The 123,661-nt window shown below is 41.4% G+C and overlaps 2 protein-coding genes and 1 pseudogene across 6 annotated transcripts; 1 reads left to right on the top strand and 2 right to left on the bottom strand.

The window, feature by feature from the left end:
• Nucleotides 1–22,587: 22,587 nt before the first annotated feature.
• LOC147000889 (uncharacterized) lies at nucleotides 22,588–74,681 on the bottom strand. Its single transcript, XM_085830959.1, is given in 9 exon segments — nucleotides 22,588–24,378; nucleotides 24,381–25,666; nucleotides 60,383–60,515; nucleotides 60,518–61,218; nucleotides 62,605–62,665; nucleotides 62,886–63,012; nucleotides 63,963–64,020; nucleotides 74,286–74,340; nucleotides 74,584–74,681. Coding segments are annotated over 9 exon segments (2,625 nt in total). The 5' UTR covers nucleotides 74,600–74,681; the 3' UTR covers nucleotides 22,588–24,190.
• Nucleotides 74,682–82,965: 8,284 nt separating this feature from the next.
• On the top strand, nucleotides 82,966–83,876 carry LOC147000888 (stomatin-like protein 2, mitochondrial pseudogene; annotated as a pseudogene).
• Nucleotides 83,877–95,872: 11,996 nt separating this feature from the next.
• LOC147000887 (uncharacterized) lies at nucleotides 95,873–109,921 on the bottom strand. Of its 5 annotated transcripts, XM_085830958.1 has the most exons (6): nucleotides 109,590–109,921; nucleotides 109,401–109,486; nucleotides 107,395–107,558; nucleotides 98,394–98,520; nucleotides 98,113–98,173; nucleotides 95,873–96,716 (listed from the first exon to the last, which is right to left on the bottom strand). In XM_085830958.1, the coding sequence occupies exons 4-6, from the start codon at nucleotides 98,425–98,427 to the stop codon at nucleotides 96,011–96,013; spliced, it is 801 nt and encodes a 266-aa protein (XP_085687084.1). In that variant the 5' UTR covers nucleotides 98,428–98,520; nucleotides 107,395–107,558; nucleotides 109,401–109,486; nucleotides 109,590–109,921; the 3' UTR covers nucleotides 95,873–96,010. The 5 variants fall into 5 exon arrangements, with proteins under 5 accessions (XP_085687084.1, XP_085687081.1, XP_085687083.1 ...); XM_085830955.1 differs by lacking the exon at nucleotides 107,395–107,558; XM_085830957.1 differs by lacking the exon at nucleotides 107,395–107,558 and having other exon boundaries at nucleotides 109,799–109,921.
• Nucleotides 109,922–123,661: the final 13,740 nt, after the last annotated feature.

Below are 123,661 nucleotides of genomic sequence, written 5' to 3'. Positions count from 1 at the left end.
AAACTTTAATCTATGATGCAGCTACTGCCTATCCTATTTCACTGTGCAGTGTACACAGGAACCTGTTCCCCATGCTCTGGCTGAAGGCAGAAGCCGTGCTCCACATGCACGTCCTTTTCCTGTTGCTGCAATGGACAGTTCACTCCATGACTCCAATGGGTAATTTTAAAACTCTGTTGGGGTACAGACTTTTAACTAAAGAATTTAGGAAGTTTAATCAAGAGGCAAGCAAGGTCATTTCTCTGGGGACCTACAGAATGGCAGCAAGGTGACCTGAGTCAACAAAGCTTTTCTTGGAAACATCTTTCTAAAGGCTGAATATTCAGTTGTCTTAGATTTCACATGCCTTCCCAGGAGAAATCACTTTATACACAAATAAAGATTACTTTAAAAAAAAATCTCTATAATGATAGCACAAATTCAGCTCTGTCTATGTTTTTAGGATCAGGCTTCATGTTATACTTTGGACAGTTTAAATAGGGACAGGAAAGTCTAGCCAATGAAGTAGATGGGAGATTTTTTACAGCAAAGATATTCCAGAAACTATTTCTTAATTGCACCAGTGCCCTAATACAAAGGGTGATTCTTCAGTGACAGGGCCCAAAGTCCAAGAGCTCAGAGGATGAAAAAGCCAAAAAGTAGAAGGTAGAATGTATAAAAGTGGGCTGGAGAGATGGCTTAGCAGTTAAGAGTGCCAAGTGCTCGTCCAGGAGTCCTGTATTCAATTCCCAGCAACCACATGGTGGCTCACAACCATCTGTAATGGGATCTGATGCCCTCTTCTGGTGTGTCTGAAGAGAGCAATCATATACATATTATATATATATATCTTTAAAAAAGAAAAAAAGAATGAATAAAAGTTGTGGTGGAAGGTCTTGCAGAAGCCATGTCTTGTGCTAAGTAAAGCTATTAAGAATAGCAGCTTGTATTCTACTAACAGAGGGAAGATGGAAATCAATGGGAGACTTGTAAGAAGACCTCACCTTCCTTTAAGAAGCTGCACAAGGAGGTTACCCCTTATCTCAAGAATATTACTCCTGGGCAGTTGTGGCGCATGCTTTAATCCCAGCACTCGGGAGGCAGAGGCAGGCGGATTTCTGAGTTCCAGGCCAGCCAGGTCTACAAAGTGAGTTCCAGGAAACCTTGTCTGAAAAAAAACAGAAAAAAAGAAAAAGGAAAAAAAAAAAAAAAAAAAAGAGTTGGGTTCTGAGGATATAAATTATCAGGAAGGCCTTGGCCCCAGGCCATTACAGCTGTCCCAGGGACTTTCCTGGCTTTAGAAATGGAGCTCTATTTAATTCTCAATACATTGTAGCCACAGAAAAAGCTCCCAAGGCCTAGGCCCCAGTCCATTATTGGCTCTGCCAAGTATGTTCCCGGGTTTGAGAAGGAGTTATATCATTCTTTATACATGAGAACTTTAGGGAAAGATTTACTTGATAAGGCTAGCCCTCCATACAACAGTCTCAGTCTCTCTCTCTCTCTCTCTCTGTTTATTTATTTACATTCTAACTGTTGCCCATGATCTGGTTCCTCCTCCCAAGGTTCTTTACCCTCCTCCCACTTCCCTTTGCCTTTGAGACCATGCTCCATCACCCCATCTCCACTCCTCTCATCCACTCATCACCTTCCTCATTCTTCTGCCTGGGGGCATCAAGTCTACAAGATTAGGTGTAGAGTCTCCTATTCGGTACAGACAATGCAGTCCTCTGCTACATAAGTTCCTGGGACCATGGACCAGCCCATGTATTCTCCTTGGTTGATGGCTTGGTCTCTGTGACTTCATAGGGGTCTAGGTTACATGATACTATTGGTCTTCTTTTTTTTTTTTTTTGGTTTTTCGAGACAGGGTTTCTCTGTATAGCCCTGGCTGTCCTGGAACTCACTTTGTAGACCAGGCTGGCCTCGAACTCAGAAATCCACCTGCCTCTGCCTCCCAAGTGCTGGGATTAAAGGCGTGCGCCACCACCGCCCGGCACTATTGGTCTTCTTAAGGGACTGGTATACCCTACAGCTCCTTCAATCCTTCCCCTAACTCTTCCATAGGGGTCCCTGACTGGAGTCCATTGGTTGGCTGTAAGTATCTGCATCTGTCTCAGTTGCTGGTAGAGCCTCTCAGAGGACAGCCATGCTCAGCTCCTGTCTGCAAGCACATAGGTGTTTTTCCTTCTGAAATGGATGTCAACCAGTGTAGTGGCAGAACTATGCTTTTCTCAATTAGAAAATGGGAGCTTTAGGCACACCAGGCCTTAATGTTGGTTGTGACTCTGTAATGATGGATTGAGCAGCATGTTACAGACATGCTTTTTGCTTTGAGCATGTGCCACTTGTGGCTGTTTGTACATCACAGTTGTCTCCTTTGTTATAGTTTGGAGCCAGCTGTGTAGACAAACCTGGTGAGCACACATGTGAATCCTAGCATCCTAGTCTCTAACCGGCCTGCTTAGCATACTAACCTGTGGGGTGTTTTTGACACAGTCCTCCATCAGCTAAATGCTACTTACTGTCACTATTTCCTAAGCTTGGAAAACCCTTTACGTCATCAATTCTACTCTTCTACATCTCAGCTTAATATGGGAGTGCTACCCCACACATGAGATGCGTTTTAACAGCTCCACAAAATTAACTACAAATGGATCCTATACTTAATAGGTAAATGCTAGGGGCAAAAGTTATAGAAGATTCCAGAGAAACTCGGGCTCTCCAAGTTTGGCATCCGGCCCGTGATATTTCTACAAGCAAGCCCCTAATCCTAATGTTTTGAGCAGATTCAGCCCTGATACTAATGTTCGTCAGAGTTCACCGCCTGTTTTAGCAAGTGAGGAGCATCACAAAGGACCGCACAGTTGGCCACATCTGGTTACATCTGGCTACATCTGGTTACATCTGGCTGAGGCTTCCCATCCAGCCCCAGAGAGGACCCACCACCTCAGCTCCCACTGCTCAGCCACCTGCCCCTACCCATTATAGACAGTAACCATGCGCTTACCATGTTTCAAAACGGAGCTTACTTGAGGTCCCCTCACAGCACCCAACAGCAGTGCTCAAAGCAGGACACAGCACAACTGTTCAATCCTGCAGAGCAAAAACAAACTTCCAGCAAAGCATCCGGAAGACCCCGCCTCATTGTCTGACTGGCAGTTCCGCCCGGAACCCTTGATTGGCCCGGGAGTCTTACCGCGCCTCTAGTTAAAGTGCGCTTCCTGTCCGGGGCCAGTCCTTTTACATATCTCCGCAGTGGTTTGCATTCGGCTAGCATTTTTGCCCGTCCTCCTAGAGCCTCATTTATTTGTGGTCCCATGCAGCCCTGGAGGTGGATTCACCATTGCTTCTCTGGCTGTTCATCCGCCTGCTCCTCCCCTTTGTGGGCGGTGATCTCGCACTCACCACGTCTCAACTTCGGAGCTTGCTTCAGGTCCCCCCACAGCACCCAACAGCAGTACTCAAAGCAGGACAGAAAGGACTATTCACGCCTGCACTCCAAAACAAACGTGCAGCAAGCCACCCGGAAGAACCCTCCTCATTGTCTGACTGGCAGGTCCGCCTGGGGGCCTTGATTGGCCAGTGAGTCTTACCCCTCCTCAAGGTTAAATAGAGTTTCCAGTCTTGGGTCAGGCCTTTTCTAGATCTGTGGTCTGACTTGCACTCCAGAAGCATTTGTGCTTTTCCTCCAAATCGTGGGAGAGGACACAGCATTTCAGCTCAGGGTGTTCAGCTGCCCGCTCCTTCCTTTTGTGGCAGTGGTCCTGCACTCACCATGACCTACTTCCTGGCTTGCTTGAGCTTTCCTCACAGCACTTCCCCTTCTTCCTGAAATCAAGGTGGATAGCCTTTTACTGAACTGAGAGTGGAGTTATCAATCTGGCTCACCAGTGGAAAGATGCCCAGAATAATAACACTAAAGAGGATTTTAGGATACAAGAGCTTTGTTTTGTAGCTTGATGCTGGCTTCAGGGAAACTGCAGGTCCTTTTCACCAAAAAGGTATGAAACAGCCTTGGGAGAAAACCAGGAAAGAGATGACAAACAGTGTAGAGCACCATTGTAAGCCAGCACATCTTCCTCAGTGGCAAGGTGGAGACAAACCACACTTGTATTAGTACAGATAAATGTACCTCATCTCATAGGACGAATTTCTATATGTATGTAGAAAGTGGATTTAGACAATGTCTCACAGACAGTGGTCCTCCTAGTCCAATAATGGCTCAGCACATTCATTGCCAAGGGAAAGAAGAAAAATCAAGGACTTGTCGAGTTCACATTGCTTAATATCTAAGAGGATCTTGAGAACTTACCAGAATTCTGAAGAAATACGTACTTACTAATGTCAGTTTAAAAACAAAACGAATGAATGAACAAACAAAACGCCTTGCTAAAAATATATAGGGAAAGAAGTAGACAATTTGAAAGAACTTCCCTGTTTAAGGTCCTTTATGTATGTAGGTTTCAGAAAAAAACCTGTAGCCTGGATTAAAGGTGGATCTTAAACTCTCAAAAGACCAAGATATAGCAAGGATTTCTCACTTCAAAAGGAATAATTAAAGAAAACTCCCTTACAGGATGCAGGGATAGAGTTAGGGGATTAGAGGGTTAGGATTAAGATAAGGATTGTTTAGATTAGGGTTAGACTGGTTAGGCTCAGGGTTAGCACAAAGATTTTGCTGTGCTATGTGAAATCAGCTCCTGTCTCTTCTCTCATCTGCCTTCCCAGTCCTCTTTTTCATAGTATCAGCATCTTCCTTCCTGCCCCAAGGAAAGTCATAAGGGGGCTATGCAAGAACCTGGAATTCCCTGATGGGAAATAGGTTTACATTGAAACTAATAGAAGAGAAATTGGGGAAAAGCCTCAATCTCATGGGAACATGGAGAAATGTCCTGAACAGAACACCAATGGCTTATGCTCTAAGATCAACAATAGATAAATGGAACCTCATAAAATTGCAAAGCTTCTGCATGCAAAGGACACTGTCAGTAGGCCAAAATGGCAACCAACAGATTGGGAAAAGATCTTTACCAATCCTACATGTGACAGAAGGCTTATATCCAATATATACAAAGAACTCAAGAATTTGGACTACAGAGAATCATATAACCCTATTAAATATGGGGTACACAGAACTTGGGAGGGGAGGCGGGTGGATTTCTGAGTTCGAGGCCATCCTGGTCTACACAGTGAGTTCCAGGACAACCAGGGCTATACAGAGAAACCCTGTCTAGAAAAACCAAAAAAGAAAAAAAAATGGGGCACAGCCAACATGTGTTACCAACCTGAGTTTTTGATCTTAGCCATTCTGATTGGTGTAAGGTGGAATCTCACAGTTGTTTTGATTTGAATTTCTCTGATTACCAAGGCCATTTATTTAGGTGTTTCTCAGCCATTTGAGATTCCTCTGTTGTTATTTCTCAGTTTAGTTCTATACCCCATTTTTTGATTGGGTTGTTTGGTTATTTTGGTGGTTAGCTTCCTGAGTTATACTTTGATATAATGATTTTTAAAAAGTTAAAAATTGAGACACAGGGCACAGCACAGCACAGTCTTAATGGCCCAGGTACATGTGTGTTCTCATCTTGAAAACAATGTAATAACTGTACAATTTGTTGTTTGTACAATCTGTTCCAGATTAATACTTGACCTGTAAAGAACACTTGAAGAAATTATTAGAAAATGAATTAAAGCCAACATTGGGAACCCAAGTAAGGAAAACAAAACAATTGAAGTTATGAAATAAGTTTTATACAGCATTTAAGAGTGGTTCCTGGAGAAGCAAGTATAGAGTATGTAAAACCTTGTACTGGTAAAACTAAGTCCAAACACTGGAACTCTCAAGAGAGTCACTGTGTACAACGAGCAGAAGCGGGACTGCCGAGTTAAGGGTTAACTTGATTCTTACTGGCCACTGCCTGGCAGCTTTGCCCTTGTCTTTTATCCTAGGAGCTTCACAAAAAAAAAAAAAAAAAAAAATCAAAGAAGCTGGCCTCTGAGCTCTGACGTATAATAAGTCAAAAGTTAAAGTTTAAATAATGATACGTTTATTATTTTTGTTATTTTGGCTACAGGCCTGGGAGTAGGGAAAGCTTGAAACTTTGGGGAACAATTGTAATTTTTTATTCTCTGTGGGATGTGGTTATTCTTTTAAATTTAATTTGACAATGAGTATATAATGTCTTTTTTTCTACCAGTTTTTGGAGTATCAATAAAAGACTGGAACAAGAAAAAGTCGAGAGAAAATGTGAGGTGAATGTGGAGAGCGAGTGAGATGAAAGTGTGAAGAGTGAGTGAAGAGAAAATGTGAGGTGTGTATGGAGAGTGTGTGGGTGAGTGAAAGGAGAATACATGTGGTGTGTGTGAGATATGTGTGTGTGTGTGTGTGTGAGGATGAAAAGGCAACACACAGAGGTGTGTATGAATGTGAGAGTTCAAAAAACGTTCACAGGTGAAAAGGAGGAGAATACAGAGTGTGTTCAGCCTCAAATTGTGAACCAAGGAGAGAGAGAAAGATTACAGATTGAGAAAGAAGAGAGAAAATCTTACGCCTTAAAAAATTGCCTGTCAGTTCATACCCAAAAGTTATTTTGTGTATATTCACTATGCACCTTCCAGATATTCCTGTTTCCACATTTCCCTGTGGAAATGATGTCTGTTTCCAGATGTCTGGTGCTTCTTTTGCATCTGATCTGCTGCATGTTTTATCTTCTCAGAACCTGCTGTGATTGATCACTTGGCTCTGTTGGTGACTTGTTTTCCTACCTGTAATTATGTTCCTATGCTGGTGTCTAGGCCTCTAGATTTGGGGTAATTACTGATGTAGGTAGTTGTTTCTGGGGGTATCTTGTTTGGGTGGGAGTTTTGTTCCTGGGCTACTGTTTGATGTCTGGATTTGCAGAAAGATTTGGCTGAGTGTTGCCTCTTTTACTGAACTGTTTGTTGGGTATGATCAAGAGAGAATGCTTGCTAATGTTGGAAGTTGGGAGTACAGGCAGTCAGGAAGGGATGATCTTTGAAATCCACAAGGAGACATAGTCAGGAGAAAGGTTAGGCTGCCTCTGGTGTTTAGTACAATGCTAGGCGCAACTGTGAAAATTGCATCTGGAATAACAAATAGTGTGGTAGATCTATGGAAACCTACCTTGTTTCCTGGCTGTTATGGCATGTAGTTGAACAGGGAGTGTCTGCCCAAGTGGGGTGTGTGTCACAGGAATGAGGCAGGAAAGGAAGGATTATGTGTGGTATCCATAGGAGGCATGCACAGGGGGATAGGAAACCTCCACTGATATTCTGTTCCAGTGGTAAGACAACTGATATTAGTATCTACAGTAACAGGTAGTGGGGAAGGTCTTTGGACAGAGTACCTAGTCTATTTGCAGGCATGACCTGTGGTTGAACAGGAGTATCTCTCAATAATAAAAGGCTCAGACACAAGGATAAGTTTATAAAGCTCAACCAAGTTCATTTCTGAGAGTGCACAAAGTCCACTTGAGCAAACATCCTATGACAACCCACACTTACCAACAGCCAGTCTAATATAACAGCAGGGTCAAGCTATATATAGATAGATAACTAAGACATCCTACAGAAAAAAAAAATTAGCTTACCCATCAAGGTTTTCAGATGTTTTTGCCCCCTTGTTTGGTTCCTGCAGATATGCCAGACATACAGTTTTTAAAATATTAAGTAGCTGACTTGCCTGGAAATTCCCCAATCTTGCAGTCACTACAATAAATACACAGGACCCTTTACTGGATTCCTTGATTTGGACTAGATGTGAAGTTGAGTGGTGAGAGTCCTTGTTACTGTATTCATAATAAAGAACTTTGTGTGTTTGCATTGAAATAGGTTCCTTGGTTGTCTTTGAGGTTCCTGTGACTTGGGCATAACATCTTGGTGTGTTGACTGGAACCCCAATGCTCCCAGGACTCCCAACTGAAGGGTTGCAATGCTGCCTGTTAAGTTATGTGTCAGTGTTGTTCTTTGTGTCAGTGCCTTATCTGTAGATTTGTGTTTGTGTGCCTTGGTTTTCAGGTTTTTCTTGAGTATTCGTGGAGGGAGATGACTAAAGCAAAGGTGGAACCCTGCCTGCTACAGTGGATGAACTGGAGAGTCGTAGCCCCAGGTGCTTGGAAGACATTCCAGAGCCTGGTATAGGGAATGTGTGCCCCTGGTCTTAATTTCTGGGAAGGGTAGAGCAGACTTGGAACCCTGCTACACATGGCTCACAGCTCTCATCCTGTCTTCATTTTCTCCTCTGTAAGAGTGGAGGAATCTGCTGGGTATCCCACCCACTTGTGGCCATCTATTATGTGTGTGGCACTTCAGTATTCTGTGACTGAGAGGAAATAAGACTGTATCCATCCCAACCAAGTTAGTTATTAGCACCCCCCCCCCAATCTTGTGTTTAATCCTTCTTAACAACAGGACTGAGACCCACTATATTACCCATGACAGAGAGTTCTTCTAGACAGCATCCAGGCCCAAATCATGCTGTTTCTATCCCCCCCCCTTTCTTTTTTATAGTGTGGAACGGTCAAAGTCCTCATTTTTTTCCCCTCCTGATCAACCTTGTTACCAATCCGTATGTGACTCTGTTGTTTTGAAATTGGAGCTGTCCGTAGATGGAAGGTTGTTCTTCATCCATTCCAACAAAATTAGCATATCTTCCTTGGACCAGCAGCCTTATTTACAGGTCTGTGGGGCAACCTGCTCTGCTGTTCACTTTCTGGCTGTTTTAACCACCTCTTTGTTAGCACTGGCCTAGGAACCCAGGGTTAAAGCAGCTCACCGCAGGGCAGCACAGCCTCTGAACTCCCAGTCCAGTGTATCTTTCCCCGCTCTGAGCCAGGCCCACTTACTGTTTTGTCCTGGCTCAGCCACAACTCCAACTCCCTCGTGCGGTAGTAGGATCTCCAGTAATTTATATGGTTAGCGTGTTGGTTTGGGGTCTTTACAACCTCCTCATTCAATATTATCTCTGTATCATAATTGTCTTCAGTTCTCAACACTTCAGAGCTACAGTCATCTGAAGGAGCCTCAATTGAGTGTGTGCCCCTATCAGATGACTGGTTTCTATGTCTATGAGTGTGAGTGTTGATGGTTGATGTGGGAAGGCTCTTGCACTGAGGGTGGCAATGTTCCTAAGCAAGTGAGCCTTGGCTGGATGGGAGAGCTAGCTGAGCAGGAGACAGTGACCAAGCAAGAAAGCAAGCCATGAGACAATGTTTGTCCCTGTTTTTTGCCTTCAGTTTGTAGCTTCAGGTTCTATTCTAAGCTCCCCAAATGATGGTTTGTGATGTACAATGCACCATTTATTACCTGAGATGCTTTTGCTCAGAGGAATTCGATCAGAGCAATAGAGTAGCAAGGTAGAACAACAACAACAACAATAACAATGGTATCAAAAGATGATTTTGCAGCTCGATAGAATCTATGTTCCCTTTTGAAAGAATATGGAAAAATACCAGAATATAAGATGGCAAAAGTACATAGGATCTGGAAGACTGGAGTGTTGACAGTAAATGCAGCCAGAGGAAGCTGAGGTCATACTATTTCAGTGGAAAATAGACTCTGTGAATATTTTACCTAGAGGTCATTTGGGTGATATTTTGGACAAAAATCTTTCTTTTCTGCTTATGCCCAGAGATATTGAGTAGGGTAAAATTTAAAAGTTTCTGCAGGGTTAGGCACATCCCCTCCTACTGAGGTCAGACAAGGTAGCCAAGTTAGGGTAACAGTTTGCACAGACAGGCGACACCTTAATGGATATCCCCTGATCCAATTGTTGGGAGAGAAGAGCGTGTAGCACATGGACTACATATATGGTGGGGGCCTCAGTCCATCCTGTGTATGCTCTTTGGTGGGGGCTTAGTCTCTGAGAGTCTCCTACAGTCCAGATTAGTTGACTCTGATGGTCTTCTTACAGACTTCCTTGTAGCCTCCCCTCCCCCAGTCTGAAATTTGCTTGCTCAGGGGTGGAGCTTGCCACTCAATCGTTCTGCCACGCCTCTGCTAGAGCTTGCTGCTTTGCTGTTCCATAGCCATCAAGTGTTCACCTGCAACCTTACTCCAAGTATATTTGGCAGGAATAGGGCACCTCCCCGTCCTTCATCACAGAGTGTTGAAATAGTAAAATTGAACTTTGAGCAGATCCTTGTCTTGGTTCAGTCTTTATCTCACGCTGCCTAGCCCCTCTTCTTTTCCGAATTTCTAAGATGCCTTTCCAGACTAGAACCCAGACCTGTGATCCGCTGGCCGGACACAACATTTGGCGAACCAACTGGGGACTGAGAAACGGCAGAGGACTTTTGCAAGAAGCACTGCTGGTTTGGAGCTCCATGAAAGAAGAAGATAATAATTAAAGAAATTCATACTGGAGAAGGTTGGTATGGGCCAAGTTGAAACAGTGTTTAACCTGAGCGCTAATTCACTTACATTCAGCAGTGAAGCTTAACAGGAGGTAGGAACTGTTAGGTGGTTAGCCATAGCTCCCAGAAGCTACAATTTTAGGTGTGAGAAAAGAAAGGGTTTATTAAAAGGAAATTAATAATCAGGCGGATGGCCGCAGTTAAAAAAAACTGCATCATGCGGGAGGAAAATGTCCCAAAAAGCAGAGAGAAATTTCAGGAGTGCCATGCTTTGTTCTCTCTGGGCCTTATAGCAGAAGTACTCTGCCCCCTTTTGTGTCTTGTCTAATGTCTGGTGCACCAATCTGTTCATGTGTTCAATTCATGTATGTTCGTGTCCAGTCTGTATGAATGAATGTTCTATGTTATATGTTGGATAATAAAGATGACATAAAAACTTTATCTGCAAAGCCGAGAGCTGCCACGTGCTTCAACCAGGAAACAGACACATGGCAGGAGGGCCCCTGCTGGAAAAACGGTTCGTTATAAGAAAAAAGGGCGAATCTACAGCCTCTTAGTTTCGGGGTAAAAAAGCTGATAAATGGTTCGTGATTAATGTGTTTGACAAATGATAAAGTGCTTTTTATTCTATGATTGTAGCTAGAAAAATTAATATTTTCTGATTGGTATAAATGTAACTGCTTCATTTCGTTGTTTTTTGTTCGTAATGTGCTCTGCGTGTTTTCACAATTAGCTCATAAGTTGTTGGTTAAGGTTAATAATTGTTACATTTCAAGTTTAGAGTCCTTCCGACACGTTTCATAAGGCAGACCAAGAGGCTGGGTCTCTAAAGATATTTCTAGTTTAGATAATAATTAATGTGGTTTCTAGCCTAAAAAGTAAAATTAAAGATAAGATTTAAAACAATGTCTATTTATTAAAACATTAAAGCTTGTATGTATTCATAGGTATTAATTGGCAGCCAAACTTAATAACATGATAGTAAGGCTTCTAATATTGATTTTAAAGATGATAAATTGTTTTAAATTTGGGTTTTGCTTTCCCAAGGTTGTAGATATTATCCTAACGTTGCAAAAGAAACTTGAAAATTATGGTTAAAACTACCAGTGTTCCATTGACTGCAGCTTGCAGTTTGATTGTAAATTTAAGATTTTTCTACTCACCCATATATTGTTAATTAAGATTATTACAAGAGTAATCATCTTATGAGAGCACTAATACAGCTCTCTGTGGCCATATAGCCATACAAAGCTCAGAGCAGCCTTGGCAGGGCTTGTGTGACTTTCTTTTGTCTTACAAACGGTGCCCAAGGAAACTCTTGAAACTTGCCTCTCCCTGCCTCCAGGAAAATTTTGTTTTAGCTAAATGAACAGTGTTGCAGATCTATTCAGATGTTTAAAATAATGCTTAAATTCAAAGAGTTTTGCTTCTAGTGAACTGGTAACTACTGGAAAATTTTGCCTCTAGGTATGGCTAATGTAGCTTTAGATTATGTAAGACATTTTTATTGTCTGCTTCAATACAAGAAGCAAAGAGTTTGAATCTTTCAGTGTATATTGTTTCCTATGTGGAAAGTATTTTATTAACTAAAGCTTCTCAAGGGAAGTTTACTTTAAATCCTTGCTCTCACCCAAAAGATTCAGAGACAATATCTTTTTATTACTTAGGGTTTTAGTTTACTACAAAAGGTTTTACAAAAAATAAAGAAAGCTTTCATAATTGTTATTAATTATATTCATTGGTAATTAAATATAAGCTGTGCCCCAAACAATTCCTTGGCCAGAAAAAACATTGTAAAGTCATTTTTCTCATCCTCCCAGCTGACCGTTGGCCCACATGGGCCCAGCTAGCTGCTGGCTGCTATGGGGCAGGGCCTTGAGACAGAGTTTCCCAGAGCTATAGTACTGCGAGAGGCCGCCATAGGCGGACAGCCCTACAACAAACTCAGGAGATGGCCGCATTCACATTTGCCCTGAGCCTCCATGTGTCCCGAGCAGAGTAGCCATATTTTCAGGGCAGTCATATTTTTCCCACTAAGGCCCAGGGTGCTCCTCCACCCTTGTTTTAGTTTTCTAGCCTGAAATAAAGGCCAAGGTGGTGGCGGTGATAACAAAAGCGGCTGTGACAGCAGGGCCAGAATTCACGCATGCCTACATCCCAATTATTGTTTTTAATAACAACCCCAATATGAGACGTAAGTAAATGTAAATTAGATCACATGCTTTGTCTCTTAAGTTTCCCCCGTTTCAGCACAAATAATCTAGTTGTGTGCTGTAGATGGTGTTTTAAAATGCTGAACAATCAAACCTTAATTTGTATATTAATAGTCAATGCTATATCTCTGAGCTCACAATTGCTTAAGATTGTTTGTCCCTCAGATGCTATTAATTCTCAAATTTGCAATTGCTTATGCATATACAATTCATAGAAAAAATGCTGTCCTTTTAAGAAGGCGGTTTTAGACATATATTAAATTGTCCTAATTGCCTGGGCATTTTGAAACAATGCCAGGATAAATTTATATCTCAGACAGTCTATGGGTCATCCATATAAAATAGATTGGATATATAACCTTGTCCTTTATATACTCATAACAGTTATGGTTTAAGATAATATTTTAGTATTCTTAAAAATTGTGCATGTATAATTCTTTCCTTTTAGTGTCCTCAGTTACTACTTGTTTCCACATAATAGTGTTAATTCTTAAAGACTTTTACTTAATAATTTGCTACAAAAAATGCTCTAAATTCTAGTTAATAAATAAATAAATTATGCACATGTGACTCTTAATAATTTTTCAAGCTTTCTAGTTACAACCGCTCCTTAAGAGAAATGATTGAAAGTGCAATTAGTCACTGCCCCTTTCCAGCCAAGTATTAAAAATGTTTTGTCAACAAGTTATTAATTCAAAAGATTAGATATTGTGAAACTTCAAAATTTTAACTTCTTAAAAGAAGAAAAAGAGAAAAATTGTATCCCCATACATACTATTTAGTGCATTCCCATGCACACTATTTAAATCATACCTTTATTTTCAAATTTTGAAATTTAAATGTCAAAGAATTTAATAAATGCTTTATAGTATCTTAAAAGGATCTACTTATTGGCTTATAGATTGATCCTAAACAGCTACCTTATTAGGAAAGGGAAAAACAGGTTCTCTCCACAGAACACTACACTACAAAGGCATATTGGTTAATTCGTGTGACAAGCTGGCAGGTAAGTTGACTCAGTGTCCTGATTGAAATGACTAAGAAACTAATTTAGATTCATGTTTTAGATCCATCCTTGCTTACAATTTTTCCAGTTTAGACTAGCTTCAAGCCTTTTAACTTTATGGCAATAGTACATCAGAGACTGTATATTCTGACTCAGTAAGATTAGTCATTTAATAGAGTCATAATGATTTTTCTCTTTTCTTCAGTGTGACCAGTCATTCTAACTCAATCTTAGACTGGTCTAATATTCAGTCCAATATTAGAGATTCCTATATTCTTAATTACCTAGCAAAGTTAATTCAGAGCACATCTCCCACTTCCAGAGAGACTCTGGCCTTTTTACTATTCTAAAACCAGCCCAGAGACTGGGCTTTAGCTTTACAATTTGCAACTGAATAAAGTACCTGGACTTCCCCAAAAGGTTTGCATTGCTACTTTCTCATTGTCTAGATCTTGTTTTTTTCAAGCAGGTCAATCAACATCCTCTGGCCTGACCACAGGCCTGCATCCCTGCCCCCAGGAGCGTACAGGTGGCAACTGTTATTTTCATTTGAAGGACATTCCTACTCGTTTTGTGGCTTTTAGGTCTGATTTGGGATTTAGTTTTACCATGAGGGCTAGAAAAGCAGATATTTCTAATACTAGAAGAGATTGGTTTTTATTCTGATAGATGGGCCTAGTCCCTTAGTTGGCCTCTGGTTTTCCACCCTTGGTGTTCCTGCATGGTCCCCTTAGTTCCTCAGGCTGTGGGAATAACAGAGATGAAGAGGATGACTTCCAGCTCCTATTTTAGCCACAAGTCGTGGTGTTACTAATGACATAATTCTTGTCTAGGCAGGCCTTGCTAAAATCTGAGGTTGACAATTCTCCTTTAAGAGCTGCACAGTACTCGGAGTGGTGCATACTGGTTCGTGATCATATGAATACAGTATGGGTACCGCTTGGTTCAGAGATTTACTGCAGGGGAAGGTCCAGCTTGACCATTTCTGGGTTCCCTGTGAGATACACCCAGTTTGGATAGAGGTTAGTATCCATTTTCAGTTACAACCAAAAATATCTTTCTAAGGCTCTGCCTCCCCTCCTCAAAAGATACCAAGAGCCACAAGTGTGGGTCGTGACAGCACCCACAGGAGGAATCGGGTCAATTTCCACCCAAGTCAAGGTTAAAAGCCCATCATCTATGGATGAGAAAATCATTTGATCACCTCAGTTAAGCGTGGCCTTATTAAACTTAATTAATGGGGGGGGGGGAGAGAGGTTGGAGACCGTACTGTTGGAAGGGCAAGCCCTTCACAGCCTACCACCCTAAAAAAGCCAATTGGCCTTGTACCACGGAACTGGTTGTAACCCCCTACTCCCTGTTCCCCACCTGTCATCCTAAAATGCAGAGGAATATCCATTCAGTGTTAGTCATAATAAAGTGCATTTCAAATTCATAAAGTCAACCTTCACCAGGGTTCCAATGCCCTACTTAAAATTCAACTAGGAAGTTACCTATTCAGTACTAAGTAGAATTATAAAGTCAGAGCCTACAGCTCAGGGCTATTCTGTTAGTTGTTTACTAGGACAGAAAGGACAGTCTTATCCAGATACGGTTTACCATTAAAAAAAAGTTAGGAAATCCCACGTTTCTTTCTTTAGCCTTAAAAATTCAGGCAGAACTATTGAGCATAAATAAATTTTATGCCTCAGGCCAGCCTTTTATTTTATTTTATTTTTTTTTATTAACAACAGGGAGGAGATGTAGCCTCCCCTCCCCCTGCCTGAATCCTGCTTGCTCAGGGGTGGAGCAGGCTGCTTTACTATTCCGAAGCCATCATGTGTTCACCTGCAACCTTACTCCAAGAATATTTGGCAGGAATAGGGCCCCTCCCACTCCTTCATAACGGAGTGTCGAAATAGTAAAATTGAACCTTGAGCAGAGCCTTGTCTTGGTTCCATCTTTATCTCGCGCCGCCTAGCCCCTCTTCTCTTCCAGGTTTCTAAGATGTCTTTCCAGACTAGAACCCAGACCTGTGATCTGCTGGCCGGACACAACACTTCCTGTTCATTCTGAGGCTCTCAATCCAATCCCCAAGTTTCCAAAAGACTTCCTGAGCCCTGTCCAATGTTAGCCTATGGATCTCTGCATCTGTTTCAGTCAGGTGCTGGATGGAGACTCTCAGAGGACAGTTATGCTAAGCTACTGTCTGCAAGTATAACAAAGTATCCCCAGTAATGTCAGGGATTGGTGCTTGCCCATGGGATGGTCTCAAGTTGGGCAGGGTATACTTTGGCCATTCCCTCAGTCTCTGCTCCAACTTTGTGCCTACATTTCTTGTAGACAGGACCAATTTTAGGTGGAAAGGTTTTTGGTTTGGTTGGTGTCCTTAACTCTCCACTGGAGGTCCTGTCTGGCTGCAGGATGTGGCCATTTCAGGGTCCATATCTCACTGCTATGCAACTCAGCTAAGATCACCCCCAAAGACTCCTTGGTGCCCTCCCATGCATGGTCTCTGGCTGGCCCTAAAGATGCCCATACCCTCTGACCCCTACTAGCTGTAGATTTTGATTCATTTTTCTGGCTCTCTGGCCCTCCCTTGTCTCTCACCACACCTGTTCTTGACCGCTCCTACTTTCTCTTACTTATCCCCTCTCCCATCTAGTTCCCTCTCTTCAATTTGCCTCCTATGACTTTTTCATTGCCCCTTCTGAGTAAGATGCAACCATGCTCATTTGGGCCTTCCTTCTTGTTTAGCTTCTTTGGGTCTATGGAGTATAGTGTGGATATCCTGTACTTTATGGTTATTATTCCCTTGTGAGTACACACATGCATGTCCTCTTGTGAGTGGGTTACCTCACTCAGGATGAGTGTCTAGTTGTATCCATTTAGCTGCAAAATTCATGATGTTCTTGTCTTTAATAGCTGAAGAGTATTCCATTTTGTAAATGACCCACATTTTTGGTATCCGTATTTCGGTGAGGAACATCGGAATTGTTTCCAGTTTCTAGCTGTTATAAACAAAATGGCTATGAACTTAGTGGAGCACATGCCCTTGTGGGTATATGCTTAGAAGGTACCCTAAGTGCAACACTTCCTCCTACTATGTCTTAAACTAATGGAAGGTGTATGCAAAGTGTTTCCTAGTCCCAGGAAGGAACTTGAAATGAAACCTGCTGCAACTGTGTTCTAAGACAGGCAAGGTCTATCAACTTAGAAGCCAGACTTGACAGGATCATCCATATTGTGCTGGTTCTGGAAACTGAAAGATGAAAAATTCAAGGTCATGGATTCTTCCTCTATGGTTTCAGTTTAGTACTATTCCAGCCATCTTTTGGCAGAGTCAGAGCCCCTGTGAAGACTCTGTGAGAGTTCATTGTATTGAAGTTGAGAGGATGAAGCTTGAGTCACATTTTGTGACTACAAGGTGTTGAGAAACCTATGGCATTGAGAAATCTGCCATGGAGAGATGCATACAGGGAGAGGAAGCACCCAAACTGAGAGATGTATGAGAAGTTACAGGAGTAGGGCCATCTAAGCCTTTAGAAACTGAAGTCCAATGTGTTTGAGCCAAAGATTTAGGATTTGGTGTTTGGCCTGCTCTATTTCTTGTCTTGGTCCAATCTTCTCTCCCTATGTACACATTGCATTCTCTTGGAATGGGAAGGGGTATTCTGTGCCATTGTATGTTGGAAAGATATAACTTGCTCTCTGATTTTACAAGATGTGGCTTTCAAGATATTGCCTTGAATGTCAGAAGAGACTTTAGACACTTGAACATTTTAGGAGCTTGTACAAACTATTAGGTTCAATGAAGTTAGACTGAATGCATTTTCATCATAGGATGAACATGAGCCTATAGTGACCAGGGTCAGAAGTGGAGTACTGGGCAAGAGGGAAGCAAGAGAGCAAGAGAACAAGAGAGAGGAAGGGGCAAGCAGCCCCTTTTATAGTGGGTCAGGCCTACCTGGCTGTTGCCAGGTAACTGTGGGGAGGAGCATACCTGGCTGTTGCCAGGTAACTGTGGGGTGGAGCTTAGACAGAATGCTAACAGGAAGTCCTATAGCCACATTTGTGTCAAATCAAACAGTATCAACAATTAAATAAAAAGTTGCCATGAATTTGAAACATGAAGCAGTTGCTGGCAGGTGAGTGAATAACAAATGAAAAGGAAAGGAAAGGGCATGGCTGCTCCTATGTCTGGTGGAGTAGACATTTTATTATAGATAAAAGGGAGAGCATAGCCAGACACAGGGACATCTGGGAAAGTTCTGAGTAGATATGACCCTGAGCCATATAAGGAGAAAGAAGAAGTGAGAGGGAAGAGCCTAGTGTTCCAGTATATTTTACATACTGACCCAGACCTGGCCTCAGTTTCTCCCAGCATCCCTAAGCACTTACCTAGCATAGCCTGCCCCCTAATCCTGAACTTTCTAGCCCAGACATTTTATCCTGTGTCTTTTCTTTCTTCTCTATCTGTGTACATGCCCTTTCTCTTTCAATTCCCCTTCACCAACCTCCTCCCCAAGGTGACTTCCCTGACCTTGGGCAATTGTACACAGAGCAGTTTCCCAATAATCTATCATTTTAATACACTCCAATCTGGTTTGATAGTGAGGAAATAATCTATGAGTCAAGATATCAAATGATAAAATGAAAAAGACAAGGTAACTAAAATGGTTGGGTCACATAGGAAGGGCAGCTGGGAGAAGGACAGACCAACCTCTGGACTTAGAGGGAGGATAGGCCAGTCAGGAATACCTTGTAATGGGTAGGAGCTGAGGAATGTCAGGGAGAATCTGAGAGCCAGGTTTGTTTTGAATTGTTAAATAGGCGCCTCAGCCCTTTGTCCTAGTGTTTGAGACTTAGCACTAGAAAAAATGAGAAAGTTGAAATGATTTAATTTTAATTCCCAAAATCATTTTAAATGTTTACAGGGGCTTTATGGACGAGTATTGTTCAGGGTCTAGAGAGATGTATTAGAGGACACCAAATATTATCCATACCTTACTCTCAGGTCGTGCATTTTCAGACAAAAAAGCAACAGTCTGTGTTATAAGCAGCCACAGCAGGTTGTCCAGATCTTGGGTGTTGTTTTGGAAGGGTAATAAAAGCCCAATTGTTTCCATTTTGAGGACCAGGCTGTAAGATACCAACTTCAAGAACAGACCATACGTCTCAGAAACTAGGTCTTCAGACACCAGCTCTAGAAGCAGACCATAAAGTCCAGCACAAGATCATAAAACTCTCTCCCAAAGAACAGCCGGGGGATAACCACAAAAACGGAGAAATGTCCTATCTCAGAATGGGCTATCTGTAGCCCTATTTCATCACATGGTTCAAAGTTCATGATGTAGGAATGAAGGGCGCTGACCCCCTAGAGCCCACCAATGCAATTTTAGATTACCTAATCTTCCTAGAGAGTCTCCTGGTTCATGTGGGGTCGTCATTCTAGAGAATGATTAAGTCCTTGATTGCTATTGTGTTTTTCAGAATAAACATTCTTTGTTTTTATCTTCTAAGTCTGGGGCCTTCCTTCAGCGATTTTCCAGACCATTACATTTAGTGCATTGGCAGGGAAACGAAGGGGTCACCTTTGACTTGATAGTAGAGAGGGTTGTTGTTGTTGTTGAGAGCAATTGACTCTCCTAGCAATGGGCTGGAGTCAGGGTGTGTCTGAGTTAGCTGTGTGTATCTTGACTTTGTCAAGTTCTGACTAACCTTTTGTCTTGTTCTGTGTGGGGTGATTTCTTTTATCTTCACAACCTGAAGGCCAATGGACGTAGGGCAGGCAAGCTGGTAACTTCCTCCTGGCCTTGGGGCTGAGAGGATGCTCTCCAGCTCCCTTCAGATGCAGTTGCAGAGAGCTCCATTCTGACACAGGTTCTGATGGAAGCTATCAGGTTCTTCCCAGCTGGCAGAGTCTGCTCCAGGGGTAGGCTGCCTTCTCATCTCTGGACTCCTTTCTGTTGGAGTCAGAGAACACCAGTCCAACACAGGCTTTAGTGAAGACTGGCAGGACCCTCTTGTATGGCAGAGCCCATTTTGGGGGCTAGGTTGACATTGGCTTCCTTTTAGTTTCTTTTTTGATGGGCAGAGCCCATTTTTGGGGATAGGCTGCCATCAGCTTCCTTTTGCTTTCTTTTCTAGACCCCCTGTAGGATTGTTTTCATGTTTCTGTCTTTGTGTTGTACTTCTTTATATTTTCTTGAGAACTCTCATGGAGCAGACCACCAGCTGCACCCCACTGGACCTAGTCCAGTCACACTTCAAGGACTTCAAACACCTGGCAGGGAATTTGGACTTGACAGTACTGTTGGGGAGACTGGCCAGTTTTTTGCTGGAAAGAATGGCCTGCTTTTAAAGTGGGTTGGCCGGAAGGACACACTTTCCACCTTCCTACTATCTACTTGGATCAAAGAATTGTGTATGTAAATCCTGGGCACCCTGACCAGGTTCCAAACATCATGTTCTGGCAGTGTGTGGTGAAGAGCCCCCTACTAGCTAAAGCCTTTCCTACCACCTATCCTAATAACCTCACAGTTCAAATTGATGGAGTTGTCAAAGAATCTTAAGCCAGCTGTCCTATTCCTATGGGCTCTGCAGGAAAATTCCTTCTTGCCCCTTATCATTCTATCCTCGTCCACACCCATCTCTTGCAAATGACAGATGCTGGGCCAGGCTAACTGGGGAAGAGGTTTACATCATTCTAGCCCTCTTCACACAGGAGCTCACACAACAAGACAGATAGATTCTACCACAATTGCACTGCCTTTGTGGGCAACTGTCCCTCCCAAGCCCACCACCCAAAATGGGCAGGGAAGACAGTACAAGACACACATCCCCTTTTCCACTAGTGATCTATACAAGTGGAATGTGCACAATCCTAAGTTCAGAGAAACCTGCTACCCTCATAGACATATATTAGACTCTGAATTACATTTTTTTTTTTTTTTTTTTTTTTTTTGGTTTTTTGAAACAGGGCTTCTCTGGCTGTACTGGAACTCACTCTGTAGACCAGGCTAGCCTCAAACTCTGAAATCCGCCTGCCTGTGCCTCCCAAGTGCTGGGATTAAAGGCGTGCGCCACTCTGAATTACTTTTAAAGAGTTTACTACTCGTAGAGCAGAAAATGTTATTCATAGTGAACAGTCCTTACTCATATAGTGATAATGAGTATGTGCCTTTAAATATTATATAAATAAATATATATATTTATGTATAACTATACAGACCTAAACAGTTTAATAATTTAAAAGATATTCATACCCACTAAAGTGTTATTAAAAAAAACAGTATAATAATTTAAAGATCTAGCATGGAGCTTCTTTCCTATCTTCTAAATTAGAATGCAACTATCTTCATACTTCAGATACACTAAATAAAGTGATCACAGCAGGACTTTTAAAATGATACTAATTCTTTATTACAAAAAAAAAAAAAAGAGGACATGGCTGGCCAGTGTTTTTAAAGGGGGAAGACGTATAACTATTTATGTAATGTGAAATTGTCTCCATACATAATGAGTAAAGCATTTTTATTGTGACTGATTCTAGGATATCCAGGTCTCCTAAGAAAAACCTTGTCAATATTCTATAAGTAAAATCAGTAATTTCATTGGCATCTTTGGTTGAATATAGTAATTTTGAGATGTGGTGCCACTGAGAACTGAGAAAGAGGAGATAAACATTGCTCTTTCCCTACCCCTGAATAAATGTTCTCACAGTAGATTGTGGATTTGTTAATCCTATTGTATCTTATGGTATTAGCAAATATAAAATGTAGAGTGGTGTAAACATTGAAATAGCTTTAACAAAGTAGGCGTTATATGTAGATTACGAAGGAACTTTCCAACATGAAAAAAAAAAAACCTACAAAATGTTTGCAAGTTCTGAAGGAATGAGTGAGGCATTTAGGCACTTAGAGTATGAGTATGAGACTTGAAGGAAATACATATGGGATTAAAGTCTGTCTTCAGACAAACATTAATGACAAACTGGCATTAATCTAAGCCTAATTCTATACTCTATTCAGTAAACATAGAGGAGAGTCAACAGATAACAAAATGTTATGAAGTATTTGAAAGTGGTATAAAGGCAGTGATGGGGATCATCGTTTAGCAATACTTGATTAGAATATTTTCACTTTTCCACTACCACCATTGAACCTCGCATGATTCTGGGAAATCCAATTTCAGGTGCAACAGGAGTTTCTGAGCTGTAGAAGTTTCCTAGATGTGTATGGGGTTTGTGGGTGTATGTGGCAAGTTCTACATGCTGTGTTGCAAACGCTGTGTCAGAGAGCAGACATTAGATTAATCCTCAACAGGGTTTTGTGTGTGTGCTTCAGTGGGGCTGGTGTTGCCTGAAACCTCGAGTGTGCCTGAGGGACTTCAGAGCCCTTGACTACCTTTCTGATCACCTCTGTTCCCAAAGAGAGCTCAAGGACATGGGGCCTCTGCTTAAAAGATAGATTAGTAGTAACTGGAGAGTCAGAAATATAGAGTTTAGGGGTCACTTTTAATTATTTTTCTAGGAGTCATATACTGAGAGCAAAACTTCTGATTTAACCCATGCAGACAGGGTCCAAGAATGAGCTTGTCATGAACTCCTGTGTGATGCTCACATTTGAAAGACACAGAATGCGAACTATATCTGTCAAAGTGATTCCTTCTTAACCATAGTAAGAAGCTTAACCACAGTAAGTACATTCAAAAGATTTCTCTCAAAAGGTTTCTCTCCAGTACATATACTTTTGATTTTGTTTTTTCAAGACAGGGTTTCTCTCTATAGCCCAGGCTGTCCTGGAACTCGCTTTGTAGACCAGGCTGGCCGAGAACTCAGAAGTCAGCCTGCATCTTCCTCCCAAATGCTGGGATTAAAGGCATGCACCACCACTGTCTGGCTCCAGTACAGATTCTTTCATGATGATGAAGCCTACAGAATTGTGCAAAGGCTTCACCATATTAAATACACTCCCAAGGTTTCTGTCTTAGTGTTTCCATTGCTAGGAATAGACATCATGAACAAGGCAACTCTCATAAAAGCAAACCTTTAATTGGGGCTGGCTTACAGTTTCAGAGGTTTAATCCATTTTCATCATAGCAGGAAGCACAGCAGCATGCAGGCAGACATGATGCAGAGGAAGGAGCTAAGAGTTCTGCATTTTGATCCAAAGGCAGCCAGGAAGAAATTGTCAAGGTCCACCCCCAGAGATATCCACTTCCTCCAACAAGGTCACACCTCTGAATAGAGTCACTCCCTGTGACAAGCATATTCAAACTCCCACATTCCACTCACTGGCCCCCATAACCATGTTGGAGTATAGGAATGTATGAAGACCATACTTAAACATGCATACTGAAAAATATATGAGGTCCAACTGCAAAAGTCCCCATCATCTATACCAGTCTCAAAAATGTTAAAAGTCCAAAGGTCAAAGTCTCTTCTGAGATTCATCCAATCATGTAACTGTAATCCCCTAAAAAAGAAAATCTAAAAGCAGATCATATACTTCCAACTTCACAACATAGACTTCACCATTCCTAAATGTCATCCCGAGGAAATAGTGGACCAAAACAAAACCAAAAGCCATGTTGGAAATCTCCAAACTGCATCTCCATGTCTGATGTTAAAGCATTTTTCAGATCTCCAACTCCTTTCTGCTTTGTTCACTGCAGCACAATTCTTTCTCTTTGGCTAGTTTTCCTGTGCAGGTACCCCACAGCTCTGGCATCTCAAAGATCTTGGGGTCTCCAAGGTAACCTCAAGTGTTACAGTTTCTTGTTCCAATGTCTTGGATCCACACATGATCTTCTGCTATCCTCCAAAGAGATAAGGTCACTTCTCCATCTCTGCCCTCTATTACTCTAAGCTCTGGTTGACTCCACTCTACTGTGGCTGTTCTTTCTGCTCATCCCATGGGATTGGCATCTTCAATATGCTGGGTTCTTCTACTGCAAATAGACTTCACTGAAAGCCTCACTTATGCTCCCTTCATGGGTCCAAGCCTTAGCTGCTCCTTATAACACCTTCATGCCTTCAAAACCACTACCACCTGGGTGATTCTTACATGTGACCACGTTCAGCTGCTACGCAAGGTAAAATCCTGGCTATCTCTGGAACACAGTTTCTTTGTCCTCTCAGAAATCATTTCCTAGAAGCTTTCATCTCAATGATGCTGGTCTCTTCATCATCACTTTTAATTTCTCAACGACAGCTAACAAGCCTCCATTTTCCCAGTAGTTCATTCTATTCTTACCTCTAAAGTCAGAGCCACATGAACAAAGCTGCTGAGTTCTGCTGCTTTCTGGGCCTGGGACATGGCCTCTTCAATTACATTATCACCAGTTTTCTGTTCTCCAACTCCTTTACTGCCTCAGCTTGGCTGTCCTGGAACTCAGAGATCTGCAAGGCTCTGTATCCACAGGCGTAGAACTAAGGTTTTCTTCACTTGAAACTTGTTCTGTATCAGGATGGATTTGAACTCAAGATCTACTTGATGCTCATCTCCTAGGGTTCAAAGGCATGTACCACCATGCCTGGACCTATGCTTTCCATTTTAGATCTTATATTGAAAACCAAGAGTAGCAATCACAATCCATCCATTTTCAATTTGATACATACTTGACTCCTTATGTCAATATGTAAACAATAACCAGCTTTCTCTCCTCTGTGTTCTTTTATGTCGCTGTAGATGACTGTGAGTTGCAAATCCTTTACCACATTGATTATATTCATAAGGTTTCTGTCCAGTATATATTCCTTTATGTCTTTGGATATTAGTCTTATATCCAACGTCTTTAGAACATTGATTGCATTCTAACGTTTTTTTCTAATATGTGTTCTTTCATGTACTTGGAGATGAGTGTGACTTGCAAAAGCTTTACCACATTGATTGCATTCATAACGATTTTCTACAGTATGTGTTCTTTTATGATAATGGAGATTATTTTGATGAGCAAATGCTTTACCACACTGATCACACTGATAAGGTTTCTCTCCAGTATGTGTTCTTTTATGATATTGGAGACTAGTGTGATGTGCAAAAGCTTTACCACACTGATTACACTCATAAGGTTTCTCTCCAGTATGTATTCTTTTATGTATATGGAGACTATATTGCCATGCAAAGGCTTTACCACATTGATCACACTCATAGGGCTTCTCTCCAGTATGTGTTCTTTTATGATATTGAAGACTACTGTGTTGTGAAAATGCTTTATCACATTGATTACATTGATAAGGTTTCTCTCCAGTATGTATTCTTTTATGTTTTTGGAGATTATACTGAAGTGCAAAGGCTTTACCACATTGATCACACTCATGAGGTTTCTCTCCAGTATGTGTTCTTTTATGGGTTTGGAGTTGACCGGTTCTTGCAAAAGCTTTACCACACTGATTACATTCATAAGGTTTCTCTCCAGTATGTATTCTTTTATGGTTTTGGAGATTATTGTGATGTGGAAAGGCTTTACCACACTGATTACATTCATAAGGTTTCTCTCCAGTATGTGTACTTTTATGGTACTGAAGACTATACTGAAATGCAAAGGTTTCACCACATTCATTACATTCATAAGGTTTCTCTCCAGTATGTCTTCTTTTATGATATTGGAGACTATACTGAACTGCAAAGGCTTTACCACATTGATTGCATTGATACGGTTTCTCCCCAGTATGTGTTCTTTTATGATATTGGAGATTATTGTGATGTGCAAATGCTTTACCACACTGATTACATTCATAGGGTTTCTCTCCAGTATGGGTTCTTTTATGTTTTTGGAGTTGACTGGGTCTTACAAAAGCTTTACCACACTGATTACATTCACAAGTTTTCTCTCCAGTATGTGTTCTTTTATGATATTGGAGACTTCTTTGACATGACAAGGCTTTACCACACTGATTACATTCATAAGGTTTCTGTCCAGCATGTGTTCTTTTATGATACTGGAGACTACTCTGTTGTGAAAAGGCTTTACCACATTGATTACATTCATAAGGTTTCTCTCCAGTATTTGTTCTTTTATGTACTTGGAGATGATTGTCACTTGCAAAGGCTTTACCACATGGGTTATGTTCATAGGGTTTCTCTCCAATATGAATTCTTTCATGCCTGTAACGATAATTGGGCCATGTTAAAGCTTCACATATTCAAACGTTTTAATAGTTTTATAAATTTCATAATTTGGTCTAATGGTAAAGATAAATCAGATCTTAAGGTTTTATCACTTTTTTATGTTCATGGTGTTCCCCCTTATTATGGGTTATTTTACACTTTTGAAGAAATCCATCATGGTAAGAGCATTTACTACATGGCTCACATTTATAAAATCGTTTTTGTATATAATATTTTTATATGATGTATTTCGCATATGTGAAGAACAATGGAACAACTCAAAGCCTTATCACACTGACTGCGTTCATAATTTTTCATGTAGTATGAGTCAAACCACATTTGCAAAGTGAGCCAGGACAAAGAGAAGATTTGCCAAATACCTAGAATCTTAGATATTTTCTGCACTGGGACTTTGAGTATATTCCCAGTAACCTCAGAAAACCAATTAATTGCAAACTTGTATCATATTCAGATAGTCTACCAAAGGTATAATACTACATATCTCCTCATTGTTTTGAGACAGAAACAGGGAAATTGCCTCTTTCAATTTTCCTTTGTTCACATGGCTTTTATCCATTGTGACACATGATATATGTATTAAAAGAAGACTAACAAATGAAAAGTTTCCACATTGCATTCACAGTTTGACTCTTGGCTCCTCATAGATAGGTGGAATATGGATTAAGTTTCTTCATTGCAACATTCTTTACTCTCATACACTGCCCTCTCAATAAACTTAGCAATGTCACTACAGGTATATGAGCATCACCAACTTTACCATGGACTATTTGCTTATTAGAAGGTTTTACATGGGAGCTGGAAAGATGGCTCAGTGGTTAAGAACACTGACTGCTCTTCCAGAGGTCATGAGTTCGACTACCAGCAACCACACTGTTGCTCAAACCCATCTGTAATGGGATCTGATGCCCTCTTCTGATGTGTCTGAAAACAGTTTCAGTGTACTCCTATACATAAATAGTTCTTTAAAACAAAACAAAACAAAAGAAGATATGTGAAGTGAGGTATGGGGCATGTACTCTTTAAAGGAAAAAGGTTTTGGACATATACTTTCTACCTTTTTCAAGGTGTATACCTTTTGCAATGTGTAAGAGTTATGAGACTAAATAATTGGTAGTTCTACAGCATAGCTCTAATGCAGCTACAAATCAAATAAAGGTATTGGTTCGGTTTCTGTTTCCTCGTCTTTTTTTAGTAGAGGAATGCCTGTAAACACAAGCCAGGTAACTGACATTGAGGTACATGGTTGGTTCTGTGAAAATACTATAATCATAGCTACACTTAAAGGACTGATATTTTACACTCTTACTTTTCTTTAGAGCTCCCAGGACACACTAAAATGTCCTCAGAGGCATATTTATATCAGCTTGCACATGAAAATTACCTTTCATGTCTTCTAGAAGTTTGACAATGGTCTTCAATATGATGGTCTTCCCAATTGTAGCCTACAACACAGTTCCAGAAAATGAATGATATAGTATTGAAAATTAGGCAAAATTCAAGGTACTGTGAATTTTCACAGTACTGTGAAAGCTACAGTGAACATTCCATGAACCTGATTTATTCAGCTCATTCTTCCTCCTTTTCAATTGAAACAGTACAGGATCGATAACAAAGAAATATTTGTCCCCTTATTTTGAAAAGCAAGAGGAAATTCAGTCTTACCTATAGCAGTGATGTTCTGGTAGGTCTCCAGCATCACCTCTTCATAGAGACTTTTCTGGGAAGGATCCAGCAAATCCCACTCTTCCCCAGTGAAGTTCACACGCACATCATCATAAGTCACTGCATCCTAAAATATCCCATAGTGTACAACACAAAGCATAATCCTGACATCACTGTAAAATAAATATATGCTTCCTTGACAATATACTTATAATTCTGGTGCTTCCTCCACTATTTCCTGACAGAGAAGTTAGAATCTAATCAGCAAGTTATTTTAGAAGGAAACTGAACTATGAGGTTCACCTGTGTCACTTCTGAATGCTTTGAATAGGATATAGCATTGCAAGACAAATTACAATTGATAGAGAGGGGGAAGGAGAGAGGCAAACAGATCAACATTATTAAACACACATCAGAGACATTGTATGACCAATCACAAAGTACAAAAATGATAGGCATGTCTTTAATCCCAGAGGTACAGGCAGGTGTAAGTCATTGAGTTTGATGCCAGCCTAAGCTATGCAATGAGTTCCTCGACAACAAAGGTACATATTAAGACATTGATTCCCCTGCAAAATGGAATCAAGCAAACAAAAAACATAGAAAGAATTCAGAGGTCTTTACTGAAGTTCCTACAAAGAATTATACATTCACTACATTATACAGCTCTGTAGTCATTTAGCAGAAACCAGTTTAAACGGAAACAAATTTTATAAAAGAGAATGTATGTTTAAACAATTACAAATGGACGGATGAAAATACCAGTAATATAAATGTGGATCATAAATGAGCAACATAGAGCAGGGAAATAGCTCAGCAGTGGAAAGCTCTTTCTGGTCTTCCACAAAAAGGGGGTCAATGGCCAGTATTTACATGAGGACCCACAACTGCTCATTACTTCAAGTTTAAGTGTTCTGAGGCTGTCATCTGACAACAGTAAAGATGAGGCACACATGATAGTCATATACATGCACACTGGCAAAACCCTCATACTCTCTGGAAAAATTCAACAGGTAGGAAAAATGTCACACACCTGCAATCCAATGACTGAAGCCTTGGGTAGTATTGATGTCATGAACACATGCCATCCTGAGAAAGAGAATCTACTCTGTATATTCTTGGCCAAACTTCAAACTTCAAGATGTGGATGAAGATCTGCACAACAGCATACACTTGCATGTACAAAAACTTACATTCCAAGCACATAAGCTAATAATATAAAAACAAAATCATGCAAGCATGTTGGCCCATATCTAATCCCCTTCAGAAGAGGAAAGGCTACACAGAGAAACTTTTTTCTTGAAACACAGTAACAAAAGGAAAATAAAAATAAAATAAAATTAAAAATAAAAAACGTACCAAGCTTGTAAAAGCTTGCAAAATGGCTTAGTATTGATCAGCAAATGCTTGTACAGTATCCTAGGTGATTTTGGGACAGAGTTCAAATGGTGATTGTATGAGAGCATGAGAAGAAAGCTGAATGACCAGTTTCAAACATGACACAGTAGCCACAAAGAACAGAATTCATAGCCAAATATTAAACAAACCTTGGCGACTCTTATGAAAGTGTGCAAGGAAGGACTGAAAACCCTTAATGGGGTAGGAACTCCCCAGGAAGAGTAACAGACTCAATTAATCTGGACTCACTACACATGCCTAGGATGAGTAGCTTCTGGGGACACTCAGAAGCTGAGCCACCAACTAAAGACTAGACTAAGGATCCTGGCACATATGTAGCAGATATGTAGCTCAGACTTCATGTGGGTCGCCCAACAACTGGAGTAGAGGCTGTCCCTAAAGCTCTTGACTATCTTTAGAATCTGTTCCCATTAATGACACTGTCCTGTCTGGCTTCAATGAGAGAGGATGGACCTATCAGGACAGACACTTAATGAGCCATGATTGGGGGACCAACAGGAGGGCCCACAGCCACTCAAAGGAGAAACAGAGGGGATCAGGGATAGGGACTCTACAAAGGGGGTGACGTGGAGTGGGAACCCTGACTTCCCAAGATGATAAATATATAACTTATTGAAGAAATAAAAAAGAAAGAAATTTGTTGAGTCTACAGACACACAAACCCTATCTCCTAATAAAAAATCTGGAAAGGCTCCCCCAAAGTAAGCCAAGAAGGACAGACAAGTATTCAAAGACATCAACTAATCTAGGAACATTTTGTTTCAATAAACTCCATTCTGACCTTAGGCACTAGAGGCTCATATTCCCCCTGTGATGAAAATGCATTCAGTGTAACTTCAATGATTCTAATAGTCTGTAGAAGCTCCTACACTGTTGAAATGTTCAAAGCCTGTTTTGACACTCAGGGAAATGTCTTGATTGCCACTTCTTTTAAAATCAGAACACAAGATATATCTTTCCAGCATACAATGGCACAGAATACCCCTTCCCATTCCAATAGATAGGCATCTGCACATAGGTAGGGGAGATTGGACCAAGGCAAGAAACACAGCAGGGTAAACACCGAATCATATCCCTTTGTTTGAGACACATTGGACTTCACTTTCTAAGGGCTTAGACGGTCCAATTCCTGTAACTTCTCATCAGTTAGGATACTCCCTCTCCCAGTGTGCATCTCTGCATGACAGATTTCTCAATGTCTTACATATCTCAACATCTCTTTTCCGCAAAATGCAAAGAAATCTTCATCATCATAAATTCAATACAATGAACCCTCACAGAATCTTTACCAGGGCTCTGACTCTGCCAAAAGATGGTTAGAATAGTGCTGAACTGAAAACATAGAGGAAGTGTTCATAACCTGGAATTTCTCATCTTTCAGTTGGGAATGTTACCCCTAGGGCACCTTCTTAGACACATACGGACAATGGCATGTGCTCTGCTATGTCCGTAGCAGTTCTGTTCATAATAGCTGGAAACTGGAAACAACCCAGATGTCCCTCAACAGAACAGTGGTTACAGAAACTGTAGTTCATTTTAACAAAGGAATAATATTCAGCTATTAACAACAAGGACATAATGAAACTTGCAAGCACATGAACAGAACTAGAAAAGTAATCCAACCCAAACAGACATGCATGTATGTATTCACTCACAAGTAAATATTAACCATAAAGTACAGGTTATCCATGCTATATTCAACAGACCCAAAGAAGAGAACTGAAGTGAGCATGGTTGAATCTCACTCAGAAGGCAGAATGAAACAGTCATAGGAGAGAGATGTAGAGAAGGAAATTGTTAGAAAGCAGGACTGGAAATGGGAAAGGGGAATGTATAGGAACAGGTGTGGTAAGAGACAGGAGAGAGGGCCATAGATCCAGGAAATCTGCAGCTGGCAGGGATGGGGGAGCATGTGAGTGTGGGTGTGGGTGTGGGGAGGGGGCAAGCAGAGGAATCTTTAGCATGTGAAGAAGACCATAGATGTAAAAGGCACCCAGGAGTGTATGGGGGTAACATGACTGAGACTCATAGCAGTGGGATGTGGAACGTGAATCGGCCACTTCCTGCAGCCAGGATTGACAGCCAGTGGAGATTTAAGGACACCACCTGAACCATAAAACTTTCTGCCCAAAATTTGTCCTGTAACAAGAAATGCAGGCACAGGGGCTGGAGATGGCTCAGCAGTTAAGAGCACTGACTGTTCTTCTGAAGGTCCTGAGTTCAAATCCCAGCAACGACATGGTGGCTCACAACCAGCGATACTGAGATCTGATGCTCTCTTTTGGGTGTCTCAAAACAGCTACAGCGTAGTAACAATAAATTAATAAATAAATCTTAAGAAAGAAGGAAAGGAAGAAAAGAAAAGAAAAGAAAAGAAAAGAAAAGAAAAGAAAAGAAAAGGAAAGAAAAGAAAAGAAAAGAAAAAGAAAAAAAAGAAATGCAGGCCCAAAAATGGAACAGACACTAAGGGAAGGGCAAACCTATACCTTACCCAACTTGAGACTAATCCCATGGACAAGCATCAATCCCTGATATTACTTGGAATACTTTTTATTTATTTATTTATTTATTTATTTATTTATTTATATTTTCATTCATTTTACTCTTCCTCTTTTTTTTTTTTTTTTGGATATTTTCTTCATTTACATTTCAAATGCTATCCCAAAATTCTCCTATACCCTCCTCCCACTCTGCTCCCCTACCCAATCACTCCCACTTCTTGGCCCTGGTTTCCCCTGTACTGGGACATATAAAGTTTGCTAGATCAAGGGGACCCTCTTCCTAATGATGGCCGACTACACATGCAGCTAGAGACACGAGCTCTGGGGTACTGATTAGTTCATATTGTTGTTGCACCTATAGGGTGGAATACTTGTATACATGCAGACAGGAGTCTACCCAGCATCTGACTGAAACAGATGCAGAGATTCACAAAGATTGGACAACACAGACAAATAAAGAACACCATGAAATCTACAAGAAAATATATTCAACTAGAAAAAAGTTCCTAAGTGAGGAAACAAGACTCAGAAAAGCAAATATGGTATGCATTGATTTAAAAACAGATATAAATTATTAGGGAAATGATAATCAAGCTACCTACCCAGAGAGACTAGGTAAAGAGGAAGGCTACGGAAGAGAAGAATGGATCTTCCTGGAAAGGGAATTAGAATAGATTCTGTGGGTGGACTGACTTTGAAGAGAGGAAGTCCAATGCAGTGAGAAATGACTAGAATTATGGGGCACTTGGGTATTAGTATAGAAACTTAGTGTACTGGTAACTTCCTGGAATCTATGAGGGTGACCTTAGTAAGGACTAATAGTAATGGGGAATACAGAATCTGAACTGGGCATCTTTTGTGGTCAGACAGGGCTTCAGTAGGAGTGGGCTATATTCACTTGAATTGTTGGCCAAGAAGGTCCCATGGGAGCTGGGCATGGTGGTGCACGCCTTTAATCCCTGCACTCGGGAGGTAGAGGCAGGCAGATTTCTGACATTGAGGCCAGCCTGGTCTACAAAGTGAGTTCCAGGACAGCCAGAGCTATACAGAGAAACCCTGTCTCAAAAAAAAAAAAAAAAAAAAAAGAAAAGAAAAGAAGGTCCCATGGGGATCCCTAAACAATGCAGATTGATGCTAGGACACAAGGTTACTCTCTGAAAACAGACAACAGAGCCATTGCTGAGGACAAGTTCCACATAGTTCACAAAATACAGACATGTTTGCAGGCTTGGAGACTGCACTCCAGTGTTCTAGTCTCTTTCAGATGAAAAGACAGTCTACAGGCTATAGGAAGAGAATCCTGGACATCAACCAACCTAAAAAACCCTTCATGTAAAATCTATCCTACCTGCAAGATGTGCAGGGGCATGGTAGCATCCATCTCTTTAGAGTCAGGAATCAATGGTTGCTTTAATGTGAAGCCCAGACCAGGAGAGGAAACTCAAGTCTTACACAACCTGGATGGCCAAAAATTTCACACAGACCAAAATGGCAAACATGGGGTTTGCCTGGGTCTCTACCAAGTCCTCTGCTGGTATGTTATGGCTGTTAGCTTGGTGCTTGTGTGGGAATCCTAACAGTGAGAAAAGATGTAGCTCTGACTCCCTCAACTGCTCTTGAAACTCTCTTCTTCCTATTGAATTGCCTTGTCCAGACTCAGTATGAGGTCTATTGCCTTTTGTTTTGCATCTTGTTTGGTCTTATTAGGCTCTCTACTCTTGGAGGTTTGTTCTTTTCTGAAGAGAAAATGGAGCAGGGAGAGTGGATCTGGGGAAGAGGGAACGTAGGATAGACTTATGAGGATTATAGGGAGGAAAAACAGTGGTCAGTATACATTGTATGAGAGAATGTATTCCAATTTAAAAACACTGATTCAACTTTTCCTAATTGTAAATGCAAAGGAGGGAAGCAATAAGGAACATAGAGAAGCAAAAGAGGGAAGACCGGGAAGGAATGACTTTGACAGGTACAGTTCTCACTGTGTCTCTTCAGAAGGTGCGCATCACACGGGAGGTTATGGCAAGCTCATTCTCGGACCCTGTCTACATCTGTTAAATCAGAAGTTTTGCTCTCATCATTGTGAAATCTGATCATGCAGGAAACAAGCCCAGGTCAGTTTCTTATCTTGTATTAGTTCTCACGACTTTGCATTGCGGAATTACAGAGTTTCCTGCTCATTTAATTCCAAAAGAGTAGCCTTGTTTCTCTTTAAGGAACACCAATATTTAAACAAGTATAAAACAATTGAACTACATATGTAATGTCATATAGTATTTCTACATTAATTTTATATTATATCACACATATACAAACTGATATGTAAAAATGCTAAATGTCTAAACATGGTCTCCAAAGCAAGAATCAAAGTGTCACCATCTCAGTTGGGCTTTCTTGATCATAAAAAGAAACAAAGATGAGACAATTTTTACTACTACATTTTTATTCAACTATAATTTACTGTCATTCTTTAAATATAAACAAAATAAGTCAGTGTGTTTCTTAATGCCATTTTTGCTTTTTCATGCAATATGATTCATTAGCAGAAAGCTCTGACATGATCCAAATAAGGCAACTTTCTGCATTTTAATATATCTTATTAAAGATATATTAAACACATTTGCTTATCATCTCTGAAACAACTCTTGCTACAAAAACAAAACAAACAAACAAACAAAAAAACAATCACATACAAACTAAAAAATGTTATAACAACCTTTGAAGGTGATTTTTCCAGCAACATTTTGTGTTCTTTCAGCCTTTCATTTTTTATTGCTACCAGTATTGTAGACAAGATGGCTGAAACTCTCATGCTCATCTGCCAAATGAGAGTGCATTAAAGATTAAAATCACGGGAGAAAGAATTGGGCAGATTGACAGTGCCTAAGCTGTCAATGACATGCTGTTGTGTAATGGATACAGCACTGACTGTGAGAGTATAATCCTTTATAAGTATACAATCCTTTAACTAGTGCTATTGTCTTTGTTCTTTCAGCTCAGTGTCCTCCTGAGGCACCCAGCTTGTCACCTACTATTGAGAACTTAGGTTATTTTATAATTTAGGCCACCACGAATCTAACTGAAACAAGCAGAAGAATTCTGATTCTTCTTTAAATTAATTCCAAGTGCCTGGAAAATATGCTGGGGAGATTTCTGGGATTCATAGCAATTCTGTCATTTTATGAGAATTCTGTATACTGCAGACCACATAAACCTAATAGAATAAGAATGCATAGAGAACATGGTTTCCTTGCTGTTTGTGGTAGGTAATGATGTTGTATGGATGTAGGTAATATGCCCAAATGCATCAGATACATACACTAAATGTGTGCAATTTTACCTCAAGTACAACACCTATCCACCTACCCAACACCATGCACACCTAGGAAACGTCTGCATCTCAGAAACTCGTTTTGTACCCTGAAATTGAATTTCCCTGAATCATGCCAATCAAGGTGCACAGTGTTACTGGAAGGGTACAAAGATTCTGATCAAGTGTAACCAAAGGACAATCCCCATCACCTCCTTTATACCACTTCCAAAACTATTTATAAAAATTGTCACATAAAACTGGATAAGAAATGAATTAAAAATGTCTAGAAACCAGACTTCAGTTTTCAAATCTGTCTTCCTACTGCACACCGAATGCAATGCTTGTGTGTGCACACTGGAAAGTGATATCATAAGCACCAGGGCTTCCCACTGCCAGGGTTCAGTGTCTTCCTGTCACATCTCATCCCATCCCCCCATTCACCCACTCCTCCAGGGAACCCACACTCAGGTAGGGTAAGAGGCCAAGGGCCTCTGCCCAAGTCACCACATGGATCAATTGAACCACAGGCTATCTCAGTCCAAGCAGATAAGACTCAGCAGTCATGCCCCTCCTGGTCTGGAACAGTGGCCCCCATACACTTCATGACATGTTTGTGGTCTCCCCCACTGCTCTCTACACCTACATCAGGACAATCCTGGAAAGAACCTACAAGCTACCTCCCACTGCTGCTCCTGACTGCTAGGCCTGCCCAGAGTCCCTCATTAACATAGACAACCAAGCTGGGCCTCAGACAGAGGCAGCTCCTGTATTAGAGGATCAGAAATCAAATGACTCAGACAGCTGAGGCCTTCCCAGTTCTGCCCTTCCACCCTAGGAACAGACTGAGCACTACTCTGGGAAATTTGATTTAGTAGAACTTTCCAGTCACACAGAGAACTTCCTGTTACTCTTCTAAGACACAAGGTCCTTTGTATTCACATTGCATTCCATAGTCAATATCCAGTGGAGCCATCTCTACCTCATAGTTGGGAAGTCCTGTAGCTACACTTCCGTCAAATCTAACAGTATCACCAATTAAAGCAAAACGTGGTATTAATTTGAAAGCAAGACGTGGTCAATGGAAGGTGAGTGAAAAAAAAAGAAATGAAAAGGAAAAGAAATGGCTTCTCCTAGTTATGGTGTAGTAGAAATTTTATTATAGATAAAAGGGAGAACATAGCAAGACATAGGGACATCTGGGAAATTTCAGAGTGGGGATGACCGAAGCTAATAAGTAGATAGCAGAGGGTACAGGGTAGTGGGGTGAACCAGATCAAGAGGTCAATGTTCTAGACAAGGCACTGAGGTGTGTATTTTACATTTCAAAGTAGACCTGGCCTCCAGGTTTTCTCAGTCCCTACCTGGCAAAACCTGTCCTCTACCCTGAATTTTCCAGCCCAGAAGCTGGGCTGCCTTCTCCCATAACTCATTCCTATATAATCCAGACATTGTGGTCTCCTCTTGCCCTTTTCCTTCCCTTTCCTCTCTGTGCACACAACCTAATGTCTTTCTTTCCCCCTCAAGCCACACCTCCCAAAGAGACTTCCCCTATAAACCTACATTTAATCTGATCTGGGTTCAACTGTCTTATTTCAAAGGCAGAGAAATAACCTATTAGTCTTGAAGAAATAACCAGTTAGTCAGGGGAGTAAATGATAAATAAAAAAAGACCAGTTACCCAAATGGTTGAATTACAAAAGGAAGGGAAGTTGAGAGACAGATCAACCCCTGGCCTAGTGGGCAGTTCTACCAGGCACACCTTGTAACAGGAAGGAACTAGAATGTCAGGGAGAATTGACAGCCACATCGGCTTTGATCTGTTAGATAGGCACCTCAGTCATTTATCCCAGGGTTTGAGACTTGGCAGTAGGAAAAAATGAGAAGGTTCAAATGATTAATTATGATCTCAAAAATTATTTTAAATGTTGAACAGGCTTTATGGTACAATATTGTTCATGGAATAGACATATGTATTAGAACACACCAAGTATTATTCATACATTTTCTTTCAGGTTGTGGACTTTTGGACAAAAATATAATAATCCTGGAATGCACAGCGACACCTGTTTATACAGATCTTCTGTGTTGGTTGAACTAGTGTAACAACAGAAATTTGGTTTCTAGAAATAAATTCAGTTTCACATGCAGATTCTTGATTGCCCTGGTCTGTGAACTTCCCAAAATGGCCAGTTTGGACTTTTACTGATCATCTAAAATTGATTACCTGAGTGAATACTCATCGCTAAAGCCAACTACTGTCAAAAAAGGAAAGCTCCCGCTTTCTGCCCTCCATAGCCTTTCTGTGCTGTGACTACACCAGCTTCAAAGGTGGTCGATGAACTCAATTATTACACGGGTCCCTCTTTATCTGTAATTCCCACAAAAAAGCCATGGAGGTTAGAGGACACTCATTTTTTTTCACACTAAGCAATAGGGCCCAGCCCGAAAGGAGGTGTATGACTGCCTTGAAGGCACGGTGCAGCAGAGCCAGGATTAGGTTTTCAAAGCAAGTCTTAACTACATATAATGACCAAGGTCTCAGCTACAGAAGACATTGCTCTAAACAAAAACAAATATGAAAGCCTCTGAACAAAAGGAATGAAATTTTTAATGATGAGGAAACTTTGGAGAATAGAAACGAACAAGAGATTAGAGCAGTGATACATACAGAAAATGAAATTCAAAAGGTAATACCAACAACTGACCTCTTAAAAAGATAAATAAATATATTGAAGAAAACAGATACATATACTACCTTTACAAAAGAGCAGACATACCTGGTAGAGAGAATGGCATTAATAAGACAGTGTGTGACCTTGTCCCTTTGTGCAATGTTACTGCTGACAAACACAGCACAGCCAATCCTTTATGTCTCAAATTTCTGAGTTGACTTAACTATATCAGTGAGCATTCCACATATCTCCACAAGGCAGTCTCCTAATCAATAATTCAATATTCACTGGCTCAAGCTAAAGTACCCAAATTGTACACCCCTGCAATCTGGTCTGTTTTTTTTCACATACATGAATTAATACAGGCTGGGAAATTTCACAATCACTCACCCTGCTTGTATCAGGTCTTTCTTCATAATGGTGCCCCCTGCAGCTGACTCCCTTAAACTTTAATCTGTGATGCAGCTACTGCCTATCTTATTTCATTGTGCAGTGTACACAGGAACCTGTTCCGTATGCTCTGGCTGAAGGCAGAAGCCGTGCTCCACATGCACGTCCTTTTCCTGTTGCTGCAATGAACAGTTCACTCCATGACTCCAATGGGTAATTTTAAAACTCTGTTGGGGTACAGACTTTTAACTAAAGAATTTAGGAAGTTTAATCAAGAGGCAAGCAAAGTCATTTCTCTGGGGACCTACAGACTGGCAGCAAGGTGACCTGAGTCAACAAAGCTTTTCTTGGAAACATCTTTCTAAAAGGCTGAAGATACAGTTGTCTTACACTTCACATGCCTTTCCAGGAGAAATCACTCTACACACAATTAAACATTACTTAAAAAAAAATCTCTATAATGATAGCAAAAATTCAGCTCTGTCTATGTTCTTTTAGGATCAGTCTTCATGTTATACTTTGGACAGTTTAAATAGGGATAGGAAAGTCTAGCCAATGAGGTAGATGGGAGATTTTTACAGCAAATATATTCCAGAAACTATTTCTTTTTTTTTTTTTTAATTAGGTATTTTCCACATTTAAATTTACAATGCTATCCCAAAAGTCCCCCATACCCTCCCCCCACTCCCCTACCCACCCACTCCCACTTCTTGGCCCTGTCGTTCCCCTATACTGAGGCATATAAAGTTTACACGAACAATGGGCCCAGAAACTATTTCTTAATTACACCAATGCCCTAATACAAAGGGTGATTCTTCAGCGACAAGGCCCAAAGTCCAAGAGCCCAGAGGGTGAAAAAGCCAAAAAGTAGAAGGTAGAATGTATAAAAGTGGGCTGGAGAGATGGCTTAGCAGTTAAGAGTGCCGAGTGCTCTTCCAGGAGTCCTGCATTCAATTCCCAGCAACCACATGGTGGCTCACAACCATCTGTAATGGGATCTGATGCCCTCTTCTGGTGTGTCTGAAGAGAGCAATCATATACATATTATATATTATATTTATATATATAATAAATCTTTAAAAAAGAAAAAAGAATGAATAAAAGTTATGGTGGAGAGGTCTTGCAGAAGCCATGTCTTGTGCTAAGTAAAGCTCTTAAGAATAGCAGCTTGTACTCTACTTACACAGGGAAGATGGAAATCAATGGGAGACTTGTAAGAAGACCTCACCTTCCTCTAAGAAGGTGCACAAGGAGGTTACTCCTTATCTAAAGAACATTACTCCAGCGCAGTGGCGGCGCAAGCTTTAATCCCATCACTCGGGAGACAGAGACAGGCAGATTTCTGAGTTGAAGGCCATCCTGGTCTACAGAGTGAGTACAAGAAGAGCCAGGGCAACACAGAGAAACCTTCTCTCAAAAAAACAGAAAAAAAAAAAAAAGAAAATGGAAAAAAAAAAAGTTGGGTTCTGAGGATAAATATTGTCATGAAGGCTTTGGCCCCAGGCCATACCAGCTGTCGGAAGGACTTTCCTGGCTTTAGAAATGGAGCTCTATTTAATTCTCAATACATTGTAGCCACAGAAAAAGCTCCCAAGGCCTAGGCTCCAGTCCATTATTGGCTCTGCCAAGTATGTTCCCGGATTTGAGAGGGAGCTATGTTAGTCTCCATACATGAGGGCCTCATGAAAAGAAGACTTCCTTGAAAAGGCTAGCCCTCCATACAACAGTGTTTCTTTCTTCTCTCTCTCTCTCTCTCTCTCTCTCTCTCTCTCTCTCTCTAATTGTTTATTTATTTACATTCTAACTGTTGCCCATGATCTGGTTCCCCCTCCCAAGGTTCTTTACCCTCCTCCACCTTCCCTTTGCCATTGAGACCATGCTCCATCACCCCATCTCCACTCCTCTCATCCACTCCTCACCTTCCTCATTCTTCTGCCCGGGGGCATCAAGTCTACAAGATTAGGTGTAGAGTCTCCTATTCGGTACAGACAATGCAGTCCTCTGCTACATATGTTCCTGGGACCATGGACCAGCCCATGTATTCTCTTTGGTTGATGGCTTGGTCTCTGTGACCTCACAGGGGTCTAGGTTACATGTTACTATTGGTCTTTTTAAGGGACTGGTATACCCTACAGCTCCTTCAATCCTTCCCCTAACTCTTCCATAGGGGTCCCTGACTGGAGTCCATTGGTTGGCTGTAAGAATCTGCATCTGTCTCAGTTGCTGGTAGAGCCTCTCAGAGGACAGTGATTTTCAGCTCCTGTCTGCAAGCACATAGGTGTTTTCCCTTCTCAAATGGACGTCAACCAGCTTAGTAGCAGAACTATGCTTTTCTCAATTAGAAAATGGGAGCTTTAGGCACACCAGACCTTAATGTTGGTTGTGACTCTGTAATGATGGATTGAGCTGCTTATTACAGACCTGCTTTTTGCTTTGAGCAAGTGCCTTTTGTGGGTGGTTGTACATCACAGTTGTCTCTCCTTTGTTATAGTTTGGAGCCAGCTGTGTAGACAAACCTGGTGAGCACACATGTGAATCCTAGCATCCTAGTCTCTAACCGACCTGCTTAGCATACTAACCTGTGGGGTGTTTTTGACACAGTCCTCCATCAGCTAAATGCTACTTACTGTCACTATTTCCTAAGCTTGGTAAACCCTTTACAGCATCAATTCTACTCTTCTACATCTCAGTTTAATATGGGAGTACTACCCAACACATGAGATACCTTTTAATAGCTCCACAAAATTAACTACAAATGGATCTTATACTTAATAGGTAAATGCTAGGGGCAAAACTTATAGAAGATTCAAGAGAAACTCGGGCTCTCCAAGTATGGCATCCGGCCCGTGATATTTCTACAAGCAAGCCCCTAATCCTAATGTTTTGAGCAGATTCAGCCCTGATACTGATGTTCTTCAGAGTTCACCTCCTGTTTTAGCAAGTGAGGAGCATCACAAAGGACCGCACAGTTGGCCACATCTCCTTACATCTGGCTGAGGCTTCCCATCCAGCCCCAGAGAGAACCCACCAAGTCAGCTCCCACTGCTCAGCCACCTACCCCTACCCATTATAGACAGTAACCATGCGCTTACCATGTTTCAAAAACGGAGCTTACTTGAGGTCCCCTCACAGCACCCAAAAGCTGCGCTCAAAGCAGGACGCAGAAAACAGTTCAACGCTGCAGAGCAAAAACAAACTTCCAGCAAGGCATCCGGAAGACCCCGCCTCAATATCTGACTGGCAGTTCCGCCCGGAATCCTTGATTGGCCCGGGAGTCTTACCCCTCCTCTAGTTTAAAGTGTGCTTCCTGTCCGGGGCCAGTCCTTTTACAGATGTCGGGAGTGGTTTGCATTCAGGTAGCCTTTGTGACTGTCCTCCTAGAGTCTCGTTTATCTGTCGTTCCATGCAGCCCTGGAGGAGGATCCACCATTGCAGCTCAGGCTGTTCATCCGCCTGCTCCTCCCCTTTGTGGGCAGTGATCTAGCACTCACCATGTCTCAAGTACGGAGCTTGCTTAAGGTCCCCCACAACACCCAACAGCAGTACTCAAAGCCGGACAGAAAGGACTATTCATGCCTGCACGCCAGAACAAACGTGCAGCAAGCCACCCGGAAGAACCCTCCTCATTGTCTGACTGGCCGGTCCGCCTGGGGTCCTTGATTGGCCAGTGAGTCTTACCCCACCTCATGGTTAAATAGAGCTTCCAGTCTTGGGTCAGGCCTTTTCCAGATCTCTGGTCTAACTTGCACTCCAGTAGCATTTGTGCCTATCCTCCAAGCTGTGGGAGAAGACACAGCATTTCAGCTCAGGCTGTTCAGCCACCTGCTACTTCCCTTTGTGGCAGTGGTCCTGCACTCACCATGACTTACTTCCTGGCTTGCTTTAGCTTTCCTCATAGCACTTCCCCTTCTTCCTGAAATCAAGGTGGATAGACTTGTACTTAACTGAGAATGGAGTTATCAATCTGGCTCACCAGTGTAAGGATGCCCAGGATATTAACATTAAAGAGGATTTTAGGATACAAGAGTTTTGTTTTGTGGCTTGATGCTGGGTTCAGGGAAACTACAGGTCCTTTTCACCAAAAACGTATGAAACAACCTTGGGAGAAAACCAGGAAAGAGATGACAAACAGTGTAGGTGTGTTGTAACACTGTTGTTAGCCAGCACATCTTCCTCACTGTCAAGGTGGAGACAAACCACAGTTTTATTAGTACAGATAAATGTACCTCATCTCATAGGACGAATTTCTCTGTGTATGTAGAAAGGGGATTAATAGAATGTCTTACAGACAGTGGTCCTCCTAGCCCAATAATGGCTGAGCACGTTCATTGCCAAAGGAAACAAGAAAAATCAAGGACTTGTTGAGTTCACATTGCTTGATATCTCTGCGGATCATGAGTACTTACCAGAATTCTGAAGAAATACGTACTTACTAAAGCAAGTTTAAAAACAAAACAAAACGAATGAATGAACAAACAAAGCACCTTGCTAAAAATATATAGGGGAAAAGTAAACAATTTGAAAGAACTTCCCTGTTTAATGTTCTTTATGTATGTAGGTTTCGGAAAGAACCTGTAGCCTGGATTAAAGGTGGATCTTAAACTCTCAAGACCAAGATATAGCAAGGATTTCTCACTTCAAAAGGAATAATTAAGAAAACTCCCTTACAGGATGCAGGGTTAGAGTTAGGGGATTAGAGAGTTAGGATTAAGATAAAGATTGTTTAGTTTAGGGTTAGAGTGGTTAGGGTTACAGGTTTAGGGTTAGGCTCAGAGTTAGCACAAAGATTTTGCTGTGCTATGTGAAATCAGCTTCTGTCTCTTCTCTCATCTCTGCCTTCCCATCTTCCCATCTCTTCCCATCTTATCTCTTTTTCATAGTATCAGCATCTTCCTTCCTGCCCTAAAAAAAGTCTTAAGGGGGCTATGCAAGAACCCAGAATTCCCTGATGGGCAATAGGTTTACTTTACTCAGGGGCCCAGTTCACATACAACAGAAACCCACTACCTCTTCGGTTGTTCTAAATTTCACCTAGGGAATCCTCATAAAATGTAAGCAATCATGGGACTTGGTGTCTTTTTTTGATAATGATATCATAAAACATAGGCCATTTAATTTTCCCAGGTCGTTAGGTAATATAACCACATGGCACAAGATGAAATGCTAGCCACCATTATTCTTGATGGTCCCACCGAGTCAATAGTATCCCTATTACACAAAGAAGAAATATCAGACTTACAAGGTATCCGTTTTGCATCTTAATGTTTTGTTTTGTTCTGATTCTAGTAACTTCTACCTTACAGATTTAATGGCTCCTCAAAAGAACCAAAAAGTTTTCCCAGCCACATGCCTCCAAAAGTGGCATACGAACAAAGGAAACAAAGACTGTGATACTCACAGATCCCAGCAGACAAGGATAAGTTACTAAGTGCTAATAAGGCATTTTTTTTTTAAGATTTTTTTTTTTAATGTCCATGAATATACACTGTAGCTGTCTTCAGACACACCAGAAGAGGGCGTTGGATTCCATTATAGATGGTTGCAAGCCACCATGTGCTCACTGGGAATTGAACTCAGGTCCTCTGGAAGAGCAGTACATGCTCTTAACCACTGAGCCATTGCTCCAGCCCGGAAGGCATTTTTAATGTGACTGACTTTAGAATATTCACAGTCTCATAAGAAACACCTTGTCAATTTTGTGTATGTAAACCCAATGTATTCACTGACATCTTTCGTTGAACTATGATAATTTTGAGATGTGGTGCCATTGAGAACTTAGAAAGAGGGGATAAACATAGCTTGTTCCCCATCCCTGAATAAATGTTCTCATAGTAGCTTGTGAATTTATTTGTTAAACTTATTGTATCTTATGATATTAACAAATATAAAATGTTAGAATGATCGAAAGAAAGAAAGAGTTTTAATAAAGAAGGAGATAGATAGATAGATAGATAGATAGATAGATAGATAGATAGATAGATTAGGTTGGAAATTTCCAAAATGAGAATAAAAAAAAAATCCTACAAAGCCTTTGGAAGTTCTGAAGGAATAAGTGAGGCATTTAAGGCACTTAGAGTATGACACTCATGGTAAATACATATGGAATAAAAGTCTTCTCTGTCTTCAGATGAACACTTATAACAAACTGCCTGCAATCTAAGTTTAATTCTATCCTGTGTCCAGTCTACATGGAGGAGAGTAAAATATAGGATGATTCCCTCAGAGCTTCCAAGAGAAGTTATACTCAGCCCATGCAAGGGTATTGAGAAATGTTCACTAAGAGGGAAAATACTAAAAAGAAAAGCTTGAAGAAACAAAGATTATTTAGAAGCCCAAGTGATAACTTAGACATGGATTTTCAATAGGCCTAACAGAACATAAACTGAAATTGATTTTGCTTAATATGAAATATGATCCCCTTTAAAATGCAGTGTGTCTATTTAGCAATTGAAGGGACAGCAGTCCTCAAAAATTATGTTTGACCATATGAAATGTTATTTAGATAATGAATTCTCACTCCAGATTTCCTTTGTCATAAATGGATGTATCACAATATCCCATATAAAATACAAGAATGTGGGTTACTTCAGCACGGCAGGGCCTATATACAGCTGAGGAAAACTAAGCAATCTTAAATACTGAGGCCAAGTCTAAAAGCTATATACCAAATATAGAATACTCTCTCATTATCAAATAGTACTTCTCACTAATAGATTGTGTCCTTCAGTACACTAATCACAAATGCTCCCTGATTTAAAAGTGATGCAGGATATTCTTTCATCAAGCTTAACAGATTTGTAGAATTATTCAGGTATCCTATGTCGTGTACTTGGACTTCAAAGTCCCTGGTACATATTCTTCATTAAGGGTTCTAAGGTAGCAAACAGCTGATTCAAGTTATATCCTTTTTTGAAGGGCTCTGGAATATAGTCCAATTCATAATGGAAGTATGTTTCACCATACTGAACATAACTCATATTAATAATGATGCTAAAAATATTTCCTCCAAATTTAACTCTTCATATATCACACAATGTTGTAATGAGGAGAGACAGTGGTTGAATATTAACTTATACTGATTGGTTCAAAATTCCTCAAGTGTTTCCAGCACACTACTGTCCTTACAAGGCCAAAAAATCAGTCTTCTAACACGAAGCACAAACATTGACATTGGTTTTTAAATTGTATTCTTTCCTATTCTCTTCCTATAATAAGTGTAATACTGCCCTGATTATCTTCTTAACTACATCCTGAATAGAAATTATAATAGTCCTGTCTGACTTCTGCATATGTTATACCATGAACATTACACACTCGTACTATGAATACCAACTTCAAATTCCTGTTTTATTTTCAGAATCTTTTTGTTTAGTTAGTCATATTTTGGCCCCGTAGAAGCATTTTTCTCTGAGGTAACATGATTGTTGCTCTTTCTAGATCTCCAGTTTCATCAGTTTAAAAATGTAGGATTAGCCTTTGTATAAACACCAAAAAGTACAGATATCCCCTTGTAGGGGAGTATATTGCCAGTTCACTCATCATTCATCTTGCCATAGCATCATCAGTGTTGGATTCATGGAAAGGCAGGAAGATTTGTAAGAAACGTGAAGATCTGGAAAGACCAAATATAGGAGTGTTAAGAACATGCCATACAACCATTTCTTCAAATTAGGTAAGCATGGAAGTTCAGGTATTTGTGGTGGCCATGTAAACCAGAGGACATGAATTCCATAAAAAGAGCCCATTGATCAAAGGAATATAATTGAAGACCCAGAAATGAACTCTCACAACTATGGTCATTTGATCTTTGATAAAAGACCTAAAAACATCCAGTGGACAAAAGATAACATTTTCAACAAATGATGCTGTTTCAACTGGATGTCAGTGTGTAGAAGACTGCAAATTGATCCACTCTCATCTCCTTGTATGAAGCTCAAGTCCAAGTGGATTGAAGACCTCCACATAAAACCAGATACATTGAAACTAATAGAAGAGAAAGTGGGGAAGACCCTCAAACTCATGGGCACAGGGAGAAATGTTCTGAACAGAACACCAATGGGTTATGCTCAAAGATCAACAATAGATAAATGGAACCTCATAAAATTGCAAAGCTTCTGCATGGCAAAGGACACTATCAATAGGCCAAAATGGCAAACAGATTGGGAAAAAATCTTTACCAATCCTACATGTGACAGAGGGCTGATATCTAATATATACAAAGAACTCAAGAAGTTGGACTTCAGAGAAACAAATAACCCTATTAAAAATGGGGTACACAGAACTTGGAAGGCGAAGCGGGTGGATTTCTGAGTTCGAGGCCATCCTGGTCTACAAAGTGAGTTCCAGGACAGCCAGGGCTACACAGAGAAACCCTGTCTAGAAACACCAAAAAAGAAAAACAATGGGGTACAGCCAACATGTGTTGCCACCTGAGTTTTTTATCTCAGCCATTCTGATTGTTGTAAGGTGGAACCTCAAAGTTGTTTTGATTTGAATCTCTTTGATTACAAGGCCATTTCTTTAGGTGTTTCTCAGCCATTTGAGGTTCCTCTGTTCAGAATTCTCAGTTTAGTTCTATACCCCATTTTTTGATTGGGTTGTTTGGTGTTTTTGGTGGTTAGCTTCCTGAGTTATACTTTGATATAATGATTGTTAAAAAGTTAAAAATTGAGACACAGGGCACAGCACAGCACAGCACAGCACAGTCTTAATGGCCCAGGTACATGTATGTTCTCATCTTGAAAACATTTTATAACTGTAAAATGGTAGTTCCAGATTAATACTTGATGTGTAAAGAACGCTACAAGAAATTATTAGAAAATGAATTAAAGCCAACATTGGGAACCCAAGAAAGGAAAAAAAAACTATTGAAGTAATGAAATAAGTTTTATTCATTTAAGAGTGGTTCCTATATTTTGGGTATCCTAAGTTTCTGGGCTAATAACCACTTATCAGTGAGTACATATTGTGTGAGTTCCTTTGTGATTGTGTTACCTCACTCAGAATGATGCCCTCCAGATCATTCCATTTGCCTAGGGATTTCATAAATTCATTCTTTTTAATAGCTGGGTAGTACTCCATTGTATAAATGTATCACATTTTCTGTATCCATTCCTCTGTTGAGGGACATCTGGGTTCTTTCCAGCTTCTGGCTATTATAAATAAGACTGCTATGAACGTAGGGGAGCATGTGTCTTTCTTACCGGTCCTTCTGGATATATGCCCAGGAGAGGTATTGCGGGATCCTCCGGTAGTACTATGTCCAATTTTCTGAGGAACTGCCAGACTGATTTCCAGAGTGGTTGTACAAGCTTGCAATCCCACCAACAATGGAGGAGTGTTCCTCTTTCTCCACATTCTCACCAGCATCTGCTGGCACCTGAATTTGTGATCTTAGCCATTCTGACTGGTGTGAGGTGGAATCTCAGGGTTGTTTTGATTTGCATTTCCCTGATGATTAAGGATGTTGAACATTTTTTCAGGTGCTTCTCAGCCATTCGGTATTCCTCAGGTGAGAATTCTTTGTTTAGCTCTGAGCCCCATTTATTAATGGGGTTATTAGATTTTCTGGAGTAAACCATCTTGAGTTCTTTATATATATTGGATATTAGTCCCCCATCTGATTTAGGATAGGTAAAGATCCTTTCCCGATCTGTTGGTGGCCTTTTTGTCTTATTCACGGTGTTGGACCCCCAATGGAGGAGCTAGAGAAAGTACCGAAGGGATCTGCAATCTTATAAGTGGAACAACAATATGAACTAACCAGCACCGCCCTGGAGCTCATGTATCTAGCTGCATATGAATCAGAAAATGGCCTAGACAGCCATCAGTGGAAAGAGAGGCCCATTGGTCATGCAAACTTTATATGCCTCAGTACAGGGGAATGACAGGGCCAAGAAGTGGGAGTGGGTGGGTGGGGGAGCGTGTGGGGCACTTTTGGAATAGCATTGGAAATGTAAATGAAATAAATTCCCAATTAAAAAAAATTGCCAAGGGGGAAAAAAAAAGAGTGGTTCCTGGAGAAGCAAGTATAGAGTATCTAAAACCTTGTCCTAGTAAGACTAAGTCCAAACACTGGAACTCTCAAGAGAGTCACTGTGTACAATGAGCAGAAGCAGGACTGCTGAGTTAAGGGTTAACTTGATTCTTTCTGACCTCTGCCTGGCAGCTTTGCACTTGTCTTTTATCCTAGGAGATTCACAAAAAAAATCAAAGAAGCTGGCCTCTGAGCTCTGACATATAATAAGTCAAAAGTTAAAGTTTAAATAATGATAAGTTTTTTATTATTATTATTATTTTGGCTACAGGCCTGGGAATAGGGAAAGCTTGAAACTTTGGGGAACAATTGTAATTTTTGATTCTCTGTGGGATGTGGTTATTCTTTTAAATTTGATTTGACAATGAATATATAATGTTTTTTTTTTCTACCAGTTTTTGGAGTATCAATAAAAGACTGGGACAAGAAAAAGGTGAGAGAGCATGAAGGTGAATGTGAAGAGTGAGTGAGATGAAAGTGTGAAGAGTGAAGAGGAAATGTGAGGTGTGTATGGAGAGTGTGTGGGTGAGTGAAAGGAGAATACATGTGGTGTGTGTGAGATATGTGTGTGTGTGTGTGAGGATGAAAGGGCAACACACAGAGGTGTGTATGAATGTGAGAGTTCAAAAAATGTTCACAGGTGAAAAGGAGGAGAATACAGAGTGTGTTCAGCCTCAAACTGTGAGCCAAGGAGAGAGAGAAAGATTAAAGATTGAGAAACAAGAGAGAAAATCTTTAAGCCTTAAAAGATTGCCTGTCAGTTGATTCCCAAAAGTTATTCGGTGTATATTCATTATACACTTTCCAGATGTTCCTGTTTCCAGATTTCCCTGTTTCCAGATGTCTGGTGCTTCTTTTGCATCAGATCTGCTGCATGTTTTATCTTCTCAGAACCTGCTGTGATTGATCACTTGGCTCTGTTGGTGACTTGTTTTTCTACCTGAAATTATGTTCCTATGCTAGTGTTTAGGACTCTAGATTGGGGGTAATTATTGATGTAGGTACTTATTTCTGGGGGTGTCTTGTTTGGGCAGGAGTTTTGTTCCTGGGCTACTGTTTGATGTCTGGATTTGCAGAGAGATTTGGCTGAGTGTTGCCTCTTTTACTGAACTGTTTGGTGGGTATGTTCAAGAGAGAATGCAACTGATATTAGGATCTACAGTAACAGGTAGTGGGGAAGGTCTTTGGACAGAGTACCTAGTCTATTTGCAAGCATGACCTGTGGTTGAACAGGAGTATCTCTCAATAATAATAGGCTCAGACACAAGGATGAGTTTATAAAGCTCAACCAACACCATTTCTGAGAGTGCACAAAGTCCACTTGAGCAAACAACCTATGACAACCCACACTTACCAACAGCCAGTCTAGTATAACAGCAGGGTCAAGATACATATAGATAACTAAGACATCCTACAGAAAAAAAATTAGCTCACCCATCACAGTTGTCAGATGGTTTAGGCCCCTTGTTTGGTTCCTGCAGATATGCCAGACATACAGTTTTTAAAATATTAAGTAGCTGACTTGCCTGGAAATTCCCCAATCTTGCAGTCACTACAATAAATACACAGGACCCTTTACTGGATTCCTTGATTTGGACTAGATGTGAAGTTGAGTGGTGAGAGTCCTTGTTACTGTATTCATAATAAAGAACTTTGTGTGTTTGCATTGAAATAGGTTCCTTGGTTGTCTTTGAGATTCCTGTGACTTGGGCATAACATATTGGTGTGTTGTCTGGAACCCCACTACTCCCAGGACTCCCAACTTGAGGGTTGCAATGCTGCCTGTTAACGATATGTGTCAGTGTTGTTCTTTGTGTCAGTGCCTTGTCTGTAGATTTGTGTTTGTGTACCTGGGTTTTCAGGTTTTTCTTGAGTATTCGTGGAGGGAGATGACTAAAGCAAAGGTGGAACCCTGCCTGCTACAGTGGATGAACTGGAGAGTCGTAGCCCCAGGTGCTTGGAAGACATTCCAGAGCCTGGTATAGGGAACAGTGTGCCCCTGGTCTTAATTTCTGGGAAGGGTAGAGCAGACTTGGAACCCTGCTACATGGCTCACAGATGTCATCCTGTCTTCATTTTCTCCTCTGTAAGAGTTGAGGAATCTGCTAGGCCTCCTTTACCGCCCCCTGTGGCCATCTATTATGTGTGTGGCACTTTAGTATTCTGTGACTGAGAGGAAATAAGACTGTATCCATCCCAACCAAGTTAGTTACTAGCCACCCCTCTCCCCCAATCTTGGGTCAAATCCTTCTTAACAACAGGACCTAGACCCACTATATTACCCATGACAGAGAGTTCTTCGAGACAGCATCCAGGCCCAGATCAGGCTATTTTTATCCTTTTTTTTTTTTTTTTTTTTTTTTTTTTATAACTTTGTGGAAAGCACAAAGACCTCATTTTTTGCCCTCCTGATCAACCTTGTCCATATGTGACTCTGTTGTTTTGAAATTGGAGCTGTCCGTAGATGGAAGGTTGTTCTTCATCCATTCCACCAAAATTAGCATATCTTCCTTGGACTAGCAGCCTTATTTACAGGTCTGTGGGGCAACCTGCTCTGCTGTTCACCTTCTGGCTGTTTTAGCCACCTCTTTGTTAGCACTGGCCTGGGAACCCAGGGTTAAAGACAGCACATCGCAGGGCAGCAGAGCCTCTGAACTCCCAGTCCAGTGTATCATTCCCTGCTCTAGGCCAGGCGCACTTACTGTTTTGTCCTGGCTCAGCCACAACTCCATCTCCCTCATGCGGTGGTAGGATCTCCAGTAATTTATATGGTTAGCGTGTTGGTTTGGGGTTTTTACAACTTCCTCATTCAATATTATCTCTGTATCATAATTGTCTTCAGTTCTCAACACTTCAGAGCTACAGTCATCTGAAGGAGCCTCAATTGAGCGTGTGCCCTTATCAGAGGACTTGTTTCTACATCTATGAGAGATAGTGTTCATGGTTGATGTGGGAAGGCTCTTGCACTGAGGGTGGCAATGTTCTAAGCAAGTGAGCCTTGGCTGGATGTGAGAGCTAGCTGAGCAGGAGACAGTGACCAAGCAAGAAAGCAAGCCATGAGACAATGTTTCTCCCTGTTTTTTTGCCTTCAGTTTGTAGCTTCAGGTTCTATTCTAACCTCCCCAAATGATGGTCTGTGATTGGACAGAACCATTTATTAACTGAGATGCTTTTGCTCAGAGGATTCAATCACAGCAGCAGATAGCAAGGTAGAACAGCAACAACAACAACAATGGTATCAAAAGATGATTTTGCATCTCGACAGAATCTATGTTCCCCTGTGAAGGAATATGGAAAATATCAGAATATAAGATGGCAAAAGTACATGGAGCTTAACGGTTGTTTCATAGGATCTGGAAGACTGGAGTGTTGACAGTAAATGCATCCAGAGGAATCTGAGGTCACACTATTTCAGTGGAAAATAGACTCTGTGAAAATTTTACCTAGAGGTCATTTGTGAGATATTTTGGTCAAAAGTTTTCTTTTCTGCTTATGTCCTGAGATATTGAGTAGGGCCAAATTTAAAATTTTCTACATGGTTAGGCACTTCCCCTCCTACTGAGGTCAGACACGGCAGCCAAGTTAGGGGAACAGTTTGCTCAGACAGGCAGCACGTTAAGGAACATCCCCCAATCCAGTTGTTAGGAGAGAAGACTGAGTAGCACATGGACTACATATATGGTGGGGGCCTCAGTCCATCCTGTGTATGCTCGTTGGTTGGGGGCTTAGTCTCTGAGACTCAACTACAGCCCAGATTAGTTGACTCTGATGGTTTTCTTAGAGACTTCCTGTTCATTCTGAGTTTCTCAGTCATTTCCCCAAGTTTCCAAAAGACTTCCTGAGCCCTGTCCAATGTTAGGTGTAGGTCTCTGCATCTGTTTCAGTCAGGTGCTGGATGGAGACTCTCAGAGGACAGTTATGCTAAGCTACTGTCTGCAAGTATAACAAAGTATCCCCAGTAATGTCAGGATTGGTGCTTGCCCATGGGATGGTCTCAAGTTGGGCAGGTTATAGTTTGGCCATTCCCTCAGTCTCTGCTCCATCTCTGTGCCTGCATTTCTTATAGACAGGACAAATTTTGGGTGGAAAGGCTTTTGGTTTGGTAGGTGTCCTTAACTCGCCACTGGAGGTCATGCCTAGCTGCAGGATGTGCCCTCTTCAGGGTCCATATTCACTGCTATGTATCTCAGCTAAGATCACCCCCAAATACTCCTTGGTGCCCTCCCATGCATGGTCTCTGGCATGCCCTAAAGATGCCTATACCCTCTGACCCCTACTAGCTGCAGATTTTAATTCATTTTCCTGGCCTTCTGGCCCTCCCTTGTCACTCACACCTGTTCTTGACCGCTCCTACTTCCCCTTACTTATCCCCTCTCCCATCTAGTTCCCTTTCTTCAATTTGCCTCCTGACTTTTTCATTCCCCCTTCTGAGTAAGATTCAACCATGCTCATTTGGGCCTTCCTTCTTTAGCTTCTTTGGGATTATGGAGTGTAGTGTGGATATCTTGTACTTTATGATTATTATTCCCTTGTGAGTACACACATGCATGTCCTCTTGTGAGTGGGTTACCTCACTCAGGATGAGTGTCTAGTTGTATCCATTTAGCTGCAAAATTCATGATGTTCTTGTCTTTAATAGCTGAAGAGTATTCCATTTTGTAAATGACCCACATTTTCTGTATCCATGTTTCGGTGAGGGACATCTGAATGGTTTCCAGTTTCTAACTGTTATAAATAAAATGGCTATGAAATTAGTGGAGCACATGCCCTTGTGGGTATATGCTAAGAAGGTACCCTAAGTGCAACACTTCCTCCTACTGTGTCTTAAACTAATGGAAGGTGTAGGCAAAGTGTTTCCTAGTCCCAGGAAGGAACTTGAAATGAAACCTGCTGCAACTGTGTTCCAAGACAGGCAAGGTCTATCAACTTAGAAGCCAGACTTGACAGGATCATCCATATTGTGCTGGTTCTGGAAACTGAAAGATGAAAAATTCAAGGTCATGGATTCTTCCTCTATGGTTTCAGTTTAGTACTATTCCAGCCATCTTTTGGCAGAGTCAGAGCCCCTGTGAAGACTCTGTGAGAGTTCATTGCATTGAAGTTGAGAGGATGAAGCTTGAGTTGCATTTTGTGACTACAAGGTGTTGAAAAACCTATGGCATTGAGAAATCTGCCATGGAGAGATGCATACAGGGAGAGAAAGCACCCAAACTGAGAGATGTATGAGAAGTTACAGGAGTAGGGCCATCTAAGCCTTTAGAAACTAAAGTCCAACGTGTTTGAGCCAAAGCTTTAGGATTTGGTGTTTGGCCTGCTGTATTTCTTGCCTTGGTCCACTCTTCTCTCCCTATGTTCACATTTCATTTTCTTGGAATGGGAAGGGGTATTCTGTGCCATTGTATGTTGGAAAGATATAATTTGCTCTCTGATTTTACAAGATGTGGCTTTCAAGATATTGCCTTGAATATCAGAAGAGACTTTAGACACTTGAACATTTTAGGAGCTCCTAAAACTACTAGGTTCAATGAAGTTAGACTGAATGCATTTTCATCATAGGATGAACATGAGCCTATAGTGACCAGGGTCAGAATAGAGTAGAGGGCAAGAGGGAAGCAAGAGAGCAAGAGAACAAGAGAAAGAGGAAGGGGCAAGCAGCCCCTTTTATGGTGGGTCAGGCCTACCTGGCTGTTGCCAGGTAACTGTGGGGAGGAGCATACCTGGCTGTTGCCAGGTAACTGTGGGGTGGAGCTTAAAGAGAATGCTAACAGGAAGTCCCATAGCCACTTTTGTGTCAAATCAAACAGTATCAACAATTAAAGCAAAATGTTGCCATGAATTTGAAACAAGAAGCAGTCACTGGCAGGTGAGTCAATAACAAATGAAAGGGAAAGGAAAGGGCATGGCTGCTCCCATGTTTGGTGGAGGAGACATTTTATTATAGATAAAAGGGAGAGCATAGCCAGACACAGGGACATCTGGGAAAGTTCTGAGTAGATATGACCCTGAGCCATATAAGGAGAAAGAAGAAGTGAGAGGGAAGAGCCTAGTGTTCCAGACAAGGGACTAAGGCGCATATTTTACATACTGACTGAGACCTGGCCTCCATGTTCTCCTAGCATCCCTCAGTCCATACTTAGTATAGCCTGCCCCTAATCCTGAACTTTCTTGCCCAGACATTTTGTCCTGTGTCTTTGCCTTCTTCTCTGCATACATGCCCTTTCTCTTTCAATTTTCCCTCACTAACCTCCTGCCCAAGGTGACTTCCCTGACCTAGGACAATTGTGCACAGAGCAGTTTCCCAATAATCCAGCATTTTAATATACTCCAATCTGGTTTGATAGTGAGGAAATAATCTATGAGTCAAGATATCAGATAATAAAATGAAAAAGACAAGGTAACTAAAATGGTTAGGTCACATAGGAAGGGCAGCTGGGAGAAGGACAGACCAACCTCTGGGCTTAGAGGGAGGATAGGCCAGTCAGGCATACCTTGTAATGGGTAGGAGCTGAGGAATGTCAGGGAGAACCTGAGAGCCAGGTTTGTTTTGAATTGTTAAATAGGCACCTCAGCCCTTTGTCCTAGTGTTTGAGACTTAGCACTAGAAAAAATGAGAAAGTTGAAATGATTTAATTTTAACCCCCAAAAACATTTTAAATGTTTAAAGAGGCTTTATGGTCAGGTATTGTTCAGGGTCTAGAGAGATGTATTAGAGGACACCAAATATTATCCATACCTTTCCTCTCAAGTTGTGCATTTTCAGACACAAAAGCAACAGTCTGTGTTATAAGCAGCCACAGCAGGTTGTCCAGATCTTGGGTGTCGTTTTGGAAGGGTAATAAAAGCCCAATTGTTTCCATTTTGAGGACCAGGCCTGAGACCAGGCTGTAAGATACCAACTTCAAGAACAGACCATACGTCTCAGAAACTAGGTCATCAGACACCAGCTCTAGAAGCAGACCATAAAGTGCAGCACAAGATCATAAAACTCTCTCCCAAAGAACAGCCTGGGATAACCACAAAAACGGAGAAATGTCCTATCTCAGAATGGGCTATCTGTAGCCCTATTTCATCACATGGTTCAAAGTTCATGATGTAGGAATGCGGGCCACTGACCACCTAGAGCCCACCAATGCAATTTTAGATTACCTAATCTTTCTAGAGAGTCTCCTGGTTCATGTGGGGTCATCATTCTAGAGAATGATTAAGTCCTTGAGTATTGTTGTGTTTTTCAGAATAAACATTCTTTGGTTTGGCATACTAAGTCTGGGGCCTTCCTTCAGAGATTTTTCCAGACCATTACATTTAGTGCATTGGCAGGGAAATGAATGGGTTCCCCTTGACTTGATAGTAGAGAGGGTTGTTGTTGTTGTTGAGAGCAATTGACTCTCCTAGCAATGGGCTGGAGTCAGGGTGTGTCTGAGTTAGCTGTGTGTATCTTGACTTTGTCAAGTTCTGACTAACCTTTTGTCTTGTTCTGTGTGGGGTGATTTCTTTTGTCTTCACAACCTGAAGGCCAATGGAGGTAGGGCAGGCAAGCTGGTAACTTCCTCCTGGCCTTGGGGCTGAGAGGATGCTCTCCAGCTCCCTTCAGATGCAGTTGCAGGGAGTTCCATTCTGACACAGGTTCTGATGGAAGCTATCAGGTTCTTCCCAGCTGGCAGAGCCTGCTCCAGGGGTAGGCTGCCTTCTCATCTCTGGACTCCTTTCTGTTGGAGTCAGAGAACACCAGATCAACACAGGCTTTGGTGAAGACTGGCAGGACCCTCCTGATTGGCAGAGCCCATTTTGGGGGCTAGGATGACATTAGCTTCCTTTTATTTTCTTTTCTGATGGGCAGAGCCCATTTTGGGGGATAGGCTGCCATCAGCTTCCTTTTGCTTTCTTTTCTAGACCCCCTGTAGGTTTGTTGTCATGTTTCAGTCTTTGTGTTGTACTTCTTTATATTTTCTTGAGAACTCCCATGGAGCAGACCACCAGCTGCACCCCACTGGACCTAGTCCAGTCACACTTCAAGGACTTCAAACACCTGGCAGGGAATTTGGACTTGACAGTACTGTTGGGAAGACTGACCGTGTTTTTGCCAGAAAGAATGGCCTGCTTTTAAAGTGGGATGGCCGGAAGGACACACTTTCCACCTTCCTACTATCTACTTGGTTCAACATATTGTGTATGTAAATCCTGGGCACCCTGACCAGGTTCCAAACATCATGGTCTGGCAGTATCTGGTGGAGAGCCCCCCAACTAGCTAAAGCCTTTCCTACCACCTATCCTAATAACCTCACAGTTCAAGTTGATGGAGGTGTCAAGAATCTTAAGCCAGCTGTCCTATTCCTTTAGGTTCTGGAGGAAAATTCCTCCCTGGCCCCTTATCATTCTATCCTGGTCCACACCCATCCCTTGCAAATGGAAGATCCTGGTCCAGGCCCTGGGGAAGAGGTTTACATCATTCTAGCCCTCTTCACACAGGAGCCCACACAAGACAGATTCTACCACAATGGCACTGCCCTTGTGAGCAACTGTCTCTCCCACGCCAACCACCCAAAATGGGCAGGGAAGACAGTACAAGACACACATCCCCTTTACCACTAGTGATCTATACAAGTGGAATGTGCAGAATCCCAAGTCCAGAGAAACCTGCTACCCTCATAGACATATATAGACTCTGAATTACATTTTTTTTTTTTTTTGGTTTTTTGAAACAGGGCTTCTCTATGTAGCCCTGGCTGTACTGGAACTCACTCTGTAGACCAGGCTGGCCTCGAACTCTGTAATCTGCCTGCCTGTGCCTCCCAAGTGCTGGGATTAAAGACTTTACTACTCGTAGAGCAGAAAATGTTATTCATAGTGAACAGTCCTTACTCATATAAGGATAATGAGTATGTGCTTTTAAATATTACCTATATATATAAATATATGTATAACTATACAGACAAAACAGTTTAATAATTTAAAAATATTCATAAACACTAAAGTCTTATTAAAAAAAACAGGGGGCTGGTGATATGGCTCAGTGGGTAAGAGCACCCGACTGCTCTTCCAAAGGTCCAGAGTTCAAATCCCAGCAACCACATGGTGGTTCACAACCATTCGTAACGAGATCTGGCGCCCTCTTCTGGAGTGTCTGAAGTATAGCTACAGTGTACTTACATATAATAAATAAATAAATCTTTAAAAAAAAATAAAAAATAAATAAAATAAAAAAAACAGTATAATAATTTAAAGATCCAGCCTGGAGCTTCTTTCCTATCTTCTAAATTAGAATGCAACTATCTTCATACTTCAGATACACTAAATAAAGTGATCACAGCAGGACTTTTAAAATGATACTAATTCTTTATTAAAAAAAAAAAAAAGAGGACATAGCTGGCCAGTATTTTTAAAGGGGGAAGACATATAACTATTTATGTAATGTGAAATTGTCTCCATACATAACGAGTAAAGCATTTTTATTGTGACTGATTCTACAATATCCAGATCTCATAAGAAACACCTTGTCAATATTTTATAAGGAAAACTCAGTAATTTCACTGGCATCTTTGGTTGAACTATGGTAATTTTGAGATGTGGTGCTTCTGAGAACTTAGAAAGAGGAGATAAACATTGCTTATTCCCCACCCCTGAATAAATGTTCTCACAGTAGATTATGGATTTGTTAAACCTATTGTATCTTATGGTATTAGCAAATATAAAATGTTAGAGTGGTGTAAACATTGAAACAGCTTTAACAAAGTAGGCGTTATATGTAATTTATGAAGGAACTTTCCAACATGAAAAAAAAACCCGTACAAAATGCTTGCAAGTTCTTAAGGAATAAGTGAGGCATTTAAGGCACTTTAGAGTATGAGAATTGAAGAAATACATATGGGAAAAAAGTCTGTCTTCAGACAAACATTAATGACAAACTGGCATTAGTCTAAGCCTAATTCTATACTCTATTCAGTATACATAGAGGAGAGTCAACAGATAACAGGGTAAGGGATTAGTGGTTAGGGTTAGGGATAGGCTCAAACATTCACTTTTGTGTGACAAATGTTATGAAGTATTTCAAAGTGGTATAAAGGCAGTAATGGGGATCATCGTTTAGCAATACTTGATTAGAATATTTTCACTTTTCCACTACCACCATTGAACCTGGTATGATTCTGGGAAATCCAATTTCAGGTGCAACAGGAGTTTCTGAGCTGTAGAAGTTTCCTAGATGTGTATGGGGTTTGTGGGTGGATGTGGCAAGTTCTACCTGCTGTGTTGCAAACGCTGTGTCAGAGAGCAGACATTAGATTAATCCTCAACACGATTTTGTGTGTGTGCTTCAGTGGGGCTGGTGTTGCCTGAAACCAGGAGTGTGCCTGAGGGGTTTCAGAGCCCTTGACTATCCTTCTGATCATTTCTGTTCCCAAAGAGAGCTCAAGGACATGGGGCCTCTGCTTGAAAGATAGATTCGTAGTAACAGGAGAGTCAGAAATATAGAGTTCAGGGGCCACCTTTAATTATTTTTCTAGGAGTCATATACTGAGAGCAAAACTTCTGAATTAACCCATGTAGACAGGGTCCAAGAATGAGCTTGTCATGAACTCCTGTGTGATGCTCACGTTCTAAAGACAGAGAATGTGAACTATTTCTGTCAAAGTGATTCCTTCTTAACCATAGTAAGAAGCTTAACCACAGTAAGTACATTCAAAAGGTTTCTCTCCAGTACATATGCTTTTGATTTTGTTTTTTCAAGACAGGGTTTCTCTCTATAGCCCAGGCTGTCCTGGAACTCACTTTGTAGACCAGGCTGGCCGAGAACTCAGAAATCAGCCTGCATCTTCCTCCCAAGTGCTGGGATTAAAGGCATGCACCACCACTGTCTGGCTCCAGTACATATTCTTTCATGATGATGAAGCCTAAAGATTTGTGCAAAGGCTTCACCATATTAAATACACTCCCAAGGTTTCTGTCTTAGTGTTTCCATTGCTAGGAACAGACATCATGAACAAGGCAACTCTCATTAAAATAAACCTTTAATTGGGGCTGGCTGAGTTTCAGAGGTTTAGTCCATTTTCATCATAGCAGGAAGCACAGCAGCATGCAGGCAGACATGATGCTGGAGAAGGAGCTGAGAGTTCTGCATTTTGATCCAAAGGCAGCCAGGAAGAAACTGTCTTCCAGGGAGGGAATAGGAGGGTCTGTTTTGCACTTGGTGGAATTTCAGAGTCCACCCCCAGAGATATCCACTTCCTCCTACAAGGTCACACCTCTGAATAGAGCCACTCCCTGTGACAAGCATATTCAAACTCCCACATTCCACTCACTGGCCCCCATAACCATGTTGGAGTTCAGGAATGTACGAGGACCATACTTAAACATGCATAATGAAAAATACATGAGGTCAACTGCAAAAGTCCCCATCCTCTATACCAGTCTCAAAAATGTTAAAAGTCCAAAGGTCAAAGTCTCTTATGAGATTCATTCAATGTAACTGTAATCCCCCAAAAAAGAAAATCTAAAAGCAGATCATATACTTCCAACTTCACAACATAGACTTCACCGTTCCTAAATGTCATCCCGAGGAAATACTGGACCAAAACAAAACCAAAAGCCAGCTTGGAAATCTCCAAACTGCATCTCCATGTCTGATGTTAAAGCATTCTTCAGATCTCCAACTCCTTTCTGCTTTGTTCACTGCAGCACAAATCTTTCTCTTTGGCTGGTTTTCCTGCGCAGGTACCCCACAGCTCTTGCATCTCAAAGATCTTGGGGTCTTCAAGGTAACCTCAGTGTTACAGTTTCTTGTTCCAATGTCTTGGATGCACACATGATCTTCTGCTATCCTCCAAAGAGATAAGGTCACTTCTCCAGCTCTGCCCTCTATTACTCTAAGCTCTGGTTGACTCCACTCTACTGTGGCTGTTCTTTCTGCTCATCTCATGGGACTGACATCTTCAATATGTTGGGTTCTTCTCCTGCAACTAGGATTCACTGATAGTCTCAGTTATGCTCCCTTTATTGGTCCAAGCCTCAGCTGCTCCTCATGACACCGTCATGCCTTCAAAACCAGTACCACCTGGGTGATTCTTACATGTGACCAAGTTCAGCTGCAACACAAGGTACAATCCTGGCTATCTCTGGAACACAGTTTCTTTGTCCTCTCAGAAATCATTTCCTAGAAGCTTTCATCAATGATGCTGGTCTCTTCATCATCACTTCTAATTTCTCAGCTACAGATAACAAGCTTCCATTTTCCCAGTAGTTCCTTCTATTCTTACCTCTAAAGTCAGAGCCACATGGACAAAGCTGCTGAGTTCTGCTGCTTTCTGGGCCTGGGACATGGCCTGTTCCATTACATTATCACCAGTTTTCTGTTCTCCAACTCCTTTACTGCCTCAGCTTGGCTGTCCCGGAACTTGCTGTATATATTGACCTTGAACTCAGAGATCTGCAAGGCTCTGTATCCACAGGGCTAGACCTAAGGTTTTCTTCACCTGAAACTTGTTCTGTATCAGGATGGACTGAACTCAGAGATCATTGATGCTCATCTCCTAGGGTTCAAGGGCATGTACCACCATGCCTGGACCTATGCTTTCCTTTTTAGATCTTATATTGAAAACCAAGAGTAGCAGTCACAATCCATCCATGGTCAATTTGATACATACTTGTATCTCCTTATGTCAATATGCAAACAATAACCAGGTTTCTCTCCTCTGTGTTCTTTTATGTCACTGTAGATGACTGTGAGATGCAAAGGCTTAACCACATTGATTACATTCATAAGATTTCTGTCCAGTATATGTTCCTTTATGTCTTTGGAGATTAGTCTTACATCCAAAGTCTTTACAACATTGATTGCATTCTAAGGTTTTTTTCCAAAATGTGTTTTTTCATGTACTTGGAGATGACTGTGACTTGCAAAGGCTTTACCACATTGGTTGCATTCATAAAGTTTCTCTCCAGTATGTGTTCTTTTATGACACTGGAGACTCTTTTGATGTGCAAAGGCTTTACCACACTGATCACACTGAAAAGGTTTTTCTCCAGTATGTGTCCTTTTATGACTTTGGAGACTAGCGTGATGTGTAAAGGCTTTACCACATTGATCACACTCATAAGGTTTCTCTCCCGAATGTGTTCTTTTATGTATATTGAGACTAGACTGCCATGCAAAGGCTTTTCCACATTGATCACATTCATAAGGTTTCTCTCCAATATGTGTTATTTTATGATATTCAAGACTACTGTGATCTGAAAATGCTTTATCACATTGATCACAGTGATAAGGTTTCTCTCCATTATGTCTTCTTTTATGATATTGGAGACTACTGTGATGTCCATAGGCTTTACCACACTGATTACATTCATAGGGTTTCTCTCCAGTATGGCTTCTTTTATGATACTGGAGTCTACTCTGTTGTGAAAAGGCTTTACCACAATGATTACATTCATAAGGTTTCTGTCCAGTATTTGTTCTTTTATGTACTTGGAGATGATTGTCACTTGCAAAGGCTTTACCACATGGGTTATGTTCATAGGGTTTCTCTCCAATATGAGTTCTTTCATGCCTGTAAAGATAATTGGCCCGTGTTAAAGCTTCACCATATTCAAACATTTTGATAGTTTTATGAATTTCATAATTTGGTCTAATGGTAAAAATGAATCAGATCTTAAGGTTTTATCACTTTATGTTCATGGTGTTACCCTTATTATGGGTTATTTTACATTTTTGAAGAAATCCATCATGGTAAGAGCATTTACTACATGGCTCACATTTATAAAATCCTTTTTGTATATAATATTTTTATATGATGTACTTCGCATATGTGAAGAACACTGGAACAACGCAAAGCCTTACCACACTGACTGCATTCATAATTTTTCATAGAGTATGAGTCAAACCACATTTGCAAAGTGAGCCGGGAAAAGAGAAGAATTGCCAAATACCTAGAATCTTAGATATTTTCTGCACTGGGACTTTAGGTATACTCCCAGTAACCTCAGAAAACCAATTAATTGCAAACGTATCATATTCAGATCGTCTACCAAAGTAATAATACTACATATCTTCTCATTGTTTTGAGACAGAAACAGGGAAAGTGCCTCTTTTAATTTTCCTTTCTTCACATGGCTTTTATCCATTGTGACACATGATATATGTATTAAAGAAGACTAACAAAGGAAAAGTTTCCACATTGCATTCACAGTTTGACCCTTTGTCCTCATAGACAGGTGGAATATGGATTAACTTTCTTCATTGCAACATTCTTGACTCTCATATACTGACCTTTCAATAAACTTAGCAATGTCACTACAGGTATATGAGCATCACCAACTTTACCATGGACTATTTGCTTAGAAGTTTTCAGATGGGAGCTAGAAAGATGGCTCAGTGGTTAAGAACACTGACTGCTCTTCCAGAGGTCATGAGTTCGACCCCCAGCAACCACATGGTACCTCAAAACCATCTGTAATGGGATCTGATGCCCTCTTCTGGTGTGTCTGAAGACAGCTTTAGTGTACTCCTATACATAAATAGTACTTTAAAACAAAACAAAACAAAAGAGGATTTGTGAAGTGAGGTATGGGGAATGTACTCTTTAAAGGAAAAAAGGTTTTGGACATATACTTCTAACTTTTTCAATGTGTAAACCTTTTGCAATGTGTAATAGTTATGAGAGTAAATAATTGGTAGTTCTACAACCTCTAATGCAGCTACAAGTCAAATAAAGGTATTGGTTAGGTTACTGTTTCCTTGACATTTTTTGTTAGAGAAATGCCTGTAAACACAAGCCAGGTAAAAGTGTTTGAGGTACATGGTTCTGTGCAAATATTATAATCATAGCTACACTTAAAGGACTGATATTTTACACTCTTGCATTTCTTTAGAGCTTCCAGGACATACTAAAATTTCCTCAGAGTCATATTTATATCAGCTTGCACATGAAAATTACCTTTCATGTCTTCTAGAACTTTGACAATGTTCTTCAATATGATGGTCTTCCCAATTGTAGCCTAAAACACAGTTCCAGAAAATGAATGATATAGTATTGAAAATTAGGCAAAATTCAAGGTACTGTGAATTGTCACAGTACTGTGAAAGCTACAGTGAACATTCCATAAACCTGATTTATTCAGCTCATTCTTCCTCCTTTTCAACTGAAACAGCAGAGGATCAATAACAAAGAAATATTTGTCCCCTTATTTTGAAAAGCAAGAGGAAATTCAGTCTTACCTATAGCAGTGATGTTCTGGTAGGTCTCCAGCATCACCTCTTCATAGAGACTTTTCTGGGAAGGATCCAGCAAATCCCACTCTTCCCCAGTGAAGTTCACGTGCACATCATCATAAGTCACTGCATCCTAAAATATCCCATAGTGTACAACACAAAGCATAATCCTGACATCACTGTAAAATAAATATATGCCTCCTTGACAATATATACATATACTTCTGGTGCTTCCTCCACTATTTCCTGACAGAGAAGTTAGAATCTAACCAGCAAGTTATTTTAGAAGGAAACTGAACTATGAAGTTCATCTGTGTCACTTCTGAATGCTTTGAACAGGATATAGCCTTGAAAGACAAATTACAATCGATAGAGAGGGGGAAGGAGAGAGGCAAACAGATCAACATGATTAAGCACACATCAGAGACATTGTATGACCAATCACAAAGTACAAAAATGATAGGCAAGCTGGGTGTGTTTACTCCTGTCTTTAATCCCAGAGGTACAGGCAGGTGTAGGTCATTGAGTTTGATGCCAGCCTAAGCTATGCAATGAGTTCCTGGGCAACAAAGGTACATATTAAGACCTTGATTCCCCTGCAAAATGGAATCAAGTCAACAAAAAACATAGAAAGAATTCAGAGGTCTTTACTGAAGTTCCTACAAAGAATTATACATTCACTACATTATACAGTTCTGTAGTCATCTGGCAGAAACCTGAAGTGCCCCAGTTTAAACGGAAACATATTTTAAAAAAGAGAATGTATGTTTACATGTATGTTTAAACAGTTACAAATGGACAGATGAAAATACCAGTAATATAAATGTGGATCATAAATGAGCAACATAGAGCAGGGAGATAGTTCAGCAGTGGAACGCTCTTTCTGGTCTTCCACAAAAAGGGGGTCAATGGCCAGTATTTACATGAGGACCCACAACTGCTCATTACTTCAAGTTTAAGTGTTCTGAGGCTGTCATCTGACAACAGTAAAGGTGAGGCACACATGATAGTCATATACATGCACACTGGCAAAAACCTCATACTCTTTGGAAAAATTCAACAGGTAGGAAAAATGTCACACACCTGCAATCCAATGACTCTGAAGCCTTGGGTAGTATCGATGTCATGAACACATGCCATCCTGAGAAAGAGAATCTACTCTGTATATTCTTGGCCAAACTTCAAACTTCAAGATGTGGATGAAGATCTGCACAACAGTATACCCTTGCATGTACAAAAACTTACATTCCAAGCACATAAGCTAATAATATAAAAACAAAATCATGCAAGCATGTTGGCCCATATCTAATCCCCTTCAGAAGAGGAAAGGCTAGACAGAGAAACTTTTGTCTTGAAAAACAAAAACAAAAGGAAAATTAAAAACAAAATAAAATTAAAAATAAAAAACGTACCAAGCTTGCAAAATGGCTTAGTATTGATCAGCAAATGCTTGTACAGTATCCTGGGTGATTTTGGGACAGAGTTCAAATGGTGAATGTATGAGAGCATGAGAAGAAAGCTAAATGACCAGTTTCAAACACGATACAGTAGCATTCATAGCCAAATATTGAACAAACCTTGGCTACTCTTATGAAAGTGTGCAGGGAAGAACTGAAAACCCTTAATGTGGTAGGAACTCCCCAGGAAGCATAACAGACTCAATTAACCTGGACTCACTACACATGCCTAGGATGAGTAGCTTCTGGGGACACTCAGAAGCTGAGCCACCAACTAAATACTGGACTAAGGTTCCTGGCACATACGTAGCAGATATGCAGCTCAGACTTCATGTGGGTCTCCCAACAACTGGAGTAGAGGCTGTCCCTAAAGCTCTTGACCATCTTTAAAATCTGTTCCCTTAAGGACACTGTCCTGTCTGGCTTCAATGAGAGAAGATGCACCTATCAGGACAGACACTTACTGAGCCATGATTGGGGGACCAACAGAAGGGCCAACAGCCACTCAAAGGAGAAACAGAGGGGATTGGGGACAGGGAGTCATGAAGGTGGTGACCTGGAGTGGGAACCCTGACTCCCCAAGATGTAAATATATAAATTATTGAAGAAATAAAAAAGAAAGAAATTTGTTGAGTCTACAGACACACAAACCCTATCCCCTAATAAAAATCTGGAAAGGCTTCCCCTAAAAGAGCATTTCTAAGCTTCCCAGAGAAAGCCAAGAAGGACAGACAAGTATTCAAAGACATCAACTTATCTAGGAACATTTTGTTTCAATAAACTCCATTCTGACCCTAGGCACTAGAGGCTCATATCCCCCCTGTGATGAAAATGCATTCAGTGTAACTTCAATGATTCTAATAGTCTGTAGAAGCTTCTACACTGTTGAAATGTTCAAAGCCTGTTTTGACACTCAGGGAAATGTCTTGATTGCCACTTCTTTCAAAATCAGAACACAAGGTATATCTTTCCAGCATACAATGGCACAGAATACCCCTCCCCATTCCAATAGATAGGCATCTGCACATAGGGAGGGGAGATTGGACCAAGGCAAGAAACACAGAAGGGCAAACACTGAATCATATCCTTTTTTTTTGAGACACATTGGACTTGACTTTCTAAGGACTTAGATGGTCCAATTCCTGTAACTTCTCATCAGTTTGGGTACTCCTTCTCCCTGTGTGCATCTCTGCATGACAGATTTCTCAATGCCTTAGATATCTCAACATGTCTTTTCCACATAATGCAACTCAATCTTTTTTTTTTTTTTTTGGTTTTTTTCGAGACAGGGTTTCTCTGTGTAGCCCTGGCTGTCCTGGCACTCACTTTGTAGACCAGGCTGGCCTCGAACTCAGAAATCCGCCTGCCTCTGCCTCCTGAGTGCTGAGATTAAAGGCGTGCGCCACCACGCCCGGCTGCAACTCAATCTTCATCATCATAAATTCAATACAATGAACCCTCACAGAATCTTCACCGGGGCTCTGACTCTGCCAAAAGATGGTTAGAATAGTGCTGCATTGAAAACATAGAGGAAGTGTTCATAATCTGGAATTTCTCATCTTTCAGTTTCCAGAAGCAGCACAATATGGGTGATCCTGTCAAGTTTGGCTTCTAAGTTGATGGACCCTCCCATGCTTGGACCACAGTTGGGGAGGTTTTATTTGAAGTTCCTTCCAGTAACTAGGAATCACTTTGCCTACTCCTTCCATTAATTTAAGCCAAACAGGAGGGCATGTTACCCTTAGGGCACCTTCTTAGACATATACGGACAATGGCATGTGCTCTGCTATGTTCATAGCAGTTCTGTTCATAATAGCTGGAAACTGGAAACAACCCAGATGTCCCTCAACAGAACAGGAGATACAGAAGATGTAGTTCATTTTAACAAAGGAATAATATTCAGCTATTAAAAACAAGGATATCATGAAACTTGCAAGCACATGAACAGAACTAGAAAAGTAATCCAGACCCAAACGGACATGCATGTATGTATTCACTCACAAGTAAATATTAACCATAAAGTACAGGTTAGCCATGCTACATTCCACAGACCCAAGGAAGCTAACTGAAGTGAGCATGGTTGAATCTCACTCAGAAGGCAGAATAAAACAGTCATAGGAGAGAGATGTAGAGAAGGAAATTGTTGGAAAGCAGGACTGGAAATGGGAACGATTAGGAACAGGTGTGGTAAGAGACAGGAGAGAGGGCCATAGATCTAGGAAATCTGCAGCTGGCAGGGATAGGGGAGCATGTGAGTGTGGGTGTGGGTGTGGGGAGGGGGCAAGCAGAGGAATCTTTAGCATGTGAAGAAGACCATAGATGTAAAAGGCACCCAGGAGTGTATGGGTGTAACATGACTGAGACTCATAGCAGTGGGATGTGGAACGTGAATCGGCCACTTCCTGCAGCCAGGATTGACAGCCAGTGGAGATTTAAGGACACCACCTGAACCATAAAACTTTCTGCCCAAAATTTGTCCTGTAACAAGAAATGCAGGCACAGGGGCTGGAGATGGCTCAGCAGTTAAGAGCACTGACTGTTCTTCTGAAGGTCCTGAGTTCAAATCCCAGCAACGACATGGTGGCTCACAAACAACAGTAATGAGATCTGATGCCTCTTCTGGGTGTCTCAAAAGAGCTACAGCGTAGTAACAATTAATAAGTAAATAAATCTTAAGAAAGAAGGAAAGAAAGAAAAGAGAAGAGAAGAGAAGAGAAGGGAAGGAGAGAAAAGAAAACAAAGAAATGCAGGCACAAAGATGGAACAGACACTAAGGGAAGGGCCAACCTATACCTTACCGAACTTGAGACTCATCCCACGGACAAGCATCAATCCCTGATATTACTTGGAATACTTTTTATTTATTTATTTATTTATTTATTCATTCATTCATTTTACTCTTTTTTATGTTTTAGATATTTTCTTTATTTACATTTGATATGCTATCCTAAAAGTCTCCTATACCTTCCTCCCACCCTGCTCCCCCTAACCAGTCACTCCCACTTCTTGGCCCTGGCTTTCCTCTGTACTGGGACATATAAAGTTTGCTAGATCAAGGGGACCCTCTTCCTAATGATGGCCGACTACACATGCAGCTAGAGACATGAGCTCTGGGGGGTACTGATTAGTTCATATTGTTGTTGCACCTGTAGGGTGGAATACTTGTATACATGCAGACAGGAGCCTACCCAGCATCTGACTGAAACAGATGCAGAGATTCACAAAGATTGGACAACACAGACAAATAAAGAACACCATGAAATTTACAAGAAAATAGATTCAACTAGAAAAAAGTTCCTAAGTGAGAAAACAAGACCCAGAAAAGCAAATATGGTATGCATTGATTTAAAAACAGATATAAATTTAGGGAAATGATAATCAAGCTATCTACCCAGAGAGACTAGGTAAAGAGGAAGGCTACCCAAGAGAAGAATGGATCCTCCTGGAAAGGGAATTAGAATAGATTCTGTGGGTGGACTGACTTTGAAGAGTGAGAGGAAGTCCAGTGCAGTGGGAAATGACTAAAATTATGGGGTACTTGGGTATTAGTATAGAAACTTAGTGTACGGGTAACTTCCTGGAATCTATGAGGGTGACCTTAGTGAGGACTCCTAGTAATGGAGAATACAGAATCTGAAATGGCCATCTTTTGTGGTCAGGAAGGGCTTCAGTAGGAGTGGGCTATATTCACTTGAATTGTTGGCCAAGAAGGTCCCATGGGAGCTGGGCATGGTGGCACATGCCTTTAATCCCTGCACTCAGGAGGTAGAGGCAGGTGGATTTCTGACTTGGAGGCCAGCCTGGTCTACAAAGTGAGTTCCAGGACAGCCAGGGCTATACAGAGAAACCCTGTCTCAAAAAAAAAAAAAAAAAAAAAAGAGAAAAGAAGGTCCCATGGGGATCCCTAAACAATGCAGATTGATGCTAGGACACAAGGTTACTCTCTGAAAACAGACAACAGAGCCATTGCTGAGGACAACTTCCACATAGTTCACAGAATACAGACATGTTTGCAGGCTTGGAGACTGCACTCCAGTGTTCTAGTCTCTTTCAGATGAAAAGACAGTCTACAGGCTATAGGAAGAGAATCCTGGACATCAACCTACCTAAAAAACCCTTCATGTAAAATCTATCCTACCTGCAAGATGTGCAGGGGCATGGTAGCATCCATCTCTTTGGAGTCAGGAATCAATAGTTGCTTTAACGTGAAGCCCAGACCAGGAGAGGAAACTCAAGTCTTACACAACCTGGATGGCCAAAAATTTCACGCAGACCAAAATGGCAAACATGGGATGTGCATGGGTCTCTACCAAGTCCTCTGCTGCTATCTTATGACTGTTAGCTTGGTGCTTGTGTGGGAATCCTAACAGTGAGAAAATATGTAGCTCTGACTCCCTCAACTGCTCTTGAAACTCTTTTCTTCCTATTGAGTTGCCTTGTCCAGACTCAGTATGAGGTCTATTGCCTTTTGTTTTGCATCTTGTTTGGTCTTTTTTTGTTTGTTTGTTTAGTCCTGTAGCTAAACTTCAGTCAAATCTAACAGTAACAACAATTAAAGCAAAATGTGGCATTAATTTGAAAGCAAGAAGTGGTCAATGGAAGGTGAGTCAAAAAAAAAAAGAAATGAAAAGGAAAAGAAATGGCTTCTCCTAGTTATGGTGTAATAGAAATTTTATTATAGATAAAAGGGAGAACATAGCAAGACATAGGGACATCTGGGAAATTTCAGAGTGGGGATGACCGAAGCTAATAAGTAGATAGCAGAGGGTACAGGGTAGTGGGGTGAACCAGATCAAGAGGTCAATGTTCTAGACAAGGCACTGAGGTGTATATTTTACATATCAAAGCAGACCTGGCCTTCAGGTTTTCTCAGTCCCTAGCTGGCAAAACCTGTCCCCTACCCTGAACTTTCCGCTCAGAGGCTGGGCTGCCTTCTCCCAGATGCTCTTTCCTATATAATCCAGAGGTTGTGGTCTCCTCTTGCCCTTTTCCTTCCCTTTCCTCTCTATATACACAACCTAATGTCTTTCTTTCCCCTTCAAGCCACCCTCCCAAAGGGACTTCCCCAATAAACCTACATTTAATCTAATCTAATCTGGGTTCAACTGGCTTATTTCAAAGGCAGAGAAATAACCTATTTGTCTTGAAGAAATAACCAGTCAGTCAGGGGAGTAAATGATAAATAAAAAAAGACCAGTTAACAAAATGGTTGAATTACAAAAGGAAGGGCAGTTGAGAGACAGACTAACCCCTGGCCTAGTGGGCAGTTCTACCAGGCACACCTTGTAACAGGAAGGAACTAGAATGTCAGGGAGAATTGACAGCCACATTGGCTTTGGTTTGTTAGATAGGCACCTCAGTCATTTGTCCCAGGGTTTGAGACTTAGCAGTAGGAAAAAATGAGAAGGATCACATGAATAATTATGATCTCACAAATAATTTTAAATGTTGAACAGGCTTTATGGTACAATATTGTTCATGGACTAGACATATATATTAGAACACACCAAGTACTATTCATACATTTTCTTTCAGGTTATACACTTTTGGACAAAAATATAAAAATCCTGGTATACACAGCGACACCTGTTTATACAGATCTTCTGTGTTGGTTGAACTAGTGTAACGACAGAAATTTGGTTTCTAGAAATAAATTCAGTTTCACATGCAGATTCTTGATTGCCCTGGTCTGTGAACTTCCCAAAATGGCCAGTTTGGACTTTTACTGATCATCTAAATTGATTACCTAAGTGAGTACTCATCGCTAAAGCCAACTACTGTCAAAACAGGAAAGCTCCTGCTTTCTGCCCTCCATAGCCTTTCTGTGCTATGACTACACCAGCTTCAAAGCTGGTTGATGAACTCAATTGTTACGCGGGTCCCTCTTATCTATAATTCTCTAAGTCGTGGACGTTAGAGGACACTCATTTTTCTTCACACAGAGCAATAGGGCCCAGCCTGAAAGGTGGTATATGACTTTCTTGAAGGCACAGTGCAGCAGAGCCAGGATTAAGTTTTCAAAGCAAGTCTTAACTACATAAGCACCAAGGTCTCAGCTACAGAAGACATTGCTCTAAATAGAAACAAATATGAAAGCCTCTGAACAAAAGGAATGAAATTCTTAATTGCCATGCTCTCAGGTCGAGTCAGCTTGACAGGCTGAAGCTTGGAAGCTACTCACGAGGCAAAAGAGTTTCACAGAAACTCGCTCCTCGAGTCTGGAGTTCTAAGCCATACATTAATTTTCCATTCCCTAGTTAGTCTAGTGTATGGATCCACGTGCTCTCTTTTAGTATTATCCTATTATAAGTGCCTTTTAAGATTGAATTCTGACATAGCTAAACCCTTCGCCAGTGTTCCAACAGTCCTAGAACATCCTTGAGCAAGACCATGGGCTTGAAATTCAGTAAGACTGTTGCTATTCACTGACATTCAGAATAGCCTCTGGTACTACACTATCACTTTGAATAAAAGCTGTCACTCCCTTACACAGGAATTTACCATCACTAAGGAAGAAGGAAGTTTCAGACCAAAGGAAAAACCAGAATAGATACTTAGAACTATAGCCTAGTTACACCCATACACAAGTATTTACAATGGCCTAAGGGGAAGGTGGACTATACAATAGACTAAAATAGGAACTATGGCAAGGGCCCGAAGCCCTTGACCCTGGCTTCTGAGATTAAGTTAATCTTAGGTGGAGCCATTGTTGATCCCAGTTGTTAACAATTCTATCCCAGGTGGTTCGCTTTAGACCTTCTGTGTTTGCATTCCTCTGTTTTACATAAGATTCCAGTAACCTCTTTGTACCTTGCAGGTATGTCACCCAACTTCCTTATTGTCTTTGGTATAAAAAGTTTGAGGCTCGATTTGACAAAATACATTCAGATTCTACACAACCTCTCCTGTGTGCATCTGTCTGTCAATTCATCTGATTCTTTGCCCACCCCTGACTACAGACCCCTTCCAAACAGACAAAGGGGCCCAGAGGGTCTGCGGCACATAATGATGAGGAAACTTTGGAGAATAGAAACGAACAAGAGATTAGAGCAGTGATACATACAGAAAATGAAAATCAAAAAGTAATACCAACAACTGACCTTTTAAAAAGATAAATAAATATATTTGAAGAAAACAGATACATATACTACCTTTAAAAAAGAGCAGACATACCTGGTACAGAGAATGGCATTAATAAGACAGTGTGTGACCTTGTCTCTATGAGCAATGTTAATGCTGATCCACAGCCAATCCTTTATGTCTCAAATTTCTGAGGTGACTTAACTATATCAGTGAGCATTCCATATATCTCCACAAGGCAGTCTCCTAATCGGTAATTCAATATTCACTGGCTAAAGCTAACGTGCCCAAATTGTACACCCCTGCAATCTGGTCTGTTTTTCTTCACATACATGAATTAATAAACGCTGGGAAATTACACACTCACTCACCCTGCTTATATCAGGTCTTTCTTCATAATGGTGCCCCCTGCAGCTGACTCCCTTAAACTTTAATCTGTGATGTAGCTACTGCCTATCCTATTTCACTGTGCAGTGTACACAGGAACCTGTTCCCCATGCTCTGGTCTGAAGGCAGAAGCCGTGCTCCACATGCACATCCTTTTCCTCTTGCTGCAATGGACAGTTCACTCCATGACTCCAATGGGTAATTTTAAAACTCTGTTGGGGTACAGCCTTTTAACTAAAGAATTTAGGAAGTTCAATCAAGAGGCAAGCAAGGTCATTTCCCTGGGGAACTAGAGACTGGCAGCAAGGTGACCTGAGTCAACAAAGCTTTTCTTGGAAACATCTTTCTAAAGGCTGAATATACACTTGTCTTAGACTTCACATGCCTTCCCAGGGAGAAATCACTCTACACACAATTAAACATTACTTAAAAAAAAAACTCTATAGTGATAGCACAAATTCATTTCTGTCTATGTTCTTTTAGGATCAGGCTTCATGTTATACTTTAGACAGTTTAAATAGGGACAGGAAAGTCTAGCCAATGAGGTAGATGGGAGATTTTTACAGCAAAGATATTCCAGAAACTATTTCTTAATTACACCAGTGCCCTAATACAAAGGGTGATTCTTCATTGACAGGGCGCAAAGTCCAAGAGCTCAGAGGATGAAAAAGCCAAAAAGTAGAAGGTAGAATGTATAACAGTGGGCTGGAGAGATGGCTTAGCGGTAATTGGAGACTTGTAAGAAGACCTCACCTTCCTCTACGAAGGTGCACAAGGAGGTTACTCCTTATTTAAAGAACATTACTCCTGGGCAGTGATGGCGCACTCTTTAATCCCAGCACTCATGAGGCAGAGGCAGGCAGATTTCTGAGTTCAAGGCCAGCCAGGCCTACAGAAAAAAAAAAAAAAGAGAGTTGGGTTCTGAGGATATATTGTCATGAAGGCCTTGGCCCCAGGCCATTACCAGCTCTCCCAAGGCCTTTCCTGGCTTTAGAAAGGGAGCTCTATTTAATTCTCAATACATTGTAGGCACAGAAAAAGCTCCCAAGGCCTAGGCCCCAGTCCATTATTGGCTCTGCCAAGTATGTTCCCAGGTTTGAGAAGGAGTTATATCATTCTTTATACATGAGAACTTTAGGGAAAGATTTACTTGATAAGGTTAGCCCTCCATACAACAGTCTCAGTCTCTCTCTCTCTCTCTCAATTGTTTATTTATTTACATTCTAACTGTTGCCCATGATCTGGTTCCCCCTTCCCTTTGCCGTTGAGACCATGCTCCATCACCCCATCTCCATTCCTCTCATCCACTCCTCTCCTTCCTTATTCTTCTGCCCGGGGGCATCAAGTCTACAAGATTAGGTGTAGAGTCTCCTATTCGGTACAGACAATGCAGTCCTCTGCTACATATGTTCCTGGGACCATGGAGCAGCCCATGTATTCTCTTTGGTTAATGGCTTGGTCTCTGTGACCTCACAGGGGTCTAGGTTACATGTTACTATTGGTCTTCTTAAGGGGCTGGTATACCCTACAGCTCCTTCAATCCTTCCCCTAACTCTTCCATAGGGGTCTCTGACTGGAGTCCATTGGTTGGCTGTAAGTATCTGCATCTGTCTCAGTTGCTGGTAGAGCCTCTCAGAGGACAGCCATGCTCGGCTCCTGTCTGCAAGCACATAGGTGTTTTTCCTTCTCAAATGGATGTCAACCAGTGTAGTGGCAGAACTATGCTTTTCTCAATTAGAAAATGGGAGCTTTAGGCACACCAGGCCTTAATGTTGGTTGTGACTCTGTAATGATGGATTGAGCTGCTTGTTACAGACCTGCTTTTTGCATTGAGCATGTGCCAAGTGGCTGGTTGTACATCACAGTTGTCTCTCCTTTGTTATAGTTTGGAGCCAGCTGTGTAGACAAACCTGGTGAGCACACATGTGAATCCTAGCATGCTAGTCGCTAACCGGCCTGCTTAGCATACTAACCTGTGGGGTTTGACACAGTCCTCCATCAGCTAAATGCTACTTACTGTCACTATTTCCTAAGCTTGGTAAACCCTTTACGTCATCAATTCTACTCTTCGACATCTCAACTTAATATGGGAGTGCTACCCCACACATGAGATGCCTTTTAACAGCTCCACAAAATTAACTACAAATGGATCTTATACTTAATAGGTAAATGCTAGGGGCAAAACTTATAGAAGATTCCCGAGAAACTCGGGCTCTCCAAGTTTGGCATCCGGCCCGTGATATTTCTACAAGCAAGCCCCTAATCCTAATGTTTTGAGCAGATTCAGCCCTGATACTAATGTTCTTCAGAGTTCACCGCCTGTTTTAGCAAGTGAGGAGCATCACAAAGGACAGCACAATTGGTCACATCTCCTTACATCTGGCTGAGGCTTCCCATCCAGCCCCAGAGAGGACCCACCACCTCAGCTTCCACTGCTCAGCCACCTGCCCCTACCCATTATAGACAGTAACCATGCGCTTACCATGTTTCAAAAACGGAGCTTACTTGAGGTCCCCTCACAGCACCCAACAGCAGCGCTAAAAGAAGGACACAGAACAACTGTTCAATCTTGCAGAGCAAAAACAAACTTCCAGTAAGGCTTCCGGAAGAACCCGTATCATTGTGTGACTGGTAGTTCCGCCCGGAAGCCTTGATTGGCCCGGGAGTCTTACCGCGCCTCTAGTTTAAAGTGCGCTTCCTGTCCGGGGCCAGTCCTTTTACAGATCCCTGGAGTGGTTTGCATTCGGGTAGCATTTGTGCCGGTCCTCCTAGAGCCTCACCTATCTGTCGTCCCATGCAGCCCTGGAGGAGGATCGACCAATGCAGCTCGGTCTGTTCATCCGCCTGCTCCTCCCCTTTGTGGGCGGTGATCTCGCACTCACCATGTCTCAACTACGGAGCTTTCTTAAGGTCCCCCACAGCACCCAACAGCAGTACTCAAAGCAGGACAGAAAGGACTATTCATGCCTGCACTCCTAAACAAACATGCAGCAAGCCACCCGGAAGAACCCTCATTGTCTGACTGGCCGGTCCGCCTGGGGTCCTTGATTGGCCAGTGAGTCTTACCCCTCCTCAAGGTTAAATAGAACTTCCAGTCTTGGGTCAGGCCTTTTCTAGATCTCTGGTCTGACTTGCACTCCAGTAGCATTTGTGCCTTTCCTCCAGACCGTGGGAGAAGACACAGCATTTCAGCTCAGGCTGTTCAGCGACCTGCTCCTTCCCTTTGTGGCAGTGGTCCTGCACTCACCATGACTTACTTCCTGGCTTGCTTGAGCTTTCCTCACATCACTTCCCCTTCTTCCTGAAATCACGGTGGATAGACTTGTACTGAACTGAGAGTGGAGGTATCAATCTGGCTCACCAGTGGAAGGATGCCCGGGATATTAACATTAAAGAGGATTTTAGGATACAAGAGTTTTGTTTTGTGGCTTGATGCTGGGTTCAGGGAAACTGCAGGTCCTTTTCACCAAAAAAAGTATGAAACAACCTTGGGAGAAAACCAGGAAAGAGATGACAAACATAGTATAGCACTGTTGTTAGCCAGCTTCAGTGGCAAGGTGGAGAGAAACCACACTTGTATTAGTACAGGTAAATGTACCTCATCTCATAGGACGAATCTCTCTATGTATGTAGAAAGGGGAATAATAGAATGTCTCACTGACAGTGGTCCTCCTAGTCCAATAATGTCTGAGCACGTTCATTGCCAAGGGAAACCAGAAAATCAAGGTCTTGTCGAGTTCACATTGCTTGATATCTCAGTGTATATTGAGTACTTACCAGAATTCTGAAGAAATACGTACTTATTAATGCCAGTTTAAAAACAAAAGAAAACGAATGAATGAACAAATAAAACACCTTGCTAAAAAATGCAGGGAAAGAAGTAGACAATTAGAAAGAACTTCCCTATTTAAGGTCCTTTATCTGTGTAGGTTTCAGAAAGAATGTGTAGCCTGAATATAAGGTGGATCTTAAACTCTCAAAAGACCAAGATATGGCAAGGGTGTCTCACTTCAAAAGGAATAATTAAGAAAACTCCCTTACAGGATGCAGGGTTAGAGTTAGGGAATAGAGGGTTAGGATTAAGATAAAGATTGTTTAGATTAGGGTTAGACTGGTTAGGGTTACAGGTTTAGGGTTAGGCTCAGGGTTAGCACAAAGATTTTGCTGTGCTATGTGAAATCAGCTCCTGTCTCTTCTCTCATCTGCCTTCCCAATCCTCTTTTTCATAGTATCAGCATCTTCCTTCCTGCCCCAAGGAAAGTCATAAGGGGGCTATGCAAGAACCCGGAATTCCCTGATGGGCAATAGGTTTACTTTACTCTGGGGCCCAGTTCACATACAACAGAAACCCACTACCTCTTCGGTTGTTCTAAATTTCACCTAGGGAATCCTCATAAAATGTAAGCAATCATGGGACTTGGTGTCTTTTTTTGATAATGATATCATAAAACATAGGCCATTTAATTTTCCCAGGTCGTTAGGTAATATAACCCCATGGCACAAGATCAAATGGTAGCCACCATTATTCTTGATGGTCCCACCGAGTCAATAGTATCCCTATTACACAAAGAAGAAATATCAGACTTACAAGGTATCCGTTTTGCATCTTAATGTTTTGTTTTGTTCTGATTCTAGTAACTTCTACCTTACAGATTTAATGGCTCCTCAAAAGAACCGAAAAGTTTTCCCAGCCACATGCCTCCAAAAGTGGCATACGAACAAAGGAAACAAAGACTGTGATACTCACAGATCCCAGCAGACAAGGATAAGTTACTAAGTGCTAATAAGGCATTTTTTTTAAGATTTATTTTTTTTATGTCCATGAATATACACTGTAGCTGTCTTCAGACACACCAGAAGAGGGCTTGGATTCCATTACAGATGGTTGCAAGTCACCATGTGCTCACTGGGAATTGAACTCAGGTCCTCTGGAAGAGCAGTACATGCTCTTAACCACTGAGCCATTGCTCCAGCCCGAGGAAGACATTTTTAATGTGACTTACTTTAGAATATCCAGTCTCATAAGAAACTCCTTGTCAATTTTGTGTATGTAAACCCAGTGAATTCACTGACATCTTTCGTTGAACTATGGTAATTTTGAGATGTGGTGCCATTTAGAACTTAGAAAGAGGGGATAAACATAGCTTGTTCCCCATCCCTGAATAAATGTTCTCATAGTAGCTTGTGAATTTATTTGTTAAAATTATTGTATCTTATGATATTAACAAATATAAAATGTTAGAATGATTGAAAGAAAGAAATAGTTTTAATAAAGAAGGATTCATATATAGATTAGGATGGAAATTTCCAAAAATTAGAATTAAAAAAAAATCCTACAGAGCCTTTGGAAGTTCTGAAGGAATAAATGAGGCATTTAAAGCACTTAGAGTATGACACTTAGGGTAAATACATATGGAATAAAAGTCTTCTCTGTCTTCAGATGAACATTTATAACAAACTGCCTGTAATCTAAGTTTAATTCTATCCTGTGTCCAATCTACACTGAGGAGAGTCAAAATATAGGGATGATTCCCTCAGAGCTTCCAAGGGAAGTTACACTCAGTCCACCCAAGGGTATGGAGAAATGTTCACTAAGAGGGAACACAGTACAAGAAAAGCTTGAAGAAACAAGGATTATTTAGAAGCCCAAGTGATACTTAGCCATGGATTTTCAACAGGCCTAACAGAACATAAACTGAAATTGATTTTGCTAAATATGAAATATGATCCCCTTTAAAATGCAGTGTATGTATTTAGCAATTGAAGGGACAGCAGTCCTCAAAAATTATGTTTGATCATGTGAAATGTTATTTAGATAATGAATTCTCACTCCAGATTTCCTTTGTCATACATGGATGTATCTCAATATCCCATATAAAATACAAGAATGTGGGTTACTTCAGCACGGGAGGGCCTATATACAGCTGAGGAAAACTGAGCAATCTTTTAAATACTGAGGCCAAGTCTAAAAGCTATATACCAAATATAGAATACACTCATTATCAAATAGTACTTCTCAATAATACATTGTGTCCTTCAGTACACTAGTCACAAAGGCTCCCTGATTTAAAAGAGATGCAGGGCCAGGCAGGGTGGCCCTCGCCTTTAATCCCAGCACTTGGGAGGCAGAGGCAGGTGGATTTCTGAGTTTGAGGCCAGCCTGGTCTACAGAGTGAGTTCCATGACAGCCAGGGATATACAGTGAAATCCTGTCTCGAAAAAAACAAAACAACAACAACAACAACAAAAAAAAAAAAACCAAAAAAGTGATGCAGGATATGCTTGCATTAAACTTAACAGATTTGTAGAATTATTCAGGTATCTTATGTCCTGTACTTGGACTTCAAAAGTCCCTGGTACGTATTCTTCATTAAGGGTTCTAAGGTAGCAAACAGCTGATTCAAGTTATATCCTTTTTTGAAGGGCTCTGGAATATAGTCCAATTCATAATGGAAGTATGTTTCACCATACTGAACATAACTCATGTTAATAATGATGCTAAAAATATTTCCTCCAAATTTAACTCTTCATATATCACACAATGTTGTAATGAGGAGAGCCAGTGGTTGAATATTAACTTATACTGATCGGTTCAAAATGTGTGTTTATTAACTTATACTGATCGGTTCAAACAGTAGTGTGTTTCCAGCACACTACTGTTCTTACAAGGCCAAAAAATCAGTCTTGTAACACGAAGCACAAACATTGACATTGGTTTTTAAATTGTATTCTTTCCTATTCTCTTCCTATAATAAGTGTAATACTGCCCTGATTATCTTCTTAACTACATCCTGAATAGAAATTATAATAGTCCTATCAGTCTGACTACCGTTTATGTTATGCCATGCACATAACACACTCCTACTATAGATATCAACTTCAAGTTCCTGTTTTATTTTCAGAATCTTTTTGGTTTTTTTTTTTGTTTTGTTTTTTTTTTTTTGGTTTTTCGAGACAGGGTTTCTCTGTATAGCCCTGGCTGTCCTGGAACTCACTTTGTAGACCAGGCTGGCCTCGAACTCAGAAATCCGCCTGCCTCTGCCTCCCGAGTGCTGGGATTAAAGGCATGCGCCACCACGCCCGGCTAGAATCTTTTTGTTTAGTTAGTCATATTTTGGTCCCGTAGAAGCATTTATCTCTGAGGTAACATGATTGTTGCTCTTTCTAGATCTCCAGTTTCATCAGTTTAAAAATGTAGAATGAGCCTTTGTATAAAGACCAAAAAGTACAGATATCCCCTTGTAGGGGAGTATATTGCCAGTTCAGTCATCATTCATCTTGCCATAGCATCATCAGTGTTGGAGTCATGGAAAGGCAGGAAGATTTGTGAGAAACATGAAGATCTGGAAAGACCAAATGTAGGAGTGTTAAGACACATGCCATACAACCATTTCTTCAAATTAGGTAAGGATGGAAGTTCAGGTATTTGAAGTGGCCATGTAAACCAGAGGACATGAATTCCATAAAAAGAGCCCTTTGATCAATGGAATATAATTGAAGACCCAGAAATAAACTCTCACAACTATGGTCACTTGATCTTTGATAAAAGGTCTAAAAACATCCAGTGGACAAAAGACAACATTTTCAACAAATGGTGCTGGTTCAACTGGATGTCAGTGTGTAGAAGACTGCAAATTGATCCATTCTTATCTCCTTGTATGAAGCTCAAGTCCAAGTGGATCGAAGACCTTCACATAAAACCAGATACATTGAAACTAAGAGAAGAGAAAGTGGGGAAGACCCTCAAACTCATGGGCACAGGGAGAAATGTCCTGAACAGAACACCAATGGCTTATGCTCTAAGATCAACAATAGATAAATGGAACCTCATAAAATTGCAAAGCTTCTGCATGGCAAAGGACACTGTCAGTAGGCCAAAATGGCAACCAACAGATTGGGAAAAGATCTTTACCAATCCTACATGTGACAGAGGGCTAATATCCAATATATACAAAGAACTCAAGAAGTTGGACTTCAGAGAATCAAATAACCCTATTAAAAATGGGGTACACAGAACTTGGGAGGCGAGGCCATCCTGGTCTACAAAGTGAGTTCCAGGAGAGCTAGGGCTACACAGAGAAACCCTGTCTAGAAACACCAAAAAAGAAAAACAATGGGGCACAGCCAACATGTGTTGCCACCTGAGTTTTTGATCTCAGCCATTCTGATTGGTGTAAGGTAGAATCTCACAGTTGTTTTGATTTGAATTTCTCTGATTACCAAGGCTATTTCTTTAGGTGTTTCTCAGCCATTTGAGATTCCTCTGTTGTGAATTCTCAGTTTAGTTCTATACCCCATTTTTTGATTGGTTTGTTTGGTGGTTTTGGTGGTTAGCTTCCTGAGTTATACTTTGATATAATGATTGTTAAAAAGTTAAAAATTGAGACACAGGTCACAGCACAGCACGGCACAGCACAGTCTTACTGGCCCAGGTACATGTCTGTTCTCATCTTGAAAACAATGTAATAACTGTACAATGGTAGTTCCAGATTAATACTTGACCTGTAAAGAACTCTTGAAGAAATTATTAGAAAATGAATTAAAGCCAACATTGGGAACCCAAGTAAGGAAAACAAAACCATTGAAGTTATGAAATAATTTTTACACAGCATTTAAGAGTGGTTCCTGGAGAAGCAAGTATAGAGTATGTAAAACCTTGTACTGGTAAAACTAAGTCCAAACACTGGAACTCTTTTTTTTTTTTTTTTTTTTTTTTTTTTTTTTTTTTTTTTTTTTTTTTTGGTTTTTCGAGACAGGGTTTCTCTGTGTAGCCCTGGCTGTCCTGGCACTCACTTTGTAGACCAGGCTGGCCTCGAACTCAGAAATCCGCCTGCCTCTGCCTCCCGAGTGCTGGGATTAAAGGCGTGCGCCACCACGCCCGGCCAACACTGGAACTCTTAAGAGAGTCATTGTGTACAATGAGCAGAAGCAGGACTGCTGAGTTAAGGGTTAACTTGATTCTTTCTGGCCACTGCCTGGCAGCTTTGCCCTTGTCTTTTATCCTAGGAGCTTCACAAAAAAAATCAAAGAAGCTGGCCTCTGAGCTCTGACATATAATAAGTCAAAAGTTAAAGTTTAAATAATGATAAGATTATTATTATTATTATTATTATTATTATTATTATTATTATGGCTACAGGCCTGAGAATAGGGAAAGCTTGAAACTTTGGGGAACAATTGTAATTTTTTAATTCTCTGTGGGATGTGGTTATTCTTTTAAAATTGATTTGACAATGAATATATAATGTTTTTTTTCTACCAGTTTTTGGAGTATCAATAAAAGACTGGGACAAGAAAAAGGCAAGAGACCATGTGAGGTGAATGTGGAGAGCGAGTGAGATGAACTTGTGAAGAGTGAGTGAAGAGAAAATGTGAGGTGTGTATGGAGAGTGTGTGGGTGAGTGAAAGGAGAATACATGTGGTGTGTGTGAGGATGAAAGGGCAACACACAGAGGTGTGTAGGAATGTGAGAGTTCCAAAAGCATTCACAGGAGACAAGGAGAGTAGGCAGGAGAATACAGAGTGTGTTCAGCCTCAAACTGTGAGCCAAGGAGAGAAGGAAAGATTACAGATTGAGAAAGAAGAGAGAAAACCTTACGCCTTAAAAAAATTGCCTGTCAGTTCATACCCAAAAGTTATTCTGTGTATATTCAGTATGCACCTTCCAGATGTTCCTGTTTCCAGATTTCCCTGTTTCCAGATGTCTGATGCTTCTTTTGCATCAGATCTGCTGTATGTTTTATCTTCTCAGAACCTGCTGTGATTGATCACTTGGCTCTGTTGGTGACTTGTTTTCCTACCTGTAATTATGTTCCTATGCTGGTGTCTAGGCCTCTATATTTGGGGTAATTATTGATGTAGGTAGTTGTTTATGGGGGTGTCTTGGTTGGGTAGGAGTTTTGTTCCTGGGCTACTGTTTGATGTCTGGATTTGCAGAGAGATTTGGCTGAGTGTTGCCTCTTTTACTGAACTGTTTGTTGGGTATGATCAAGAGAGAATGCTTGCTAATGTTGGAAGTTGGGAGTACAGGCAGTCAGGAAGGGATGATCTTTGAAATCCACAAGGAGACATAGTCAGGAGAAAGGTTAGGCTGCCTCTGGTGTTTAGCACAATGCTAGGGGCAACTGTGAAAATTGCATCTGGAATAACAAATAGTGTGGTAGATCTATGGAAACCTACCTTGTCTCCTGGCAGGTATGGCATGTAGTTGAACAGGGAGTGTCTGCCCAAGTGGGGTGTGTGTCACAGGAATGAGGCAGGAAAGGAAGGATTATGTGTGGTATCCATAGGAGGCATGCACAGGGGAAGAGGAAATCTCCACTGATATTCTGTTCCAGTGGTAAGGGCAACTGATATTAGTATCTACAGTAACAGGTAGTGGGGAAGGTCTTTGGACAGAGTACCTAGTCTATTTGCAGGCATGACCTGTGGTTGAACAGGAGTATCTCTCAATAATAAAAGGCTCAGACAGAAGGATGAGTTTATAAAGCTCAACCAACACCATTTCTGAGAGTGCACAAAGTCCACTTGAGCAAACATCCTATGACAACCCACACTTACCAACAGCCAGTCTAGTATAACAGCAGGGTCAAGCTACATATAGATAACTAAGACATCCTACAGGAAAAAAAAATTAGCTTACCCATCAAGGTTTTCAGATGTTTTTGCCCCCTTGTTTGGTTCCTGCAGATATGCCAGACATACAGTTTTTAAAATATTAAGTAGCTGACTTGCCTGGAAATTCCCCAATCTTGCAGTCACTACAATAAATACACAGGACCCTAGACTCGATTCCTTGATTTGGACTAGATGTGAAGTTGAGTGGTGAGAGTCCTTGTTACTGTATTCATAATAAAGAACTTTGTGTGTTTGCATTGAAATAGGTTCCTTGGTTGTCTTTGAGATTCCTGTGACTTGGGCATAACATCTTGGTGTGTTGACTGGAACCCCAATGCTCCCAGGACTCCCAACTGAAGGGTTGAAATGCTGCCTGTTAAGGATATGTGTCAGTGAGGCTGTGGGAAATGCTGGCCAGCGTGGCGCGGGGCACTGGAGCCCATTTGCTGAGGGGCTTGGTGCAGGCTTCTGGCTGTGTTCTGTGCTGTGCCTCCTCTGGACTGCCCTGACACAAGGTGATCCTGTTTGTGCCTCAGGAGGAGGCCTGGGTGGTGGAGCGAATGGGCCGATTCCACTGGATCCTTGAACTGGGCCTGAACGTCCTGATCCCCGTGTTAGACCGAATCCGGTATGTGCAGTGTCTCAAGGACATTGTTATCAACGTGCCTGAGCAGTCAGCAGTAACTCTTGACAATGTAACGCTAGAAATAGATGGAGTCCTTTATCTGTGCACTTACAAGGCAAGTTAAGGTGTGGAAGACCCAGAGTATGCTGTAACCCAGTTAGCTCAGACGACTATGAGATCAGAGCTTGGCAAACTCTCTCTGGACAAAGTTTTTTGGGAGCGTGAGTCCCTGAATGCCAACATTGTGGATTCTATCAACCATGCTGTCGACTGGGGTATCCGATGCCTGCAATACGAGATCAAAGGACATCCACGTGCCACCTCGAATGAAAGAGTCTATGCAGATGCAGGTAGAGGCAGAGCGCCGGAAGCGGGCCACAGTTCTAGAGTCTGAAGGGACAGGAGAGTCAGCTATTAATGTGGCACAGGGGAAGAAACAGGCCCAGATTCTGGCCTCCGAAGCGAAAAAGGCTGAACAGATAAATCAGGCGGCAGGAGAAGCCAGTTGTTCTGGCCAAGGCCAAGACTAAAGCCGAAGCGATTCGAATTCTGGCTGGGGCTCTGACTCAACATAATGAAGACGCAGCAGCTTCGCTCACTGTGGCTGAGCAGTATGTCAGTGCATTCTCCAAACTGGCCAAGGATTCCAACACAGTGCTACTGCCCTCCAATCCCAGCGACGTCACGAGTATGGTGGCTCAGGCCATGGGTGTCTATGGGGCTCTCACCAAAGCCCCAGTGCCCGGGGCCCGGAACTCCAGCCAGAGCAGAAGAGATGTCCAGGCTACAGACACGAGTATTGACAAACTGGGTAGAGTCAAGATCAGTTAGTAGAGATGACTCGGCCAGGGAGTCTAGGGGCCTGGAGCTGCTCTCAAAAGAATCTGGTTCCAGCCTCCCGGCCAAATTTTAGTTTTTATTTGTTTTTTTATTTGAACTTCATAATCATGTAATAAATGGACCAGTGACAAAAAAAAAAAAAAAAAAAAAAAGGATATGTGTCAGTGCCTTGTCTATAGATTTGTGTTTGTGTGCCTTTCTTTTCCGGTTTTTCTTGAGTATTCGTGGAGGGAGATGACTAAAGCAAAGGTGGAACCCTGCCTGCTACAGTGGATGAACTGGAGAGTCGTAGCCCCAGGTGCTTGGAAGACATTCCAGAGCCTGGTATAGGGAACAGTGTGCCCCTGGTCTTAATTTCTGGGAAGGGTAGAGCAGACTTGGAACCCTGCTACACATGGCTCACAGCTCTCATCCTGTCTTCATTTTCTCCTCTGTATAAGTGGAGGAATCTGCTGGGTATCCTTTACCGCCCCCTTATGGCCATCTATTACGTGTATTAATAGTATTTAATCCTTTAGTATTCTGTGACTTTAGTATTCTGTGACTGATAGGAAATAAGACTGTTCCATCCCAATCAAGTTAGTTACTAGCCACCCCTCTCCCCCAATCTTGGGTTAAATCCTTCTTAACAACAGGACCTAAACCCACTATATTACCCATGACAGAGAGTTCTTCGAGACAGCATCCAGGCCCAAATCAGGCTGTTTTTATCCTTTTTTTTTTTACATTGTGGAAAGCACAAAGACCTCATTTTTTGCCCTCCTGATCAACCTTGTCCATATGTGACTCTGTTGTTTTGAAATTGGAGCTGTCCGTAGATGGAAGGTTGTTCTTCATCCATTCCACCAAAATTAGCATATCTTCCTTGGACTAGCAGCCTTATTTACAGGTCTGTGGGGCAACCTGCTCTGCTGTTCACCTTCTGGCTGTTTTAGCCACCTCTTTGTTAGCACTGGCCTGGGAACCCAGGGTTAAAGACAGCACATCGCAGGGCAGCAGAGCCTCTGAACTCCCAGTCCAGTGTATCTTTCCCTGCTCTAGGCCAGGCACACTTACTGTTTTGTCCTGGCTCAGCCACAACTCCATCTCCCTCATGCAGTGGTAGGATCTCCAGTAATTTATATGGTTAGCGTGTTGGTTTGGGGTTTTTACAACTTCCTCATTCAATATTATCTCTGTATCATAATTGTCTTCAGTTCTCAACACTTCAGAGCTACAGTCATCTGAAGGAACCTCAATTGAGGGTGTGCCCTTATCAGAGGACTGGTTTCTATGTCTATGAGTGTGAGTGTTGATGGTTGATGTGGGAAGGCTCTTGCACTGAGGGTAGCAATGTTCCTAAGCAAGTGAGCCTTGGCTGGATGTGAGAGCTAGCTGAGCAGGAGACAGTGACCAAGCAAGAAAGCAAGCCATGAGACAATGTTTGTTCATGTTTTTTGCCTTCAGTTTGTAGCTTCAGCTTCTATTCTAAGCTCCCCAAATGATGGTCTGTGACTGGACAGAACCATTTATTACCTGAGATGCTTTTGCTCAGAGGATTCAATCACAGCAGCAGATAGCAAGGTAGAAAAACAACAACAACAACAATGGTATCAAAAGATGATTTTGCTGCTCAACAAAATCTATGTTCCATTTTGAAGGAACATGGAAAATACCAGAAAATAAGATGGCAAAAGTACATGGAGCTTAATGGTTGCTCTCATAGGATCTGGAAGACTGGAGTGTTGACAGTAAATGCAGCCAGAGGAATCTGAGGTCACACTATTTTAGTGGAAAATAGACTCTGTGAAAACTTTACCTAGAGGTCATTTGTGAGATATTTTGGCCAAAAATATTTCTTTTCTGCTTATGCCCTGAGATATTGAGTGGGGCAAAATTTAAAAGTTTCTACAGGATTAGGCACATCCCCTCCTACTGAGGTCAGACAAGGCAGCCAAGTTAGGGGAACAGTTTGCACAGACAGGCGACACTTTAAGGGACATCCCCAATCCAGTTGTTGGGAGAGAAGACTGAGTTGCACATGGACTACATATACGGTGGGGGCCTCAGTCCATCCTGTGTATGCTCGTTGGTTGGGGGCTTAGTCTCTGAGACTCTCCTACAGCCCAGATTAGTTGACTCTGATGGTCTTCTTACAGACTTCCTGTTCATTCTGAGGCTCTCAATCCTTTCCCCAAGTTTCTAAAAGACTTCCTGAGCCCTGTCCAATGTTAGGCTGTGGGTCTCTGCATCTGTTCCAGTCAGGTGCTGGATGGAGACTCTCAGAGGACAGTTATGCTAAGCTACTGTCTGCAAGTATAACAAAGTATCCACAGTAATGTCAGGATTGGTGCTTGCCCATGGGATGGTCTCAAGTTGGGCAGGGTATAGTTTGGCCATTTCCTCAGGCTCTGCTCCATCTTTGCGCCTGCATTTCTTATAGACAGGACAAATTTTGGGTGGAAAGTCTTTTGGTTTGGTTGGTGTCCTTAACTCGCCACTGGAGGTCCTGCCTGGCTGCAGGATGTGGCCTCATCAGGGTCCATATCTCACTGCTATGCATCTCAGCTAAGATCACCCCCAAAGACTCCTTGGTGCCCTTCCATGCATGGTCTCTGGCTGGCCCTAAAGATGCCCATACCCTCTGACCCCTACTAACTGCAGATTTTAATTCATTTTCCTGGCCCTCTGGCCCTCCCTTGTCTCTCACCACACCTGTTCTTGACCGCTCCCACTTTCTCTTACTTATCCCCTCTCCCATCTAGTTCCCTCTCTTCAATTTGCCTCCTATGACTTTTTCATTCCCCCTTCTGAGTAAGATGCAACCATGCTCATTTGGGCCTTCCTTCTTGTTTAGCTTCTTTGGGTCTATGGAGTGTAGTGTGGATATTCCTGTATTTATGGTTATTATTCCCTTGTGAGTACACACATGCATGTCCTCTTGTGTGTGGGTTACTTCACTCAGGATGATGGTGTCTAGTCGTATCCATTTGCCTGAAAAATTCATGATGTTCTTCTCTTTAGTAGCTGAAGAGTATTCCATTTTGTAAATGACCCACATTTTTGGTATCTGTATTTTGATGAGGGACATCTGAATGGTTTCCAGTTTCTATCTGTTATAAACAAAATGGCTATGAACTTAGTGGAGCACATGCACTTGTGGGTATATGCTTAGAAGGTACCCTAAGTGCAACACTTCCTCCTACTATGTCTTAAACTAATGGAAGGTGTAGGCAAAGTGTTTCCTAGTCCCAGGAAGGAACTTTAAATGAAACCTGATGCAACTGTGTTCTAAGACAGGCAAGATCTATCAACTTAAAGCCAGACTTGACAGGATCATCCATATTGTGCTGGTTCTGGAAACTGAAGGATGAAAAATTCAAGGTCATGGATTCTTCCTCTATGGTTTCAGTTTAGTACTATTCCAGCCATCTTTTGGCAGAGTCAGAGCCCCTGTGAAGACTCTGTGAGAGTTCATTGTATTGAAGTTGAGAGGATGAAGCTTGAGTCACATTTTGTGACTACAAGGTGTTGAGAAACCTATGACATTGAGAAATCTGCCATGGAGAGATGCATACAGGGAGAGAAAGCACCCAAACTGAGAGATGTATGGGAAGTTACAGGAGTAGGGCCATCTAAGCCTTTAGAAACTAAAGTCCAATGTGTTTGAGACAAAGCTTTAGGATTTGGTGTTTGGCCTGCTGTATTTCTTGTCTTGGTCCAATCTTCTCTCCCTATGTACACATTGCATTCTCTTGGAATGGGAAGGGGTATTCTGTGCCATTGTATGTTGGAAAGATATAACTTGCTCTCTGATTTTACAAGATGTGGCTTTCAAGATATTGCCTTGAATGTCAGAAGAGACTTTAGACACTTGAACATTTTAGGAGCTCCTAAAACTATTAGGTTCAATGAAGTTAGACTGAATGCATTTTCATCATAGGATGAACATGAGCCTATAGTGACCAGGGTCAGAAGTGGAGTATTGGGCAAGAGGGAAGCAAGAGAGCAAGAGAACAAGAGAGAGGAAGGGGCAAGCAGCCCCTTTTATAGTGGGTCAGGCCTACCTGGCTGTTGCCAGGTAACTGTGGGGAGGAGCATACCTGGCTGTTGCCAGGTAACTGTGGGGTGGAGCTTAGACAGAATGATAACAGGAAGTCCTATAGCCACATTTGTGTCAAATCAAACAGTATCAACAATTAAATAAAAAGTTGCCATGAATTTGAAACATGAAGCAGTTGCTGGCAGGTGAGTGAATAACAAATGAAAAGGAAAGGAAAGGGCATGGCTGCTCCTATGTCTGGTGGAGTAGACATTTTATTATAGATAAAAGGGAGAGCATAGCCAGACACAGGGACATCTGGGAAAGTTCTGAGTAGATATGACCCTGAGCCATATAAGGAGAAAGAAGAAGTGAGAGGGAAGAGCCTAGTGTTCCAGTATATTTTACATACTGACTGAGACCTGGCCTCCAGGTTCTCCCAGCATCCCTCAGTCCTTACCTAGCATAGCCTGCCCCTTAATCCTGAACTTTCTTGCCCAGACATTTTGTTCTGTGTCTTTTCTTTCTTCTCTATCTGTGTACATGCCCTTTCTCTTTCAATTCCCCTTCACCAAACTCCTCCCCTAGGTGACTTCCCTGCCCTAAGGCAATTGTGCGCAGAGCATTTTCCCAATAATCCAGCATTTTAATATACTCCAATCTGGTTTGATAGCAAAGAAATAATCTATGAGACAAGATATCAAATAATAAAATGAAAAAGACAAGGTAACTAAAATGGTTGGGTCACATAGGAAGGGCAGCTGGGAGAAGGACAGACCAACCTCTGGACTTAGAGGGAGGATAGGCCAGTCAGGCATACCTTGTAATGGGTAGGAGCTGAGGAATGTCAGGGAGAATCTGAGAGCCAGGTTTGTTTTGAATTGTTAAATAGGCACCTCAGCCCTTTGTCCTAGTGTTTGAGACTTAGCACTAGAAAAAATGAGAAAGTTGAAATGATTTAATTTTAATTCCCAAAATCATTTTAAATGTTTAAAGAGGCTTTATGGTCAGGTATCGTTCAGGGTCTACACATATGTGTTAGAGGACACCAAATATTATATATACTTTTTCTCTCAGGTCGTGCATTTTCAGACAAAAAAGCAACAGTCTGTGTTATAAGCAGCCACAGCAGGTTGTCCAAATCTTGGGTGTTGTTTTGGAAGGGTAATAAAAGCCCAATTGTTTCCATTTTGAGGACCAGGCCTGAGACCAGGCTGTAAGATACCAATGTCAAGAACAGACCACAAGTCTCAGAAACTAGGTCATCAGACACCAGCTCTAGAAGCAGACCATAAAGTCCAGCACAAGATCATAAACCTCTCTCCCAAAGAACAGCCGGGGGATAACCACAAAAACGGAGAAATGTCCTATCTCAGAATGGGCTATCTGTAGCCCTATTTCATCACATGGTTCTGAAAGACCCACAACGTGAGGACTCCCCCACGTTCTGACTCAGGAGAGGCGACACCCCAAATCACACAAGAAACGGTCTTGCTGCAACTGCAAGAGGATTTTTATTCAAGAGCGCTCTAGGGCCCATGGTCATACACCACGCAGGGGTAGAGGACCATGGCGCCCCGAGTAGCTGAGTAACGGGGTATTTAAAGGAAGAAACCACAACTCATGGAGGTGGGGAGGGCGTTGTTGGAAAATACCAAAAATACCAGTTAAGAGTCACAAGGAAGTATAAAGTCACAAGTGTCAGCTTATTTCTCAAGACAGTTTCTAAGAGCCCCTAACAATCTAAGAGCCCCTAAAGATAGCACATTTGCATTGCAGGTTCCAGTAATGGTCAGGGTGCCTTTCTTTGAATGAACACACTTTGAACCCAGGAAACAGGTGGGTGGAGGAAGGAATGTCGCTATCTGTTTTATGACCAGCACTTGGAGCACTAAGCCACAAAGGCTACACTCCCAAGCCTGGGCCCAAAAGCCTTGAATTTTGCTATACTTCTTCAGTTCAGTGTTCATGACTTAGGAATGTAGGCCACTGACCCCCTAGAACCCACCAATGCAATTTTAGAGTACCTAATCTTTATAGAGAGTCTCCTGGTTCATGTGGGGTCATCATTCTACAGAATGATTAAGTCCTTGAATGCTGTTGTGTTTTTACAGAATAAACAGTCTTTGGTGGTTTTTTTTGGTTTTGTTTTTTTGTTTTTTTTTTTTTTTTGTTTTTTGGTTTTTCGAGTCCGGGTTTCTCTGTGTAGCCCTGGCTGTCCTGGAACTCACTCTGTAGACCAGGCTGGCCTCGAACTCAGAAATCCGCCTGCCTCTGCCTCCCGAGTCCTGGGATTAAAGGCGTGCGCCACCATGCCCGGCTGCAGTCTTTGGTTTTGTATACTAACTCTGGGGCCTTCCTTCAGCGATTTTCCAGACCATTACATTTAGTGCATTGGCAGGGAAACGAAGGGGTGCCCCTTGACTTGATAGTAGAGAGGGTTGTTGTTGTTGTTGAGAGCAATTGACTCTCCTAGCAATGGGCTGGAGTCAGGGTGTGTCTGAGTTTGCTGGTGTATCTTGACTTTAACAAGTTCTGAGTAGCCTTTTGCCTTGTTCTATGTGGGGTGATTTCTTTTATCTTCACAACCTGAAGGCCAATGGAGGTAGGGCAGGCAAGCTGTTAACTTCCTCCTGGCCTTGGGGCTGAGAGGATGCTCTCCTCCCTTCAGATGCAGTTGCAGAGAGCTCCATTCTGACACAGGTTCTGATGGAAGCTATGAGGTTCTTCCCAGCTGTCAGAGTCTGCTCCAGGGGTAGGCTGCCTTCTCATCTCTGGACTCCTTTCTGTTGGAGTCAGAGAACACCAGTCCAACAAAGGCTTTAGTGAAGACTGGCAGGACCCTCCTGATTGGCAGAGCCCATTTTGGGGGCTAGGTTGACATTGGCTTCTGTGATGGTTTGTATATCCTTGGACCAGGGAGTGGCAACATCTGAAGGTGTGGCCTTGTTGGAATAGGTGTGACGTGGTTGGAATGGGTGTGTCACTGTGGATGTGGGTATAAGCTCCTCACCCTAGTTCCCTGGAAGTCAGTCTTCCACTAGCAGCCTTTGGATGAAGACATAGAACTCTTAGCTCCTCCTGTGCCATGCCTGCCTGGATACTGCCATGTTCCCACCTTGATGATAATGGACTTAAACACTGAACCTGTAAGCCAGCCCCAAATAACTGTTGCTTTTTATAAGACTTGCCTTGGTCATGGTGTCTGTTCACAGCAGTAAAACCCTAACTAAGACAGCTTCCTTTCAGTTTCTTTTCTGATGGGCAGAGCCCATTTTTGGGGATAGGCTGCCATCAGTTTCATTTTGCTTCCTTTTCTGGACCCCCTGTAGGGGGTTCATGTTGTTCTCATGTTTCCGTCTTTGTGTTTTACTTCTTTATATTTTCTTGGGAACTCCCATGGAGAAGACCACCAGCTGCACCCCACTGGACCTAGTCCAGTCACACTTCAAGGACTTCAAACACCTGGCAGGGAATTTGGACTTGACAGTACTGTTGGGAAGACTGGCCGGTTTTTTGCTGGAAAGAATGGCCTGCTTTTAAAGTGGGATGTCTGGAAGGACACACTTTCCAGCTTCCTACTATCTACTTAGTTCAAAGTATTGTGTATGTAAATCCTGGGCACCCTGACCAGGTTCCAAACATCATGGTCTGGCAGTATCTGGTGGAGAGCCCCACAACTAGCTAAAGCCTTTCCTACCACCTATCCAAATGACCTTACAGTTCAAGTTGATGGAGCTCTCAAAGAATCTTAAGCCAGCCGTCCTATTCCCATCGGCTCTGGAAGAAAATTCCTTCCTGGCCCCGTGTCATTCTATCCTGGTCCACACCCATCCCTTGCAAATGGCAGAGGCTTCCAGGCCCTGGGGAAGAGGTTTACAACATTCTAGCCCTCTTCACACAGGATCCCCCATACAAGACAGACAGATTCTACCACAATGGCACTGCCCTTGTGAGCAACTGTCCCTCCCACGCCCACCACCCAAAATGGGCACAGAAGATAGTAGAAGACACACATCCTCTTTTCCACTACTGATTTATACAAGTGGAATGTGTAGAATCCTAAGTTCAGAGAAACCTGCTACACTCATAGACATATATTAGACTCCTAATTACATTTTTTTTTTGTTTTGTTTTGCTTTGTTTTTTTGAGACAGGGCTTCTCTGTGTAGCCCTGGCTGTCCTGGAACTCACTCTGTAGACCAGGCTGGCCTCCAACTCTGAAATCCGCCTGCCATTGCCTCCCAAGTGCTGGGATCAAAGGCGTGCGCCACTCCGATTTACTTAGTTTACTACTCGTAGAGCAGAAATTGTTATTCATAGTGAACACTGTCCTTACTCATATAAGGATGAGTATGTGCTTTTAAATATTATATATATATATATATACATATATGTATAACTATACAGACATAAACAGTTTAATAATTTAAAAGATATTCATAACCACTAAAGTCTTATTAAAATAAACAGTACAATAATTTAGAGATCCAGCATGGAGCTTCTTTCCTATCTTCTAAATTAGAATGCAAATATCTTCATACTTCAGATACACTAAATAAAGTGATCACAGCAGGACTTTTAAAATGATACTAATTCTTTATTAAAAAAAAAAAAAAGAGGACATGGCTGGCCAGTGTTTTTAAAGGGCGAAGACATATAACTATTTATGTAATGTGAAATTGTCTCCATACATAATGAGTAAAGCATTTTTATTGTGACTGATTCTAGGATATCCAGGTCTCATAAGAAACACCTTGTCAATATTTTATAAGGAAAACTCAGTAATTTCACTGGCATCTTTGGTTGAATTATGGTAATTTTGAGATGTGGTGCTTCTGAGAACTTAGAAAGAGGAGATAAACATTGATTATTCCCCACCCCTGAATAAATGTTCTCACAGGAGATTGTGGGTTTGTTAAACCTATTGTATCTTATGGTATTAGCAAGTATAAAATATTAGAGTGATGTAAACATTGAAACAGCTTTAACAAAGTAGGCGTTATATGTAGATTATGAAGGAACTTTCCAACACGGAAAAAAAAAAAAAACCCTACAAAAAAGCTTGCAAGTTCTGAAGGAATAAGTGAGGCATTTAAGGCACTTAAGAGTATGAGACTTGAAGGAAATACATATGGGAAAAGTCTGTCTTCAGACAAACATTAATGACAAACTGGCATTAGTCTAAGCCTAATTCTATACTCTAGTCAGTATACATAGAGGAGAGTCGACAGATAACAGGGTAAGGGATTAGTGGTTAGGGTTAGGGATAGGCTCAAACACATTCACTGCTGTGTGACAAATGTTATGAAGTATTTGAAAGTGGTATAAAGGCAGTGATGGGGATCATCGTTTAGCAATACTTGATCAGAATATTTTCACTTTTCCACTACCACCATTGAACCTGGCATGATTCTGGGAAATCCAATTTCAGGTGTAAGAGGAGTTTCTGACCTGTAGAAGTTTCCTAGATGTGTATGGGATCTTTTGGGTGGATATGGCAAGTTCTACCTGCTGTGTTTCAAATGCTGTGTCAGAGAGCAGACATTAGATTAATCCTCAACACAGTTTTGTGTGTGTGCTTCAGTGGGGCTGGTGTTGCCTGAAACCACAAGTGTACCTGAGGGACTGCAGAGCCCTTGATTACCTTTCTGATCACCTCTGCTCCCAAAGAGAGCTCAAGGACATGGGGCCTCTGCTTTAAAGATAGATTTGTAGTAACAGGAGAGTCAGAAATATAGAGTTCAGGGGCTACTTTTAATTATTTTTCTAGGAGTCATATACTGAGAGCAAAACTTCTGAATTAACCCATGTAGACAGGGTCCAAGAATGAGCTTGTCATGAACTCCTGTGTGATGATCAGGTTCTAAAGACAGAGAATGTGAACTATTTCTGTCAAAGTGATTCCTTCTTAACCGAGGTAAGAAGCTTAACCATAGTAAGTACATTCAAAAGGTTTCTCTCCAGTACATATTCTTTTGTTTTGTTTTGTTTTTTCAAGACAGGGTTTCTCTCTATAGCCCAGGTTGTCCTGAAACTCACTTTGTAGACCAGGCTGGCCGAGAACTCAGAAGTCAGCCTGCATCTTCCTCCCAAGTGCTGGGATTAAAGGCATGCACCACCACTGTCTGGCTCCAGTATAGATTCTTTCATGATGATGAAGCCTACAGAATTGTGCAAAGGCTTCACCATATTAAATAAAATCCCAAGGTTTCTGTCTTAGTGTTTCCATTGCTAGGAATAGACATCATGACCAAGGCAACTCTCATAAAAGCAAACCTTTAATTGGGGCTGGCTTAGTTTCAGAGGTTTAGTCCATTTTCTTCATAGCAGGAAGCACAGCAGCATGCAGGCAGACATGATGCTGGAGAAGGAGCTGAGAGTTCTACATTTTGATCCAAAGGCAGTCAGGAAGAAACTGTCTTCCAGGGAGGGAATAGGAGCGTCTGTTTTGCACTTGGTAGAGCTTCAAAGTCCACCCCAAGAGATATCCACTTCCTCCAACAAGGTCACACCTCTGAATAGAGTCACTCCCTGTGACAAGCATATTCAAACACCCACATTCCACTCACTGGCCCCCATAGCCATGTTGGAGTACAGGAATGTATGAGGACCATACTTAAACATGCATAATGAAAAATACATGAGGTCCAACTTCAAAAGTCCCCATCATCTATACCAGTCTCAAAAATGTTAAAAGTCCAAAGGTCAAAGTCTCTTCTGAGATTCATTCAATGTAACTTAATCCCCTAAAAAAGAAAATCTAAAAGCAGATCATATACTTCCAACTTCACAACATGGACTTCACCATTCCTAAGTGTCATCCCAAGGAAACAGTGGACAAAAACAAAACCAAAAGCCAGCTTGGAAATCTCCAAACTGCATCTCCATGTCTGATGTTAAAGCATTCTTCAGATCTCCAACTCCTTTCTGCTTTGTTCACTGCAGCACAATTCTTTCTCTTTGGCTGGTTTTCCTGAGCAGGTACCCCACAGCTCTGAGATCTCAAAGATCTTGGGGTCTTCAAGGTAACCTCAGTTTATGTTCCAATGCCTTGGATCCACACATGATCTTCTGCTATCCTCCAGAGAGATAAGGTGACTTCTACAGCTCTGCGCTTATTACTCTAAGCTCTGGTTGACTCCACTCTACTGTGGCTGTTTTTTCTGCTCATCCCATTGGACTGGCATCTTCAATATGTTGGGTTCTTCTCCTGCAACTAGGCTTCACTGATAGTCTCACTTATGCTCCCTTCATTGGTCCAAGCCTCAGCTGCTCCTCATGACACTGCCATGCCTTCAAAACCAGTACCACCTGGGTGATTCTTACATGTGACCAAGTTCAGCTGCAACACAAGGTACAATCCTGGCTATCTCTAGAACACAGTTTCTTTGTCCTCTCAGAAATCACTTCCTAGAAGATTTCACCTCAGTGATGCTGGTTTCTTCATCATCACTTCTAATTTCTCAGCTACAGCTAACAAGCTTCCATTTTCCCAGTAGTTCCTTCTATTCTTACCTCTAAAGTCAGAGCCACATGGACAAAGCTGCTGAGTTCTGCTGCTTTCTGGGGCTGGGACAATGCCTCTTCTATTACATTATCACCAATTTTCTGTTCTCCAACTCCTTTACTGCCTCAGATTGGCTGTCCTGGAACTTGCTCTATATATTGACCTTGAACTCAGAGATCTGCAAGGCTCTGTATCCACAGGGCTAGACCTAAGCTTTTCTTCACCTTTAACTTGTTCTGTATCAGGATGGACTTGAACTCAGAGATCTGCTTGATGCTCATCTCCTAGGGTTCAAGGGCATGTACCACCATGCCTGGACCTATGCTTTACATTTTAGATATTATATTGAAAACCAAGAGTAGCAATCACAATCCATCCATGGTCAATTTGATACATACTTGTATCTCCTTATGTCAATATGCAAACAATAACCAGGTTTCTCTCCTCTGTGTTCTTTTATGTCCCTGTAGATGACTGTGAGTTGTTAATGCTTTACCACATTGATTACATTCATAAGGTTTCTGTGCAGTACATGTTCTTTTATGTCTTGGAGATTAGTCTTACATCCAAAGTCTTTACAACATTCATTGCATTCTAAGGTTTTTTCCTAAAATGTGTTTTTACATGTACTTGGAGATGAGTGTGACTTGCAAAGGCTTTACCACATTGATTGCATTCATAGGGATTCTTTCCAGTATGTGTTCTTTTATGATATTGGAGATTATTTTGATGTGCAAATGCTTTATCACACTGATCACACTGATAAGGTTTCTCTCCAGTATGTGTTCTTTTATGACATTGGAGACTATTGTGATGTGCAAAGGCTTTACCACACTGATTACACTCATAAGGTTTCTCTCCAGAATGGGTTCTTTTATGTATATTGAGACTAGACTGCCATGCAAAGGCTTTACCACATTGATCACACACATAAGGTTTCTCTCCAGTATGTGTTATTTTATGATATTCAAGACTACTGTGATCTGAAAATGCTTTATCACATTGATTACAGTGATAAGGTTTCTCTCCAGTATGTGTTCTTCTATGATATTGGAGACTACTGTGATGTCCATAGGCTTTACCACACTGATTACATTTATAGGGTTTCTCTCCAGTATGGCTTCTTTTATGATACTGGAGACTACTCTGTTGTGAAAAGGCTTTACCACATTGATTACATTCATAAGGTTTCTCTCCAGTATTTGTTCTTTTATGTACTTGGAGATGATTGTCACTTGCAAAGGCTTTACCACATGGGTTATGTTCATAGGGTTTCTCTCCAATATGAATTCTTTCATGCCTGTAAAGATAATTGGCCCGTGTTAAAGCTTCACCATATTCAAACATTTTGATAGTTTTATGAATTTCATAATTTGGTCTAATGGTAAAAATGAATCAGATCTTAAGGTTTTATCACTTTATGTTCATGGTGTTACCCTTATTATGGGTTATTTTACATTTTTGAAGAAATCCATCATGGTAAGAGCATTTACTACATGGCTCACATTTATAAAATCCTTTTTGTATATAATATTTTTATACGATGTACTTCGCATATGTGAAGAACACTGGAACAACGCAAAGCCTTACCACACTGACTGTATTCATAATTTTTCATATAGTACGAGTCAAACCACATTTGCAAAGTGAGCCGGGAAAAGAGAAGAATTGCCAAATACCTAGAATCTTAGATATTTTCTGCACTGGGACTTTAGGTATATTCCCAGTAACCTCAGAAAACCAATTAATTGCAAACGTATCATATTCAGATAGTCTACCAAAGGTATAATACTACATATCTTCTCATTGTTTTGAGACAGAAACAGGGAAATTGCCTCTTTCAATTTTCCTTTGTTCACATGGCTTATATCCATTGTGACACATGATATATGTATTAAAAGAAGACTAACAAATGAAAAGTTTCCACATTGCATTCACAGTTTGACTCTTTGCTCCTCATAGACAGGTGGAATATGGATTAAGTTTCTTCATTGCAACATTCTTTACTCTCATACACTGCCCTCTCAATAAACTTAGCAATGTCACTACAGGTATATGAGCATCACCAACTTTACCATGGACTATTTGCTTATATATAAGGTTTTACATGGGAGCTGGAAAGATGGCTCAGTGGTTAAGAACACTGACTGCTCTTCCAGAGGTCATGAGTTCGACTACCAGCAACCACATGTTTGCTCAAAACCATCTAAAATGGGATGTGATGCCCTCTTCTGATGTGTCTGAAGACAGCTTCAGTGTACTCGTATACATAAATAGTTCTTTAAAACAAAACAAAACAAAAGAGGATATGTGAAGTGAGGTATGGGGCATGTACTCTTTAAAGGAAAAAAGGTTTTGGACATATACTTCTAACTTTTTCAATGTGTATACCTTTTGCAATGTGTAAGAGTTATGAGATTAAATAATTGGTAGTTCTACAGCATAACTCTAATGCAGCTACAAATCAAATAAAGGTATTGGTTAGATTACTGTTTCCTCGTCTTTTTTTATTATAGGAATGCCTGTAAACGCAAATCAGGTAACTGACATTGAGGTACATGGTTCTGCGAAAATATTATAATCATAGCTACACTTAAAGGACTGATATTTTACACTCTTGCATTTCTTTAGAGCTTCCAGGACATACTAAAATGTCCTCAGAGGCATATTTATATCAGCTTGCACATGAAAATTACCTTTCATGTCTTCTAGAACTTTGACAATGGTCTTCAATATGATGGTCTTCCCAATTGTAGCCTAAAATACAGCAACAGAAAATGAATGATATAGTATTGAAAATTAGGCAAAATTCAAGGTACTGTGAATTTTCACAGTACTGTGAAAGCTACAGTGAACATTCCATGAACCTGATTTATTCAGCTCATTCTTCCTCCTCTTCAATATAAACAGCAGAGGATCAATAACAAAGAAATATTTGTCCCCTTATTTTGTAAAGCAAGAGGAAATTCATTCTTACCTATAGCAGTGATGTTCTGGTAGGTCTCCAGCATCACCTCTTCATAGAGACTTTTCTGGGAAGGATCCAGCAAATCCCACTCTTCCTCAGTGAAGTTCACACGCACATCATCATAAGTCACTGCATCCTAAAATATCCCATAGTGTACAACACAAAGCATAATCCTGACATCAGTGTAAAATATGCCTCCTTGACAATATATGCATATACTTCTGGTGCTTCTTCCACTATTTCCTGACAGAGAAGTTAGAATCTAACCAGCAAGTTATTTTAGAAGGAAAATGAACTATGAGGTTCACCTGTGTCACTTATGAATGCTTTGAACAGGATATAGCCTTGAAAGACAAATTACAATGGATAGAGAGGGGGAAGGAGAGAGGCAAACAGATCAACATTATTAAGCACACATCAGAGACATTGTATGACCAATCACAAAGTACAAAACTGATAGGCAAGCTGGGTGTCTTTACTCCTGTCTTTAATCCCAGAGGCACAGGCAGGTGTAGGTCATTGAGTTTGATGCCAGCCTAAGCTATGCAATGAGTTCCAGGGCAACAAAGGTACATATTAAGACCTTGATTCCCCTGCAAAATGGAATCAAGCCAACAAAAAACATAGAAAGAATTCAGAGGTCTTTACTGAAGTTCCTACAAAGAATTATACATTCACTACATTATACAGTTCTGTCGTCATCTGGCAGAAACCTGAAGTGCCCCAGTTTAAACGAAACAAATTTTATAAAATAGAACGTACATTTAAATGTATGTTAAACAGTTACAAATGGACAGATGAAAATACCAGTAATATAAATGTGGATCATAAATGAGCAACATAGGGCAGGGAGATAGCTCAACAGTGGAAAGCTCTTTCAGGTCTTCCACAAAAAGGGGGGTCAATGGCCAGTATTTACATGAGGACCCACAACTGCTCATTACTTCAAGTTTAAGTGTTCTGAGGCTGTCATCTGACAACAGTAAAGATGAGGCACACATTATAGTCTTATATATGCACACTGGCAAAACCCTCATACTCTTTGAAAAAATTCAACAGGTAGGAAAAATGTCTCACACCTGCAATCCAATGACTCTGAAGCCTTGGGTAGTATCGATGTCATGAACACATGCCATCCTGAGAAAGAGAATCTACTCTGTATATTCTTGGACAAACTTCAAACTTCAAGATGTGGATGAAGATCTGCACAACAGTATACCCTTGCATGTACAAAAACTTACATTCCAAGCACATAAGCTAATAACATAAAAACAAAATCATGCAAGCATGTTGGCCCATATCAAATCCCCTTCAGCAGAGGAAAGGGTATACAGAGAAACTTGTCTTGAAAAACAAAAACAAAAGAAGAAAAAAAAAAAAGCACCAAGCTTACAAAATGGCTTAGTATTGATCAGCAAATGCTTGTACAGTATCCTAGGTGATTTAGGGACAGAGTCCACATGGTGAATGTATGAGAGCATGAGAAGAAAGCTGAATGACCAGTTTCCACCACGACACAGTAGCCACAAAGAAGAGAATTCATACCCAAATATTAAACAAACCTTGGCGACTCTTATGGATATGTGCAGGGAAGAACTGAAGACCCTTAATGGGGTAGGAACTCCACAGGAAGAGTAACAGACTCAATTAATCTGGACTCACTACATATGCCTAGGATGAGTAGCTTCTGGGGAACACTCAAAAGCTAAGCCACCAACTAAAGACTGGACTAAGGTTCCTGGCACATATGTAGCAGATATGCAGCTCAGACTTCATGTGGGTCTCCCAACAACTAGAGTAGAGGCTGTCCCTAAAACTCTTGACTATCTTTAGAATCTGTTCCCTTAAGGACACTGTCCTGTCTGGCTTCAATGAGAAAGGATGGACCTATTGGGACAGACACTTACTGAGCCATGATTTGGGGACAAACAGAAGGGCCCACAGCCACTCAAAGGAGAATCAGAGGGGATTGGGGACAGGAACTCTATGAAGGGGGTGACCTGGAGTGGGAAAGTGACTCCCCAAGATAATAAATATATAAATTATTGAAGAAATAAAAAAGAAAGAAATTTGTTGAGTCTACAGACACACAAACCCTATCCCCTAATAAAAAATCTGGAAAGGCTCCCCCTAAAAGAGCATCTATAAGCTCCCCAAAGAAAGCCAAGAAGGACAAACAAGTATTCAAAGACATCAACTTATCTAGGAACATTTTGTTTCAATAAACTCCATTTGGACCCTAGGCACTAGAGGCTCATATTCCCCCTGTGATGAAAATGCATTCAGTGTAACTTCAATGATTCTAATAGTCTGTAGAAGCTCCTACACTGTTGAAATGTTCAAAGCCTGTTTTGACACTCAGGGAAATGTCTTGATTGCCACTTCTTTTAAAATCAGAACACAAGTTATGTTTTTCAGGCATACAATGGCCCAGAATACCCCTTCCCATTCCAATAGATAGGCATCTGCACATAGGGAGGGGTGATTGGACCAAGGCAAGAAACACAGTAGGGCAACACCAAATCATATCCCTTTGTTTGAGACACATTGGACTTCACTTTCTAAGGGCATAGATGGTCCAATTCCTTTAACTTCTCATTAGTTTGGGTACTCCCTCTCCCTGTGTGCATCTCTGCATGACAGATTTCTCAATGTCTTAGATATCTCAACATCTCTTTTCCGCAAAATGCAACTCAATCTTCATCATCATAAATTCAATAGAATGAATCCTCAGAGAATCTTCACCGGGCTCTGACTCTGCCAAAAGATGGTTAGAATAGTGCTGAACTGAAAACATAGAGGAAGTGTTCATAACCTGGAATTTCTCATCTTTCAGTTTGCAGAAGCAGCACAATATGGGTGATCCTGTCAAGTTTGGCTTCTAAGTTGATGGACCCTCCTATGCTTGGACCACAGTTGGGGAGGTTTTATTTGAAGTTCCTTCCAGTGACTAGGAATCACTTTGCCTACTCCTTCCATTAATTTAAGCCGAATAGGAGGGCGTGTTATCCTTAGGGCACCTTCTTAGACACATACGGACAATGGCATGTGCTCTACTACATCCGTAGCAGTTCTATTCATAATAGCTGGAAACTGGAAACAACCCAGATGTCCCTCAACAGAACAGGAGATACAGAAGATGTAGTTCATTTTAACAAAGGAATAATATTCAGCTATTAAGAACAAAGACATCATGAAAATTGCAAGCACATGAAAAGAACTAGAAAAGTAATCCAGACCAAAATGGAAATGCATGTATTTATTCACTCACAAGTAAATATTAACCATAAAGTACAGGTTATCCATGCTACATTCCACAGACCCAAAGAAGCTAACTGAAGTGAGCATGGTTGAATCTCACTCAGAAGGCAGAATAAAACAGTCATAGGAGAGAGATGTAGAGAAGGAATTGTTGGAAAGCAGGACTAAAAATGGGAAAGGGGAATGGTTAGGAACAGGTGTGGTAAGAGACAGGAGAGAGGGCCATAGACTTAGGAAATCTGCAGCTGGCAGGGATGGGGGTGGGGGTGGGGGTGGGGGAAGTTGAGGAATCTTCAGCATGTGAAGGAGACCATAGATACAAAAGGCACCCAGGAGTGTATGGGGGTAACATGACTGAGACTCATAGCAGTGGGATGTGGAACGTGAATCGGCCACTTCTTGCAGCCAGGATTGACAGCCAGTGGAGATTTAAGGACACCACCTGAACCATAAAACTTTCTACCCAAAATTTGTCCTGTAACAAAAAATGCAGGCACAGGGGGTGGAGATGGCTCAGTGGTTAAGAGCACTGACGGTTCTTCTGAAGGCCCTGAGTTCAAATCCCAGCAATGACATGGTGACTCACAACCAATGGTAATGAGATCTGATGCCCTCTTCTGGGTGTCTCAAAACAGCTACAGCATACTAACAATTAATAAATAAATAAATCTTAAGAAAGAAGGAAAGAAAGAAAAGAAAAGAAGAGAAGAGAAGAGAAGGAAATGCAGGCACAAAGATGGAACAGACACTAAGGGAAGAGCCAACCTATACCTTACCCAACTTGAGACTCATCCCATGGACAAGCATCAATCCCTAATATTACTTGGAATACTATTTATTTATTTATTTAATTTTACTCTTTTTTATTTTTTAGATATTTTCTTCATTTACATTTCAAATGTTATCCCAAAAGTCTCCTATATCCTCCTCCCACCCTGCTCCCCTACCCAGTCACTCCCACTTCTTGGCCCTGGCTTTCCCCTGTACTGGGACATATAAAGTTTGCTAGATCAAGGAGCCTCTCTTCCCAATGATTGCCCGCTAGGCCATCTTCTGCTACATATGCAGCTAGAGACACGAGCTCTGGGGTACTGATTAGTTCATATTGTTGTTCCACCTGTAGGGTGGAATACTTGTATACATGCAGATAGGAGCCTACCCAGCACCTGACTGAAACAGATGCAGAGATTCACAAAGATTGGACAACACAGACAAATAAAGAACACCATGAAATTTACAAGAAAATAGATTCAACTAGAAAAAAGTTCCTAAGTGAGAAAACAAGACTCAGAAAAGCAAATATGGTATGCATTGATTTAAAAACAGATATAAATTGTTAGGGAAATGATAATCAAGCTACCTACCCAGAGAGACTAGGTAAAGAGGAAGGCTACCCAAGAGAAGAATGGATCTTCCTGGAAAGGGAATTAGAATAGATTCTGTGGGTGGACTGACGTTGAAGAGTGAGAGGAAGTCCAGTGCAGTGAGAAATGACTAAAATTATGGGGTACTTGGGTATTAGTATAGAAACTTAGTGTACGGGTAACTTCCTGGAATCTATGAGGGTGACCTTAGTGAGGACTCCTAGTAATGGAGAATACAGAATCTGAAATGGCCATCTTTTGTGGTCAGGAAGGGCTTCAGTAGGAGTGGGCTATATTCACTTGAATTGTTGGTCAAGAAGGTCCCATGGGAGCCGGGCATGGTGGCACATGCCTTTAATCCCTGCACTCAGGAGGTAGAGGCAGGTGGATTTCTGACTTGGAGGCCAGCCTGGTCTACAAAGTGAGTTCCAACAGCCAGGCCTATACAGAGAAACCCTGTCTCGGAAAAAAAAAAAAAAAAAGAAAAAAAGAAAAGAAAAGAAGATCCCATGGGGATCCCTAAACAATGCAGATGAATGCTAGGACAGAAGGTTACTCTCTGAAAACATACAACAAAACCACTGCTGAGGACAACATCCACATAGTTCACAGAATACAGACATGTTTGCAGGCTTGGAGACTGCACTCAAGTGTTCTAGTCTCTTTCGGATGAAAAGACAGTCTACAGGCTATAGGAAGAGAATCCTGGACATCAATCTACCTAAAAAACCCTTCATGTAAAATCTATCCTACCTGCAAGATGTGCAGGGTCATGGTGGCATCCAACTCTTTGGAGTCAGGAATCAATGGTTGCTTCAACGTGAAGCCCAGACCAGGAGAGGAAACTCATGTCTTACACAACATGGATGGCCAAAAATTTCACAGAGACCAAAATGGCAAACATGGGATGTGCATGGGTATCTACCAAGTCCTCTGCTGGTATGTTATGGCTGTTAGCTTGGTGCTTGTGTGGGAATCCTCACAGTGAGAAAAGATGTAGCTCTGACTCCCTCAACTGCTCTTGAAACTCTTTTCTTCCTATTGAGTTGCCTTGTCCAGACTCAGTATGAGGTCTGTTGCCTTTGTTTTGCATGTTGTTTGGTCTTTTTTTTTTTTTTGGTTTTTTGAGACCGGGTTTCTCTGTGTAGCCCTGGCTGTTCTGGAACTCACTTCTGTAGACCAGGCTGGCCTCAAACTCAGAAATCCGCCTGCCTCTGCCTCCCGAGTCCTGGGATTAAAGGTGTGTGCCACCACGCCCTGATGGCCTTTTTTTTTTTTTAAGTCCTGTAGCTAAACCTGGGTCAAATCTAACAGTAACAACAATTAAAGAAAAACGTGACATTAATTTGAAAGCAAGAAGTGGTCAATGGAAGGAGAGTGAAAAAAAAAAAAGAAATGAAAAGTAAAAGAAATGGCTTCTCCTAGTTATGGTGCAGTAGAAATTTTATTATAGATAAAAGAGAGAACAAAGCAAGACATAGGGACATTTGGGAAATTTCAGAGTGGGGATGACCAAAGTAGTAAATAGAGAGAAGAGGGTACAGGGTAGTGGGGTGAAGCAGATCAAAAGGTCAATGTTCTAGACAAGGCACTGAGGTGTATATTTTACATATCAAAGCAGACCTGGCCTCCAGGTTTTCTCAGTCCCTAGCTGGGAAAACTTGCCCCCTATCCTGAACTTTCCGCCCAGAGGCTGGGCTGCCTTCTCCCAGAGGCTCTTTCCTATATAATCCAGACGTTGTTGTCTCCTCTTGTCCTTTTCCTTCCCTTTCCTCTCTGTGCACACAACCTAAAGTCTTTCTTTCCTCCTCAAGTCACCCCTCCCACAGGGAATTCCCCAATAAACCTACATCTAATCTAATCTGGGTTCAACTGTCTTATTTCAAAGGCAGAGAAATAACCTATTAATCTTGAAGAAATAACCAGTCAGTCAGGGGAGTAAATGATAAATAAAAAAAGACCAGTTAACAAAATGGTTGAATTACAACAGGAAGGGAAGTTGAGAGACAGACCAACCCTGGGCCTATCCGGGCAGTTTTACCAGGCACACATTGTAACAGGAAGGAACTAGAATGTCAGGGAGAATTGACAGCCACATCGGCTTTGATTTGTTAGATAGGCACCTCAGTCATTTGTCCCAGGGTTTGAGACTTAGCAGTAGGAAAAAGTGAGGTCAAATGATTACTTATGATCTCAAAAATTATTTTAAATGTTGAACAGGCTTTATGGTACAATATTGTTCATGGAATTGACATATGTATTAGAACACACCAAGTATTATTCATACCTTTTCTTTCAGGTTGTGCACTTTTGGACAAAAATATAACAATCCTGGTATACACAGCGACACCAGTTTGTACAGATCTTCTGTGTTGGTTGAACTAGTGTAACGACAGAAATTTGGTTTCTAGAAATAAATTCAGTTTCACATGCAGATTCTTGATTGCCCTGGTCTGTGAACTTCCCAAAATGGCCAGTTTGGACTTTTACTGATCATCTAAAATTGATTACCTGCGTGAGTACTCATCGCTAAAGCCAACTACTGTCAAAACAGGAAAGCTCCTGCTTTCTTCTCTCCATAGCCTTTCTGTGCTGTGACTACACAAGCTTCAAAGCTGGTCGATGAACTCAAATGTTACACAGTCCCTCTTTATCTGTAATTCCCACAAAAAAAGCCATGGAGCTTAGAGGACACTCATTTTTCTTCACATTGAGTAATAGGGCCCAGCCTGAAAGGTTGTGTGACGGTCTTGAAGGCATGGTGCAGCAGAACCAGGATTAGGTTTTCAAAGCAAGTCTTAACTACATATAACGACCAAGGTCTCAGCTACAGAAGACATTGCTCTAAACAAAAACAAATATGAAAGCCTCTGAACAAAAGGAATGAAATTCTTAATGATGAGGAAAATTTGGAGAATAGAAATGAACAAGAGATTAGAGCAGTGATACATACAGAAAATGAAATTCAAAAAGTAATACCAACAACTGACCTCTTAAAAAGATAAATAAATATATTTGAAGAAAACAGATACATATACTACCTTTACAAAAGAGCAGACATACCTGGTAGAGAGAATGGCATTAATAAGACAGTGTGTGACCTTGTCCCTATGTGCAATGTTACTGCTGACAAACACAGCACAGCCAATCCTTTATGTCTCAAATATCTGAGTTGACTTAACTATATCAGTGAGCATTCCACATATCTCCACAAGGCAGTCTCCTAATCGGTAATTCAATATTCACTGGCTCAAGCTAATGTGCCGAAATTGTACACCCCTGCAATCTGGTCTGTTTTTCTTCACATACATGAATTAATACATGCTGGGAAATTACACACTCACTCACCCTGCTTGTATCAGGTCTTTCTTCATAATGGTGCCCCCTGCAGCTGACTCCCTTAAACTTTAATCTATGATGCAGCTACTGCCTATCCTATTTCACTGTGCAGTGTACACAGGAACCTGTTCCCCATGCTCTGGCTGAAGGCAGAAGCCGTGCTCCACATGCACGTCCTTTTCCTGTTGCTGCAATGGACAGTTCACTCCATGACTCCAATGGGTAATTTTAAAACTCTGTTGGGGTACAGACTTTTAACTAAAGAATTTAGGAAGTTTAATCAAGAGGCAAGCAAGGTCATTTCTCTGGGGACCTACAGAATGGCAGCAAGGTGACCTGAGTCAACAAAGCTTTTCTTGGAAACATCTTTCTAAAGGCTGAATATTCAGTTGTCTTAGATTTCACATGCCTTCCCAGGAGAAATCACTTTATACACAAATAAAGATTACTTTAAAAAAAAATCTCTATAATGATAGCACAAATTCAGCTCTGTCTATGTTTTTAGGATCAGGCTTCATGTTATACTTTGGACAGTTTAAATAGGGACAGGAAAGTCTAGCCAATGAAGTAGATGGGAGATTTTTTACAGCAAAGATATTCCAGAAACTATTTCTTAATTGCACCAGTGCCCTAATACAAAGGGTGATTCTTCAGTGACAGGGCCCAAAGTCCAAGAGCTCAGAGGATGAAAAAGCCAAAAAGTAGAAGGTAGAATGTATAAAAGTGGGCTGGAGAGATGGCTTAGCAGTTAAGAGTGCCAAGTGCTCGTCCAGGAGTCCTGTATTCAATTCCCAGCAACCACATGGTGGCTCACAACCATCTGTAATGGGATCTGATGCCCTCTTCTGGTGTGTCTGAAGAGAGCAATCATATACATATTATATATATATATCTTTAAAAAAGAAAAAAAGAATGAATAAAAGTTGTGGTGGAAGGTCTTGCAGAAGCCATGTCTTGTGCTAAGTAAAGCTATTAAGAATAGCAGCTTGTATTCTACTAACAGAGGGAAGATGGAAATCAATGGGAGACTTGTAAGAAGACCTCACCTTCCTTTAAGAAGCTGCACAAGGAGGTTACCCCTTATCTCAAGAATATTACTCCTGGGCAGTTGTGGCGCATGCTTTAATCCCAGCACTCGGGAGGCAGAGGCAGGCGGATTTCTGAGTTCCAGGCCAGCCAGGTCTACAAAGTGAGTTCCAGGAAACCTTGTCTGAAAAAAAACAGAAAAAAAGAAAAAGGAAAAAAAAAAAAAAAAAAAAGAGTTGGGTTCTGAGGATATAAATTATCAGGAAGGCCTTGGCCCCAGGCCATTACAGCTGTCCCAGGGACTTTCCTGGCTTTAGAAATGGAGCTCTATTTAATTCTCAATACATTGTAGCCACAGAAAAAGCTCCCAAGGCCTAGGCCCCAGTCCATTATTGGCTCTGCCAAGTATGTTCCCGGGTTTGAGAAGGAGTTATATCATTCTTTATACATGAGAACTTTAGGGAAAGATTTACTTGATAAGGCTAGCCCTCCATACAACAGTCTCAGTCTCTCTCTCTCTCTCTCTCTGTTTATTTATTTACATTCTAACTGTTGCCCATGATCTGGTTCCTCCTCCCAAGGTTCTTTACCCTCCTCCCACTTCCCTTTGCCTTTGAGACCATGCTCCATCACCCCATCTCCACTCCTCTCATCCACTCATCACCTTCCTCATTCTTCTGCCTGGGGGCATCAAGTCTACAAGATTAGGTGTAGAGTCTCCTATTCGGTACAGACAATGCAGTCCTCTGCTACATAAGTTCCTGGGACCATGGACCAGCCCATGTATTCTCCTTGGTTGATGGCTTGGTCTCTGTGACTTCATAGGGGTCTAGGTTACATGATACTATTGGTCTTCTTTTTTTTTTTTTTTGGTTTTTCGAGACAGGGTTTCTCTGTATAGCCCTGGCTGTCCTGGAACTCACTTTGTAGACCAGGCTGGCCTCGAACTCAGAAATCCACCTGCCTCTGCCTCCCAAGTGCTGGGATTAAAGGCGTGCGCCACCACCGCCCGGCACTATTGGTCTTCTTAAGGGACTGGTATACCCTACAGCTCCTTCAATCCTTCCCCTAACTCTTCCATAGGGGTCCCTGACTGGAGTCCATTGGTTGGCTGTAAGTATCTGCATCTGTCTCAGTTGCTGGTAGAGCCTCTCAGAGGACAGCCATGCTCAGCTCCTGTCTGCAAGCACATAGGTGTTTTTCCTTCTGAAATGGATGTCAACCAGTGTAGTGGCAGAACTATGCTTTTCTCAATTAGAAAATGGGAGCTTTAGGCACACCAGGCCTTAATGTTGGTTGTGACTCTGTAATGATGGATTGAGCAGCATGTTACAGACATGCTTTTTGCTTTGAGCATGTGCCACTTGTGGCTGTTTGTACATCACAGTTGTCTCCTTTGTTATAGTTTGGAGCCAGCTGTGTAGACAAACCTGGTGAGCACACATGTGAATCCTAGCATCCTAGTCTCTAACCGGCCTGCTTAGCATACTAACCTGTGGGGTGTTTTTGACACAGTCCTCCATCAGCTAAATGCTACTTACTGTCACTATTTCCTAAGCTTGGAAAACCCTTTACGTCATCAATTCTACTCTTCTACATCTCAGCTTAATATGGGAGTGCTACCCCACACATGAGATGCGTTTTAACAGCTCCACAAAATTAACTACAAATGGATCCTATACTTAATAGGTAAATGCTAGGGGCAAAAGTTATAGAAGATTCCAGAGAAACTCGGGCTCTCCAAGTTTGGCATCCGGCCCGTGATATTTCTACAAGCAAGCCCCTAATCCTAATGTTTTGAGCAGATTCAGCCCTGATACTAATGTTCGTCAGAGTTCACCGCCTGTTTTAGCAAGTGAGGAGCATCACAAAGGACCGCACAGTTGGCCACATCTGGTTACATCTGGCTACATCTGGTTACATCTGGCTGAGGCTTCCCATCCAGCCCCAGAGAGGACCCACCACCTCAGCTCCCACTGCTCAGCCACCTGCCCCTACCCATTATAGACAGTAACCATGCGCTTACCATGTTTCAAAACGGAGCTTACTTGAGGTCCCCTCACAGCACCCAACAGCAGTGCTCAAAGCAGGACACAGCACAACTGTTCAATCCTGCAGAGCAAAAACAAACTTCCAGCAAAGCATCCGGAAGACCCCGCCTCATTGTCTGACTGGCAGTTCCGCCCGGAACCCTTGATTGGCCCGGGAGTCTTACCGCGCCTCTAGTTAAAGTGCGCTTCCTGTCCGGGGCCAGTCCTTTTACATATCTCCGCAGTGGTTTGCATTCGGCTAGCATTTTTGCCCGTCCTCCTAGAGCCTCATTTATTTGTGGTCCCATGCAGCCCTGGAGGTGGATTCACCATTGCTTCTCTGGCTGTTCATCCGCCTGCTCCTCCCCTTTGTGGGCGGTGATCTCGCACTCACCACGTCTCAACTTCGGAGCTTGCTTCAGGTCCCCCCACAGCACCCAACAGCAGTACTCAAAGCAGGACAGAAAGGACTATTCACGCCTGCACTCCAAAACAAACGTGCAGCAAGCCACCCGGAAGAACCCTCCTCATTGTCTGACTGGCAGGTCCGCCTGGGGGCCTTGATTGGCCAGTGAGTCTTACCCCTCCTCAAGGTTAAATAGAGTTTCCAGTCTTGGGTCAGGCCTTTTCTAGATCTGTGGTCTGACTTGCACTCCAGAAGCATTTGTGCTTTTCCTCCAAATCGTGGGAGAGGACACAGCATTTCAGCTCAGGGTGTTCAGCTGCCCGCTCCTTCCTTTTGTGGCAGTGGTCCTGCACTCACCATGACCTACTTCCTGGCTTGCTTGAGCTTTCCTCACAGCACTTCCCCTTCTTCCTGAAATCAAGGTGGATAGCCTTTTACTGAACTGAGAGTGGAGTTATCAATCTGGCTCACCAGTGGAAAGATGCCCAGAATAATAACACTAAAGAGGATTTTAGGATACAAGAGCTTTGTTTTGTAGCTTGATGCTGGCTTCAGGGAAACTGCAGGTCCTTTTCACCAAAAAGGTATGAAACAGCCTTGGGAGAAAACCAGGAAAGAGATGACAAACAGTGTAGAGCACCATTGTAAGCCAGCACATCTTCCTCAGTGGCAAGGTGGAGACAAACCACACTTGTATTAGTACAGATAAATGTACCTCATCTCATAGGACGAATTTCTATATGTATGTAGAAAGTGGATTTAGACAATGTCTCACAGACAGTGGTCCTCCTAGTCCAATAATGGCTCAGCACATTCATTGCCAAGGGAAAGAAGAAAAATCAAGGACTTGTCGAGTTCACATTGCTTAATATCTAAGAGGATCTTGAGAACTTACCAGAATTCTGAAGAAATACGTACTTACTAATGTCAGTTTAAAAACAAAACGAATGAATGAACAAACAAAACGCCTTGCTAAAAATATATAGGGAAAGAAGTAGACAATTTGAAAGAACTTCCCTGTTTAAGGTCCTTTATGTATGTAGGTTTCAGAAAAAAACCTGTAGCCTGGATTAAAGGTGGATCTTAAACTCTCAAAAGACCAAGATATAGCAAGGATTTCTCACTTCAAAAGGAATAATTAAAGAAAACTCCCTTACAGGATGCAGGGATAGAGTTAGGGGATTAGAGGGTTAGGATTAAGATAAGGATTGTTTAGATTAGGGTTAGACTGGTTAGGCTCAGGGTTAGCACAAAGATTTTGCTGTGCTATGTGAAATCAGCTCCTGTCTCTTCTCTCATCTGCCTTCCCAGTCCTCTTTTTCATAGTATCAGCATCTTCCTTCCTGCCCCAAGGAAAGTCATAAGGGGGCTATGCAAGAACCTGGAATTCCCTGATGGGAAATAGGTTTACATTGAAACTAATAGAAGAGAAATTGGGGAAAAGCCTCAATCTCATGGGAACATGGAGAAATGTCCTGAACAGAACACCAATGGCTTATGCTCTAAGATCAACAATAGATAAATGGAACCTCATAAAATTGCAAAGCTTCTGCATGCAAAGGACACTGTCAGTAGGCCAAAATGGCAACCAACAGATTGGGAAAAGATCTTTACCAATCCTACATGTGACAGAAGGCTTATATCCAATATATACAAAGAACTCAAGAATTTGGACTACAGAGAATCATATAACCCTATTAAATATGGGGTACACAGAACTTGGGAGGGGAGGCGGGTGGATTTCTGAGTTCGAGGCCATCCTGGTCTACACAGTGAGTTCCAGGACAACCAGGGCTATACAGAGAAACCCTGTCTAGAAAAACCAAAAAAGAAAAAAAAATGGGGCACAGCCAACATGTGTTACCAACCTGAGTTTTTGATCTTAGCCATTCTGATTGGTGTAAGGTGGAATCTCACAGTTGTTTTGATTTGAATTTCTCTGATTACCAAGGCCATTTATTTAGGTGTTTCTCAGCCATTTGAGATTCCTCTGTTGTTATTTCTCAGTTTAGTTCTATACCCCATTTTTTGATTGGGTTGTTTGGTTATTTTGGTGGTTAGCTTCCTGAGTTATACTTTGATATAATGATTTTTAAAAAGTTAAAAATTGAGACACAGGGCACAGCACAGCACAGTCTTAATGGCCCAGGTACATGTGTGTTCTCATCTTGAAAACAATGTAATAACTGTACAATTTGTTGTTTGTACAATCTGTTCCAGATTAATACTTGACCTGTAAAGAACACTTGAAGAAATTATTAGAAAATGAATTAAAGCCAACATTGGGAACCCAAGTAAGGAAAACAAAACAATTGAAGTTATGAAATAAGTTTTATACAGCATTTAAGAGTGGTTCCTGGAGAAGCAAGTATAGAGTATGTAAAACCTTGTACTGGTAAAACTAAGTCCAAACACTGGAACTCTCAAGAGAGTCACTGTGTACAACGAGCAGAAGCGGGACTGCCGAGTTAAGGGTTAACTTGATTCTTACTGGCCACTGCCTGGCAGCTTTGCCCTTGTCTTTTATCCTAGGAGCTTCACAAAAAAAAAAAAAAAAAAAAATCAAAGAAGCTGGCCTCTGAGCTCTGACGTATAATAAGTCAAAAGTTAAAGTTTAAATAATGATACGTTTATTATTTTTGTTATTTTGGCTACAGGCCTGGGAGTAGGGAAAGCTTGAAACTTTGGGGAACAATTGTAATTTTTTATTCTCTGTGGGATGTGGTTATTCTTTTAAATTTAATTTGACAATGAGTATATAATGTCTTTTTTTCTACCAGTTTTTGGAGTATCAATAAAAGACTGGAACAAGAAAAAGTCGAGAGAAAATGTGAGGTGAATGTGGAGAGCGAGTGAGATGAAAGTGTGAAGAGTGAGTGAAGAGAAAATGTGAGGTGTGTATGGAGAGTGTGTGGGTGAGTGAAAGGAGAATACATGTGGTGTGTGTGAGATATGTGTGTGTGTGTGTGTGTGAGGATGAAAAGGCAACACACAGAGGTGTGTATGAATGTGAGAGTTCAAAAAACGTTCACAGGTGAAAAGGAGGAGAATACAGAGTGTGTTCAGCCTCAAATTGTGAACCAAGGAGAGAGAGAAAGATTACAGATTGAGAAAGAAGAGAGAAAATCTTACGCCTTAAAAAATTGCCTGTCAGTTCATACCCAAAAGTTATTTTGTGTATATTCACTATGCACCTTCCAGATATTCCTGTTTCCACATTTCCCTGTGGAAATGATGTCTGTTTCCAGATGTCTGGTGCTTCTTTTGCATCTGATCTGCTGCATGTTTTATCTTCTCAGAACCTGCTGTGATTGATCACTTGGCTCTGTTGGTGACTTGTTTTCCTACCTGTAATTATGTTCCTATGCTGGTGTCTAGGCCTCTAGATTTGGGGTAATTACTGATGTAGGTAGTTGTTTCTGGGGGTATCTTGTTTGGGTGGGAGTTTTGTTCCTGGGCTACTGTTTGATGTCTGGATTTGCAGAAAGATTTGGCTGAGTGTTGCCTCTTTTACTGAACTGTTTGTTGGGTATGATCAAGAGAGAATGCTTGCTAATGTTGGAAGTTGGGAGTACAGGCAGTCAGGAAGGGATGATCTTTGAAATCCACAAGGAGACATAGTCAGGAGAAAGGTTAGGCTGCCTCTGGTGTTTAGTACAATGCTAGGCGCAACTGTGAAAATTGCATCTGGAATAACAAATAGTGTGGTAGATCTATGGAAACCTACCTTGTTTCCTGGCTGTTATGGCATGTAGTTGAACAGGGAGTGTCTGCCCAAGTGGGGTGTGTGTCACAGGAATGAGGCAGGAAAGGAAGGATTATGTGTGGTATCCATAGGAGGCATGCACAGGGGGATAGGAAACCTCCACTGATATTCTGTTCCAGTGGTAAGACAACTGATATTAGTATCTACAGTAACAGGTAGTGGGGAAGGTCTTTGGACAGAGTACCTAGTCTATTTGCAGGCATGACCTGTGGTTGAACAGGAGTATCTCTCAATAATAAAAGGCTCAGACACAAGGATAAGTTTATAAAGCTCAACCAAGTTCATTTCTGAGAGTGCACAAAGTCCACTTGAGCAAACATCCTATGACAACCCACACTTACCAACAGCCAGTCTAATATAACAGCAGGGTCAAGCTATATATAGATAGATAACTAAGACATCCTACAGAAAAAAAAAATTAGCTTACCCATCAAGGTTTTCAGATGTTTTTGCCCCCTTGTTTGGTTCCTGCAGATATGCCAGACATACAGTTTTTAAAATATTAAGTAGCTGACTTGCCTGGAAATTCCCCAATCTTGCAGTCACTACAATAAATACACAGGACCCTTTACTGGATTCCTTGATTTGGACTAGATGTGAAGTTGAGTGGTGAGAGTCCTTGTTACTGTATTCATAATAAAGAACTTTGTGTGTTTGCATTGAAATAGGTTCCTTGGTTGTCTTTGAGGTTCCTGTGACTTGGGCATAACATCTTGGTGTGTTGACTGGAACCCCAATGCTCCCAGGACTCCCAACTGAAGGGTTGCAATGCTGCCTGTTAAGTTATGTGTCAGTGTTGTTCTTTGTGTCAGTGCCTTATCTGTAGATTTGTGTTTGTGTGCCTTGGTTTTCAGGTTTTTCTTGAGTATTCGTGGAGGGAGATGACTAAAGCAAAGGTGGAACCCTGCCTGCTACAGTGGATGAACTGGAGAGTCGTAGCCCCAGGTGCTTGGAAGACATTCCAGAGCCTGGTATAGGGAATGTGTGCCCCTGGTCTTAATTTCTGGGAAGGGTAGAGCAGACTTGGAACCCTGCTACACATGGCTCACAGCTCTCATCCTGTCTTCATTTTCTCCTCTGTAAGAGTGGAGGAATCTGCTGGGTATCCCACCCACTTGTGGCCATCTATTATGTGTGTGGCACTTCAGTATTCTGTGACTGAGAGGAAATAAGACTGTATCCATCCCAACCAAGTTAGTTATTAGCACCCCCCCCCCAATCTTGTGTTTAATCCTTCTTAACAACAGGACTGAGACCCACTATATTACCCATGACAGAGAGTTCTTCTAGACAGCATCCAGGCCCAAATCATGCTGTTTCTATCCCCCCCCCTTTCTTTTTTATAGTGTGGAACGGTCAAAGTCCTCATTTTTTTCCCCTCCTGATCAACCTTGTTACCAATCCGTATGTGACTCTGTTGTTTTGAAATTGGAGCTGTCCGTAGATGGAAGGTTGTTCTTCATCCATTCCAACAAAATTAGCATATCTTCCTTGGACCAGCAGCCTTATTTACAGGTCTGTGGGGCAACCTGCTCTGCTGTTCACTTTCTGGCTGTTTTAACCACCTCTTTGTTAGCACTGGCCTAGGAACCCAGGGTTAAAGCAGCTCACCGCAGGGCAGCACAGCCTCTGAACTCCCAGTCCAGTGTATCTTTCCCCGCTCTGAGCCAGGCCCACTTACTGTTTTGTCCTGGCTCAGCCACAACTCCAACTCCCTCGTGCGGTAGTAGGATCTCCAGTAATTTATATGGTTAGCGTGTTGGTTTGGGGTCTTTACAACCTCCTCATTCAATATTATCTCTGTATCATAATTGTCTTCAGTTCTCAACACTTCAGAGCTACAGTCATCTGAAGGAGCCTCAATTGAGTGTGTGCCCCTATCAGATGACTGGTTTCTATGTCTATGAGTGTGAGTGTTGATGGTTGATGTGGGAAGGCTCTTGCACTGAGGGTGGCAATGTTCCTAAGCAAGTGAGCCTTGGCTGGATGGGAGAGCTAGCTGAGCAGGAGACAGTGACCAAGCAAGAAAGCAAGCCATGAGACAATGTTTGTCCCTGTTTTTTGCCTTCAGTTTGTAGCTTCAGGTTCTATTCTAAGCTCCCCAAATGATGGTTTGTGATGTACAATGCACCATTTATTACCTGAGATGCTTTTGCTCAGAGGAATTCGATCAGAGCAATAGAGTAGCAAGGTAGAACAACAACAACAACAATAACAATGGTATCAAAAGATGATTTTGCAGCTCGATAGAATCTATGTTCCCTTTTGAAAGAATATGGAAAAATACCAGAATATAAGATGGCAAAAGTACATAGGATCTGGAAGACTGGAGTGTTGACAGTAAATGCAGCCAGAGGAAGCTGAGGTCATACTATTTCAGTGGAAAATAGACTCTGTGAATATTTTACCTAGAGGTCATTTGGGTGATATTTTGGACAAAAATCTTTCTTTTCTGCTTATGCCCAGAGATATTGAGTAGGGTAAAATTTAAAAGTTTCTGCAGGGTTAGGCACATCCCCTCCTACTGAGGTCAGACAAGGTAGCCAAGTTAGGGTAACAGTTTGCACAGACAGGCGACACCTTAATGGATATCCCCTGATCCAATTGTTGGGAGAGAAGAGCGTGTAGCACATGGACTACATATATGGTGGGGGCCTCAGTCCATCCTGTGTATGCTCTTTGGTGGGGGCTTAGTCTCTGAGAGTCTCCTACAGTCCAGATTAGTTGACTCTGATGGTCTTCTTACAGACTTCCTTGTAGCCTCCCCTCCCCCAGTCTGAAATTTGCTTGCTCAGGGGTGGAGCTTGCCACTCAATCGTTCTGCCACGCCTCTGCTAGAGCTTGCTGCTTTGCTGTTCCATAGCCATCAAGTGTTCACCTGCAACCTTACTCCAAGTATATTTGGCAGGAATAGGGCACCTCCCCGTCCTTCATCACAGAGTGTTGAAATAGTAAAATTGAACTTTGAGCAGATCCTTGTCTTGGTTCAGTCTTTATCTCACGCTGCCTAGCCCCTCTTCTTTTCCGAATTTCTAAGATGCCTTTCCAGACTAGAACCCAGACCTGTGATCCGCTGGCCGGACACAACATTTGGCGAACCAACTGGGGACTGAGAAACGGCAGAGGACTTTTGCAAGAAGCACTGCTGGTTTGGAGCTCCATGAAAGAAGAAGATAATAATTAAAGAAATTCATACTGGAGAAGGTTGGTATGGGCCAAGTTGAAACAGTGTTTAACCTGAGCGCTAATTCACTTACATTCAGCAGTGAAGCTTAACAGGAGGTAGGAACTGTTAGGTGGTTAGCCATAGCTCCCAGAAGCTACAATTTTAGGTGTGAGAAAAGAAAGGGTTTATTAAAAGGAAATTAATAATCAGGCGGATGGCCGCAGTTAAAAAAAACTGCATCATGCGGGAGGAAAATGTCCCAAAAAGCAGAGAGAAATTTCAGGAGTGCCATGCTTTGTTCTCTCTGGGCCTTATAGCAGAAGTACTCTGCCCCCTTTTGTGTCTTGTCTAATGTCTGGTGCACCAATCTGTTCATGTGTTCAATTCATGTATGTTCGTGTCCAGTCTGTATGAATGAATGTTCTATGTTATATGTTGGATAATAAAGATGACATAAAAACTTTATCTGCAAAGCCGAGAGCTGCCACGTGCTTCAACCAGGAAACAGACACATGGCAGGAGGGCCCCTGCTGGAAAAACGGTTCGTTATAAGAAAAAAGGGCGAATCTACAGCCTCTTAGTTTCGGGGTAAAAAAGCTGATAAATGGTTCGTGATTAATGTGTTTGACAAATGATAAAGTGCTTTTTATTCTATGATTGTAGCTAGAAAAATTAATATTTTCTGATTGGTATAAATGTAACTGCTTCATTTCGTTGTTTTTTGTTCGTAATGTGCTCTGCGTGTTTTCACAATTAGCTCATAAGTTGTTGGTTAAGGTTAATAATTGTTACATTTCAAGTTTAGAGTCCTTCCGACACGTTTCATAAGGCAGACCAAGAGGCTGGGTCTCTAAAGATATTTCTAGTTTAGATAATAATTAATGTGGTTTCTAGCCTAAAAAGTAAAATTAAAGATAAGATTTAAAACAATGTCTATTTATTAAAACATTAAAGCTTGTATGTATTCATAGGTATTAATTGGCAGCCAAACTTAATAACATGATAGTAAGGCTTCTAATATTGATTTTAAAGATGATAAATTGTTTTAAATTTGGGTTTTGCTTTCCCAAGGTTGTAGATATTATCCTAACGTTGCAAAAGAAACTTGAAAATTATGGTTAAAACTACCAGTGTTCCATTGACTGCAGCTTGCAGTTTGATTGTAAATTTAAGATTTTTCTACTCACCCATATATTGTTAATTAAGATTATTACAAGAGTAATCATCTTATGAGAGCACTAATACAGCTCTCTGTGGCCATATAGCCATACAAAGCTCAGAGCAGCCTTGGCAGGGCTTGTGTGACTTTCTTTTGTCTTACAAACGGTGCCCAAGGAAACTCTTGAAACTTGCCTCTCCCTGCCTCCAGGAAAATTTTGTTTTAGCTAAATGAACAGTGTTGCAGATCTATTCAGATGTTTAAAATAATGCTTAAATTCAAAGAGTTTTGCTTCTAGTGAACTGGTAACTACTGGAAAATTTTGCCTCTAGGTATGGCTAATGTAGCTTTAGATTATGTAAGACATTTTTATTGTCTGCTTCAATACAAGAAGCAAAGAGTTTGAATCTTTCAGTGTATATTGTTTCCTATGTGGAAAGTATTTTATTAACTAAAGCTTCTCAAGGGAAGTTTACTTTAAATCCTTGCTCTCACCCAAAAGATTCAGAGACAATATCTTTTTATTACTTAGGGTTTTAGTTTACTACAAAAGGTTTTACAAAAAATAAAGAAAGCTTTCATAATTGTTATTAATTATATTCATTGGTAATTAAATATAAGCTGTGCCCCAAACAATTCCTTGGCCAGAAAAAACATTGTAAAGTCATTTTTCTCATCCTCCCAGCTGACCGTTGGCCCACATGGGCCCAGCTAGCTGCTGGCTGCTATGGGGCAGGGCCTTGAGACAGAGTTTCCCAGAGCTATAGTACTGCGAGAGGCCGCCATAGGCGGACAGCCCTACAACAAACTCAGGAGATGGCCGCATTCACATTTGCCCTGAGCCTCCATGTGTCCCGAGCAGAGTAGCCATATTTTCAGGGCAGTCATATTTTTCCCACTAAGGCCCAGGGTGCTCCTCCACCCTTGTTTTAGTTTTCTAGCCTGAAATAAAGGCCAAGGTGGTGGCGGTGATAACAAAAGCGGCTGTGACAGCAGGGCCAGAATTCACGCATGCCTACATCCCAATTATTGTTTTTAATAACAACCCCAATATGAGACGTAAGTAAATGTAAATTAGATCACATGCTTTGTCTCTTAAGTTTCCCCCGTTTCAGCACAAATAATCTAGTTGTGTGCTGTAGATGGTGTTTTAAAATGCTGAACAATCAAACCTTAATTTGTATATTAATAGTCAATGCTATATCTCTGAGCTCACAATTGCTTAAGATTGTTTGTCCCTCAGATGCTATTAATTCTCAAATTTGCAATTGCTTATGCATATACAATTCATAGAAAAAATGCTGTCCTTTTAAGAAGGCGGTTTTAGACATATATTAAATTGTCCTAATTGCCTGGGCATTTTGAAACAATGCCAGGATAAATTTATATCTCAGACAGTCTATGGGTCATCCATATAAAATAGATTGGATATATAACCTTGTCCTTTATATACTCATAACAGTTATGGTTTAAGATAATATTTTAGTATTCTTAAAAATTGTGCATGTATAATTCTTTCCTTTTAGTGTCCTCAGTTACTACTTGTTTCCACATAATAGTGTTAATTCTTAAAGACTTTTACTTAATAATTTGCTACAAAAAATGCTCTAAATTCTAGTTAATAAATAAATAAATTATGCACATGTGACTCTTAATAATTTTTCAAGCTTTCTAGTTACAACCGCTCCTTAAGAGAAATGATTGAAAGTGCAATTAGTCACTGCCCCTTTCCAGCCAAGTATTAAAAATGTTTTGTCAACAAGTTATTAATTCAAAAGATTAGATATTGTGAAACTTCAAAATTTTAACTTCTTAAAAGAAGAAAAAGAGAAAAATTGTATCCCCATACATACTATTTAGTGCATTCCCATGCACACTATTTAAATCATACCTTTATTTTCAAATTTTGAAATTTAAATGTCAAAGAATTTAATAAATGCTTTATAGTATCTTAAAAGGATCTACTTATTGGCTTATAGATTGATCCTAAACAGCTACCTTATTAGGAAAGGGAAAAACAGGTTCTCTCCACAGAACACTACACTACAAAGGCATATTGGTTAATTCGTGTGACAAGCTGGCAGGTAAGTTGACTCAGTGTCCTGATTGAAATGACTAAGAAACTAATTTAGATTCATGTTTTAGATCCATCCTTGCTTACAATTTTTCCAGTTTAGACTAGCTTCAAGCCTTTTAACTTTATGGCAATAGTACATCAGAGACTGTATATTCTGACTCAGTAAGATTAGTCATTTAATAGAGTCATAATGATTTTTCTCTTTTCTTCAGTGTGACCAGTCATTCTAACTCAATCTTAGACTGGTCTAATATTCAGTCCAATATTAGAGATTCCTATATTCTTAATTACCTAGCAAAGTTAATTCAGAGCACATCTCCCACTTCCAGAGAGACTCTGGCCTTTTTACTATTCTAAAACCAGCCCAGAGACTGGGCTTTAGCTTTACAATTTGCAACTGAATAAAGTACCTGGACTTCCCCAAAAGGTTTGCATTGCTACTTTCTCATTGTCTAGATCTTGTTTTTTTCAAGCAGGTCAATCAACATCCTCTGGCCTGACCACAGGCCTGCATCCCTGCCCCCAGGAGCGTACAGGTGGCAACTGTTATTTTCATTTGAAGGACATTCCTACTCGTTTTGTGGCTTTTAGGTCTGATTTGGGATTTAGTTTTACCATGAGGGCTAGAAAAGCAGATATTTCTAATACTAGAAGAGATTGGTTTTTATTCTGATAGATGGGCCTAGTCCCTTAGTTGGCCTCTGGTTTTCCACCCTTGGTGTTCCTGCATGGTCCCCTTAGTTCCTCAGGCTGTGGGAATAACAGAGATGAAGAGGATGACTTCCAGCTCCTATTTTAGCCACAAGTCGTGGTGTTACTAATGACATAATTCTTGTCTAGGCAGGCCTTGCTAAAATCTGAGGTTGACAATTCTCCTTTAAGAGCTGCACAGTACTCGGAGTGGTGCATACTGGTTCGTGATCATATGAATACAGTATGGGTACCGCTTGGTTCAGAGATTTACTGCAGGGGAAGGTCCAGCTTGACCATTTCTGGGTTCCCTGTGAGATACACCCAGTTTGGATAGAGGTTAGTATCCATTTTCAGTTACAACCAAAAATATCTTTCTAAGGCTCTGCCTCCCCTCCTCAAAAGATACCAAGAGCCACAAGTGTGGGTCGTGACAGCACCCACAGGAGGAATCGGGTCAATTTCCACCCAAGTCAAGGTTAAAAGCCCATCATCTATGGATGAGAAAATCATTTGATCACCTCAGTTAAGCGTGGCCTTATTAAACTTAATTAATGGGGGGGGGGGAGAGAGGTTGGAGACCGTACTGTTGGAAGGGCAAGCCCTTCACAGCCTACCACCCTAAAAAAGCCAATTGGCCTTGTACCACGGAACTGGTTGTAACCCCCTACTCCCTGTTCCCCACCTGTCATCCTAAAATGCAGAGGAATATCCATTCAGTGTTAGTCATAATAAAGTGCATTTCAAATTCATAAAGTCAACCTTCACCAGGGTTCCAATGCCCTACTTAAAATTCAACTAGGAAGTTACCTATTCAGTACTAAGTAGAATTATAAAGTCAGAGCCTACAGCTCAGGGCTATTCTGTTAGTTGTTTACTAGGACAGAAAGGACAGTCTTATCCAGATACGGTTTACCATTAAAAAAAAGTTAGGAAATCCCACGTTTCTTTCTTTAGCCTTAAAAATTCAGGCAGAACTATTGAGCATAAATAAATTTTATGCCTCAGGCCAGCCTTTTATTTTATTTTATTTTTTTTTATTAACAACAGGGAGGAGATGTAGCCTCCCCTCCCCCTGCCTGAATCCTGCTTGCTCAGGGGTGGAGCAGGCTGCTTTACTATTCCGAAGCCATCATGTGTTCACCTGCAACCTTACTCCAAGAATATTTGGCAGGAATAGGGCCCCTCCCACTCCTTCATAACGGAGTGTCGAAATAGTAAAATTGAACCTTGAGCAGAGCCTTGTCTTGGTTCCATCTTTATCTCGCGCCGCCTAGCCCCTCTTCTCTTCCAGGTTTCTAAGATGTCTTTCCAGACTAGAACCCAGACCTGTGATCTGCTGGCCGGACACAACACTTCCTGTTCATTCTGAGGCTCTCAATCCAATCCCCAAGTTTCCAAAAGACTTCCTGAGCCCTGTCCAATGTTAGCCTATGGATCTCTGCATCTGTTTCAGTCAGGTGCTGGATGGAGACTCTCAGAGGACAGTTATGCTAAGCTACTGTCTGCAAGTATAACAAAGTATCCCCAGTAATGTCAGGGATTGGTGCTTGCCCATGGGATGGTCTCAAGTTGGGCAGGGTATACTTTGGCCATTCCCTCAGTCTCTGCTCCAACTTTGTGCCTACATTTCTTGTAGACAGGACCAATTTTAGGTGGAAAGGTTTTTGGTTTGGTTGGTGTCCTTAACTCTCCACTGGAGGTCCTGTCTGGCTGCAGGATGTGGCCATTTCAGGGTCCATATCTCACTGCTATGCAACTCAGCTAAGATCACCCCCAAAGACTCCTTGGTGCCCTCCCATGCATGGTCTCTGGCTGGCCCTAAAGATGCCCATACCCTCTGACCCCTACTAGCTGTAGATTTTGATTCATTTTTCTGGCTCTCTGGCCCTCCCTTGTCTCTCACCACACCTGTTCTTGACCGCTCCTACTTTCTCTTACTTATCCCCTCTCCCATCTAGTTCCCTCTCTTCAATTTGCCTCCTATGACTTTTTCATTGCCCCTTCTGAGTAAGATGCAACCATGCTCATTTGGGCCTTCCTTCTTGTTTAGCTTCTTTGGGTCTATGGAGTATAGTGTGGATATCCTGTACTTTATGGTTATTATTCCCTTGTGAGTACACACATGCATGTCCTCTTGTGAGTGGGTTACCTCACTCAGGATGAGTGTCTAGTTGTATCCATTTAGCTGCAAAATTCATGATGTTCTTGTCTTTAATAGCTGAAGAGTATTCCATTTTGTAAATGACCCACATTTTTGGTATCCGTATTTCGGTGAGGAACATCGGAATTGTTTCCAGTTTCTAGCTGTTATAAACAAAATGGCTATGAACTTAGTGGAGCACATGCCCTTGTGGGTATATGCTTAGAAGGTACCCTAAGTGCAACACTTCCTCCTACTATGTCTTAAACTAATGGAAGGTGTATGCAAAGTGTTTCCTAGTCCCAGGAAGGAACTTGAAATGAAACCTGCTGCAACTGTGTTCTAAGACAGGCAAGGTCTATCAACTTAGAAGCCAGACTTGACAGGATCATCCATATTGTGCTGGTTCTGGAAACTGAAAGATGAAAAATTCAAGGTCATGGATTCTTCCTCTATGGTTTCAGTTTAGTACTATTCCAGCCATCTTTTGGCAGAGTCAGAGCCCCTGTGAAGACTCTGTGAGAGTTCATTGTATTGAAGTTGAGAGGATGAAGCTTGAGTCACATTTTGTGACTACAAGGTGTTGAGAAACCTATGGCATTGAGAAATCTGCCATGGAGAGATGCATACAGGGAGAGGAAGCACCCAAACTGAGAGATGTATGAGAAGTTACAGGAGTAGGGCCATCTAAGCCTTTAGAAACTGAAGTCCAATGTGTTTGAGCCAAAGATTTAGGATTTGGTGTTTGGCCTGCTCTATTTCTTGTCTTGGTCCAATCTTCTCTCCCTATGTACACATTGCATTCTCTTGGAATGGGAAGGGGTATTCTGTGCCATTGTATGTTGGAAAG

Source organism: Mus caroli, unplaced genomic scaffold (assembly GCF_978045245.1).
Source record: "Mus caroli unplaced genomic scaffold, Mus_caroli_1 scaffold_15, whole genome shotgun sequence".
NCBI lineage: Eukaryota > Metazoa > Chordata > Mammalia > Rodentia > Muridae > Mus > Mus caroli.
The sequence above is the reverse complement of the archived record's forward strand: the minus strand, read 5'-3'. Positions and strand labels throughout refer to the sequence as shown.

Bases quoted from the DNA above. Each gene is read 5' to 3' on its own strand.
- LOC147000887 (XM_085830954.1), bottom strand. From the start codon at position 99,520: ATGGCATGTGTTCATGACATCGATACTACCCAAGGCTTCAGAGTCATT. The intron at 98,174-98,393 runs GTAAGAATGAAT...GCTGTATTTTAG, and splicing joins CCAGAACATCACTGCTATAG to GCTACAATTGGGAAGACCAT. The intron at 96,717-98,112 runs GTAATTTTCATG...TTATCTTTACAG, and splicing joins AGTTCTAGAAGACATGAAAG to GCATGAAAGAATTCATATTG.